This window comes from Aquarana catesbeiana, linkage group LG02 (genome assembly GCF_042186555.1).
Source record: "Aquarana catesbeiana isolate 2022-GZ linkage group LG02, ASM4218655v1, whole genome shotgun sequence".
Classification (NCBI taxonomy): domain Eukaryota; kingdom Metazoa; phylum Chordata; class Amphibia; order Anura; family Ranidae; genus Aquarana; species Aquarana catesbeiana.
This window is the reverse complement of record NC_133325.1, coordinates 595,138,463-595,240,472: the sequence shown is the minus strand read 5'-3', so window position 1 is coordinate 595,240,472 and position 102,010 is coordinate 595,138,463. Positions and strand designations below refer to the sequence as shown.

General features: G+C 42.5%; 24 non-coding genes across 24 annotated transcripts; all 24 read left to right on the top strand.

Annotated features, from left to right (window-relative positions):
- The first annotated feature begins 19,956 nt into the window (after window positions 1-19,956).
- LOC141131018 (small nucleolar RNA U3) lies at window positions 19,957-20,171 on the top strand. The gene has a single exon (XR_012242646.1). It is a non-coding gene; the product is annotated as a small nucleolar RNA U3 (small nucleolar RNA).
- A 679-nt stretch (window positions 20,172-20,850) lies between these two features.
- LOC141130179 (small nucleolar RNA U3) lies at window positions 20,851-21,062 on the top strand. Its single transcript, XR_012242026.1, has one exon. It is a non-coding gene; the product is annotated as a small nucleolar RNA U3 (small nucleolar RNA).
- Window positions 21,063-21,738: 676 nt separating this feature from the next.
- On the top strand, window positions 21,739-21,953 carry LOC141130967 (small nucleolar RNA U3). The gene has a single exon (XR_012242600.1). It is a non-coding gene; the product is annotated as a small nucleolar RNA U3 (small nucleolar RNA).
- Window positions 21,954-22,629: 676 nt separating this feature from the next.
- LOC141131012 (small nucleolar RNA U3) lies at window positions 22,630-22,844 on the top strand. Its single transcript, XR_012242640.1, has one exon. It is a non-coding gene; the product is annotated as a small nucleolar RNA U3 (small nucleolar RNA).
- An 8,981-nt stretch (window positions 22,845-31,825) lies between these two features.
- Window positions 31,826-32,040, top strand: LOC141131039 (small nucleolar RNA U3). The gene has a single exon (XR_012242664.1). It is a non-coding gene; the product is annotated as a small nucleolar RNA U3 (small nucleolar RNA).
- Window positions 32,041-32,716: 676 nt separating this feature from the next.
- On the top strand, window positions 32,717-32,931 carry LOC141131050 (small nucleolar RNA U3). Its single transcript, XR_012242674.1, has one exon. It is a non-coding gene; the product is annotated as a small nucleolar RNA U3 (small nucleolar RNA).
- Window positions 32,932-33,607: 676 nt separating this feature from the next.
- On the top strand, window positions 33,608-33,822 carry LOC141130173 (small nucleolar RNA U3). The gene has a single exon (XR_012242020.1). It is a non-coding gene; the product is annotated as a small nucleolar RNA U3 (small nucleolar RNA).
- Window positions 33,823-34,498: 676 nt separating this feature from the next.
- On the top strand, window positions 34,499-34,713 carry LOC141131024 (small nucleolar RNA U3). Its single transcript, XR_012242651.1, has one exon. It is a non-coding gene; the product is annotated as a small nucleolar RNA U3 (small nucleolar RNA).
- Window positions 34,714-35,070: 357 nt separating this feature from the next.
- LOC141131010 (small nucleolar RNA U3) lies at window positions 35,071-35,285 on the top strand. The gene has a single exon (XR_012242638.1). It is a non-coding gene; the product is annotated as a small nucleolar RNA U3 (small nucleolar RNA).
- Window positions 35,286-35,961: 676 nt separating this feature from the next.
- Window positions 35,962-36,176, top strand: LOC141131049 (small nucleolar RNA U3). Its single transcript, XR_012242673.1, has one exon. It is a non-coding gene; the product is annotated as a small nucleolar RNA U3 (small nucleolar RNA).
- A 676-nt stretch (window positions 36,177-36,852) lies between these two features.
- LOC141131034 (small nucleolar RNA U3) lies at window positions 36,853-37,067 on the top strand. The gene has a single exon (XR_012242659.1). It is a non-coding gene; the product is annotated as a small nucleolar RNA U3 (small nucleolar RNA).
- Window positions 37,068-37,743: 676 nt separating this feature from the next.
- Window positions 37,744-37,958, top strand: LOC141131020 (small nucleolar RNA U3). The gene has a single exon (XR_012242647.1). It is a non-coding gene; the product is annotated as a small nucleolar RNA U3 (small nucleolar RNA).
- A 676-nt stretch (window positions 37,959-38,634) lies between these two features.
- On the top strand, window positions 38,635-38,849 carry LOC141130172 (small nucleolar RNA U3). Its single transcript, XR_012242019.1, has one exon. It is a non-coding gene; the product is annotated as a small nucleolar RNA U3 (small nucleolar RNA).
- A 676-nt stretch (window positions 38,850-39,525) lies between these two features.
- On the top strand, window positions 39,526-39,740 carry LOC141131036 (small nucleolar RNA U3). The gene has a single exon (XR_012242661.1). It is a non-coding gene; the product is annotated as a small nucleolar RNA U3 (small nucleolar RNA).
- A 676-nt stretch (window positions 39,741-40,416) lies between these two features.
- LOC141131016 (small nucleolar RNA U3) lies at window positions 40,417-40,631 on the top strand. Its single transcript, XR_012242644.1, has one exon. It is a non-coding gene; the product is annotated as a small nucleolar RNA U3 (small nucleolar RNA).
- Window positions 40,632-41,659: 1,028 nt separating this feature from the next.
- Window positions 41,660-41,875, top strand: LOC141130191 (small nucleolar RNA U3). Its single transcript, XR_012242032.1, has one exon. It is a non-coding gene; the product is annotated as a small nucleolar RNA U3 (small nucleolar RNA).
- A 676-nt stretch (window positions 41,876-42,551) lies between these two features.
- Window positions 42,552-42,766, top strand: LOC141131028 (small nucleolar RNA U3). Its single transcript, XR_012242654.1, has one exon. It is a non-coding gene; the product is annotated as a small nucleolar RNA U3 (small nucleolar RNA).
- A 677-nt stretch (window positions 42,767-43,443) lies between these two features.
- LOC141131029 (small nucleolar RNA U3) lies at window positions 43,444-43,658 on the top strand. The gene has a single exon (XR_012242655.1). It is a non-coding gene; the product is annotated as a small nucleolar RNA U3 (small nucleolar RNA).
- Window positions 43,659-44,628: 970 nt separating this feature from the next.
- Window positions 44,629-44,843, top strand: LOC141131041 (small nucleolar RNA U3). Its single transcript, XR_012242666.1, has one exon. It is a non-coding gene; the product is annotated as a small nucleolar RNA U3 (small nucleolar RNA).
- A 4,111-nt stretch (window positions 44,844-48,954) lies between these two features.
- On the top strand, window positions 48,955-49,169 carry LOC141130181 (small nucleolar RNA U3). Its single transcript, XR_012242028.1, has one exon. It is a non-coding gene; the product is annotated as a small nucleolar RNA U3 (small nucleolar RNA).
- A 2,424-nt stretch (window positions 49,170-51,593) lies between these two features.
- On the top strand, window positions 51,594-51,805 carry LOC141130190 (small nucleolar RNA U3). The gene has a single exon (XR_012242031.1). It is a non-coding gene; the product is annotated as a small nucleolar RNA U3 (small nucleolar RNA).
- A 680-nt stretch (window positions 51,806-52,485) lies between these two features.
- LOC141130192 (small nucleolar RNA U3) lies at window positions 52,486-52,700 on the top strand. Its single transcript, XR_012242033.1, has one exon. It is a non-coding gene; the product is annotated as a small nucleolar RNA U3 (small nucleolar RNA).
- Window positions 52,701-53,366: 666 nt separating this feature from the next.
- On the top strand, window positions 53,367-53,578 carry LOC141130193 (small nucleolar RNA U3). Its single transcript, XR_012242034.1, has one exon. It is a non-coding gene; the product is annotated as a small nucleolar RNA U3 (small nucleolar RNA).
- A 687-nt stretch (window positions 53,579-54,265) lies between these two features.
- On the top strand, window positions 54,266-54,480 carry LOC141130194 (small nucleolar RNA U3). The gene has a single exon (XR_012242035.1). It is a non-coding gene; the product is annotated as a small nucleolar RNA U3 (small nucleolar RNA).
- The last annotated feature ends 47,530 nt before the right edge of the window (window positions 54,481-102,010 follow it).

Sequence of the window (102,010 nt, the reverse complement as noted above, 5' to 3'; positions counted from 1 at the left end):
CCGACACCTGAATATACAGCGTGTCTTGTATGGGCTCTCGCCACCTCTACCAGCATATAGCCGACATGCGTTCCACGCCTCACTCTTGATTTTCTGGCCTGGGCGAGATGTCACACAGGAGCTGGAAGAGACAGTCCCCCACTATGCTGTGACGTACATTTTGCCCAAAATGGCGTCTTTAGGAAGAAAACATTGGAGGTATTGTTGAAACTCATTCCAAAAAATACCCCTTTTTAACCCACCTAAAAAAAATAAAAAAATAAAAAGGGGTATAACACTTCTAGTGAATGCACACCCACTTTATGAGCACAAGTGGTGAAGGATTTGGAAAATTTGCGTTGGAAGATTTTTGGTATTAGGATTATATCACACTGGACTGATTTATTTATTCATTTATTCATTTATGTATGTATATATTCACGTATGTTTTAATGTTATATTAGGATGATTGCATTCACATATGGTTATATCTTTATATGGGTGTCACATTTTTACTATATATTTTTTATGTCACAGATGGATTTATTCCATTCTTAAAGGGGAAACCAAATACATACACACACCAATTTAACTAATAGGTGCCATACATGTGTCACATATTTACTTATAATAAAGAGTAATATTGTAAAAAAATAAAAATAAAAAAAATTAAATAAAATTGTAAAAACTAAAACAAGAAAACTACTGGCACACCACCCACTGCCCTACTGACAGCAATCTCTACCCTAATGACATCATCCACTTTTTGATAAATTTTAAATAATTAAATAAACCAATAAAAATCCACATTATTTCTGTTGTTATATAAATACTTTTAGGTGTCTTTTGTAATGGGTAGCAGGATGATTTTTTACTAAATCCTGTAGCTGAAAGGCATAGTGGCAATACCTAGCTAAGACAGCAGCTTCAGTTGCTGCTAGCAGTAGTAGTTATTGATGATAGAGTTTACTTCATACTTAGCAGATAGGGATAGTATTGTACTGGTAATGAAAATCTTAACCACATCGGGGCAGGAGGCAGAGCCTAGTGGAGCAGACATGCATTGTTAGAGCTCCACACCGCTGAGGAGAAAAGAGAAGGACAAAGCGGAGCCTGCAGGCTCAAAAGGTATCCATTTGAACCTTTTTGCCCCAGGGAACAAACTGTGAAAGTTTGGGCAGGAAATATGGTACTGGGAGGAAACCGTGGCAGAAATAAAAATCACCTCACAAAGAGCTCACAGGCACTAACTGCAGCTGAAGCAGCTCCAGTCACCTCACAAGATACAGCATCAGGGCGCTCTCACAGACAGAAAATGTCACAGCAAGACTCTCCATTTGAGTCAGATACAGAACAAATCCTCTCACAAACTTCTCCACAAGCCTCCTCAGTATCCCCAGTAATATTATTACAATTTGAAAAGATGCTTCATAAGGCTTTAAAACAAACCTCAGACCAAATAACAAAAAGCCTAACCAAAGAAATAAGAGAGCTGGGAAACCGCACCGCAGCCTTAGAAATAAAAATGGATGAAATTGAAATTACAACCCAAGAAAATATAACAGAATTGGAACAATTAAAAAAAGAGAATTTAATACTTCAAACTAAGCTCGAAGATTACGAAAATAGAGCCAGACGTTCAAACTTGCGCATAAGGGGAATACCTGAAACTGTGACAGACCTGCAATCTACTATTACTGCTCTATTACAAGAACTAAAGTCAGATATCCCTATTGAACGTTTAGAACTGGACAGAGTACACAGAGCCCTCACAGCCAAAAAGAAAGATGGACCCCCACGTGATATAATCACAAAATTTCATTATTACAGAATGAAAGAACAAATACTAATTGCTGCAAGAGAAAAAAAGGAACTTAATTTTCAAGGACACAATTTTCAAATTTTTGCTGACCTATCCCAACTTACTATTACTAAAAGACGATCCATGAAACCCCAACTAATGGAACTGCAACGTCACAACATTATGTATCAATGGGGCTTCCCCTTTTCAGTCAGATTTAACTACCAAGGTACAATTTACAGAAGCAGATCAGCAGATGAACTACAACAAACCCTTTTAAAATTAAATCTGACAGAACCCACAAGCAGCAACACTCCCACACGCAGAAGAATGGCATCATCTTCACCTTCAGGCAGCACCCAGAAAATTTCAGAACAAAATGGGAATCATCATTCTCACAAAAGAGGCCGTTATGCCACATCATCCATGGACCAAGAAGATTCAATGGACTGACATCCTAATTCCTGATATCTCTTCATTTATTATACTAAGAGATGGTTCTCTATAAAAAACCTATATTTATAACTGAATGTAACTGCATTCTGATAATCACACACTGTGTGGGATCATGTTACATTCCAGTTATATTTCTTATTACTTCTGATTCATATAGCCTTAGAATATATAAGTGAAATAAGGAAATTCTTGTTCAGTTATATATTATCAGGTAATAACAATAGATTTATTACTTTTTAGGACAAATATGTTCAATAATCCAGAAGTAATGGAAGCTTTTTCTTTCTTTTCTTAAAACAAATATATTATTACCTAACTAGTTCCTAGAATTATGTTTTTGTTTATTCTAATCTGAAGCAATACAACCTCAATTTTATGAGTTAACATATCTAAACAGTTACATATGAATAAAATATGTAATTGTTTACTCTAAAAGGGTTAAAATCCCAAAATAATTCAAACTATCTTCATCAATACCAAAGTTATTAACAGTACCTTTCTAACTGAATTATTTAGCCTAGGGCAAGACTAACCATATACAACCACCCTGGAATAAATAATTTCAACAAAAACTATATTCTGCACTCCAATTAATGAAACATCATTTTGATGTCTTTTGACATAGCACTTCTCTCCTGTAAGCGGAAGATCCGTGTACCCCCATTAGCCCTCCTCATTCTCCCAACCATATTATGTGGGAGTGTGACGAAGGCACTTATTCACCTGAGAGAGATATTTATTCTCTTTCACGGGTAAATTGTGATTACTTGCAAAAAATAATTTATACAATGTATCATCTAATCTCATATGTTTTTTGTTTACTCTTTACTCCAGAATTCACTGGTTTCTTTTCTATCTATTCATCTCTTCAGTCCACACAGGTTGATCTGCGCAGTCAGCTCTGCATAACAAAAAGTAAGTCAAAACTATTTGATCTATTGCCATGGCACCACTGAATATACTTTCCCTGAATGTTCAGGGAATAAATGTCCCTCAAAAAAGGACCAAAGCCTTCCGTACTTTCCATAACAAGAAGGCTCACATAGTATGCCTCCAAGAAACACACTTCACCAAAGATTCTACTCCAAAATATATTTCTCCTTTTTATCAACAAATTTACACGGCTTCTGCCTGTACCAAGCAAAGGGGAACTCTAATTGCATTTCACCGATCCACACCATTCACCTTATCATCAGAAATTAAAGACCCAGAAGGTAGATACCTGATACTCATGGGTTATATAATGGATACAGCAATCACGGTGATTTCCTACTACGCTCCTAACAAACAACCTACACCATTCCTCTCACATATATTACAAGTGATTAATACACACAAAATAGGAACAGTGATAATGTGCGGGGATTCAAACCAGGTCCTCCTCCCATTTCTAGATAAATCACCTTTTACACCATCCAAAATAACCTCTAGATTACCTTTTTCTCAACTTCTTTCCAAATACAATCTGGTAGATTCATGGAGAGAAAGTAACCCAATGAAAAAGAAATTCACTTATTTCTCGCACCCTCATCAAACCTTCACCAGAATAGATCATATTTTTCTAACAATAGGAATGATACCAGAAATTATTGCATCAGATATAATTCCGATTCCGTGGTCTGAACATAATGCAGTATACACTACTATAGCCTCAGCCATACCAAAAGCACATGACCCAACGTGGTACTTACCGGACATAATGCTCAAACACCCACTACATCAGATGGCCACTAAACAAGCTTTAAAGGAATACATATCAATTAATAATACAACAGACATCTCCCCAATAACACTGTGGGAAGCTCATAAGCCTGTCTTGCGTGGTACAATACAAAGACAAATGGCACTATTTAAACGGGAACGCAAAAATCTAGCAAAAAAACTAGAACTCAATTTTAATGCAGCCTACATATCATTTCAAGATAATCCATCTCAGAGTACAAAATCTCATCTGGAAAAATCTAGATTGGAATACGATCTATTTCTCACTGAGTCAGGTGATAAATCCCTCAAATGCTCCAAACACAATTTCTACATGAATACAAACAAACCAGGTACATATTTGGCTTGGGCATTAAATTCAACTAACAAATCTTTCAAACCAATACGTTTGAAATTATCAAAAAATGTTTACACTTGTAATCCAGTTAAAATAATCCATAAATTTCACTCACATCTCGCAACTTTATACAAGACAAACAATGAATTTAATCCTACAGAGGCTGAATCCTTCTTCTTAAAAATAACCTTACCTGAGTTATCTCAGAACCAAAAAAGCAGTTTGGATGAGCCTATAACTATAGATGAAGTTGCTAACGCCATAAAAGACCTAAAACTTAACAAAAGACCAGGCCCAGACGGCTACTCGGCTTTATACTATAAAACATTCTCAGAAATACTCTCTCCCATTCTCACTGAAACTTTTAACAAACTTCTAGATGGACATTCTTTTCGGCAAGAAACACTAATGGCAATTGTTTGTATGATCCCAAAACCCTTTTCTGATGATACTTCCTGTGTGAATTATCGGCCTATCTCTCTGTTAAACCTCAATATTAAATTATTAGCAAAAATAATAGCAAAACGCCTCAATAGCATTATAGGAAAATTAATACATAGAGATCAAGTAGGCTTCATGCCAAATAGACAGGCAGGCGATAATATACGCAGGGCAGTGTTATTGGCACATATTGCTAAAAAACGGAAAATCCCTTTATGTTTTCTATCTCTCGATATTAAGAGGGCATTTGACACAGTATCCTGGCAATATATGCAATATTCATTACAAAAATGGGGTTTTGGACCCCACTTTTTAACATGGATCAAAGCATTATATAATAAACCCAAAGCCTATATAAAATATGCTGGATACAAATCTGAAGCCTTTAATATCGAAAGAGGTACCCGACAGGGTTGCCCATTATCTCCCTTATTATTTGCCCTTATACTCGAACCCATGGCCCGATACATCAGAACAAACCAAACTATAACTGGCATTGAAGTAGGAGGTATTACACACAAATTATGTATATTTGCAGACGATATATTACTTTTTCTATCATCACCACAGGTCTCTGGTCCTAACTTAATACCAGCTCTTGATGGATTTGCAGCCCTATCCGGCCTTATGATTAATCCTAAGAAATGCCTAGTGCTTAATATTTCACTCACAAACATGGAATTGATCCCGGCTAGGGCTGCACTCCCATTCACATGGGCAGAAAAATCAATCCCATATCTTGGAATTCATTTAACAGCATCTCATTCTGACTTATTCTCAACCAATTATCCTCCTGTATTAAGACAGATCACAAATCTAATAAAACAATGGTCGCAACTTCCTTTATCCTGGATAGGGAAGATTAATGCAATCAAAATGACTATTCTACCCAAATTGCTTTATCTATTCAGAGTCCTCCCTATTCCAATTCCTTCCTATTTTTTGAGAATAGTACAAAAAAGAGCAACTTCGTTTATATGGGGCTCTTCTAAACCATGTATACCTATACACACACTACATCTTCCCAAAAATAAAGGAGGCCTGGGATACCCTAATTTTACTAACTACTACAGAGCAGCACATTTGGCCAGTCTGTCCAAATACCATGCAAAACAGGAAATCCCATTATGGGTATTTATAGAGGCTTCAGAAAATGACCCTCTATTAATATCAAATTTATTATGGCTTGATCCTAAAGACCGCTTTAAAATTCATAATCCCATAACTAAACACTTCCTATCTCTCTGGGATAAACTAAAAACCAAATATCAGTTACAATCTCCACACAATCCTCTCCTTTCTTTTATCAGAAATCCGGCCTTTTATCCGGCATGGATCTACCCAAATTCTTTTAAAGCTTGGACAACATCAGGCATTCAGACACTAAATGACTTCATAGCATCTAAATCATTCCTTTCATTCCCATCGCTTAGAGAAAAATATGATCTACCAAACTCTGAGATATTTAGATATCTCCAAATCAAAAATTTCTATACACCATTCCTAAAGGGGGATACACCATTATCCCAATTATCCATTTTTGAATCAATCTGTACAAAAGATCCATTTGCTAAAGGTACAATTTCATCACTTTATAATCAATTATATGGAGTAGCAAATCTTAATAGACCCTCTTACGTTCAGCGGTGGGAGGAGAACCTGGGACGAACTTTAGAAGACACGGACTGGTCCAACATATGGCTCACATCTAAGTCATCTTCACCCAACATCTTAGCACTGGAGACAAATTATAAAGTCCTAACTCGCTGGTACCTTGTACCCGCTAGAGTGGCAAAATATTCACCTAATACCTCAGCTCTTTGTTTTCGAGGATGCCCAGAAATAGGCACATATTTACACATATGGTGGACGTGCCCAGTAATCCAAACCTTCTGGAAGGAAGTCTTCGTGATTGCATCTAAAATATTTAAAAAAATAATACAACCAGATCCATATTTAACTTTACTTAATCTAAAACCGGAATGGTTAACACTCTCTCAATTCAAACTTATGATCCAACTAATAACGGCTGCAAAACAAACAGTGGCCAAGGCATGGAAATCTCCTACATTGGTACTAGCAGAAACAATTCACAGAATGAATAATACAATGTCCCATGCTAAGATGGTCCTTGTAAACTTACTTTATGTATCTTTATAACATTGTATACTCAATAAACTTCTTTTGACAAGGAAAATCTTAACCACTTGCCACTTGCTAACAGTAGATTTACTGCTAGCAGGTGGCAGCTATAGCCTCAGCGTGTCTAAGCACAAGTGCACTGGTGCGCCCCCTGGGCCATGTAGCATCACAGCCCTGTGACCTCTGTGTCCACTGCTCAGTGTGCAGCCAGGGTATCATGTGATCGCTTTGACCAATCATAGCAATCACATGATTACAATGTAAGCAAAACTGCCATTAACAGTTTCACGACAGCTTGCTTACTATTGCGATGCTGTGATTGGCCCACAGCTATCATATAGTAGCTGGCACCCTGTACCATGTGATTAGCTACAGCACCACAATAGTAAGTAAGTTGTTATGAATGAAAGCCATTTATGGCAGTTAAAACTATTGCTTATAACAGTACTTATCACTATTATAAGCAATAAAAAAAATCCCTGATCACCCTCCAGAATAGTACTGTGTCACTATGGTGACACTCAACTACTCCGATGACAGGAAGATAGTGAATTTTTGTTTTAAAATTTGAATTAAAAATTATTTATTTATTTATTTATTTTTTACATACTGTCACCAGTCATATGATAACTCTGTACTGCACATTGTGGAAAAAAAAAACACATTTTCCTGACAGACTCCATGGCAGCCTACGTGTGGGTTAACCCAGCCTCCTCTCCAATGCTATAGGGATCCCATTAAAATAAATGAGCACTCACCGGTAGGTACTGCGTTCCTTTTTTGTCCTCCTCCAATGGCTCTACACACACTGTCCGCGTCTGGTCAGATGTTTCCAGGATTTCGGCATACCTTATGCGGTGCAGCTCAGAGCCCAGCCACGGGCGGGCGAGTAGCTTTGAGGCCCTAAAATACCCCGGTGGTGGACGGGAGGTTGCCTCTGTATGCCTGATGATGGAAGCATCAATGGCTAACAAGGTCTACGATCCTCCTCATTTTTTCATCATTTCCATGGCAGTCGTATCTGTGTATTTGTCTGTTCTAGACTATTTTTCCCTTTGGGGCTTGTTGTATCAGTACCGGGGCTCCTCCGCAGTGTTTCCGGGTCGTGGCCATCGCCGCTGTTCGCGCATGCGCAGAGCCCTCCTCAAGATCGAGGCTTGGCTCGCACGTGCACAATTCAGGCAGGCTTACGGCGGCCCTGCAGGCGCCGTACGGCCACCTCCCCGCGGCACGAGCGTGAGCGCGAGGTGGGGGAGGCGGTGACGTCACGGGCGGGGGATTTGAAAGCAGCTTCCAGCTCCTGCTTAGATGGGATTCCCTTAGGCAGTGAGCGGTAGCAAGTACAGCAGCTCCAGCTTCCCCAGCCCTGGTTTGCTTGGTGAGTGTCTGATGCCTTCTTCATACAGCCTTCTCTATTTTGCTCTTTGCATATATTTAATGGGAAATGATGCTTATTTTCTGCTTTGATTTCTCTCTGGTTTCGCCACTAATCAAGGCACTTAAACAAGCCCTTAAATGGGAAGATCCGTCCACCCCCCGGCTAAGCAGAAAAAGTTTTTAAGCAGCTGGTGAACTTTCTGCTCCTTACCGAATTAAAAGACATTATTGATGAACAATGGAATAAGGTGGACAAGAAGACTTCCATTTCTAATAAAACTTCTAGATTATACCCCTTCAAGGCAGAGGAAGTAAAATATCTGGAAAATGCTCCTCTTGTGGATGCAGCTTTGATGCGTCTAGCCAAGCATGTTACTCTCCCTTTGGAGGATGCGGTATCCTTTAAGGACGGTCTTGAGAGAAAGATAGACCAGGACCTCAAGAGGATCTATGGGCTTGCCGGTATGGCTTGCAAACTTGCCCTGGCGCTGTCTAAGACCATGGAAGCCTGGATGGAGAACGTAGACTCCTTCCTCAGGGGTGTTTTAAAAGAGTTGACTAGGAGTTTGGCAGCGGCGGAGCTAAAGATAGCGGCAGTCTTTCTGGGGGAGGCATCTATCGACCTGATCTGCCTGCTGGCATGGATTATGTTATCCTCAGTCACAGCCAAGCGGGCCTTATGGTTACATCCCTGGCTCGCTGAGTAAGCCTGGTGTCTCCAAGTAAGCCTGGTGTAACATTCCCTTTGAAGAGTCCTCTCTGTTTGACAACAAACTGGATGATGCCATTACCTGGGCCACGGGCGGTAAGTCTGGCTTCCTTCACCAGGACAGGCGTCTGTTTGGTCAGAAGAAGCTCCAGTACAGAAGATGCAGCCAGGAGCACTGGAGAGAAGCATGCTCTCACAAGCCTGGCCGGGACTTCAATAAAAATTGGAGCAGAGGGCAGGCATCCTTCCGTAAGCCCCCTAGGGGCCAGACGTCCAGTGGTCGCGAGCCGGCTAAGTCCTTTTGAGATTGCGCCCGCCCAGGCGGGTCAGGTGGGAGCCCGTCTGCTCCTCTTCCAGCAGGTCTGGGTGGCCTCAATCTCAGACTACGGTGTTGTCAGGACGGTCTCATCAGGACACAAATGGGCCTTCCCCAGTACCCCTCCCCCCAGATTTGTCTCCATGTGGACATACTGAAGACTCAGTGGTACACATCCCAAAGGACGAATGGTTCCAGGTTCGAAAGAAAAGTGATTCTTGGAGCCCAGTCATAGACCTGACTTACATCGACAAATTTATAAAAAACGGAAAATTCAGGATGGAGACTCTGTCAACCATTCAGCAATCCGTAAAGCCAGGAGATTGGCTGATTAAAAGATGCCTATTTCCACATCCCAGTGGAAAGGGAATTTCACGAATACCTCCGGTTCCAAGTCGGGGAAGAACACCTGCAATTCATCTGCCTTCCCTTCGGGCTGACAACCCCCCCTCCGAGTTCTCTTGGCCATAAGTTCTGTTGGCCATAGTGGCCCTCATCAGACTGAAAGGTATACGTCTTTACCATTACCTCGGCAACCTCCTAGTGTTGGCCCAAGACAGAGAACAGTTACTGGTCCAAAGGGAGAAGGTAATCTCCACCTTGTCCAGCTTCAGTTGGCTCCTGAAACTGGAGAAAAGCCACCTAGACCCAGTCCAACGCCTGGTATACTTGGGAGCTCAGTTCGATACAGTAAAAAACACCATATCTCTCCCACTAGAGAAGATTCTGGTTATTCAAGAGAGAATTTCTCTGGCCCTATACACCTCATGTCTAAAAGCCTCTCAGTGCCTGGAAATCATTGGCACAATGATCTCCACGACCCCCATGGACATGTGGGCCCTGTGGCGGTTACGCCCTTTCCAGTCAGGATTCCTCCAGCAATGGAAATCAGGCGACAAGAACCAAACTATCCATGTATCTACAGCAATGAGGAACAGCATCTTCTGGTGGCTTCAGTGCAGAAACCTACTTAATTGCCACTCCATTGCCCCCATCTCCTGGGTCACGGTCACGACCGATGCCAGCCGTACCGGTTGGAGGGCCCTCTGCATATCGAACCTTGCTCAGGGTAAGTGGGACACTCATCTCTTCAACCCATGCTCGAACAATCTAGAACTTCGGGCAGCCTGGTGTGCCCTCCAGTCCTTCTCTCACCTCTTAAAGGGAGAGTCAGTGTTATTAAGGATGGACAATACCACGGCAATATTCTATGTGAAAAGGCAAGGAGGCACACGAAGCTCCACACTCCTTCGGGAAGTCAAACCCATCTTATCATGGGCCCAGAAGAACCTGTTCAGCATTTCGGCAGTCTTCATCCCCGGAGTCCAGAACACTCAGGCGGACTTCCTTTCATGCACTCAGTTGGACAACAACAAGTGGTCTCTTCATGTGAAGACATTCGAGTGGATTCTATCAATGGGAGTCAATCCCGAAGTGGATCTTTTCGCTTCCACCTGCAACTTCAAAGTGAAGACATTTTACACTCGGGGTCGTTGCAATCAGGCCTTCGGAACAGATGCCCTGACGGATCATTGGAGTTTCAAGGAGGCGTATGTCTTTTCCCCGCTCCCGATTATCCTCAGATTCCTGCGGAGGCTTCAAACGGAAGCGGTCGAAGTGGTGACAATAGCACCATACTGGCAAAACAGGCCTTGGTTTCCCCTTCTGATCCAGCTCAGTTCCGGTGCCTCTACCTCTCAGGCCGGACCTTCTTTCTCAAGGGATGGTCCTGCATCCTTGTCTGGCATGACTGAGACTGATGGTCTGGTTCTTGAGAGGGAGAGGCTGGAATCTTTTGGGTGCTCCTCAAAAGTTATCTCCACCCTCATAAGCTCAAAAAGGACAAGCACAAATAAAGTTTATGGGAGGATCTGTGCCAAATTTGTAGAGTTTTCCTCTTCTACGGGCAGATCCTTCAGACATCCAGAAGTTCAGGATATTCTCAGTTTCCTTCAATCTGGCCTAGATCTACCATTATCTATCAGCTCTCTTAGAGTCCAAGTTTCAGCCTTGTCAGCCTTCTGTGGTACTTCATGGGCGGTTCATTCTTTAATTCGACAGTTCTTTCATGGGGCGTCAAGACTCAAGCCCCAAAGAAGACCAAGGTTCCCTAAATGGGATCTTGTCCTCGACTATCTGTCTGGACCCAGTACCGCGGGGCCCTCCCCGCTTTCCATTAGAGACTTCTTAGCAAAAGTAGCTTTCTTAGTAGCCATCACCTCGGCTAAAAGGGTCTCTGAGATCGGGTCACTAGGTCATGAAGAACCCTTCCTGATGTTTTTTCCGGACCGGGTAGTCCTCATCCCTATGCTGGGCTCAAACCCAAAAGTGACTTCAGTGTTCCACGGGAACCAAGAGATTGTCTTGTAATGGATGTGACTATGAGTATTATGGTGAAATGCCTATTTCCAATATAACCATATAGATATAGGTGCTTACTTCAGCCTCTGCTATCAGCCTTAACTATATTCAATTAGATGTCTGCCAGCTTACCCTCCCTCCATGTGGAACAGAACTGCAAGAGTTAAGAACAAGTTAAAGGAGATTGCGCCTGTTTTCAAGAGCTGGAAACAAGACACCCTATTTAGCTATGATAGTTTGCTATTCCTTTATATAGATATAACCCAGCTAAAAGCTTATACTTCGTCATAATAAGGAATATGTATATTTTGCAGTCCGCATACGCTTGTCTTATTTGATATTTGATTTGATAACAAAATATCCGGCTCACGGCATATTAGCCGGAGTCCAGGAAGTAATAAAGGAGAAGTATCAAGCTACTGAACTGTCTCTGTGTCAGTAATTTGCTTCGAGTGTGCACACTTTTACATTGAAGGTTAATTTGGCCAGGGGGACAGAAACAAAAGTACCGAACGGTTCTGGTTCGGTCCAAAACAGTCTTACCTACATTCAGGACCCTGGGTTCGTCGGAGACTCACTCTCTGGACGTAGGTGAAGTTCTAAAAGATTATCTACGAATTACTTCTCCCTTTAGATGTGCTGATCACCTCTTTATCCTGCACTCTGGTGGTAATAAAGGAAAGAAAGCTTCAACCAGGACAATTGCGGCCTGGATCATGCAGACCATCAAGCAAGCATATAAGGCTAAGGGCTTGACTCCTCCACAGGCGGTGACAGCACACTCTACCAGGGGAATAGCAGCTTCTTGGCCAGCAGCCTGGCATGTGGCTTCAGACATCATTTGCAAAGCGGCCTCCTGGGCCTCTATCAATACATTCATGTCTCATTATTGCATAGAGCCTGCTTCACTGTCTTCTGTAAACTTTGGTCTGAAAATCCTATCGGTTGATAGGACAAATTAAAATAATTTTTTGTTCAAGCATACCCTCCCATGTGGATTGGTTATTTCCCACACGTAGGCTGCCATGGAGTCCGTTAGGAAAAAGGAAAATTTATTGTCAAATACTTACCGTAATTTTCCTTTCCTGACGGACTCCATGGCAGATGGAGTTCCCACCCATTGGTTAATGAGTAGGCTAGTTACGCAACGCAGTACCTAGCGTTGAGTGCTCATTTATTTGAATGGGGTCCTATAGCATTGGAGAGGAGGCAGGGTTAGCCCACACATAGGCTGCCATGGAGTCCATCAGGAAAGGAAAACTACGGTAAGTATATGACAATAAATTTTCCTTTTTATATATTTCTTCATTCTTCAAAAAAAGTGACAAAAAATTACAACTTTAAAAAACTCGCCAAGCCTCTTAAATACCTTGAACTTCCAAAAAGGGGTCATTTGGGGGGTATTTGTACTGTTCTGGCATTTTAGGGCCTCAAGAAATGAAAGCTCTATTTATGTAAAAAAAAATTATATACATTTAATTTGCATACAGTGTTGCATGACCAAGCAATTGCCAGTTAAAATAGCACAGTGCTGAATAACAAAAAATGCCCTAGTCATGAAGGGGGTAAAACATTCTGAAGGTCAAGTGGTTAATGTTTATTCTATGACATTATTGATGGCAAGCAGGAAGCAGCAGCTTATGTGACAATATATTCTTTCAATAACATATAGCAGGACTTGTGATTGGAAAAATCAAGATTGAGTTATGCAAAAAGTGTAGCTTGATAATCTTTCAAGAAAGATTTCTTTTGAGGTTTTCCAAAAAATAAAAAATAAATACATTGCCATTTAGGCCAGATTCAATGTGTTTCCTGATTTGCAGAAATGCACTACAGTCCATTTAAAATTATTTCCTATGGCTCTGGTTCACATCTGTGCATTTTTAGCTGGTGCAGATTTTGGAAAGGGACTTTTTTACTCACAGCAGATTGATTAATTGGTTTAATAGACTTAAATGGAACCGCAACAAAAATGCAAGTATTGCGTTTTTAATATGTTTTTCATGCATTTCCGCTGATAATCACCCCTTCCCCTATCAACAAACTTCCCAGGCTGCCCAGAAAACCAGGAAGTGAGGCAAGACCATGGCAATAAAGGGATATATGAAATAAAGTTACACAATTCATGAACAGTTAACCTGCCAAATGGCCATGCTTACAGTACATATAGAAATGAGTGCAGAAATCAATGCACATCACAGCCCCCCTAAAGTAAAAAATTCATAGGTTACCCTAACATGAAGGAGAAACCAAGAGGGAATATACTCTGTCCAGGAGCTGATAGGAGGGCAGGCATGAGGCCAGGGCACAGCAGAGGACTAAGGAAAAGGGAACCTGAAAGGCAAATGAGGGGTTTTGTGAAATTAAGAAACATTTTTTTTTTTTACATATTTTTATTATTATTTTTATTTATTTAATCTCTATTTTTATTCTATTTTTGTTATTTACATTTTTATTTTGAATTGTATTTATTTTATCTCTCTACTTTTACTTTATAATAATTTATATTTACATTTATGTTATTTTGATTCAATTTGTTTTGATTTATTTTGATCTATTATATTTATTTCATTTTGTCTTGATTTATCTAATTGATTCTATTTATTTAGATCCATTTATTTTATTTATTCCAGTATGGCCGAATCCGGCGGATAATATGACCATGTGTGGGCTTCATCGGACCTTCAGCTGACTTTTTCTGTCGAAAGTCTGACAGACTTTAGATTTGGAACATGCTTCAAATCTTTACGTCGTAACTCCGTCGGTCCCAGTTCCTATCGAGAAATCCTCTAGTCTGTATGCTAGTCCAATGGACAAAAAACGACGCATGCTCAGAAGCAAGTACGAGACGGAAGCGCTCGCTCTGGTAAAACTAGTGTTCGTATTGTAGCTAGCACATTCCTCACGCTGCAAATTCTGTGATCATTGAATGCAGTGCATTAATTGTCTTCTTTATAATACTAGAAGAACAAAGTTGTTTTGTTGCTCATATTCACACAGAGTTCTCAGAAACTGATTTCTGGATTATTTCTCTTGATCTCCTGAATGATATTGTATTATTTAAAAGCCCGATCTCCATAATATAATGTTTACACATTTGTTTTTTGTAGTCATCTTTTATTATTTTTTATTTCATCAAGATCATTTTTTAGGATTGTTGCAAAAATATTTTCTATGATCTCCATTACCACAAGAACCCTTTTTTATATATTTTTTTTGTTGTAAAGTTACAACAAGAACATTAGATAATTCTTTTTTGAACCTCAAGGAGGTTGTTGTCCTTTGTTAATTTGTCTTTTAAAATGTATTTTTAATAAAAAACATAGGCATGTTTTTTCAGAAAATAAAATATCCAATTATTCTGGTTAACAATATAAAGATGAAGTCAACACTGGAGAAACTTTAGGAATTTGTGAAGCCTTTTGGCCCCAGGGCACACATCAAGTCTGTGGAAAAGAAAATTGTGATCTTGAGGAGTCCATATAATATAGGGAGCACAATCTGGTCCAGGAATCCCAGAGATCAAGAGCAGCAGCAGATGACATATATGTCCCCAGACTGTGGTACTACACCAGCCTGCATTTTCTGTCAGACCAGACTGAACCCAGGCCATCACTTTCTTCTCTTAGTTGCAGCCCTCCCTACCACGCTGCCCTGCAACCCTCCCTGCAGCCTTCCCTCCATGCTGCCCTGCAACCTTTCTTGGAGGCTGTGGCTCTGGTGGTTGACTTGTGGCAGGAGGAGCAGAAGGAGGGGCTTGTTAATTTATTTGGGTGTTGACAGTTAACTTGCCCTTCAGCCCCTTGTGAATGACATCTGAAAAAAGTTTTTCACTAAGGAGGAGTTGGCCCTTCTCCATTTCGAGCAACCCGCTGGCTAAATAACAGCCATAGGCCTCTTCAGGTTCGAGGGAGCCCTTGAGAAAATTTGTAGCTTCTCTCATGAGGCGCAGTGATGCCTCCTCTGTCACCGTCCCCTTCCTAGGCCTTTTTGTATGAAGGCGGAGGGGAGGCACCTGTGATTGTCTGCTGCTCCTACTGGGCCCGGCCACCTCCTGGCTGACACTAACCCCTGGCTCCTCCTGGCTGACACTAACCCCTGTCTCCTCCTGGCTGTCACTGGGCCCGGCCCCTGCCTGCCTGCCACTTTCCACACCTTTCTCCTGGCTGAGCTCATCCTGTGTATAAAAAAGGGACATAGTTTTAGTTTTTGGTTCATCAATCACATACAATTTTCAGCTCATGACTTGCAAATTCAATGTGGATTTTATCCAAAAGATGATGTCTACATATCAATTGACATAGTGGCCAAAAAATTGTCATCAGCTAGAAAAAATGCTGGTGTCAGAATGATACTCTTTTATATGTAATAGAACATCTAGTTAACATAATTAATATTAGGACACTAAATATGTCTAAAAATAATATACATGGCTCCAGATGGTCACATCCAGTTCTTTCAGGATGGAAGTCCCAGGTTGGTCCTCATCAGCCTCTGCTGGGGTGGAGGGAAGGGTGGAGAGAGGGTTGAAAGAGATTCCCAATTTTCCTATCCGCAATCTCCATGGTTGCTTCTGGGATGAAAGTCTGCACAAATGCCAGAAATCTCTCCAGCGTTGACTTCCTTAGTGTTTTAATGTAATATTGAGGGTGTTTGATTTATACTTCTTATAAATTGTGTGAGAAATTCAGGGTCCTTAAATTTATTATTAATTTTTTCTGTAAAAGACAATAAACACTAATGTTAGGCTAAGCTCTTATAATCTTATCCCAACATAGGCCTCAATCTTTAAGCAGTATAGGCCGCTACAAAGTTAATAAAATTTACCTTCGTCTCTGACGCTCGCAACTTCAGTTCTGCTTTCCTCCGCGCACTGAACGTACATACGGCACATGCGTGATAGCTTTATACACACTGCGCATGCATGAAACTCCACCTGCATCGCCCGCCCCTGACGTTCTTTTTTAACGAATATTCTCTGCCCCCTTCTCTACGCACAGAACGTACGAACGGAACATGCGTGTTAGCTTTATACACACTGTACATGCATGAAACTCCGCCTGCGTCGCCCGCCCCTGATGTTCTTTTTTAATGAATATTCTCTGCCCCCTTTTCTCTACAGCGCGCAGTAGGAGCAACAATGGCAGAGACACAACAGGTGTGTACTAATGCTTCAAGTAATGAGGAAAGCCCAGAGCCCAGAACGTCCCGATCCGGGAAGAGGAGATTTACGGCCTCCAATTTTGCCTTTGAAGAGATGGTAGCAATTTTGCTGAAAAAAGATTATGATGGGAAGCATGGACCGTATGCCCAGCCTAATTTAAGAAAGGCAAAAATAATGTCGAAAGTGGTGAAGACCCTGCATCATCATTTTGGGGTACGGCGCTCTACAATTCAGCTGAGGAAACGATGGTCCAACCTAAAACTCAGGGAGCCGAATCAGTACAGATGAATCCAGAAAGTGTTAAAAAAATTACAAAAAAATAGAGGCCTGTTTGTTAAAAAAAAAATGTTAAAAAAATATAAAAAAACAGAGGCCTGTTTGTTAAAAAAAAATCTTACAAAAATTACAAAAAACAGAGGCCTGTTTGTTTAAAAAAATAAATAAATAAAAGAGAGGCCTGTTTGTTATTAAGAATTTTAAAAATAAAAAAAAATAAAAGAGAGGCCTGTTTGTTCAAAAAACAAAAAAAAATCATTTTTAAAAATAAAAGAATTATATTGTTTTACAAATAAATTATATATATATTAAAAACAATTTTTTTAAGAAATGCACATGTGAATGTGCACAGATTAAAAATTCTGTTAATAAACAAAATGTGTGGCTTCTTCTTTCAATGCTCAATACCAGTTTTGTAAGTTATTTGGTGTTTACAGTGGGGCTTATTTACACTTGGCACTACAAGTGCACTAGGATAACCTAGGAGACAGCCAAAAAGAAAGGCAAGCAATAAATACATTTCTAGATTTTATCTGATCATTATTTTTTATTAAAACAAATTATAGATTGTCTGGCATTGCAATGGCCCCTACCCGTAAAAAAAATCAACATATTTATCCCAAACTTGACAGGTGCTTTGGGGGGCCAAGCCAGTACGGGCAGTATCCCATCAGAGGATTCTCTATAAGTCTGGCCTCAGGCCCAAGTGATGCAAGATAATTGCTCAAATGTTTGTGTAAATAATTGTGCAGGATGCAGCACGCTAGGACAAGGTGATTTAGTTTGTAGTCTGCCATGTGGATAGCTGTCTGAAACAGGCAGAACCAGCTGGCCATTATCCCGAAGGCATTCTCCACAACTCTTCTCGCTTTGGCCAGCCGGTAGTTAAAAACCCTCCTCTCTGGGGTGAGGGTCTCTTGGGGGAATTCCCTCATCATGTGCTCGCCCAGACCAAAGGCTTCATCTGCAATGAAGACAGAGGGAAGTCCTTCCAAGTTATCCGCATCAGGTGGCAATTCCAGGCCACCACTCTGGAGACGCTGGTAGAACTCCATCTGGGCGAAGACTCCTCCATCCGACATCCGGCCATTCTTCCCCACGTCCACATACAGAACTTCATATTGTGCCGACACCACCACCATTAAGACAATACTATGAAACCCCTTATAATTAAAATAGTATGGCCCCGAATTGGGTGGTGGCACGATGTGGACATGTTCCCCATCTATAACCCCTCCACAGTTGGGAAAGTCCCAATGGTTGGCAAAATGGGATGCCACAGTCTACCATTCCTTTGGCGTTGAGGGAAACTGGGGAATCAAACAAGAAAAAAAAATATAAGTACTTTTGCACATAACATTGCAAGCACATTACACAAAAAACATTATTGCCCAGCATCAGTATAACATTAATTGTAAGTATTATTTAAATAAAGACTAAAATATAAAGGTCCACTTATCAGATTCATCACCCCCTCTGATGGCCCATTGATAAATTTTAGGGGGGGAGGGGATTCTAAATCAATTTAAGGACACATAGACCATTTGGAGACATTTGGGGGGAGGGAAATCTAAAGCAATTTAAGGACACACAGACCATTTGGAGACATTTTAGGGGGGGAGGGGATTCTAAAGCAATTTAAGGACACACAGACCATTTGGAGACATTTTGGGGGGGGGGGGATTCTAAAGCAATTTAAGGACACACAGACCATTTGGAGACATTTTAGGGGGGAGGGGATTCTAAAGCAATTTAAGGACACACAGACCATTTGGAGACATTTTAGGGAGGGTGATTCTAAAGCAATTTAAGGACACACAGACCATTTGGAGAAATTTTTGTGAGGTGCTTTTAAAACTTTGCTCAGGTTACCAAAGGGACATCCAAAAGAATCCAGATAGCCAATATAAGGCATCAAAAAATGTTACGATTTGAGAGAAAAGAATTGCAAAATGATTTTTCTTTAGAATAGGACTGTGACAGACCTAGCCGGGAAAGAGACTTTTGGAGGGGACTGTATGCTAGCCTCTTGCCGATCAATCGGGGGCCCTTGCATTTGGGGGAACGGTGCTCTTTGTGAGCTGTATGTCTGGGGACCCTGGATTTGCCATATTGGAATAATGGCTGATTCATAATGCTGGGACAGATACTGGTAGGAGATGCTGATGTAAATTCCAACACCTGCTCATTCAGAGTGGTTGTTTGAGTGCTGAGAGTCTTGTATTGTTTCAAAAACAGCTGAGTTTCCAATTTTGTGTTTTGGTCTAATTTGTAAACCATGTCTTTTATTTACTAATTGCCAGATGGAAACAAAAATGACATGAAATTTCTATGTGGGAAGGTTGTTAGCAGTACGACAGGCAGTCGCTGCTCATGTTTTTCCTTTGGCTTGGGCGCTTGGAGGAAATGGAAACAGCGCTCATGGAACCCAAGGAAAGATTCTGGGGCTTTATATGTTAGAGAGACAAAGAAAAGACTGTCCTCACTGACAAACCATTCTTTCGGAAGCAAAGGAAACATGCCAGGCCATTCTGTTTTTAAAGAGGTGAAAACAAAAATGCTCCATCTGCGTTGTAGTCTCTCCTGTTTCTGCGCTGAACAAGACTGTGAGGTGCTTTTAAAACTTTGCTCGGGTTACCAAAAGGACATCCAAAAGAATCAAGATAGCCAATATAAGGCATCAAGAAATGTTACGATTTGAGAGAAAAGAATTGCAAAATGATTTTTCTTTAGAATAGGACGTTGGCAAACAGGCATCTTAATTAATACTAATTGATTTTTACAAATAGTTTACATTGGAGGTTAACAAACATGTTCACCAATTGTTGAAGGAATAGTGATTAAGATGTTGCTGAAATCTTTGCCGTGGCAAGGTAGGACCATACTTTCAGGGATCATTTCTGTAGGATTCAAAGGGAGAAATGTGCTCGAAAGCGTCCAAACTCACCTTCCACGATGATAAATTTTAGGGTTCTTGTCTCAGAAGGATTCTTGTTGGCAGCGCTGCTCTATGCAGGTGCTGCCACCATTTGATGACGTGGTCATCTTTCTAGATGGGAAGATGGTAGGAGGGAGCTCATTCAGAGTGGTTGTTTGAGTGCTGAGAGTCTTGTATTGTTTCAAAAACAGCTGAGTTTCCAATTTTGTGTTTTGGTTTAATTTGTAAACCATGTCTTTTATTTACTAATTGCCAGATGGAAACAAAAATGACATGATATTTCTATGTGGGAAGGTTGTTAGCAGTGCGACAGGCAGTCGCTGCTCATGTTTTTCCTTTGGCTTGGGCGCTTGGAGGAAATGGAAACAACGCTCATGGAACCCAAGGAAAGATTCTGGGGCTTTATATGTTAGAAAGACAAAGAAAAGACTGTCCTCACTGACAAACCATTCTTTCGGAAGCAAAGGAAACATGCCAGGCCATTCTGTTTTTAAAGAGGTGAAAACAAAAATGCTCCATCTGCGTTGTAGTCTCTCCTGTTTCTGCGCTGAACAAGACTGTGAGGTGCTTTTAAAACTTTGCTCGGGTTACCAAAAGGACATCCAAAAGAATCAAGATAGACAATATAAGGCATCAAGAAATGTTACGATTTGAGAGAAAAGAATTGCAAAATGATTTTTCCTTAGAATAGGACGTTGGCAAACAGGCATCTTAATTATTACTACTTGATTTCTACAAGTAGTTTACATTGGAGGTTAACAAACATGTTCACCATTTGTTGAAGGAATAGTGGTTAAGATGTTGCTGAAATCTTTGCCATGGCAAGGTAGAACTATACTTTCAGGGATCATTTCTGTAGGATTCAAAGGGAGAAATGTGCTCGAAAGGGTCCAAACTCACCTTCCACGATGATGAATTTTAGTGTTCTTGTCCCAGAAGGATTCTTGTTGGCAGTGCTGTTCTATGCAGGTGCTGCCACCATTTAATGACGTTGTCATCTTTCTAGGTGGGAAGATGGCATGAGGTAACTCATTCAGAGTGGTTGTTTGAGTGCTGAGAGTCTTGTATTGTTTCAAAAACAGCTGAGTTTCCAATTTTATGTTTTGGTCTAATTTATAAACCATGTCTTTTATTTACTAATTGCAAGATGGAAACAAAAATGACATGATATTTCTATGTGGGAAGGTTGTTAGCAGTGCGACAGGCAGTCGCTGCTCATGTTTTTCCTTTGGCTTGTGCACTTGGAGGAAATGGAAACAATACTCATGGAACCCAAGGAAAGATTCTGGGGCTTTATATGTTAGAAAGACAAAGAAAAGACTGTCCTCACTGACTAATCATTCTTTCGAAAGCAAAGGAAATATGCTAGGCCATTCTGTTTTTAAAGAGGTGAAAACAAAAATGCTCCATCTCCGTTGTAGTCTCGCCTGTTACTGCGCTGAACAAGACTGTGAGTTGCTTTTAAAAATTTGCTCGGGTTACCAAAAGGACATCCAAAAGAATCAAGATAGCCAATATAAGACATCAAAAAATATTACGATTTGAGAGAAAAGAATTGCAAAATGATTTTTCTTTAGAATAGGATGTTGGCAAACAGGCATCTTAATTATTACTACTTGATTTCTACAAGTAGTTTACATTGGAGGTTAACAAACATGTTCACCATTTGTTGAAGGAATAGTGGTTAAGATGTTGCTGAAATCTTTGGCGTGGCAAGGTAGGACTTTACTTTCAGGGATCATTTCTGTAGGATTCAATGGGAAAAATGTGCTCAAAAGTGTCTAAACTCACCTTCCACGATGATGAATTTTAGGGTTTTTGTCTCAAAAGGATTCTTGTTGGCAGTGCTGCTCTATGCAGGTGCTGCCACCATTTGATGACATTGTTATCTTTCTAGATGGAAAGATGGCAGGAGGGAACTCATTCAGAGTGGTTGTTTGAGTGCTGAGAGTCTTGTATTGTTTCAAAAACAGCTGAGTTTCCAATTTTGTGTTTTGGTCTAATTTGTAAACCATGTCTTTTATTTACTAATTGCCAGATGGAAACAAAAATGACATGATATTTCTATGTGGGAAGGTTGTTAGCAGTGCGACAGGCAGTCGCTGCACATGTTTTTCCTTTGGCTTGGGCGCTTGGAGGAAATGGAAACAACGCTCATGGAACCCAAGGAAAGATTCTGGGGCTTTATATGTTAGAAAGACAAAGAAAAGACTGTCCTCACTGACAAACCATTCTTTCGGAAGCAAAGGAAACATGCCAGGCCATTCTGTTTTTAAAGAGGTGAAAACAAAAATGCTCCATCTGCGTTGTAGTCTCTCCTGTTTCTGCGCTGAACAAGACTGTGAGGTGCTTTTAAAACTTTGCTCGGGTTACCAAAATGACATCCAAAAGAATCAAGATAGACAATATAAGGCATCAAGAAATGTTACGATTTGAGAGAAAAGAATTGCAAAATGATTTTTCCTTAGAATAGGACGTTGGCAAACAGGCATCTTAATTATTACTACTTGATTTCTACAAGTAGTTTACATTGGAGGTTAACAAACATGTTCACCATTTGTTGAAGGAATAGTGGTTAAGATGTTGCTGAAATCTTTGCCATGGCAAGGTAGGACTATACTTTCAGGGATCATTTCTGTAGGATTCAAAGGGAGAAATGTGCTCAAAAGTATCCAAACTCACCTTCCACGATGATGAATTTTAGGATTCTTGTCTCAGAAGGATTCTTGTTGGCAGTGCTGTTCTATGCAGGTGCTGCCACCATTTGATGACATTGTCATCTTTCTAGATGGGAAGATGGCAGGAGGGAACTCATTCAGAGTGGTTGTTTGAGTGCTGAGAGTCTATTATTGTTTCAAAAACAGCTGAGTTTCCAATTCTGTGTTTTGGTCTAATTTGTAAACCATGTCTTTTATTTATTAATTGCCAGATGGAAACAAACATGACACGATATTTCTATGTGGGAAGGTTGTCAGCAGTACGACAGGCAGTCGCTGCTCTTGTTTTTCCTTTGGCTTGGGCGCTTGGAGGAAATGGAAACAATACTCATGGAACCCAAGGAAAGATTCTGGGGCTTTATATGTTAGAAAGACAAAGAAAAGACTGTCCTCACTGACAAACCATTCTTTCGGAAGCAAAGGAAACATGCCAGGCCATTCTGTTTTTAAAGAGGTGAAAACAAAAATGCTCCATCTGCGTTGTAGTCTCTCCTGTTTCTGCGCCTAACAAGACTGTGAGGTGCTTTTAAAACTTTGCTCGGGTTACCAAAAGGACATCCAAAAGAATCAAGATAGCCAATATAAGGCATCAAGAAATGTTACGATTTGAGAAAAAAGAATTGCAAAATGATTTTTCTTTAGAATAGGACGTTGGCAAACAGGCATCTTAATTAATAATATATACAACAGTGTAGTGCTGGACTAATAAAAATACGCATATAATAATATATGCGAAAGAGCCAAGATCCCAATATTTATAAGTGAATGTGAAAAAAAACATGTACCACTTAATCTCCAACAATTAAGTGTCCAAATACGTGTGATTAGATCAAATGCACCAATATGTATCCAAAACGAAAATTAATATATAATAAACTTAAAATATATCATATAAATCTGATGTGGATAATTAAAATTACATCGACATGTGATGAGAAACTTATTTCAATTATATATTAATTGATCCTTCGTGCTTAGTGATCACAATGAAAGTGAAAAATGAAAATGAATAATTGTAATGAAAGTCCCAGTAAATAATGAACCAAAAGTCCCAAACGTGACAACACTCCAACACAAAATCCGGTTCGATATTCCACCGCAGCTGTTGCCCACCACCAAAGGACAAATTGGAGGCTTACCGGACAGCCTGCGACCGCCCTTATTCAGGGGGGTCAAAACAGGCTCTGTAGAGATGTACCAATCCAGATGGTGTCCTCACCCATGCTTTCCCGATGTTCTCCAGATATTCCTATGGGAAGCCAAGGGGGGCCCCCTAGCAGAGTGTAGCAAGTGTTTCCCTCCGGATGCAATAGGGATTGAATCAAAAATGCCCCAAAAAGGAAAAGAGAGAGCTCCGATAGTGTAGGACAATCTCACTGGTTTATTTAAAAGGCATGAAAACAAATAAAACTTCTGGCAGGGAGAAATGAAACAAAAAACTCCGCCGCCGTTTAAAATCCAATCGCGCATGCGCGATGCGTGCTCGCGTTGTGACCCTACGGCCGTTTCGTCACAACTGACGTCATCAGGGGTACGTGGCCACGCTCGCGCATGCGCTTTAAATATACAAGCGCCATAGCGTCATAACTCTATTATTGGCTGAGGGGGAACAGGGGCGGATGATGATACTTAATTGTTGGTCATTCTAAGCCAATACAAATCGCCCATACACTCTTCCTTGATATATAGAAATATATGTATATAAAACTAAAAACGTACACCGCCATCTAGTGGCTGGAAAAGAAAAGTGCAAAACACACTCCAGATTAATTTTAATGTGTAGAGGCATAAGATAGCTCCCACTACAAGTGTGTATTGCACACTGCCATCTAGTGGTGGAATAAAGATAATTCACCAATATGGGGCACATAATGAAGTGCAAATAATTAGAGTGCTAAGGAAGCCAAAATAGATGTGGGTGGAATTAAGCTCCCCATCAGCCATCCCATGAACGATATATAAACATGTTTCCAATATAATACAAACATCATAATTTGTATATCAAAAATGGACACTTAATAATCTAAATATATCTAAAATCACAAAGTAAGTAAATATATATTGATAAAAATACAAATATAAATACAATCAATAAAAAAGGTAAAAAAGAGAAAAAAAGAAGAAAGGAGAGGATCATCTGTGTGAAGTTTTAATAGCTGTTAGTCTAAAGAGGGGGGAATCACCAGCAAAGAAATTTCTTTCAACTATTGTTGATGTAACAGTTGATATCCCACTCTATATTTAACCCATTCGGGGCATGGGAGTTCAATCTGTAGATCCAATTGGTTTCGGATCTAGAGATTGTTCTTTTTCCATTGCTACCCCGCCAATGGGGAACATACTTCTCAATGCCGATGAACACAGTTCCCTTAGGGTTCCTATCGTGTACGGCATCATAGTGCCTAGAGACACTGTGTTTATCGAAACCCTGTTTGATGTTGGTAATATGTTCCGCCAACCTCACATTCAATTTCCTAATGGTACGGCCAACATACTCCAACCCACATGGACACCTCAGTAGATATACTACGCATTTGGTTGTACATGTGATAAGCGATTTGATGGAGTATGTGGCACCAGTACCACTAGAGGTGAATTCTGTTATTCTCCTCTCTCGTAATGAATTGATGCTGCAGACATTGCATCTCCTACAGGGGGAGAATCCTTTTAAGTCCCCAAAAAAAGTAGGGCGTTTGGGTGGGACAAGGATGTTTGGTGCCAACAAATGTCTAAAACTGGTGGCCCCCTTAAATAGAATTCGCGGTTTTTCAGACAAAAGGGGTCCCAAGATTCGGTCATTTTTAATAACGGACCAATGTTTTCTAATAATTCTTTTAATGGCCCAGTGTTGGCTTGAATAAGTTGTAATGAAGGCTAGCCCAAAATCCTCCCTATCTTGTACTTGGGGAGGCTTGTCACGCAATAATTCCTCACGCTCCCTGCTCCCTATCTCCACAATCAGAGAATCCAACACAGCCGCATCATAGCCTTTAGTCACAAACCTCGATTTCAAATCCAAGGCCTCCTTATGGAACTCATTGGCATCTGAACAATTTCGTCTCAAACGCAGAAACTGGCCCTTTGGCACAGCAGATAACCAAGACTGGTGATGACAGGAATCAAGTGGTATAAAACTATTCCTGTCTGTTATTTTAAAGTGAGTTGAGGTGGTAATAACACCATTAACAACAGTGATGGTTAAATCCAAAAAGTGGATTTGGGTAGAGCTAGCTTCATGGGTAAGTGATATGCCCCTGTCGTTATTATTAAGTACGGACAGAAAGGTGGTTACAGAATTGGTGTCACCATCCCAAATGAACAGGACATCGTCGATAAATCTCCTCCACATAACCAACTGGGGAGGGCTGTCCTTTAATACCACATCCTCCTCCCACTTGGCCATGAAGAGATTGGCCATACTGGGAGCAAATTTAGCTCCCATGGCCACTCCCTTCGTTTGTAGATAGTGCGCACCACCATACCAGAAATGGTTATGTTCCATCGAGAAGTCCAGTAGCTCCATCACGAAATTACATTGCGTGATGGAGATACTGGAGTCTCGATAGAGGAAATGGCGTACAGCCTCGTGTCCTAGACAGTGGGATATAGAGGTGTAGAGTGATGTGACATCAGCTGTCACCAGCATATATGTAGATTTCCACTCCACTTCCCTCAATATATTGAGGACGTGTTTAGTGTCCCTAAGATACGAGGGAGTGCCCACCACCAGTGGTTGTAGGAAAAAATCAATGTATTTTCCGACACGTGAAGTTACCGAATCAATACCACTGATGATGGGCCTCCCTGGTGGATTGGTCAAGGTCTTATGAATTTTCGGCAATATGTACATTACCGGTAGCCGAGGGGCTAAAGGGACCAAATATTCCCTCTCCTTTTTATCAAGGATCCCTAAATCATAACCTTTCTCAATCAAAACCCTGAGTTCCCGCTTAAAACCAGAGGTTGGATCTGAAGGTAAAGAGGAATACGTATCCGTATCCGAAAGGATTCTCAAAACTTCGTTGTTATAGTTGTCATGATCCATGATAACTATTGCTCCGCCTTTATCGGCGGGGCGTATCACAATGTCCTTTCTATTCATCAAGGCCTCCAAACCCACTTTTATATTATGCTGCGTTTGTACTGATCTAACATTTAGGTTAGCCAGATCATTCAGCACCAAATCCCGAAAAACGGTAACGTTCGGTGCTCCAGTGCTGGGAGGGTTGAAAAGTGATGCATTTCTTAGTCCTGAGTGTGTAACCACAGAGGCCTCTCTGCTTAGCTGTCTAGCAGGATTACTTAAAACATACCTTTTTATATTTAGTTTCCGTGTGTATTTCTGCACATCAATGAATGTTTGGAATTTATTGAGATTCTGTGGTGGTACGAACTTCAGACCCTTACTAAGGGTCGATAGTTCTTCCTTGGATATTTCCTTGGTGCTTAGATTTATGATACCACTTATATCCTCCTCCTTTTTGGGGTGAAGCTTCCTCCCCCCTCTGCACCCTCTCTTGCATCTCCGTTTCTTTTGTTCCTTCCCCTTCCGGCCCACTGAAAATCCCGATGAGGACGGTTATCCTCAGTGTGTCGGTTGTGGGAGGAATCTGAGGGATTATAATCCCTATTGGAATCAAATGCCTTATCGTTCATACCATCATATAAAGGAGAAAATCTATTCCCAACGTTAGCCCCATATTGTTCGTATACCTCATCATTTTTACGCTGGTTTCCCCGGGGCTTTTGTCGCTGAAAATCAGGACGTCCTTGGTTACTCTCAAAATCATGATGTACTTCACGGTCATTCAATCGTCTCCAAGGTGTGGGGGACCGACGACGTGATCGGGAGGAGGAGTTCATCCTACCCCCTCTACCTCTCATATGTTGAGAATGTCTCCGAGGTCTAGCACCTCCCTATGAATGGGGGGAAGGGGAATAAACCTGAGATGTCTCCAGCCCAATATTCCCATGACTACCTTGGGACACGGGTCCAACTTGGGCCCTTGGGATGCTACTAGAAGTCATGGTAGTGGGGGGATCAGTGGAGGCAGGGACTTGCCACTTGAACACCAGGTTATCCCTGTAGTCCTTGGCATCCCTATTGTATTTCCTCCTTTTCTTTAATTTTTGTTCCGACTCCTCCTTAATCAGGAGAGTCTTCAAAGCTTCTGATTTACGAGTATATTCCTGATTATCTTTGAATGGTGTAAGCTTAGCTTTAATGATGTTGATCTCAATGTCTAGCATAGTGAGCCTACGCTTCTTTTTTGCTATTAAAAATTGCAGGAACCCCACACCTGCTTCATTAAAATATTTGAACCATTCTGCAAGTTCGTTATCCTCCTTTTGGGGGTTCACTTCCCACCTTAAACTTCTCGGGACCATATTAACTTTTACATACTCTTCCAAATATGCAATATCCCATCTTAGATGTACCTCAGAAACAGTGAGATTTTTTAATCTGAGGAAACATCCCGCTAAATCATCACTAGGGTCTTCTCTACCATCAAAAACACCCGTGGTGTCTATGACCAACTGTGACCTATATTCAAAGATATCCATTTGCAGGAGAGACACCAGCTGCAATAACTATGTATTGGAAATTACAAAAGGAAAAGGGAAAGGGGGAAAAATTGCGCTCGGTGTTTTATTTAAAAAGTGAAAAAGGAAGTATGAAAAACGTGAAGTAAATCCTGCCGCTAAAACACAATAACCCCAATACAAGGGCACACAAACTAAACAATATATACAACAGTGTAGCGCTGGACTAATAAAAATACGCATATAATAATATATGCGAAAGAGCCAAGATCCCAATATTTATAAGTGAATGTGAAAAAAAACATGTACCACTTAATCTCCAACAATTAAGTGTCCAAATACGTGTGATTAGATCAAATGCACCAATATGTATCCAAAACGAAAATTAATATATAATAACCTTAAAATATATCATATAAATCTGATGTGGATAATTAAAATTACATCGACATGTGATGAGAAACTTATTTCAATTATATATTAATTGATCCTTCGTGCTTAGTGATCACAATGAAAGTGAAAAATGAAAATGAATAATTGTAATGAAAGTCCCAGTAAATAATGAACCAAAAGTCCCAAACGTGACAACACTCCAACACAAAATCCGGTTCGATATTCCACCGCAGCTGTTGCCCACCACCAAAGGACAAATTGGAGGCTTACCGGACAGCCTGCGACCGCCCTTATTCAGGGGGGTCAAAACAGGCTCTGTAGAGATGTACCAATCCAGATGGTGTCCTCACCCATGCTTTCCCGATGTTCTCCAGATATTCCTATGGGAAGCCAAGGGGGGCCCCCTAGCAGAGTGTAGCAAGTGTTTCTCTCCGGATGCAATAGGGATTGAATCAAAAATGCCCCAAAAAGGAAAAGAGAGAGCTCCGATAGTGTAGGACAATCTCACTGGTTTATTTAAAAGGCATGAAAACAAATAAAACTTCTGGCAGGGAGAAATGAAACAAAAAACTCCGCCGCTGTTTAAAATCCAATCGCGCATGCGCGATGCGTGCTCGCGTTGTGACCCTACGGCCGTTTCGTCACAACTGACGTCATCAGGGGTACGTGGCCACGCTCGCGCATGCGCTTTAAATATACAAGCGCCATAGCGTCATAACTCTATTATTGGCTGAGGGGGAACAGGGGCGGATGATGATACTTAATTGTTGGTCATTCTAAGCCAATACAAATCGCCCATACACTCTTCCTTGATATATAGAAATATATGTATATAAAACTAAAAACGTACACCGCCATCTAGTGGCTGGAAAAGAAAAGTGCAAAACACACTCCAGATTAATTTTAATGTGTAGAGGCATAAGATAGCTCCCACTACAAGTGTGTATTGCACACTGCCATCTAGTGGCGGAATAAAGATAATTCACCAATATGGGGCACATAATGAAGTGCAAATAATTAGAGTGCTAAGGAAGCCAAAATAGATGTGGGTGGAATTAAGCTCCCCATCAGCCATCCCATGAACGATATATAAACATGTTTCCAATATAATACAAACATCATAATTTGTATATCAAAAATGGACACTTAATAATCTAAATATATCTAAAATCACAAAGTAAGTAAATATATATTGATAAAAATACAAATAAAAATACAATCAATAAAAAAGGTAAAAAAGAGAAAAAAAGAAGAAAGGAGAGGATCATCTGTGTGAAGTTTTAATAGCTGTTAGTCTAAAGAGGGGGGAATCACCAGCAAAGAAATTTCTTTCAACTATTGTTGATGTAACAGTTGATATCCCACTCTATATTTAAGCCATTCGGGGCATGGGAGTTCAATCTGTAGATCCAATTGGTTTCGGATCTAGAGATTGTTCTTTTTCCATTGCTACCCCGCCAATGGGGAACATACTTCTCAATGCCGATGAACACAGTTCCCTTAGGGTTCCTATCGTGTACGGCATCATAGTGCCTAGAGACACTGTGTTTATCGAAACCCTGTTTGATGTTGGTAATATGTTCCGCCAACCTCACATTCAATTTCCTAATGGTACGGCCAACATACTCCAACCCACATGGACACCTCAGTAGATATACTACGCATTTGGTTGTACATGTGATAAGCGATTTGATGGAGTATGTGGCACCAGTACCACTAGAGGTGAATTCTGTTATTCTCCTCTCTCGTAATGAATTGATGCTGCAGACATTGCATCTCCTACAGGGGGAGAATCCTTTTAAGTCCCCAAAAAAAGTAGGGCGTTTGGGTGGGACAAGGATGTTTGGTGCCAACAAATGTCTAAAACTGGTGGCCCCCTTAAATAGAATTCGCGGTTTTTCAGACAAAAGGGGTCCCAAGATTCGGTCATTTTTAATAACGGACCAATGTTTTCTAATAATTCTTTTAATGGCCCAGTGTTGGCTTGAATAAGTTGTAATGAAGGCTAGCCCAAAATCCTCCCTATCTTGTACTTGGGGAGGCTTGTCACGCAATAATTCCTCACGCTCCCTGCTCCCTATCTCCACAATCAGAGAATCCAACACAGCCGCATCATAGCCTTTAGTCACAAACCTCGATTTCAAATCCAAGGCCTCCTTATGGAACTCATTGGCATCTGAACAATTTCGTCTCAAACGCAGAAACTGGCCCTTTGGCACAGCAGATAACCAAGACTGGTGATGACAGGAATCAAGTGGTATAAAACTATTCCTGTCTGTTATTTTAAAGTGAGTTGAGGTGGTAATAACACCATTAACAACAGTGATGGTTAAATCCAAAAAGTGGATTTGGGTAGAGCTAGCTTCATGGGTAAGTGATATGCCCCTGTCGTTATTATTAAGTACGGACAGAAAGGTGGTTACAGAATTGGTGTCACCATCCCAAATGAACAGGACATCGTCGATAAATCTCCTCCACATAACCAACTGGGGAGGGCTGTCCTTTAATACCACATCTTCCTCCCACTTGGCCATGAAGAGATTGGCCATACTGGGAGCAAATTTAGCTCCCATGGCCACTCCCTTCGTTTGTAGATAGTGCGCACCACCATACCAGAAATGGTTATGTTCCATCGAGAAGTCCAGTAGCTCCATCACGAAATTACATTGCGTGATGGAGATACTGGAGTCTCGATAGAGGAAATGGCGTACAGCCTCGTGTCCTAGACAGTGGGATATAGAGGTGTAGAGTGATGTGACATCAGCTGTCACCAGCATATATGTAGATTTCCACTCCACTTCCCTCAATATATTGAGGACGTGTTTAGTGTCCCTAAGATACGAGGGAGTGCCCACCACCAGTGGTTGTAGGAAAAAATCAATGTATTTTCCGACACGTGAAGTTACCGAATCAATACCACTGATGATGGGCCTCCCTGGTGGATTGGTCAAGGTCTTATGAATTTTCGGCAATATGTACATTACCGGTAGCCGAGGGGCTAAAGGGACCAAATATTCCCTCTCCTTTTTATCATCTTAATTAATACTAATTGATTTTTACAAGTAGTTTACATTGGAGGTTAACAAACATGTTCACCAATTGTTGAAGGAATAGTGATTAAGATGTTGCTGAAATCTTTGCCGTGGCAAGGTAGGACCATACTTTCAGGGATCATTTCTGTAGGATTCAAAGGGAGAAATGTGCTCGAAAGCGTCCAAACTCACCTTCCACGATGATGAATTTTAGAGTTCTTGTCTCAGAAGGTTTCTTGTTGGTAGCGCTGCTCTATGCAGGTGCTGCCACCATTTGATGACATTGTTATCTTTCTAGATGGGAAGATGGTAGGAGGAAACTCATTCAAAGTGGTTGTTTGAGTGCTGAGAGTCTTGTATTGTTTCAAAAACAGCTGAGCTTCCAATTTTGTGTTTTGGTCTAATTTGTAAACCATGTCTTTTATTTACTAATTGCCAGATGGAAACAAAAATGACATGATATTTCTATGTGGGAAGGTTGTTAGCAGTGCGACAGGCAGTCGCTGCTCATGTTTTTCCTTTGGCTTGGGCGCTTGGAGGAAATGGAAACAACGCTCATGGAACCCAAGGAAAGATTCTGGGGCTTTATATGTTAGAAAGACAAAGAAAAGACTGTCCTCACTGACAAACCATTCTTTCGGAAGCAAAGGAAACATGCCAGGCCATTCTGTTTTTAAAGAGGTGAAAACAAAAATGCTCCATCTGCGTTGTAGTCTCTCCTGTTTCTGCGCTGAACAAGACTGTGAGGTGCTTTTAAAACTTTGCTCGGGTTACCAAAAGGACATCCAAAAGAATCAAGATAGACAATATAAGGCATCAAGAAATGTTACGATTTGAGAGAAAAGAATTGCAAAATGATTTTTCTTTAGAATAGGACGTTGGCAAACAGGCATCTTAATTATTACTACTTGATTTCTACAAGTAGTTTACATTGGAGGTTAACAAACATGTTCACCATTTGTTGAAGGAATAGTGGTTAAGATGTTGCTGAAATCTTTGCCATGGCAAGGTAGGACTATACTTTCAGGGATCATTTCTGTAGAATTCAAAGGGAGAAATGTGCTCGAAAGTGTCCAAACTCACCTTCCACGATGATGAATTTTAGGATTCTTGTCTCAGAAGGTTTCTTGTTGGCAGTGCTGTTCTATGCATGTGCTGCCACCATTTGATGACATTGTCATCTTTCTAGATGGGAAGATGGCAGGAGGGAACTCATTCAGAGTGGTTGTTTGAGTGCTGAGAGTCTTGTATTGTTTCAAAAACAGCTGAGTTTCCAATTCTGTGTTTTGGTCTAATTTGTAAACCATGTCTTTTATTTATTAATTGCCAGATGGAAACAAACATGACACGATATTTCTATGTGGGAAGGTTGTTAGCAGTACGACAGGCAGTCGCTGCTCTTGTTTTTCCTTTGGCTTGGGCGCTTGGAGGAAATGGAAACAGCGCTCATGGAACCCAAGGAAAGATTCTGGGGCTTTATATGTTAGAAAGACAAAGAAAAGACTGTCCTCACTGACAAACCATTCTTTCGGAAGCAAAGGAAACATGCCAGGCCATTCTGTTTTTAAAGAGGTGAAAACAAAAATGCTCCATCTGCGTTGTAGTCTCTCCTGTTTCTGCGCTGAACAAGACTGTGAAGTGCTTTTAAAACTTTGCTCGGGTTACCAAAAGGACATCCAAAAGAATCAAGACAGCCAATATAAGGCATCAAGAAATGTTACGATTTGTGAGAAAAGAATTGCAAAATGATTTTTCTTTAGAATAGGACGTTGGCAAACAGGCATCTTAATTATTACTACTTGATTTCTACAAGTAGTTTACATTGGAGGTTAACAAACATGTTCACCATTTGTTGAAGGAATAGTGGTTAAGATGTTGCTGAAATCTTTGCTTTGGCTAAGTAGGATTATACTTTCAGGTATCATTTCTGTAGGTTTCAAAGAGAGAAATGTTCTCAAAAGCGTCCAAACTCATCTTCCACGATGATGAATTTTAGGGTTCTTGTCTCAGAAGGATTCTTGTTGGCAGTGCTGCTCTATGCAGGTGCTGCCACCATTTAATGATGTTGTCATCTTTCTAGATGGGAAGATGGCATGAGGGAACTCATTCAGAGTGCTTGTTTGAGTGCTGAGAGTCTTGTATTGTTTCAAAAACAGCTGAGTTTCCAATTTTGTGTTTTGGTCTAATTTATAAACCATGTCTTTTATTTACAAATTGCAAGATGGAAACAAAAATGACATGATATTTCTATGTGGGAAGGTTGTTAGCAGTGCGACAGGCAGTCGCTGCTCATGTTTTTCCTTTGGCTTGTGCACTTGGAGGAAATGGAAACAATACTCATGGAACCCAAGGAAAGATTCTGGGGCTTTATATGTTAGAAAGACAAAGAAAAGACTGTCCTCACTGACTAATCATTCTTTCGAAAGCAAAGGAAATATGCTAGGCCATTCTGTTTTTAAAGAGGTGAAAACAAAAATGCTCCATCTCCGTTGTAGTCTCGCCTGTTACTGCGCTGAACAAGACTGTGAGTTGCTTTTAAAACTTTGCTCGGGTTACCAAAAGGACATCCAAAAGAATGAAGATAGCCAATATAAGGCATCAAAAAATATTACGATTTGAGAGAAAAGAATTGCAAAATGATTTTTCTTTAGAATAGGATGTTGGCAAACAGGCATCTTAATTATTACTACTTGATTTCTACAAGTAGTTTACATTGGAGGTTAACAAACATGTTCACCATTTGTTGAAGGAATAGTGAATAAGATGTTGCTGAAATCTTTGCCGTGGCAAGGTAGGATTTTACTTTTAGGGATCATTTCTATAGGATTCAAAGAGAGAAATGTGCTCAAAAGCCTCCAAACTCACCTTCCACGATGATGAATTTTAGGGTTCTTGTCTCAGAAGGATTCTTGTTGGCAGTGCTGCTCTATGCAGGTGCTGCCACCATTTGATGACATAGTTATCTTTCTAGATGGGAAAATGGCAGGAGGGAGCTCATTCAGAGTGGTTGTTTGAGTGCTGAGAGTCTTGTATTGTTTCAAAAAACAGCTGAGTTTCCAATTTTGTGTTTTGGTCTAATTTGTAAACCATGTCTTTTATTTTCCGACACGTGAAGTTACCGAATCAATACCACTGATGATGGGCCTCCCTGGTGGATTGGTCAAGGTCTTATGAATTTTCGGCAATATGTACATTACCGGTAGCCGAGGGGCTAAAGGGACCAAATATTCCCTCTCCTTTTTATCATCTTAATTAATACTAATTGATTTTTACAAGTAGTTTACATTGGAGGTTAACAAACATGTTCACCAATTGTTGAAGGAATAGTGATTAAGATGTTGCTGAAATCTTTGCCGTGGCAAGGTAGGACCATACTTTCAGGGATCATTTCTGTAGGATTCAAAGGGAGAAATGTGCTCGAAAGCGTCCAAACTCACCTTCCACGATGATGAATTTTAGAGTTCTTGTCTCAGAAGGTTTCTTGTTGGTAGCGCTGCTCTATGCAGGTGCTGCCACCATTTGATGACATTGTTATCTTTCTAGATGGGAAGATGGTAGGAGGGAACTCATTCAGAGTGGTTGTTTGAGTGCTGAGAGTCTTGTATTGTTTCAAAAACAGCTGAGCTTCCAATTTTGTGTTTTGGTCTAATTTGTAAACCATGTCTTTTATTTACTAATTGCCAGATGGAAACAAAAATGACATGATATTTCTATGTGGGAAGGTTGTAAGCAGTGCGACAGGCAGTCGCTGCTCATGTTTTTCCTTTGGCTTGGGCGCTTGGAGGAAATGGAAACAACGCTCATGGAACCCAAGGAAAGATTCTGGGGCTTTATATGTTAGAAAGACAAAGAAAAGACTGTCCTCACTGACAAACCATTCTTTCGGAAGCAAAGGAAACATGCCAGGCCATTCTGTTTTTAAAGAGGTGAAAACAAAAATGCTCCATCTGCGTTGTAGTCTCTCCTGTTTCTGCGCTGAACAAGACTGTGAGGTGCTTTTAAAACTTTGCTCGGGTTACCAAAAGGACATCCAAAAGAATCAAGATAGACAATATAAGGCATCAAGAAATGTTACGATTTGAGAGAAAAGAATTGCAAAATGATTTTTCTTTAGAATAGGACGTTGGCAAACAGGCATCTTAATTATTACTACTTGATTTCTACAAGTAGTTTACATTGGAGGTTAACAAACATGTTCACCATTTGTTGAAGGAATAGTGGTTAAGATGTTGCTGAAATCTTTGCCATGGCAAGGTAGGACTATACTTTCAGGGATCATTTCTGTAGAATTCAAAGGGAGAAATGTGCTCGAAAGTGTCCAAACTCACCTTCCACGATGATGAATTTTAGGATTCTTGTCTCAGAAGGTTTCTTGTTGGCAGTGCTGTTCTATGCATGTGCTGCCACCATTTGATGACATTGTCATCTTTCTAGATGGGAAGATGGCAGGAGGGAACTCATTCAGAGTGGTTGTTTGAGTGCTGAGAGTCTTGTATTGTTTCAAAAACAGCTGAGTTTCCAATTCTGTGTTTTGGTCTAATTTGTAAACCATGTCTTTTATTTATTAATTGCCAGATGGAAACAAACATGACACGATATTTCTATGTGGGAAGGTTGTTAGCAGTACGACAGGCAGTCGCTGCTCTTGTTTTTCCTTTGGCTTGGGCGCTTGGAGGAAATGGAAACAGCGCTCATGGAACCCAAGGAAAGATTCTGGGGCTTTATATGTTAGAAAGACAAAGAAAAGACTGTCCTCACTGACAAACCATTCTTTCGGAAGCAAAGGAAACATGCCAGGCCATTCTGTTTTTAAAGAGGTGAAAACAAAAATGCTCCATCTGCGTTGTAGTCTCTCCTGTTTCTGCGCTGAACAAGACTGTGAAGTGCTTTTAAAACTTTGCTCGGGTTACCAAAAGGACATCCAAAAGAATCAAGACAGCCAATATAAGGCATCAAGAAATGTTACGATTTGTGAGAAAAGAATTGCAAAATGATTTTTCTTTAGAATAGGACGTTGGCAAACAGGCATCTTAATTATTACTACTTGATTTCTACAAGTAGTTTACATTGGAGGTTAACAAACATGTTCACCATTTGTTGAAGGAATAGTGGTTAAGATGTTGCTGAAATCTTTGCTTTGGCTAAGTAGGATTATACTTTCAGGTATCATTTCTGTAGGTTTCAAAGAGAGAAATGTGCTCGAAAGCGTCCAAACTCATCTTCCACGATGATGAATTTTAGGGTTCTTGTCTCAGAAAGATTCTTGTTGGCAGTGCTGCTCTATGCAGGTGCTGCCACCATTTAATGACATTGTCATCTTTCTAGATGGGAAGATGGCATGAGGGAACTCATTCAGAGTGGTTTTTTGAGTGCTGAGAGTCTTGTAATGTTTCAAAAACAGCTGAGTTTCCAATTTTATGTTTTGGTCTAATTTATAAACCATGTCTTTTATTTACTAATTGCAAGATGGAAACAAAAATGACATGATATTTCTATGTGGGAAGGTTGTTAGCAGTGCGACAGGCAGTCGCTGCTCATGTTTTTCCTTTGGCTTGTGCACTTGGAGGAAATGGAAACAATACTCATGGAACCCAAGGAAAGATTCTGGGGCTTTATATGTTAGAAAGACAAAGAAAAGACTGTCCTCACTGACTAATCATTCTTTCGAAAGCAAAGGAAATATGCTAGGCCATTCTGTTTTTAAAGAGGTGAAAACAAAAATGCTCCATCTCCGTTGTAGTCTCGCCTGTTACTGCGCTGAACAAGACTGTGAGTTGCTTTTAAAACTTTGCTCGGGTTACCAAAAGGACATCCAAAAGAATCAAGATAGCCAATATAAGGCATCAAAAAATATTACGATTTGAGAGAAAAGAATTGCAAAATGATTTTTCTTTAGAATAGGATGTTGGCAAACAGGCATCTTAATTATTACTACTTGATTTCTACAAGTAGTTTACATTGGAGGTTAACAAACATGTTCACCATTTGTTGAAGGAATAGTGGTTAAGATGTTGCTGAAATCTTTGGCGTGGCAAGGTAGGACTATACTTTCAGGGATCATTTCTGTAGGATTCAATGGGAAAAATGTGCTCAAAAGTGTCTATACTCACCTTCCATGATGATGAATTTTAGGGTTTTTGTCTCAAAAGGATTCTTGTTGGCAGTGCTGCTCTATGCAGGTGCTGCCACCTTTTGATGACATGGTCATCTTTCTAGATGGGAAGATGGCAGGAGGGAACTCATTCAGAGTGGTTGTTTGAGTGCTGAGAGTCTTGTATTGTTTCAAAAACAGCTGAGTTTCCAATTCTGTGTTTTGGTCTAATTTGTAAACCATGTCTTTTATTTACTAATTGCCAGATGGTAACAAACATGACACGATATTTCTATGTGGGAAGGTTGTTAGCAGTACGACAGGCAGTCGCTGCTCTTGTTTTTCCTTTGGCTTGGGCGCTTGGAGGAAATGGAAACAGCGCTCATGGAACCCAAGGAAAGATTCTGGGGCTTTATATGTTAGAAAGACGAAGAAAAGACTGTCCTCACTGACAAACCATTCTTTCGGAAGCAAAGGAAACATGCCAGGCCATTCTGTTTTTAAAGAGGTGAAAACAAAAATGCTCCATCTGCGTTGTAGTCTCTCCTGTTTCTGCTCTGAACAAGACTGTGAGGTGCTTTTAAAACTTTGCTCGGATTACCAAAAGGACATCCAAAAGAATCAAGATAGCCAATATAAGGCATCAAGAAATGTTACGATTTGTGAGAAAAGAATTGCAAAATGATTTTTCTTTAGAATAGGACGTTGGCAAACAGGCATCTTAATTATTACTACTTGATTTCTACAAGTAGTTTACATTGGAGGTTAACAAACATGTTCACCATTTGTTGAAGGAATAGTGGTTAAGATGTTGCTGAAATCTTTGCTTTGGCTAAGTAGGATTATACTTTCAGGTATCATTTCTGTAGGTTTCAAAGAGAGAAATGTTCTCAAAAGCGTCCAAACTCATCTTCCACGATGATGAATTTTAGGGTTCTTGTCTCAGAAGGATTCTTGTTGGCAGTGCTGCTCTATGCAGGTGCTGCCACCATTTAATGATGTTGTCATCTTTCTAGATGGGAAGATGGCATGAGGGAACTCATTCAGAGTGCTTGTTTGAGTGCTGAGAGTCTTGTATTGTTTCAAAAACAGCTGAGTTTCCAATTTTGTGTTTTGGTCTAATTTATAAACCATGTCTTTTATTTACAAATTGCAAGATGGAAACAAAAATGACATGATATTTCTATGTGGGAAGGTTGTTAGCAGTGCGACAGGCAGTCGCTGCTCATGTTTTTCCTTTGGCTTGTGCACTTGGAGGAAATGGAAACAATACTCATGGAACCCAAGGAAAGATTCTGGGGCTTTATATGTTAGAAAGACAAAGAAAAGACTGTCCTCACTGACTAATCATTCTTTCGAAAGCAAAGGAAATATGCTAGGCCATTCTGTTTTTAAAGAGGTGAAAACAAAAATGCTCCATCTCCGTTGTAGTCTCGCCTGTTACTGCGCTGAACAAGACTGTGAGTTGCTTTTAAAACTTTGCTCGGGTTACCAAAAGGACATCCAAAAGAATGAAGATAGCCAATATAAGGCATCAAAAAATATTACGATTTGAGAGAAAAGAATTGCAAAATGATTTTTCTTTAGAATAGGATGTTGGCAAACAGGCATCTTAATTATTACTACTTGATTTCTACAAGTAGTTTACATTGGAGGTTAACAAACATGTTCACCATTTGTTGAAGGAATAGTGAATAAGATGTTGCTGAAATCTTTGCCGTGGCAAGGTAGGATTTTACTTTTAGGGATCATTTCTATAGGATTCAAAGAGAGAAATGTGCTCAAAAGCCTCCAAACTCACCTTCCACGATGATTAATTTTAGGGTTCTTGTCTCAGAAGGATTCTTGTTGGCAGTGCTGCTCTATGCAGGTGCTGCCACCATTTGATGACATAGTTATCTTTCTAGATGGGAAAATGGCAGGAGGGAGCTCATTCAGAGTGGTTGTTTGAGTGCTGAGAGTCTTGTATTGTTTCAAAAAACAGCTGAGTTTCCAATTTTGTGTTTTGGTCTAATTTGTAAACCATGTCTTTTATTTACTAATTGCCAGATGGAAACAAAAATGACATGATATTTCTATGTGGGAAGGTTGTTAGCAGTGCGACAAGCAGTCGCTGCTCATGTTTTTCCTTTGGCTTGGGCGCTTGGAGGAAATGGAAACATCGCTCATGGAACCCAAGGAAAGATTCTGGGGCTTTATATGTTAGAAAGACAAAGAAAAGACTGTCCTCACTGACAAACCATTCTTTCAGAAGCAAAGGAAACATGCTAGGCCATCTGTTTTTAAAGAGGTGAAAACAAAAATGCTCCATCTCCGTTGTAGTCTCGCCTGTTACTGTGCTGAACAAGACTGCGAGGTGCTTTTAAAACTTTGCTCGGGTTACCAAAAGGACATCCAAAAGAATCAAGATAGCCAATATAAGGCATCAAGAAATGTTACGATTTGAGAGAAAAGAATTGCAAAATGATTTTTCTTTAGAATAGGACGTTGGCAAACAGGCATCATAATTATTACTACTTGATTTCTACAAGTAGTTTACATTGGAGGTTAACAAACATGTTCACCATTTGTTGAAGGAATAGTGGTTAAGATGTTGCTGAAATCTTTGCCGTGCCAAGGTAGGACTATACTTTCAGGGATCATTTCTGTAGGATTCAAAGGAAGAAATGTGCTTGAAAGCGTCCGAGCTCATCTTCCACGATGATGAATTTTAGGGTTCTTGTCTCAGAAGGATTTTTGCTGGCAGTGCTGCTCTATGCAGGGGCTGCTACCATTTGATGACACGGTCATCTTTCTAGATGGGAAGATGGCAGGAGAGAGCTCATTCAGAGTGGTTGTTTGAGTGATGAGAGTCTTGTATTGTTTCAAAAACAGCTGAGGCATCTTAATTATTATTACTTGATTTCTACAAGTAGTTTACATTGGAGGTTAACCAAACATGTTCAACATTTGTTGAAGGAATAGTGATTAAGATGTTGCTGAAATCTTTGCCGTGTCAAGGTAATACTTCACTTTCAGGGATTTTTTCTGTAGGATTCAAAGGGAGAAATGTACTCGTTGTTTCCATTTCCTCCAAGCGCCCAAGCCAAAGGAAAAACATGAGCAGCGACTGCCTGTCGCACTGCTAACAACCTTCCCACATAGAAATATCATGTCTCAAACACTCAGGAGGGAGCTCATTAAGTGTGGTTGTTTGAGTGCTGAGAGTCTTGTATTGTTTCAAAAACAGCTGAGTTTCCAATTTTGTGTTTTGGTCTAATTTGTAAACCATCTTTTATTTACTAATTGCCAGATGGAAACAAAAATGACATGATATTTCTATGTGGGAAGGTTGTTAGCATTGCGACAGGCAGTCCCTGCTCATGTTTTTCCTTTGGCTTGGGCGCTTGGAGGAAATAGAAACAACGTTTATGGAACCCAAGGAAACATTCTGGGGCTTTATATGTTAGAAAGACAAAGAAAAGACTGTCCTCACTGACAAACCATTCTTTTGAAGCCAAGGAAACATGCCAGGCCATTCTGTTTTTAAAGAGGTGAAAACAAAAATGCTCCATCTGCGTTGTAGTCTCGCCTGTTTCTGCGCTGAACAAGACTGTGAGGTGCTTTTAAAACTTTGCTCGGGTTACCAAAAGGACATCCAAAAGAATCAAAATAGCCAATATAAGGCATCAAGAAATGTTACGATTTGAGAGAAAAGAATTGCAAAATGATTTTTCTTTAGCATAGGATATTGGCAAACAGGCATCTTAATTATTACTAATTGATTTCTACAAGTAGTTTACATTGGAGGTTAACAAACATGTTCACCAATTGTTGAAGGAATAGTGATTAAGATGTTGCTGAAATCTTTGCCGTGACAAGGTTGGACTATACTTTCTGGGATCGATTTCTGTAGGATTCAGAGGGAGAAATGTGCTTGAAAGCATCCAAACTCACCTTCCACAATGATGAATTTTAGGGTTCTTGTCTTAGAAGGATTCTTGTTGGCAGTGCTGCTCTATGCAGGTGCTGCCACCATTTGATGACATGGTCAACTTTCTAGATATTAAGATGGCAGGAGGGAGCTCATTCAGAGTGTTTGTTTGAGTGCTAAGAGTTTTGTATTCTTTCAAAAACATCTGAGTTTCCAATTTTTTGTTTTGGTCTAATTTGTAAACCATGTCTTTTATTTACTAATTGCCAGATGGAAACAAAAATGACATGATATTTCTATGTGGGAAGGTTGTTAGTAGTGCGACAGGCAGTCGCTGCTCATGTTTTTCCTTTGGCTTGGGCGCTTGGAAGAAATGGAAACAGCGCTCATGGAACTCAAGGAAAGATTCTGGGGCTTTATATGTTAGAAAAACAAAGAAAACACTGTCCTCACTGACAAACCATTCTTTCGGAAGCAAAGGAAACATGCCAGGCCATTCTGTTTTTAAAGAGGTGAAAACAAAAATGCTCCATCTGCGTTGTAGTCTCGCCTGTTACTGCGCTGAAAAAGACTATGAGGTGCTTTTAAAACTTTGCTCGGGTTACCAAAAGGTCATCCAAAAGAATCAAGATAGCCAATATAAGGCATCAAGAAATGTTACGATTTGAGAGAAAAGAATTGCAAAATGATTTTTCTTTAGAATAGGACGTTGGCAAACAGGCATCTCAATTATTACTAATTGATTTCTACAAGTAGTTTACATTGGAGGTTAACAAACATGTTCACCATTTGTTGAAGGAATAGTGAATAAGATGTTGCTGAAATCTTTGCCGTGGCAAGGTAGGATTTTACTTTTAGGGATCGTTTCTATAGGATTCAAAGAGAGAAATGTGCTCAAAAGCCTCCAAACTCACCTTCCACGATGATGAATTTTAGGGTTCTTGTCTCAGAAGGATTCTTGTTGGCAGTGCTGCTCTATGCAGGTGCTGCCACCAATTGATGACATAGTTATCTTTCTAGATGGGAAGATGGCAGGAGGGAGCTCATTCAGAGTGGTTGTTTGAGTGCTGAGATTCTTGTATTGTTTCAAAAAACAGCTGAGTTTCCAATTTTGTGTTTTGGTCTAATTTGTAAACCATGTCTTTTATTTACTAATTGCCAGATGGAAACAAAAATGACATGATATTTCTATGTGGGAAGGTTGTTAGCAGTGCGACAGGCAGTCGCTGCTCATGTTTTTCCTTTGGCTTGGGCGCTTGGAGGAAATGGAAACATCGCTCATGGAACCCAAGGAAAGATTCTGGGGCTTTATATGTTAGAAAGACAAAGAAAAGACTGTCCTCACTGACAAACTATTCTTTCAGAAGCAAAGGAAACATGCTAGGCCATTCTGTTTTTAAAGAGGTGAAAACAAAAATGCTCCATCTCCGTTGTAGTCTCGCCTGTTACTGTGCTGAACAAGACTGCGAGGTGCTTTTAAAACTTTGCTCGGGTTACCAAAAGGACATCCAAAAGAATCAAGATAGCCAATATAAGGCATCAAGAAATGTTACGATTTGAGAGAAAAGAATTGCAAAATGATTTTTCTTTAGAATAGGACGTTGGCAAACAGGCATCATAATTATTACTACTTGATTTCTACAAGTAGTTTACATTGGAGGTTAACAAACATGTTCACCATTTGTTGAAGGAATAGTGGTTAAGATGTTGCTGAAATCTTTGCCGTGCCAAGGTAGGACTATACTTTCAGGGATCATTTCTGTAGGATTCAAAGGAAGAAATGTGCTTGAAAGCGTCCGAGCTCATCTTCCACGATGATGAATTTTAGGGTTCTTGTCTCAGAAGGATTTTTGTTGGCAGTGCTACTCTATGCAGGGGCTGCTACCATTTGATGACACGGTCATCTTTCTAGATGGGAAGATGGCAGGAGAGAGCTCATTCAGAGTGGTTGTTTGAGTGATGAGAGTCTTGTATTGTTTCAAAAACAGCTGAGGTATCTTAATTATTACTACTTGATTTCTACAAGTAGTTTACATTGGAGGTTAACCAAACATGTTCAACATTTGTTGAAGGAATAGTGATTAAGATGTTGCTGAAATCTTTGCCGTGTCGTTGTTTCCATTTCCTCCAAGCGCCCAAGCCAAAGGAAAAACATGAACAGCGACTGCCTGTCGCACTGCTAACAACCTTCCCACATAGAAATATCATGTCTCAAACACTCAGGAGGGAGCTCATTAAGAGTGGTTGTTTGAGTGCTGAGAGTCTTGTATTGTTTCAAAAACAGCTGAGTTTCCAATTTTGTGTTTTGGTTTAATTTGTAAACCATCTTTTATTTACTAATTGCCAGATGGAAACAAAAATGACATGATATTTCTATGTGGGAAGGTTGTTAGCATTGCGACAGGCAGTCCCTGCTCATGTTTTTCCTTTGGCTTGGGCGCTTGGAGGAAATAGAAACAACGTTTATGGAACCCAAGGAAACATTCTGGGGCTTTATATGTTAGAAAGACAAAGAAAAGACTGTCCTCACTGACAAACCATTCTTTTGAAGCCAAGGAAACATGCCAGGCCATTCTGTTTTTAAAGAGGTGAAAACAAAAAAGCTCCATCTGCGTTGTAGTCTCGCCTGTTACTGCGCTGAAAAAGACTGTGAGGTGCTTTTAAAACTTTGCTCGGGTTACCAAAAGGACATCCAAAAGAATCAAGATAGCCAATATAAGGCATCAAGAAATTTTACGATTTGAGAGAAAAGAATTGCAAAATGATTTTTCTTTAGAATAGGACGTTGGCAAACAGGCATCTTAATTATTACTACTTGATTTCTACAAGTAGTTTACATTGGAGGTTAACCAAACATGTTCACAATTTGTTGAAGGAATAGTGATTAAGATGTTCCTGAAATCTTTGCCGTGGCAAGGTAATTCTACACTTTCAGGGATTATTTCTGTAGGATTCAAAGGGAGAAATGTACTCGAAATCGTCCAAACTCACCTTCCACGATGATGAATTTTAGGGTTCTTGTCTCAGTAGGATTCTTGTTGGCAGTGCTGCTCTATGCAGGTGCTGCCACCATTTGATGACATGGTCATCTTTCTAGATGGGAAGATGGCAGGAGGGAGCTCATTTGGAGTGGTTGTTTAACCACTTAACAAACGGCCAATAGCCAAATGACGGCTACAGGGCGGTTGTTTAACTCTGGGAGGACGTCCAGGGACGTCCTCCCAGAATTCTGCTCTCGCGCGCCCCCTAGGGCGCGCACTCGAGAGCATCCGTGACCCGTGACCCGGCGCATCACAGATCCCGGTAAATGGCCTCTGATCGCGGCCGTTTACCATGTGATCGCTCCGTCAAATGACGGAGCGATCACATGTAAACAAACCAGCGTCATCTGATGACGCCGGTTCCTCTTCTCCCCTCTGTGTACCGATCGGTACACTGTGAGCGGAGAGGGGGCTGGATGGATGGCTGCAGCGTTGTGGGCTGCATGTGTAGTGCCCGCAGCGCTGCACAAAGACATCCAGCCATCCATCCATCCATGCTCAGCCATCCCCACTACTCTGCATGCCCTGCAATGCTCTGCAATGCCCTCTGCAATGCCCCACAGTACTCTGGTATGCCCCACAATACCCCTGCAATACCCCTGCAATACTCTGCTATACCCTGCAATACCCCGCAATACTCTGCCATACCCTGCCATACCCCGCCATACTCCGCAATACCCCGCCATACTCCGCAATACCCCGCCATACCCTGGAATACCCCGCAATACTATGCCATACCCTGGAATACCCCGCAATACTCTGCCATACCCTGGAATACCCCGCAATACTCTGCCATACCCTGGAATACCCCGCAATACTCTGCCATACCCTGGAGTACCCCGCAATACTCTGCCATACCCTGGAATACCCCGCAATACTCTGCCATACCCTGAAATACCCCACAATACTCTGCCATACCCTGGAATACCCCGCAATACTCTGACATACTCTGGAATACCCCGCAATACTCTGCCATACCCTGGAATACCCCGCAATACTCTGCCATACCCCGCAATACCCCGCAATACTCTGCCATACCCCGCAATACCCTGAAATACCCCGCAATACTCTGCCATACCCTGCAATACCCCGCAATATCCTGCAATACTCTGCCATACCCCGCAATACCCAGCCATACTCAGTGATACCCAGCCATACTCTGCAATACTCAGTGATACCCAGCCATACTCTGCAATACTCAGTGATACCCAGCCATACTCTGCAATACTCAGTGATACCCAGCCATACTCTGCAATACTCAGTGATACCCAGCCATGCTCTGCAATACCCCGCAAAAATCTGCAATACTCTGCCATAACCCGCAATACTCTGCAATACTCTGCCATAACCCGCAATACTCTGCAATACCCCGCAATACCCAGCCATACTCTGAAATACTCGGGATACCCAGCCATACTATGCCATACCCAGCCATACTCTGCCATACCCAGTCATACTCGGCGATACCCAGTCATACTCGGCGATACTGTGAAATACCCAGCCATGCTCAGCCATACTCGGCCATGCTCAGCCATACCCAGCCTCTGTATGTGGCCAGGCTGTGGAAGTCTCACACATGTGGTATTGCCATACTCAGGAGGAGTAGGAGAATCTATTTTGGGGTGTCATTTTTGATATGTACATGCTATGTGTTAGAAATATTGTATAAATGGACAACTTTGTGTTAAAAAAAAAAAGCGTTTTAACCACTTCCGGCCTTCCGTCATACGACGTCCTTGACTTTGTGCGGGGATATCTGAATGATGGGTGCAGCTACAGGCATCATTCAGATATCATCTCTTTCAGCTGGTGATTCCCTACACCATAAGAATGATCATAGCAGCTGTTACACTGCTTGATCATTCTTACGGGAGGCGAGAGGGGATGTCCCCCCCTCCCGCCGCCCTCCGGTGCTTCTACCGACTCACCGCTACGATCGAAGCCAGGATCTTTTTTTTTTTTTTTTTTAATTTCAGGCACAGCCTAGAGGTGAGATTTGGGGTCTTATTGACCCCATATCTCACTGTAAAGAGGACCTGTCATGCCATATTCCTATTACAAGGGATGTTTACATTCCTTGTAATAGGAATAAAAGTGATCAAAAAATTTTTTTTTTTGGAAAAAAGTGTCAAACTAAAATAAATAAAGTAAAATGAACAATAAAAAAATAAATTTTTTTTTAAAGCGCCCCTGTCCGTGTGCTCGCATGCAGAAGTGAACGCATACATAAGTCCCGCCCACGTATGAAAACGGTGTTCAAACCACACATGTGAGGTATCGCTGTGATCGGTAGAGCGAGAGCAATAATTTTGGCACTAGACCTCCTCTGTAACTCAAAATTTGTAACCAGTAAAAAATTTTAAAGCGTCGCCTATGGGGATTTTTAAGTGGCGAAGTTTGGTGCCATTCCACAAGCGTGTGCAATTTTGAAAGGTGACATGTTAGGTATCTATTTACTCGGCGTAACTTCATCTTTCATATTATGCAAAAACATTGGGCTAACCTTTCTGTTTTGTTTTTTTTTAAAGCAAAAAACATTTTTTTTTCCAAAAAAAACGCGTTTGAAAAATTGCTGCGCAAATATCGTGCGAGATAAAAAGTTGCAATGACCGCTATTGTATTCTCTAGGGTCTTTGCTAAAAAAAATATATAATGTTTTGGGGTTCTATGTAATTTTCTAGCAAATAAATGATGATTTTTACATGTAGGAGAGAAATGTCAGAATTGGCATGGGTGCTCCAGAATGCCTGAAGGTGCTCCCCTGCATGTTGGGCCTCTGTATGTGGCCACGCTGTGTAAAAGTCTCACACATGTGGTATCGCCATACTCAGGAGTAATAGCAGAATGTGTTTTGGGGTGTAATTTGTGGTATGCTTATGCTGTGTGTGAGAAATAACCTGCTAATATGACAATTTTGTGAAAAAAAAAAAGAAAAAAAAAAACTTGATATGGCAAAGAATTGTGGGAAAAAATGACAACTTCAAAAAACTCACCATGCATCTTTCTAAATACATTGGAATGTCTTCTTTCCAAAAAGGGGTCATTTGGGGGGTATTTGTACTTTTCTGGCATGTTAGGGTCTCAAGAAATGAGATAGGCCGTCAGTACTTCAGGTGTGATCAATTTTCAGATATTGGCACCATAGCTTGTGGACGCTATAACTTTCACAAAGACCAAATAATATACACTAATTTGGGTTATTTTTTACCAAAGATATGTAGCGGTATAAATTTTGGCCAAAATATATGAAGAAAAATTACTAATTTTCAAAATTTTATAACAGAAATGTAGAAAAATTAATTTTTTTACAGATTTTTCTGTCTTTTTTCTTTTATAGAGCAAAAAATAAAGAACCCAGCGGTGATTAAATACCACCAAAAGAAAGCTCTATTTGTGTGAAAAAAAGGACAAAAAATTCATATAGATACAGTGTTGCATGACTGAGTAATTGTCATTCAAAATGTGAGAGCACCAAAAGCTGAAAATTGGTCTGGTTATTAAGGGGGTTTAAGTGCCCAGTGGTCAAGTGGTTAAATGCTGAGAGTCTTGTATTGTTTCAAAAACAGCTGAGTTTCCAATTTTGTGTTTTGGTCTAATTTGTAAACCATGTCTTTTATTTACTAATTGCCAGATGGAAACAAAAATGACATGATATTTCTATGTGGGAAGGTTGTTAGCAGTGCGACAAGCAGTCGCTGCTCATGTTTTTCCTTTGGCTTGGACGCTTGGAGGAAATGGAAACAACGCTCATGGATCCCAAGGAAGGATTCTGGGGCTTTATATGTTAGAAAGACAAAGAAAAGACTGTCCTCACTGACAAACCATTCTTTCGGAAGCAAAGGAAACATGCCAGGCCATTCTGTTTTTAAAGAGGTGAAAACAAAAATGCTCCATCTGCGTTGTAGTCTCGCCTGTTACTGCGCTGAACAAGACTGTGAGGTGCTTTTAAAACTTTGCTCGGGTTATCAAAAGGACATCCAAAAGAATCAAGATAGCCAATATAAGGCATCAAGAAATATTATGATTTGAGAGAAAAGAATTGCAAAATGATTTTTCTTTAGAATAGGACGTTGGCAAACAGGCATCTTAATTATTACTACTTGATTTCTACAAGTAGTTTACATTGGAGGTTAACCAAACATGTTCATCATTTGTTGAAGGAATAGTAAATAAGATGTTGCTGAAATCTTTGCTGTGGCAAGGTAGGACTATACTTTCAGGGATCATTTCTGTAGGATTCAAAGGGAGAAATGTGATCGAAAGCGTCCAAACTCACCTTCCACAATGATGAATTTTAGGGTTCTTGTCTCAGAAGGGTTCTTGTTGGCAGTGCTGCTCTATGCAGGTGCTGCCACCATTTGATGACATGGTCATCTTTCTAGATGGGAAGATGGCAGGAGGGAGCTCATTCAGAGTGTTTGTTTGAGTGCTGAGAGTCTTGTATTGTTTCAAAAACAGCTGAGTTTCCAATTGTGTGTTTTGGTCTAATTTGTAAACCATGTCTTTTATTTACTAATTGCCAGATGGAAACAAAAATGACATGATATTTCTATGTGGGAAGGTTGTTAGCAGTGCGACAGGCAGTCGCTGCTCATGTTTTTCCTTTGGCTTGGGCGCTTGGAGGAAATGGAAACAACGCTCATGGAACCCAAGCAAAGATTCTGGGGCTTTATATGTTAGAAAGACAAAGAAAAGACTTTCCTCACTGACAAACCATTCTTTCGGAAGCAAAGGAAACATGCCAGGCCATTCTGTTTTTAAAGAGGTGAAAACAAAAATACTCCATCTGTCCCCCACCTTCTCCCATTCTATAGCCATGTGTACGAAGCTCTTCTCACATCGTAAACCTCATTTCACCTATCAGACCGCTAGAGCACCTTTTTCATAACCCAGAGTTCCAGCCAGGAATGGTAATTAAGGCCTTTAAATGGTGGACGGATAAAGGATTATATAGAATTGGTCATTTCCTCTCCCCAAACTGTCTGATCATGTTGACTCATTGTCAGAACGAATTAGACATGCCAGAATCTGAGTTCTTTAGATTTTCCCAAATCAGCCTTTTTCTACACTCAATCTGGAAACTCCACTAAAAGAATTCCGTACTGACTCCCTTTGAAAACTGGTGCTCCAACACTGAAGTCCAGAGGGGAGGAATTTCATTAATTTACACCGCTTTAAAATCCTCTTCAGATAAGCCTGGTTATGCTCGGGCCTGGGAGGAGGACTTAGACAATTCATGGACGTCACAGGACTGGTTTTGCAGGTTTGAAAGATCCTTTAAAGGTATACTAAACATCTCTTTAATAGAATCCAGCGTTAAATTAATAACACATTGGCATTATGTTTCTGCTCGCATCGCGGTCATCTTTCCGGGGTCATCCCCCTTTGTTTTAGGGGATGCGAGCTGGAAGGTACTATGTTGCACATATGGTGGTCCTGTCCTCGAATCAGATCATTTTGGAGGAAAGTTTTTTACACAATCAGTACTGTCTTGCAGCACACAATCACTCCTGACCCCTCCGTTGCGTTGCTTAATGGAAGGGTAAGGAATGTTCCTAAATCTTCACAGAAATTAATGTTCTTTATCCTATTAGGAGCTAAAATATCTCTAGCAAAGTCCTGGAAGAAACCTAGCATCTCGTTTAAGGGCTTTAAGAGGAAGGTGTCGTGGATTATGGCGCAGGAACAAATTGTAGCAAAAATAAATGACAAAAATGTAATGTTCTTTGCCATCTGGGAGCCTTGGGCCAATTTTTGTAAGGTTCCCTTGATCCCGTCCACACCACAAGCTCCTTAGACAGTTGGGTACTCATACTAAGCTCCTCCCCCCCCCTTTTTCTACACTCTCCCCTTTCACTCCTCTTGCCTTAGACTCTCTTGTCTCCTCTACAGGATGTCTACTGAAAAGTCTTGATATACGTTTGAACCTCAGTAGGCGGTCCTCCTTCTTTTTCTGGTTTTTTGATTTCTCATATTATTAAATCTTTCTTGTTTTTTTTACGCTCTCATTTTTATCTCTTTTCTTTTGAAACAGACTTACTGGCTACTGGTTGGCACTAAATGGAAAGGCATGACAGCAGCCAGGCAGCTGGAGCGCACACTCCACAGTCTGGTTATAGAATGAAGGGGGCTAGAGACATAGTCAGAGGTTGGTTATTGTGATGAGCCGAGGGGTCGGTGGCCTCTGTCCAAGGACTGTCTGGCATTTCCACAGTATGATCCCATTGGGGTGGTATGCCGGTCGGCCCCAGGTATGAGGTTAGACTCACATCTATGTGGCTTGTCTCACAGACACTACCACTTACCAGGACTCTATTTTGCCCTACTAAGCTTCTATTTAGTTTATAAACTTAGGCTTCATGTATGGCCTTATTGTATCTGTCCCCGTAAGGGAAAATTTACTATACTCATCTCTTGATATAAGTCTGTATTTGATTAATAAGTATACGGTTTGTAAGCTGATTTTGTTTCTGTTTTGGATGACATGTTCTTTTTACTTACAAAATAAAATTATTTACAAGTAAAATACTCCATCTGCGTTGTAGTCTAGCCTGTTACTGCGCTGAACAAGACTGTGAGGTGCTTTTAAAACTTTGCTTGGGTTACCAAAAGGACATCCAAAAGAATCAAGATAGCCAATATAAGGCATCAAGAAATGTTACGATTTGAGAGAAAAGAATTACAAAATGATTTTTCTTTAGAATAGGACGTTGGCAAACAGGCATCTTAATTATTACTACTTGATTTCTACAAGTAGTTTACATTGGTGGTTAACAAACATGTTCACCGTTTGTTGAAGGAATAGTGATTAAGATGTTGCTGAAATCTTTGTCGTGGCATGGTAGGACTATACTTTCACGGATCATTTCTGTAGGATTCAAAGGGAGAAATGTGCTTGAAAGCGTCCAAACTCACCTTCCACGATGATGAATTTTAGGGTTCTTGTCTTAGAAGGATTCTTGTTGGCAGTGCTGCTCTATACAGATGCTGCCACCATTTGATGGCATGGTCATCTTTCTAGATGGGAAGATGGCAGGAGGGAGCTCATTCAGAGTTTTTTTTTTGAGAGCTAAGAGTCTTGTATTGTTTCAAAAACAGCTGAGTTTCCAATTTTGTGTTTAAGTCTAATTTGTAAACCATGTCTTTTTTTATTAATTGCCAGGTGGAAACAAAAATGACAGGCTATTTCTATGTGGGAAGGTTGATTAGCAGCGTGACAGGCAGTCACTGCTCATGTTTTTCCTTTGGCTTCTGCGCTTGGAGGAAATGGAAACAACGCTCATGGAACCCAAGGAAAGATTCTGGGGCTTTATATGCTAGAAAGACAAAGAAAAGACTGTCCTCACTGACAAACCATTCTTTCAGAAGCAAATGAAACATGCCAGGCCATTCTGTTTTTAAAGAGGTGAAAACAAAAATACTCCATCTGTGTTGTAGTCTCGCCTGTTACTGCGCTGAACAAGACTGTGATGTGCTTTTAAAACTTTGCTCGTGTTACCCAAAGGACATCCAAAAGAATCAAGATAGCCAATATAAGGCATCAAGAAATGTTACGATTTCAGAGAAAAGAATTGCAAAATGATTTTTCTTTGGAATAGGACATTGGCAAACAGGCATCTTAATTATTACTACTTGATTTCTACAAGTAGTTTACATTGGAGGTTAACAAACATGTTCACCATTTGTTGAAGGAAGAGTGATTTAGATGTTGCTGAAATCTTTGCCGTGTCACTTTAGGATTATATTTTCAGAGATCTTTTCTGTAAGAGTCAAAGGGAGAAATGTGCTCGAAAGTGTCCAAACTCACCTTCCACAATGATGAATTTTAGGGTTTTTGTCTCTGTAGGATTCTCATTGGCAGTGCTGCTCTATGCAGGTGCTGCCACCATTTGATGACATGGTCATTTTTCAAGATGGGAAGATGGTAGGAGGGAGTTCATTCAGAGTGGTTGTTTGAGTGCTAAGAGTCTGCTATTGTTTCAAAAACAGTTGAGTTTCCAAAAGAATCAATGCCTTTTTTACTTAATACTTGATGGAAAAGAAAAAAAAATGACATGATATTTCTATGTGGAAAGATTATTAGCAGTGCGACAGGCAGTCACTGCCAATGTTTTTCCTTTGGTTTCTGCGTTTGGAAGAAATGCAAAACGGAAACAACACTCATGGAACCCAAGGAAAGATTCTTGGGCTTTATTTGTTAAAAAGACAAAGAAAAGGTTGTCCTCACTGACAAACCAGTGGAAGCAAAGGAAACATGCCAGATCATTCTCTTTTTAAAGATGTGAAAACAAATATACTCCATCCTTGTTGTAGTCTCACCTGTTACTGCGCTGAACAAGACTGTGATGTACTTGTAAAACTTTGCTCGTGTTACCAAAAGGACATCCAAAAGAATCAAGATAGCCAATATAAGGTATCAAGAAATGTTACGATTTGAGAGAAAAGAATTGCAAAATTATTTTCCTTTAGAATAGAACGTTGGCAAGCAGGCATCTTAATTTATACTACTTGATTTCTCCAAGTAGTTTACATTGGAGGTTGACAAACATGTTCACCATTTGTTGAAGGAATAGTGATTAAGATGTTGCTGAAATGTTTGGCTTGGCAAGGTAGAACCATATTTTCAGGGATCATTTTTTGTAGAATTTAAAGGGAGAAAATGTGTTTGAAAGTGTTCAAATTCACCTTCCACGATGATGAATTTTAGGCTTCTTGTCTCATTAGGACTGCTTTTGGCAGTGCTTCTCTATGCAGATGCTGCCACCATTTGATGACTTGGTCATCTTTCTAGATGGGCAGCAGGTAGGAGTGAACTCATTCAGAGTGGTTGTTTGAGTGCTAAGAGTCTTCTTTTGTTTCAAAAACAGCTGAGTTTCCAGTTTTGTGTTTTGGTCTAATTTGTAAACTATGCCTTTTTTACTAATTGTTAGATGGAAAAGAAAAAAAAAATGACATGATATTTCTATGTGGTAAGATTATTAACAATGCGACAGGCAGTTGCTGCCAATGTTTTTCCTTTAGTTTCTGCGCTTGGAAGAAATGCAAAACGGAAACATCACTCATGGAACCCAAGGAAAGATTCTTGGGTTTTTTATGTTAGAAAGACAAAGAAAAGACTGTCCTCACTGACACACCATTCTTTCAGAAGCAAAGGAAACATGCCAGACCATTCTGTTTTTAAAGAGGTGAAAACAAAAATACTCCATCTGCGTTGTAGTCTAACCTGCTACTGCACTGAACAAGACTTTGAGATGCTTTTAAAACTTTGCTCGGGTTACTAAAAGGACATCCAAAAGAATCAACATAGCCAATATAAGGCATCAAGAAATGTTACGATTTTAGAGAAAAGAATTGCAAAATTATTTTTCTTTAGAATAGGACCTTGGCAAACAGACATCTTAACTATTACTGCTTGAATTCTACAAGTAGTTTACATTGGAGGTTGACAAACATGTTCACCATTATTTGAAGGAATAGTGATTAAGATGTTTCTGAAATCTTTGCCTTGTTATGGTAGTATTATACTTTCAGGGGTCGTTCCTGTAGGGTTCAAAGGGAGAAATTTGCTCAAATGTGTCCAAACTCACCTTCCGTGATGATTAATTTTAGGGTACTTGTCTCATTGGGGCTCCTGTTGGCCAAACTTCTCTATGCAGGTGCTGCCACCATTCTATGACTTTGTCATCTTTCTAGATGGGATAATGGCAGGAGGGAGCTCATTCAGAGTGGTTGTTTGAGGGCTTGAGTCTTCTTTTGTTTCAAAGAAAGTTTAGTTTCAAATATGGTGTTTTGGTCCAATTTGTAAACTATGCTTTTTTACTAATTGCCACATGGAAATGAAAAAAAAGATATGATATTTCTGCATGGGAAGATTATTAGCAGTGCGACAGGCATTCACTGCCAATGTTTTTCCTTTGCCTTCTGCACTTGAAGGAAATGCAAAATGCATACAACGCTCATGGAACCCAAGGAAAGATTCTTGGGCTTTATATGTCAGAAATACAAAGAAAAGACTGTCCTCGCTGACAAATCATTCTTTCAGAATCAATGGAAAAATGCCAGACCATTCTGTTTTTAAAAGAGGTGAAAACAAAAATACTCCATCTGCGTTGTAGTCTCGCCTGTTACGGCGCTGAACAAGACTGTGAGGTGCTTTTAAAACTTTGCTTGAGTTACTAAACAGACATCTGAGAATCAAGTTAGCCAATAAAAGGCATCAAGAAATGTTACGATTTGAGAGAAAAGAATTGCAAAATGATTTTTCTTTAGAATAGGACGTTGGCAAACAGGCATCTTAATTATTACTACTTGATTTCTACAAGTAGTTTACATTGGAGGTTGACAAACATGTTCACCATTTATTGAAGGAATAGTTATTAAGATATTGCTGAAATCTTTCCCTTTTCAAGGTAGGACCATACTTTCAGAGATAATTTATGTATGATTCAAAGGGAAAAGTGTGCTCGAAAGTGCCCAAACTCATCTTCCATGATTAATAATTTTTAGGGCTTTTTTTTGAGTTAGGATTAGGATTACTGTGCTGCTCCATGCATGTGCGGCCTCCATTTCATGACTTGGCCATCTTGATGTTAGGATGGCATGAAGAAGCTAATTTAGAGTTGTTGTTTGAGTGCTTAGAGTCCCCTTTCTTTGAAAAATAGTGTTGGGCAAATGGTTCCGATAAAGCATAAGATTAGACCAAACATTGGCTGCTTGTCTGTTCGATAAACACCCGAGTTATGTTGGAGTTTGACTATTTGTTCAGCCAGCTGAATGACTGAAGTGTACTGCGTTGCTGCACAGTTTATTGGAAGCCCTGATTGGCTGAAGCAATGAAAGCTTTCACCAATCAGGGTACATAGCACTGCCAGAGCTATGATTGGACACTGTCATGATAACGTTATCCAATAATGGCTCATTTCTCTTAGTCCCATCCCACACTATAAAAATATTCTTCCCATAGCAGTCATTTGCACTGTGATATTGGCATGGAGAGAGATAGAACAGGGCTGTGTTCAGTGCTACTAGCGAGTTAGTGTACTATAGTGGGCTATTGTGATTCTATTGTGTGTGTAAAGTATCAGTTTAGTTTGAATCTAGTGATAGTGCAGTGTGAGTATAGTGCAACCTTTCATTTTTACTTTAGTGTCATTTTATTTTGTCAGGGCAGGTTTCCTGCCGTATACTTCTTTGTGTTAGTGCAATGAGTTATTGCAGGTTTACAGCAGTATATTGCATCACATTAGTGCACGTTTAACACAGTAGATTTCGGTGCGTTGGTGCACATTTAGCGCAATATATTGCAGTGCATTATTGCACGTTAAGAAGACATGTACCTGGCATGGCACATGTGTCAACTTTCCCTGTCTAAGGGCACACAGGAGGTTTGTGCCATTTTCGCACACCCCCATTCCTGGCTTCAGCTGGCCTGCCATGAACCAACTCTGGGCCCTTCCGTGCAGAGCTGCAAGAATCTCTGCTCCAGTGTGGCTCATGTCCTCTACACAGACAAGCTGAAGCACTGCGTGGCACCTTTTAGCCTGATTTATTGAATAGCCCCTTGAAAGCTTAGTGGGTACTTGTGGTTCATAAGACAATTCAGCAGAGAAGGGCATGGAGAAGGAAAAGGATGGGGTAGAGCTGACAAATCTTGCATCATCACCACTAGCTGTATGGAGAGGTGGTGGAAAAACAAGCTGCAGCACTGACCCCTGCCCTGCATCCTGCAGAGTTGCAAGCAGAGTTACCCAGTGTGCTGTGAACAAAATATATCGTCCCTGACCATGCTTGCTGGGCCACGTGTCAGCAGTAACATGGACCTTGCGACTGACTGTCTTCCCAATGATGCTACAATATTGCCTTTCATGTGATGGTAGAGAGCTGGAATGGACTTACGTGAAAAGAAATAGCAACTGGGAACCTCCCATTGTGGTACAACACATTCTGCAAAATCATGTAAGGGGGCAGAATCCACCAGATGGATAGGCAAGCATAGTCAGGGATGCTATATTTTGTTCACAGCACACTGGGTAACTCTGCTTGCAACTCGGAAGGATGCCGAAAGGGCTCAGTGCTGCAGCTTGTTGTTTCAATACAGCTACTGGTGATGATGTGAGATTTTTCAGCTTCACCCCCTCCTCCTCCTCCTCCTCCTCCATCCCCTTCTCTGCTTAATTGTCCTATGAACTACCACTACCCCCTAAGCTTTCAAGGGGCTATTCAATGAGTCAGGCTAAAAAGTGGCATGCAGTGCTGGAGCTGGTTTGTGTAGTGGACAGGAGCCACACCGGAGCAGAGATTTTTGCAGCTCTGCAAGGGCAGGCCCAGAGGTGGTTCACACCATGCCAGCTGAAACCGGGAATGGTGGTGTGCGATAATGGCACAAACCTCCTGTCCGCCCTTAGCCAGGGAAAGATGACACATGTGTCATGCCTGGTACATGTCCTCAATTTGGTGGTGAAGCATTTCTTAAGCAGGTACCCAGGGTTGCCCTTTCAGGCGGTCATGCACAGCCATTACGTGTATATATATTCCTGCGCTACTCTGTGGGAAGTGAAAGGTATATAAAAAAAACTGCTGCAAGCACCGAATAAGGGTCAAACCATACCCGTAAGAATATTAAAACAAATGGGGGCTGGTGCTGCGCTGTCTAAAGGAGAACCAAGTAATCAGATCAAAAAAGGAGAAAATGTACTGCTAAAGGTAGCAGTACACATAAATGGACAGAAATAGATCAACAATGTATACAATGACCACAGTGTGTGGTAAAGTGACTGATATCAAAGTGCAAAATGCAAAATGAATAAGCTGAAACACTACAACAATTCCTCTGTATTCCGGTCAAAACGAAAAAAATTTACTGCTAAAGGTAGCAGTGCACATGCAAATGAATAAATAAATGAATAGAAATAGATCAATAATGTAAACAATATCCACGGTGGGTTGTGAAGTGACTGATTTCAAAGTGCAAAGTGCAAATTAAACACTTATTTCCAGACGCCGCAGTTCTACTACGTCAGAATGGCACGGCTGGGCGGAACGACGTTATGTCGTTATGACGTTTCTTCTTTGTGCAAAGGACATCAGAGTGCAAACAAAAAGTGCCTAGAAATAATAGAACTCCTCTTCGTGCAAAACACACACTGGTAGCAATGGCCTCTTACCTTGCGGTAATGAGGTAATCGCATGTGTATACAAATCTGTAAGAATTACTTCTTATTTCTACCATAGTACTGGGCCACTATGGATCTAGATATGTCTTTGTCTCTCAGTGGATGCAAGGGAGATATCAGAAAAGAGAGGGGGTCCGGATTGTGTAGTATTTTAAATAAACATAGCTTTTATTGATAAAAACAGTGAGGGTACTCACATTCAATCACAAAATAATGGACAGAACTCCACGAACAATGAGCTTGTTTGCCAGCGTCAATACAGGTGCCTTTCCATCCCTAGGTGTGGCATCACGGTAACGTGACTTCATCAGGGGATCCATTTCAGCCTTTGCTCAGTTGGTTGAAATTCAGCGGGAATTCCACCTGCCCATAAACTGCCTGATGTGTGACATGCTCACCAGGTAGAACTCGGCAATATTGCAGTGGCTGCACATGCAACAGAGGAAAACATACATCAACCCTTAACCGATGGTTTTCCATTCCCAGAACCCTTAGGAGTTGTATGTGGCTGGAAGGAAGCAGTTCCACATACTGCAATCTTCAGTACTCTGTGGAGTCTGCTTCTCATGCCTCCACAAACTTGCAATGCATAGGCTCCCTAGTTCTTCAAAGCCTGCAAAAAGACCTGAGAATACGTAGCATCAAGGAGAAGGATCACTATTGGTTGGCAACCCTCCTTGACCACTTAAGGGAATCTATGCCACATTTTCACAGGTCTTACTGTGAAGAAGCTATTCCATATGTGAAGGTTAAATCTATTTCCTCCAGATGTAAAGAGTGCCCCCTTGTCCTCTCTAATGACGTGAAAGTGAATAATTCTACATAAAGTTCACTATATGGAGCACTTATGCATTATACACTTATGCAGTGTATTATGCATGTTGCCCCCTTTATTCGCTTCTTCTCAAGAGAGAATAAATTCAGTTCAGCTAATCCCTCTCCATTGCTGAGCTCTTCCATGCCTCTTATATGTTTGGTTGCCCTTCTCTGCACTTTCTCCAGTTTTCGGATATCCTTTTTTGTAAACTGGAGCCCAAAATTGAATTGTGTATTCCAAAAGAGGTCTTAATAATGATTTGCACAGGGACAGAATTATGTTGTCACCTCTTTTAATAGAAGAAAGTATTTTGCTAACTTTAGAAAGTGCAGCTTGGCTTTGCACACTATTATTAGGTTTATGATCTACTAAAACACCAAGATCCTTCTCTTTGACTTCCCTAGCTTTTTTCCTCCTAGTATGTATGATGCATGCATGTTTTTAGCCCCCAAGTGCATTACTTTATATTTATTAACATTAGACCACAATTGCCTCATAGTTGCCCAATGAAATATTACATTGAGGTCCTCTTGTAAGTTGGAGACATCCCCTAAGGACGTAATTCCACTGCATAGCTTGGTGTCATCTGCAAACACTGAAATGGTACTTTTAATCCTAGACCTAATATAATTTATAAATATGTTGAAAATAAGGATCTCAACTTCAGAGTATGAATTTTTAAACACTACTCTCTGAATACGGTCTTTTAGACAGTTTTCGATCCATTTACAGACTAAGGTCTGTAGACTTTACCTTACACATTAGCCGTGTGTGGGGAACTGTGTCAAACATTTTGGCAAAATCCAAGTGTACTATACGCACAGCGGCTCCTTTGTCAAAGTTTTTGCTTACCTTCTTATAAAAATAAATCAGATAAATCAGGTCTTTTGTGAACCCATGCTGACTATTGCCTATGCCATAAATAGTTGTTGTTGTTCAGTCGTTTAGTTATGTCTGACTCTTTGTGATCTCATGGACCATAACGCGCCAGGCTTTTCTGTCCTTCACTGTCTCCCGGAGGTTGCTTATTTTCATGTTCATTGTTTCGATGATGCTATCTATTCATCTTGTTTTCTGTTGTCCTCTTCTCCTTTTTCCTTCCATGTTTCCCAGCATCAGGGTCTTTTCCAACGAGTCCTCTCTTCACATAAAATAAAATAGTATTTTATAGCAAAAACTCTCCTATATGGTCTTTTATTAAACTCTCAAGTGTATTCCCAACTATAGAAGGTAAACTAACAGGTCTGTGGTTATTTGGTAAAGACGTTGATCCCTTTTTAAAAATAGTCACCGCATCATCCTTATCCCAATCTATTAGAACCATGCCAAGTATTTAAGATTCTCTAAAAATGAAAAACAATGGCTTAGATATAACAGAGGTCAGCTCTTTGAGGACCCTTGGGTGTAAGTCACCTGGTCCAGGAGCTTCATTCCTTTTTTTTATTTTACCTAAATGTTTCTGGACCATGCCCATTTTGAGCCATAGTGGATAATTTGGGCTACATTGAGAAAGAGGCACCAGAATTTATCCAATAAATCTCTAATCTTTTTCTGAGTAGGAATGAGCTTCGAGCTCCAGTCGAACCCATGTTCGGCTCGAACATCACCTGTTCGACCGTTCATCGAATTGTGAACGTTATGGGCCGTTTAAGCCAAATTCGAGTGGCGCGTCATGGCCCATAATTCACTGCGGCATCGCAGTGCATTGCTGGCTGATGATTGGCCAAGCATGCACTATGACCCGCATGCTTGGCCAATCACAGCGCCGTCTGTGCAGAGAGCCGTAATTGGCCAAAGCCAGGGTGGCTTTGGCCAATTATGGCTCAGGGGGTTTAGTACATGCCCCACACTATATAAGGCCACCTATATATATACACTGTATTCAGTTTAGCTAGATTCGTTACTGTTATTCTCTTCTTACTGACAGGTAGGCAGGTGTTTTTACTGTATTTACAGTATTTACAGTTAGTGTACTGTGTCCTTTGCACAGTGTGCACCTAAAGCTACTTGAAGAAAATTTCCGGTGTTCTTCTGATCCTATTAGTACCACAGGCAGGCAGCTGCAGTATTTACAGTTAGTGTACTGTGTCCTCTGCAAAGTGTTCACCTAAAGCTACCTGAAGACAATTGCTGGTGTTCTGATCCTATTAATACCACAGGCAGGCAGCTGCAGTATTTACAGTTAGTTTACTGTGTCCTCTGCACAGTGTGTACCTAAAGCTACTTGAAGACAATTGCTGGTGTTCTGATCCTATTAATACCACAGGCAGGCAGCTGCAGTATTTATAGTTAGTTTACTGTGTCCTCTGCACAATGTGCACCTAAAGCTACCTGAAGAAAATTGCTGGTGTTCTTCTGATCCTATTAGTACCACAGGAAGGCAGCTGCAGTATTTACAGTTAGTTTACTGTGTCCTCTGCACAGTGTGCACCTAAAGCTACCTGAAGACAATTGCTGTTGTTCTGATCCTATTACTCGTTCAAAGTATTTTATTGATTTTTCAAAAGTATAAAAGTACAAACATAAGCAAACCAAATAATACAATAATACAAACCCAATCTCTTGGGTATTGTTCAGATGTTATAGATGAAAGGCAAAAAGCAGAGTAGCTATAAACAGAAGCCCTTCCCAAACAACCAACATTCGCATATCCGTCAGGCCTGGAAATTAGTCTGGGAGAGGCCTCGTAGAGAATCCGCCAGCACCCCGGAAGGGATCAAGCTGTGCTCGGCTTATTCCCCCCGAGCCCCTAGGCATAGGACATCAACAGACCAGACAGAAACCTGAGAAAAACTTTAGGGTTACTAACACCTGATGTGGTAGCCCCAAAGGGGGCGGCCTCCCAGTGAATGAAAGAGGATTTTCTAGTATCGGAGGGATACTCTTTGTTTAAAGAGAACTCCTAGGAGGGGGGATAGGAAAGTGGGAGAGGGGGAAAGAAGAGGAGGAAGTAGAGAGGGGAAGAGAGAGAAGAGCCTATCAACGGGGGGTGACCTCGTGTACTCTGGTAACCCCAGAAGCTCTAAGGCTGGACCCCCGGAAAGAGGGAGATGCCCAAGTAGCGGGCCCATGGTTCCCAGGTGGCCTCAAATTTCAATTTGGTGTCGAGGAGGATGCTTGAGAGTTTCTCTTGGGACATAATCCAGGAGATTTTTCGTGTGGCCACTTTAAAGGAGACCTTGGGTTTTTTCCATGCTCTGGCAATGGTTAACTTGGCACCCAAGAGTATAAAGTGTATACATTTTCTCGTGTGTTTGGGAGTATTGTGTAGATTGTCATTAAGCAGAGCAATGGCTGGGGTTTTGGGTATCTGGATGTCCGTTTTACGGATCAGGGTGAAGATCTTGTTCCAAAAGGGTCTGAGTCTTGGACATTCCCACCAAACGTGGACTAGGGTGCCATTAAATAGACAACCCCAGAAGCACCTAGGGTCTGCTGAGGGAAACATCTTAAATAGTCTCATCGGGGTAAGGTACCACCTGGTGATTACCTTAAGGCTAGATTCTATAAGGGAGATATTACGGATACCCTTGAAAGATCTATTAAAGGAGGACCTCCACCTTTCTAAGTTCCAATTGAGAGATAAATATTTTTCCCATTCTATCATGTACGAGGTCTTTTCAGATTGGAGAGACAGTGCCTGATAAATAATGGTGATTCCGCCCCTTTGTTCCATAGGCTGGCCACACCATAATTCGTATGGTGTGAATCTTGGAGGGGAGGGTTTCCCCACCCAGATATGATTCAGGAAGTGGCTCAATTGGTGGAATCTAAAGTGCTCCGAATTTGGGAGCTCTAGTTGATTAACACAGAAATCAAGGGAAATAGGACCGCTGGCAGAGAAAAAGTGTCCAATTCGATACAACCCCTTGTCCAGCCACCATTTAAAGGCTTTAATGTTTAGGCCCGGAGTAAAGTCAGGGTTATTGAAAATATGAGCTAGAGGACGGGTGCTTGAAGTTAATGAAGGCTTAGATCTCATGTTGTCCAAGATTCTTAATGATTGAGAGAGAGTTGGAGATAGGATTGGAGGGCGGCATCGTGGGGGGGTCCAGAGTAAGAAATCAAGGGTGTATGCAGGCACCGCCTGTCTTTCTATTTGTATCCAGTCTGGCTTCTCAGCTCTGGAGTAAATAGAGGAGAGTTGCGCTAGTCTGGCAGCTTGATAATACCAAAAGAACTGGGGAAGTCCTAGGCCTCCTTGAGATCTGGAGAGAAACAGGGTTCCTTGCTGGAGTCTATGTCCCTTCCCTGCCCATATAAATTTGATGACTTTCCTTTGGAAAGCAGACAAGTGATCCTTTCTGATAATATTAGTTGGGAAACAATGGGTAGAGGGAATTGGTGGGACTTTATATGAGGTATAGGGGTGCCGTTCAGGTCCCCCCCTCCATCCCGGTTGAATGAAGAATAATAAAAAATAAAAAAGGTAGCGGGACTTTATATATAGACACTCGGGAGCGGGAATAAAATTAATAATTTTTATTGGAATCAAATGATTATAGAGTTTCTGTATTCGAATAATTCAATGCATGATGCTATATATAAAATCATTCGTACAACTGTTACAATTCATTGAAACCAAAAAAGATATACATACATACATGTTCCAACAAGGAATCAATACATAATACATAATGTAAAAACATTTAGAGCATGATTACATGATTAATTGGAAAAGTTGGAGACCAGAAAGAAAAGGGAGGGTTACAGATCATAGGGGGCAAAAAACAAATTATTATGGAACGGCCTGGTAGAATGCATCAATATGTACACTAGGTTGATATTGGCTCTACGCTTTTCAAGGTATTTGACCTATCATCAGGAGCAAGGAACCATAGTGATAATATGTGTGGTCCACACAGTGGCAGTGCGGCCACGAAAAGCACAGGCCAAACCAATCATGCCATGCACGGGAGCTGAGGGGACATGTAGCAACGGGCAAGACACAGGAATGGACGACGTCCCGCAGGAGTGTCATTGTAGATGATGGTGAAACAAAGGGACCAAATCTGATAACCAAAGTGTCCAGACAAAATTGCATTGATGCATGGGTGATAGATAGGAAGGTGGAAACAAGTGTGTACCAAACGAGGTGCAGAATCCAAGCGGGAGTGGGGTCCATAGCCGTCAAGCCCCCGCAGTCATGCCCCCAACGTCAGACGCTGGCCCACAGATGGGGAGAGAAGGGGAGGACGCCGACAGCCCAGGAACCAAGCCAGTGATGGCTCCACCGGCGGCGGCGGCAGCCAGACCACCCCCCCAATCATCTCCTGGCCCATTGGGGGGGTGGTCTGGCTGCCGCCGCCGCCGGTGGAGCCATCACTGGCTTGGTTCCTGGGCTGTCGGCGTCCTCCCCTTCTCTCCCCATCTGTGGGCCAGCGTCTGACGTTGGGGGCATGACTGCGGGGGCTTGACGGCTATGGACCCCACTCCCGCTTGGATTCTGCACCTCGTTTGGTACACACTTGTTTCCACCTTCCTATCTATCACCCATGCATCAATGCAATTTTGTCTGGACACTTTGGTTATCAGATTTGGTCCCTTTGTTTCACCATCATCTACAATGACACTCCTGCGGGACGTCGTCCATTCCTGTGTCTTGCCCGTTGCTACATGTCCCCTCAGCTCCCGTGCATGGCATGATTGGTTTGGCCTGTGCTTTTCGTGGCCGCACCGCCACTGTGTGGACCACACATATTATCACTATGGTTCCTTGCTCCTGATGATAGGTCAAATACCTTGAAACGCGTAGAGCCAATATCAACCTAGTGTACATATTGATGCATTCTACCAGGCCGTTCCATAATAATTTGTTTTTTGCCCCCTATGATCTGTAACCCTCCCTTTTCTTTCTGGTCTCCAACTTTTCCAATTAATCATGTAATCATGCTCTAAATGTTTTTACATTATGTATTATGTATTGATTCCTTGTTGGAACATGTATGTATGTATATCTTTTTTGGTTTCAATGAATTGTAACAGTTGTACGAATGATTTTATATATAGCATCATGCATTGAATTATTCGAATACAGAAACTCTATAATCATTTGATTCCAATAAAAATTATTAATTTTATTCCCGCTCCCGAGTGTCTATATATAAAGTCCCGCTACCTTTTTTATTTTTTATTATTCTTGATCCTTTCTGATGTTTATTGGGAGAGCCCTGAAGAGATAGAGGAGTCTTGGCAGTAACGTCATTTTTACAGCATGAATTCTGCCTAACCAGGAAACCTCCCCCCTTGCCCAAGCCCCCAGGTCTGCCTCAAGCTTACGATATGTGGGTGGGAAGTTAGCAGAGTACAGTTGTTCCGTTTTTGCCGTGAGTTTAATCCCAAGGTAGTCAATGGCGGATTCACTCCACTCAAAGTCAAAGGAGCTTCGGAGTGAGGCCACTACTTCTCATTTGAGGGAAATGTTAAGGGCGTATGACTTAGTGTAGTTGACCCGTAGACCCAAGATCGCTGAGAACTCCTTCAGGAGTTTGAGGAGATTTGGACGGGAGGTGGTCGGGGATGTGATAAAAAGTAACATGTCGTTCGCAAAGAGACCGCATTTGTGGACTTGATTCCCACAAGCACACTCCTTGAATATTGGGGTTATCTCGTATTGCTATTGTCAGAGTTTCAATGGCCATTGCAAAAATTAGGGGGGATAGAGGACACCCCTGTCTAGTGCCTCTCGCTATATTCAGGGGGTTGGAGTACTGGCCTTGCAAACGGATCACCGCCTTTGGAGTAGAGTAAAGGGAGCTGAGGACCCCTAAAAATCGGGTCCCAAATCCCCATCTCTCTAAAGGGGAAAATAAATAGGGCCATTCTATCGAATCAATGGCCTTATGAAGGTCTAGTGATATGAGCATTCCCTCTTGCCTGGTGCCCCCCACCCAATTAGATTGAAGAAGGGAGACGATGTCTACCGCTCTCCGAATTTGGTCTGGTCCTTGCCTCCTCGGGATAAAGCCCACTTGGTCCTTGTGAATATACCCCTTAATAAAAGAAGCTAGACGATTGGCTAAAATTTTTGGTAGGATTTTCAGGTCATTATTAATTAAGGAGATGGGACGATAATTTTCGACTTCTTCGTGGTTTTTGTTGGGTTTGGGGATTACGGAAATGAACGCAGTGTTGAGGTGGGGATCAAGCAGAGAACCTGATTTGTGGAATTAAAAAATTTAGACATATATGGGGCTAAAATTTCTCAGAAAGTCTTGTAATAAGGGACTGATAGGCCGTCAGGGCCAGGTGCTGAACCAGGTTTGAGTCCTTTAATAACCTCCCTTATTTCTTCTACCTTAAAAGCTTCCTCCATAATTCCTTTATGCTCTTGGGAAATAGAGGGTAATTGGGTGTTCTGCAGGAAAGAAGAGGTTACAGAGCTGCTAATATTGTGGTTTGAGTTGTATAGCTTGGAATAAAATCCATGGAAGGCAGTCATAATTTTGTTTGGATTGGCAGTAGGGGGCTGACCTGCAATACGCAGTTTAGGGAAAGTGCGAGAATGGAACTTGGGGGTGAGTTTGGCTGCTAACATCGGACCTATTTTGTCTTTTTGGTAATAATATTTGGCCCCGCTCCATCGTATTTGTTTCTCCGCTTTGGCTGTTAATGCTAGGTTCAGTTCGAGCCTAATCTCGTCCAGTTTATCTGTTAGGGCTTTCGAGGGTTGTTTCTTGTGTTCCGCTTTTAAGGCAACAAAAGTTGCTTCTAGTTTTTGAATGTCAATCATACGTTCTTTCTTGACTTGGGTTGCTATGCGGATGATCTCTCCCCTAACGGTAGCCTTGTGGGCTGCCCAAAGGGTCTCTGGAGATATGTTGTCAACATTGTTCAATTTAAAAAATTCTTTGATGGCGTCCGCCAGTACCTTGGTATGAATTGGATCACTCAAAAGCGATTCATTGAGTCGCCAGAATGAGCCCCTTTTCCCAGATAGAGTGTTTCTAAGAGAAAGGATGACTAACGAGTGGTCCGACCATGCTATGTCCAAGATAGAAGCTTTATTGGTCAGAGGGACAAGGTGTGATGGAATAAGTAAGTGATCAATCCTAGCATAAGATCGATGGGGAGTGGAGTAGTGTGCAAAGTCTCTACTCTTAGGGTTCAATTCCCTCCAGATGTCTACTAGTCCATTGGAGTGTAAGATTTTGGCTTTTCTTCAACTCTCTTGCGATGGGCGTGTAAGCTGGTCTTTAGGGGGCTTCGTTTTATCAAGACCCTGGTCAAAAGCCACATTGGAATCTCCCCCCCAAATGACTTTATCCTCCAGGAGGGGGCTCAGAGTTGTAAATAGGCTCTGGAAGAACATGGTTTGACCCTTATTAGGGGCGTAGTAAGAGATTAACGAGTACAGTATACCTTCCAGCGTGTCCTTTACAAGAATGAACCTACCCTCTGGGTCCCTATACTCAGAGATGTGGGAGAACTTGAAGTTTTTGGAAAACAGGATAGCAACCCCTCTCGTCTTGTTTGGAGCGTTAGCCATGAAAAAGGATGGGTAGTGGGCGTGGAGGAACTTGGGGTTGTATCGAAGCGGAAAGTGTTCAAATGCCACTCTCCTCTTCCTAGGGGAATTCAGGCCCTAGACATTATGGGATGCCACACTGAGGTCTATACCCTTCACCATATTATCAGCCATGGGAACAGAGGGGGGGATCGCCTTTCAGGCAGCCACTTACCCTTCGACAACTTCTCCCTATGAGTGATGGATGAATAGAGTTGAGGCAACCGAAACCTGAGAGAGTCCTGGGTAGGGTCATCTCCGGAAGATAGGCATGATAGTGTAAGAAAAAAGAAAAGGAGGAAAAAGAGGGGGGATAAGTAAAAAAAAACAACCACAGAGACAAAGACATGGGTCCTTTAACAAGACCCGTGGGGAGTGGCGGGAGAAAAAATCCACCACCCCCAAATCTTAAACACCGGTCACCTAAAGAGGATAACCCATGACCCATGCCGAAGAAACACTGTCGGTTTCCAAGGAATGGGTGGAGGCGCAAGGGGTCCACCCCGGACCCGTGTAACAGATTTAAATTAAAACATAACCTATGCACACTTAATCAATTAATGTCTTGGGTGCGAACCAACAAATTATCAAAACATAACAAACTGATGAAGAAAATATATAGTGTTATTGGCACTAGGCCAGTCCACCCTTTAAAGGCTCACCTGTGACCTGTCCGCCTCCCCCCCACCAGGCAGCGGGGAGAAGCCAGAGAGGCCAGGGGTGGAGGGCTCAAAGGGCCCCAAGCCTCACAAATAAAGAAAAAAAAAAAAGAATGCGGGGGGAGCGGGTTACTTGAAGGAACATAGGTCACACTCCCTAGAGAGATTTGGATCCATCTGGGCCTAACGTCCTGTAGTCTACCCGGAGGGGGAAGACCCTAGCCTTCCGGAGTCAATGGGGCCAGTTAAGCAAAGTCCCCCGACTGGAGGTGGTAAAGATCCAGTTCCCCGCTCCTTGGAAGTTTGTATAGTAGGCTGACAAACAGTTATGAAAGTGTTTCCTCTGTGGCTAGAGGCGCTTAGTGTCAGCTAAGCCATGGGGATCAATGATATTCAGGGAAGTGTGGACCACTGTGGAGCTCCATCAACAGAGGGGACTCCTGTCCCAACAGGAGAAACCCGTAAGCGGGTAGTGGAGTGAGGTGGTCAGGATGGCTTCTTAAGGTGGTCTTCCGTCTTTGCTTTTCTTGGAGGGACCCTTGTTCCAAAGAAGGGAGACCGGGCTGGCAGGAGGGGGACGTTTGGAAGACCCCGAGGATGACGTGGAGAAGTCCATAGGCGCCTCTTGCGAAATTAATTTCAGTGACAACAACAGCCTCTCGCCCTCATGTAGGTTGGAAAAGGAATGTTATTTTTCGTGTATTGAGAACTTCACCGCAAAAGGAAATGTCCATCGGTACTTAATGTCCCTTTGTGAAAGGACAGTAAGGAGAAGTTTTAGGGCTCTTCTTCTTTGAATGGTTGACGGAGACAAGTCTGTATCTGGTGCCCCTGATGCTGAAGGTTAGGCTTCAGGCGTGATTGGCGCATGACCTCCTCCTTGACGGCAAAATAGTGCGGCTTAACGATGATATCCCTAGGGGTCCTGTCCTTTCTAGGGGGTGCAAGGGCCCTGTGCGCTCTGTCAAGTTCTAGTCGTTGTGGCGGAATATTTGGGATGAGTTCGGAGATGATATTCCGAACTGTGAGGGGGACATCTGTGTAGGATTCAGGCAGGCCTCTAATGCGAAAGTTGTACCTCCTGGACCTATTTTCGAGGTCGTCGATCCTGGAGAGGGCCATATCAAGTTGATCCTTGAGGGTTTGAATGTGTGCTGTGTTTTGGTTGGTCTTGGAGACATTGCAGTCTATCTTGTCCTCCATAGCCTCTATTCTGGAACCCAGATTAGTGAGATCTGATTTTATAGAGTTAGTGATTTGGGTGGCTGTATTGGCTAGGCCTCTTTCTAGCAGAGTAGAGAATTTGGCAAACAGATCATCCTGTAGTGAGGTGATGTCCCTGATTGAAAAGCCCGGGTTTGCAAATGTAGTGATGAGAGGTTGTGTGGTCCCGGATGGAGTGAGAGCTTGTTCCTCCATGTGCACCCCCGGTAAGGACTCCGTGTGGGCTGGGGAGAGGGCCTGGGACCCTTGGAGGCCAAGAGGGGCTGCTTGGGGCTTGTTGGAGATGCCCTGGGTTGCTTGGGCGTAGGTAAGTGTGGCTGGGGTGAGAACTTGCCTGCTCTCCGGCTTCCTGGCCCGCACGGCTGCATGAGGCATGTGTGAATCAATGCTGGCGGCCATCTTGGTACACCCATCCTCCGCCACCGTATCAAATTGCGGCCCGAGGTCCCATCTGACTGAGGGACCGGACATCCCGGAATGTGCTCGATAGCCTCCTGGACCTGTGGGGGTAAGTGGTATGCCTCCCTGTGCTGTGTAGCCCATTCTGTGCTGCTCGATGGGCCAGGGTGGAGCGGAGCTCGCGGTTTAAGCGGCCATTACGGAGCTCACGCGCATGCGCACTGTTCTGATCCTATTAATATCACAGGCAGGCAGCTGCAGTATTTACAGTTAGTGTACTGTGTCCTGTGCACAGTGTGCACCTAAATCTACCTAAAGAAAATTGCTGGTGTTCTTCTGATCCTATTAGTACCACAGGCAGGCAGCTGCAGTATTTACAGTTAGCGTACTGTGTCCTCTGCACAGTGTGCACCTAAAGCTACCTGAAGACAATTGCTGGTGTTCTTCTGATCCTATTAGTACCACAGGCTGGCAGCTGTTACAGTTAGTGTACTGCGTCCTCTGCACAGTGTGCACCTAAAGCTACCTGAAGACAATTGCTGGTGTTCTTCTGATCCTATTAGTACCACAGGCAGGCAGTTGCCGTATTTACAGTTAGTGTACTGTGTCCTCTGCACAGTGTGCACCTAAAGCTACCTGAAGACAATTGCTGGTGTTCTGATCCTATTAATACCACAGGCAGGCAGCTGCAGTATTTACAGTTAGTGTACTGTGTCCTCTGCACAGTGTGCACCTAAAGCTACTTGAAGACAATTGCTGGTGTTCTTCTGATCCTATTAGTACCACAGGCAGGCAGCTGCAGTATTTACAGTTAGTGTACTGTGTCCTTTGCACAGTGTGCATCTAAAGCTACCTGAAGACAATTGCTGTTGTTCTGATCCTATTAATACCACAGGCAGGCAGCTGCACTATTTACAGTTAGTGAAATGTGTCCTCTGCACAGTGTGCACCTAAAGCTACCTGAAGACAATTGCTGATGTTCTTCTGATCCTTAGAAAACTGAACAGGAAGGTGGGACTTTAGATGAGGCGCGAGGTGTGTAGAGCCAAGCGCCTCCATCCCCAATAGTTTGGACAAACAAAAGAAAACAAAAAGTGGGACTTTAAATGAAACATGCACTCCAGGAGACAACACCACAAACATGAACATGGCAGGTACCAGAAAAAATATATAGAGCAAAACCAAAAACGTTAAGTAAAAGCATCACATGACAAAAATTGGCATTAAATGGTTTAATGATATATGATTATTACAAAAGTAGAAATTGTAATATGATCCATATTGGTACTATAGAAACCCAGATCTATAAGAACCAAATCTTGCATTATACATAAAATGTAACAAGAATACAGTGTAAAGGCAAAATTAGTTTATATTATAAACATTGTAAAAAACAGTTTCATAGACAGCAGGTCACCATAACAATCCATTGTAATCTTAGTTGATAGGTAAAATCCAATTAGATAAAAAAATATGAATAAAAATAAAATCTGATGCAATTATAGACAAATGGGGGCAAATGTTGGCTCATATTCCCATAGTAGAATAACCTAGTTGGTTCATGCCATACATAATGTAGATAGCCAAATTCACTGTAGTGTGTCTCCATGGTAAATGATTATAGTCATAGTTGATTGGTATAGTCCAATTAGTATATGTAGTAGCAAAATGATAATATTATGGTATAAGCGTGGGGGCATCTATTGGCTCGACGCGTTTCGTGGCGAACGCCACTCTTCAGGAGCAAGTATGAGGTAGGTGTCTATAAATATTAAAAAACATCTATATTAGAAAACACCTATATTAGGGAAATTGTATATTCAGTCTGTGTGAATGTGGAGGAGGGGAGAAAAGGAGAAAAGGGGGGGTAGAGCCCAATTCTAAAAGCGACTTACAGATGCTCCTATGAGGTTGGACATAGGCATGGAGGGCTGGGGGCCAACAGGCAAAACATCAGCCTGTTGGGAGCTGAGGTGGACTGGCCCAGAGTACACAGGTGGAAGTCCGATAACAGGCAGCAGTCCCCGAAGAGACATCCCCATGAATATAGAATTGGGTGTGATCCACGTGATGGCCATCTGAAAAAAAGGGGGGGGGGGAATGTATGGTGAGTATATGTATGTGTGTATATATGTGGGAAAGTGACTAGTGTGAGTAGTGAGCAAGGTTTATTGATGCAGGTGTCAGTCAAGAACCAAGAAAAAATGACAAAAAAGTGGGAACAGTGTAAGGTCAAGGGAGGATTAAATACCAAAGAGGAAGAAAAGAGAAGGACAAAAAATAGGGGAAGAAGCCAGGAGAATTACCTAGAGAAAGAAGTGTGAGTCATGTTATTCGGGAGTGCATAACAGTCATGGGGATGACCAGCGTGTGGGGGCTGGGAAAGAATCGGAAGAAGTATATATACCCCAATGTGATCATGGGCGTCCACCAACGGCACGCTGGCAGCCAATAGAAGATGATGGCGCCAAACAGCTGAGCAGCGTCAGCTGCCCGCTGTCCGACGGTCATCATCTCGTGTAGGATGCTAGATGGGATCAACAGCGGCGGCGTGCCGACGTCACCGAAGTGACGCAGCGCGCGCCGGCGGCAGATGCGTGACGTCGATGCGCAATTGGACGTACACCCGATCCTCCACGTCACTCAAAGGGAGGAGAGGGGGAAGAAGGGGAGGACCCCAGGAGCGCATCGCAGCTCCCAAACATAGGCTAAGCTGTCGGCAAGGCCACACCAGCCCACCTCCCAGCTCAGCACAATGCATAAAGACAGCGTGGCTAACCACACGCATTATAGATAATAGTGTGGAGCAGTAGCGTGGTACAATAAACTCCTCCAAATTTGCACCCAGAAAAGAAAACTAAATTCAACATGTAAATTGTAATTGATGCTGGAATATAGAAGAGGCACCTAAATAAGTAATGATAATGGACTATTCCAGTGTTCAAATAATGTAAAGAGGATAAGGGGTGCATGTTTCCATCCCTTGTATAATACAATATACTTAGAAAACTGAACAGGAAGGTGGGACTTTAGATGAGGCGCGAGGTGTGTAGAGCCAAGCGCCTCCATCCCCAATAGTTTGGACAAACAAAAGAAAACTAAAAGTGGGACTTTAAATGAAACATGCACTCCAGGAGACAACACCACAAACATGAACATGGCAGGTACCAGAAAAAATATATAGAGCAGAACCAAAATGTTAAGTAAAAGCATCACATGACAAAAATTGGCATTAAATGGTTTAATGATATATGATTATTACAAAAGTAGAAATTGTAATATGATCCATATTGGTACTATAGAAACCCAGATCTATAAGAACCAAATCTTGCATTATACATAAAATGTAACAAGAATACAGTGTAAAGGCAAAATTAGTTTATATTATAAACATTGTAAAAAACAGTTTCATAGACAGCAGGTCACCATAACAATCCATTGTAATCTTAGTTGATAGGTAAAATCCAATTAGATAAAAAAATATGAATAAAAATAAAATCTGATGCAATTATAGACAAAGGGGGGCAAATGTTGGCTCATATTCCCATTGTAGAATAACCTAGTTGGTTCATGCCATACATAATGTAGATAGCCAAATTCACTGTAGTGTGTCTCCATGGTAAATGATTATAGTCATAGTTGATTGGTATAGTCCAATTAGTATATGTAGTAGCAAAATGATAATATTATGGTATAAGCGTGGGGGCATCTATTGGCTCGACGCGTTTCGTGGCGAACGCCACTCTTCAGGAGCAAGTATGAGGTAGGTGTCTATAAATATTAAAAAACATCTATATTAGAAAACATCTATATTAGGGAAATTGTATATTCAGTCTGTGTGAACGTGGAGGAGGGGAGAAAAGGAGAAAAGGGGGGGTAGAGCCCAATTCTAAAAGCTACTTACAGATGCTCCTATGAGGTTGGACATAGGCATGGAGGGCTGGGGGCCAACCGGCAAAACATCAGCCTGTTGGGAGCTGAGGTGGACTGGCCCAGAGTACACAGGTGGAAGTCCGATAACAGGCAGCAGTCCCCGAAGAGACATCCCCATGAATATAGAATTGGGTGTGATCCACGTGATGGCCATCTGAAAAAAAGGGGGGGGGAATGTGTGGTGAGTATATGTATGTGTGTATATATGTGGGAAAGTGACTAGTGTGAGTAGTGAGCAAGGTTTATTGATGCAGGTGTCAGTCAAGAACCAAGAAAAAATGACAAAAAAGTGGGAACAGTGTAAGGTCAAGGGAGGATTAAATACCAAAGAGGAAGAAAAGAGAAAGAGAAGGACAAAAAATAGGGGAAGAAGCCAGGAGAATTACCTAGAGAAAGAAGTGTGAGTCATGATATTCAGGAGTGCATAACGGCCATGGGGATGACCAGCGTGTGGGGGCTGGGAAAGATTTGGAAGGAGTATATATACCCCAATGTGATCATGGGCGTCCACCAACGGCACGCTGGCAGCCAATAGAAGATGATGGCACCAAACAGCTGAGCAGCGTCAGCTGCCCGCTGTCCGACGGTCATCATCTCGTGTAGGATGCTAGATGGGATCAACAGCGGCGGCGTGCCGACGTCACCGAAGTGACGCAGCGCGCGCCGGCGCCGGATGCGTGACGTCGATGCACAATTGGACGTACACCCGATCCTCCACGTCACTCAAAGGGAGGAGAGGGGGAAGAAGGGGAGGACCCCAGGAGCGCATCGCAGCTCCCAAACATAGGCTAAGCTGTCGGCAAGGCCACACCAGCCCACCTCCCAGCTCAGCACAATGCATAAAGACAGCGTGGCTAACCACACGCATTATAGATAATAGTGTGGAGCAGTAGCGTGGTACAATAAACTCCTCCAGATTTGCACCCAGAAAAGAAAACGAAATTCAACATGTAAATTGTAATTGATGCTGGAATATAGAAGAGGCACCTAAATAAGTAATGATAATGGACTATTCCAGTGTTCAAATAATGTAAAGAGGATAAGGGGTGCATGTTTCCATCCCTTGTATAATACAATATACTTAGAAAACTGAACAGGAAGGTGGGACTTTAGATGAGGCGCGAGGTGTGTAGAGCCAAGCACCTCCATCCCCAATAGTTTGGACAAACAAAAGAAAACAAAAAGTGGGACTTTAAATGAAACATGCACTCCAGGAGACAACACCACAAACATGAACATGGCAGGTACCAGAAAAAATATATAGAGCAGAACCAAAAACGTTAAGTAAAAGCATCACATGACAAAAATTGGCATTAAATGGTTTAATGATATATGATTATTACAAAAGTAGAAATTGTAATATGATCCATATTGGTACTATAGAAACCCAGATCTATAAGAACCAAATCTTGCATTATACATAAAATGTAACAAGAATACAGTGTAAAGGCAAAATTAGTTTATATTATAAACATTGTAAAAAACAGTTTCATAGACAGCAGGTCACCATAACAATCCATTGTAATCTTAGTTGATAGGTAAAATCCAATTAGATAAAAAAAATGAATAAAAATAAAATCTGATGCAATTATAGACAAAGGGGGGCAAATGTTGGCTCATATTCCCATAGTAGAATAACCTAGTTGGTTCATGCCATACATAATGTAGATAGCCAAATTCACTGTAGTGTGTCTCCATGGTAAATGATTATAGTCATAGTTGATTGGTATAGTCCAATTAGTATATGTAGTAGCAAAATGATAATATTATGGTATAAGCGTGGGGGCATCTATTGGCTCGACGCGTTTCGTGGCGAACGCCACTCTTCAGGAGCAAGTATGAGGTAGGTGTCTATAAATATTAAAAAACATCTATATTAGAAAACATCTATATTAGGGAAATTGTATATTCAGTCTGTGTGAATGTGGAGGAGGGGAGAAAAGGAGAAAAGGGGGGGTAGAGCCCAATTCTAAAAGCTACTTACAGATGCTCCTATGAGGTTGGACATAGGCATGGAGGGCTGGGGGCCAACCGGCAAAACATCAGCCTGTTGGGAGCTGAGGTGGACTGGCCCAGAGTACACAGGTGGAAGTCCGATAACAGGCAGCAGTCCCCGAAGAGACATCCCCATGAATATAGAATTGGGTGTGATCCACGTGATGGCCATCTGAAAAAAAGGGGGGGGAATGTATGGTGAGTATATGTATGTGTGTATATATGTGGGAAAGTGACTAGTGTGAGTAGTGAGCAAGGTTTATTGATGCAGGTGTCAGTCAAGAACCAAGAAAAAATGACAAAAAAGTGGGAACAGTGTAAGGTCAAGGGAGGATTAAATACCAAAGAGGAAGAAAAGAGAAAGAGAAGGACAAAAAATAGGGGAAGAAGCCAGGAGAATTACCTAGAGAAAGAAGTGTGAGTCATGTTATTCGGGAGTGCATAACGGCCATGGGGATGACCAGCGTGTGGGGGCTGGGAAAGAATCGGAAGGAGTATATATACCCCAATGTGATCATGGGCATCCACCAATGGCACGCTGGCAGCCAATAGAAGATGATGGCGCCAAACAGCTGAGCAGCGTCAGCTGCCCGCTGTCCGACGGTCATCATCTCGTGTAGGATGCTAGATGGGATCAACAGCGGCGGCGTGCCGACGTCACCGAAGTGACGCAGCGCGCGCCGGCGCCGGATGCGTGACGTCGATGCGCAATTGGACGTACACCCGATCCTCCACGTCACTCAAAGGGAGGAGAGGGGGAAGAAGGGGAGGACCCCAGGAGCGCATCGCAGCTCCCAAACATAGGCTAAGCTGTCGGCAAGGCCACACCAGCCCACCTCCCAGCTCAGCACAATGCATAAAGACAGCGTGGCTAACCACACGCATTATAGATAATAGTGTGGAGCAGTAGCGTGGTACAATAAACTCCTCCAGATTTGCACCCAGAAAAGAAAACGAAATCTGGAGGAGTTTATTGTACCACGCTACTGCTCAAGAATTGTAATTACATGCCCCTGTTGAACAAGGGCAGAAAAATTGGGCCTTTGGTGGTGGTGGTGCTGGTGCCACAACACTGTAAGTCCTCACTCGCTCTTGGTGGGTGCAGAAATGGGCCCTGCTGTGAAATATTAGATCAAGAATTGTAATTACATGCCCCTGTTGAACAAGGGCAGAAAAATCGGGCCTTTGGTGGTGGTGGTGCTGGTGCCACAACACTATAAGTCCTCACTCGCTCTTGGTGGGTGCAGAAATAGGCCCTGCTGTGAAATATTAGATCAAGAATTGTAATTACATGCCCCTGTTGAACAAGGGCAGAAAAATTGGGCCTTTGGTGGTGGTGCTGGTGCCACAACACTGCAACCCCTCACAGATACTCTAGTTGGAATGCAGAAATGAGCCCTGCTGCAAAGTATTGAATCAAAAATTGTAATAACACGCCACTGTAAGTCCTCACTCGCTCTTGGTGGGTGCAGAAATGGGCCCTGCTGTGAAATATTAGATCAAGAATTGTAATTACATGCCCCTGTTGAACAGGGGCTGAAAAATTAGGCCTTAGGCACTGGTGCTGGTGCCACAACACTGCAACCCCTCACAGATACTCCAGTTGGAATGCAGAAATGAGCCCTGCTGCAAAGTATTGCATCAAAAATTGTAATAACACGCCCCTGTTAAACAGGGGCTGAAAAATTGGGCCTTAGGCACTGGTGCTGGTGCCACAACACTGCAACCCCTCACAGATACTCTAGTTGGAACGCAGAAATGAGCCCTGCTGCAAAGTATTGCATCAAAAATTGTAATTACAGGCCCCTGTTAAACAGGGGCTGAAAAATTGGGCCTTAGGCAATGGGGCTGGTGCCGCAACACTGCAACCTCTCACAGATACTCTAGTTAGAACGCAGAAATGAGCCCTGCTGCAAAGTATTGCATCAAAAATTGTAATTACATGCCCCTGTCAAACAGGGGCTGAAAAATTGGGCCTTAGGCACTGGTGTTGGTGCCACAACACTGCAACCTCTCACAGATACTCTAGTTGGAATGCAGAAATGAGCCCTGCTGCAAAGTATTGCATCAAAAATTGTAATTACATGCCCCTGTTAAACAGGGGCTGAAAAATTGGGCCTTAGGCACTGGTGGTGGCGCCCAGAACCAAAAATGTTCTTACAAGCTATCAGCGTGATGATTGGGGAGGAAGAGAATAATTACTCAGGAATAGTCACTCAGCATAAGCATAGGCAGTCTTTGAAGGGATCTGAGATTTCAAAAAAAATTATTCGGTTACATCAGCATCAGGTGCTTGGTAGCTGGTGGTGATCCAAGACTGATTCATTTTTATGAAGGTCAGTCGATCGACTGAGTCGGTGGACAGATGCACCCTGTGATCGGTTACAAGGCCTCCAGCAGCACTGAATGTGCGTTCCGAAAGAACGCTGGATGCAGGACAGGCCAGTAGCTCAATTGCATACTGTGCAAGCTCTGGCCAATGATCCATCCTCAAGACCCAGTAACCCATAGGATTTTCGGTGGGAAAGGTGTCCAAGTCAGATCTTGCCCCTAGGTATTTCTGCACCATGTAAAACAGACGCTGGCGATGGTTGCTGGAACCGATCATACCTTGGGGCTGCGGACCAAAAAATTGTCTGAACACATCGGTTAGACGGCCACCTTCTCCACCGCTCCTTCTTTGACTGACCGAAGCCTCAGCAACACGTTGTCCATAAACAGGAGTTTGTAACCTCCCAGTCTCTGGGAACGCGTTGCACAGACCTTTCTGCAAGGCCTCCCGAAGATGTTTCATCCTCTGCTCCCTCTGCGATAGCAAGATAAGGTCCACAACCTTACCCTTGTAACGTGGATCAAGGAGGGTTGCCAGCCAGTATTGGTCCTTCTCCTTGATACCACAAATACGAGGATCCTTACGCAGGCTTTGCAGGATCAGGGAGGCCATGCAGTGTAGGTTTGCTGAGGCATTCGGTCTGGAGTCCTCTGGGTCACTAAGGACGACATGGTCCGCAGCCACCTCCTCCCAGCCACGTACAAGTCCATGTGTTTCTTGGGACTGATCCCTTAAAGACTGCTGCTGATGCTGAGTGCCAGGCTCCACCTCCATACTGACACAATCTTCCTCCTCCTCCTCCTCCTCCTCTTCCTGTGTGATCGGCGGGCACGCAGGAACACTGTCTGGATAAAGGGGGCCTTGAGAGCTAAGGAAGTCCTCCTCTGTTCAGACGGCGCTGTGATTGGCCAAGCATGCGGGTCATAGTACATGCTTGGCCAATCATCAGCCAGCAATGCACTGCGATGCCGCAGTGAATTATGGGCCGTGACGCACCACACGAATTTGGCGTGAACAGCCCATATCGTTCGCAATTCGGCGAACGGGCGAACAGACGATGTTCGAGTCGAACATGGGTTCGACTCGAACACGAAGCTCATCCCTATTCCTGATATTTTGTATATGCTCCCTAATACGCTTCCACATGGGCCTTTTTGTTCTGCATATATATTGTAATGAACATGTACATTTCAGAATATACACCACACCTTCGGTTCTACAAGAGATAAAATCCTTAATTCCGTATTCTTTATTAGTGCTAGTTGATTTAAAATTAGTACATCTTTGTCCATTAAAATTAGTATTTTGGCAAGCAAAGCATCTTTTACACAGTGTGCACCTAAAGATACCTGAAGACAATTGCTGGTGTTCTGATCCTATTAACACCACAGGCAGGCAGCTGCAGGTAGCTGCACTGTGTCCTATGCACAGTGTGCACCTAAAGCTACCTGAAGACAATTGGTGGTGTTCTCATACTAATAATACTACAGGCAGGCAGTTGATTCTGCTAGCTGCAGTATCAGTATATATATATACATCACAGCTTTGTGCAACTACATCTCACTGCAGGCCATTAGTATGTCTGGAAGGCCAACAAGGAGAGGCAGACAGTCACAAGTCAATAAAAGAGGGTAAGTAGGCTCTGTGTCTAGAGGCAACAGTGCTGGTCATGGAGATGGTGCATCCTCATCAGCACGTGGCCGTGGGACACGCTTGTCCTTTTTTTCAGCAGCTGGCCGTGTTGGACCGCAACATGCGGAAGACTTGGTGACCAAGCCGTCCTCATCCTCCTCATCCTCTCCACCCAGGCTCAGGGTACTTTGTCTGGCAAAGAAGCTGCCAGCGCCGGCCTCTTCCCTCAGCTCAATGGCATCAGTCACTCCTTCCCTAGCCCCACCATGTCCTCCTGAGAAGTCCCCCGAACTGTTTGACCACAGTGTTGGGTACATGCTCCAGGAGGATGCCCAGCATTTTGAAGGCTTCAAAGATGGTACCCAGCTAGAGGAAGGCAGTAACGTGAGGCCAGAGAGAGGGGTGCCCAAGAAGGACAGCAATCTGGCAGTCATGTTCCCCCAGCTGCAGCATACTGCCAGGTTTGCTCCAGTGATGAGGAGGGAGGGAATGATGAGGTCACTGACTCCACGTGGGTGCCTGATAGAAGAGAGGAGGAGGAGGAGGCACATCTCCAACGACACAGGATGCCCTCCAGGGGCCACCTTAAGGGCAGCACATCAACTGCATCACACTGCAGAGCTCCGCATGTGCAGGGCACTGCTGTCTCTGTGCGTTATTTCAAAAGTTCTTTGGTGTGGGCTTTTTTGAAACGAGTGCATCAGATCCCACTGCTGCTATTTGCAACATATGTCTCAAGTGTATCTCGCGTGGCCAAAACATCACCCGCTTGGGCACCACATGCTTGACCAGACATATGTCGACCTGCCATGCAGTTCGTTGGCAAGCGTACATAAAAGACCCACACCAAAGAACAAAGCGGACCTCTCCTTGCTCCTCATCAGCTGGGATCTCCAACCCCACTATACCTTCAGTCCTCTCTGAAACCTGCACCTAGAGGAATGAAGGTGTAGAATTAGGTGTGTCACAGCCAAGTACTTGCGGGCAATCTGCTATTGGTACACTGACGTCAGATTGTACCAGGCAAATTTCCCTGCCCCAGCTGCTGCACCGCCGAAAGAAGTTCGCTCCCAGCCATCCACATGCCCAGCGGTTGAATGCTAGCTTGGCTAAATTGCTAGCACTTCAACTGCTGCCTTTTCTGCCCCCTTCCATGAGTTTGTGGAATGTGCTGTTTCTCAGTGGCAGGTTCCCAAATGCCACCTTTTCTCACAGAAGGCGATTCTTGCTCTCTACTGGCATGTGGAAGGCAATGTCTTGGCCTCGCTGGACAGGGCGGCCAGCGGTAAGGTGCATATTACTGCTGACTCATGGTCCAGCAGGCATGGACAGGGAGGTTACCTATCTTTCACCATGCACTGGGTGACTCTTCTGGCAGCTGGGAAGGATGCAGGACAGGGTGCAGTAGTGTTGGAGGTTGTTCCTTAACCATGCCTCCAAAATTCTACTAGTGGTGATTCTGCCACACCTCTCTCCTCCACCCCTTCCTTTTCTTCTTCCTCCATGGCCTCTTCCTGTGCTGATTTGTCCTCAGAACCAGTGGTGCTCTGTAGGCGTTCAAGGGGCTACGCAAGCATGCAGGCAAAAAGATGCCATGTGGCGTTTGAGCTGGTGTGTTTGGGGGACAGGAGCCACACTGGGGCAGAGATTCTGTCAGCTCTGCAGGGGCAGGTTCAGAGGTGTTTGACACTACGCCAGCTTAAGCCAGGTATGGTGGTTTGCGACAATGGCACCAATCTCCTCTCCACCCTCCGACAGCGACAACTGACCTATGTGCCCTGTTTGGCTCACATCCTTAATTTGGTGGTGGTGCAGCGGTTCTTGGGCAGGTACCTGGGCTTACAGGATGTCCTGAGGCAGGCCAGGAAAGTCTGTGTGCATTTCCGCAGGTCATATAATGCCAGTGCTCGGCTAGCTGACCTCCAAAAGGAATTTAACCTGCCCAAGAACCACCTAATCTGTGACATGCCCACTAGGTGGAACTCAACGTTGGTCATGCTGCAGCGGCTGCACATGCAGCAGTGGGCCATCAATGAGTACCTATGCAACTATGGCACTAGGACAGGGTCAGGGGAGCTTGCTTTTTTTCCCACACCAGTGGGCTATGATCAGGCATGCATGCACTGCCCTGTCACCATTTGAGGAGGTCACGAGGATGGTGAGCAGTGACAGTGCATGCATCAGTGACACTGTCCCTCTTGTCCACCTGTTGGAGCACACGCTGTGTGGAATAATGGACAGGGCACTTGAGGTAGAACAGAGGGAGGAACAGGAAGACGTCCTTACCTCTCAAGGCCCCCTTTATCGAGACAGTGTTCCTGTGTGCCCGCCGATCACACAGGAAGAGGACGAGGAGGAGGAGGATTGTGTTAGCATGGAGGTGGAGCCTGGCACTCAGCAGCAGTCTTCAAGGGATCATTTACAGTCTGAAGAAACCCATGGACTTGTACGTGGCTGGGAGGAGGTGGCTGCAGATCATGTCGTCCTTAGTGACCCAGAGGACTCTGGACCGAATGCCTCAGCAAACCTATGCTGCATGGCCTCCCTGATCCTGCAAAGACTGCGGAAGGATCCTCGTATTCGTGGTATCAAGGGGAGGGATCACTACTGGCTGGCAACCCTCCTTGATCCACATTACAAGGGTAAGGTTGCAGACCTTATCTTGCCATCACAGAGGGAGCAGAGGATGAAACATCTTCGGGAGGCCTTGCAGAAAGGTTTGTGAAATGCGCTTCCAGAGCCTGGGAGGTTACAATTAGCTGGTGCTCCTGGACAACGTGTTGCTGAGGCTTCGGTCAGTCACAGAAGGAACGGTGGAGAAGGTGGCTGTCTGACCGATGCATTCAGACAATTTTTTAGTCCGCAGCCCCAAGGTATGATCGGTTCCAGCAACCATCGCCAGCGTCTGATTCACATGGTGCAGGAATACCTAGGGGCAAGATCAGACTTGGACACCTTTCCCACTGAAAATCCTCTGGGTTCTTGGGTCTTGAGGATGGATCACTGGCCAGAGCTTGCACAGTATGCAATTGAGCTACTGGCCTGTCCTGCATCCAGCGTTCTTTCGGAACGCACATTCAGTGCTGCTGGTGGCTTTGTAACCAATGACAGGGTGCGCCTGTCCACCAAATCAGCCGATCGGCTGACCTTCATAAAAATGAATCAGTTTTGGATCACCAGCTACCAAGCACCTGATGCTGATGTAACCGATTGTTTTTTTTTTAATGTGAGATCCCTTCAAGACTGCCTATGTTGATGCTGAGTGACTATCTTGTTATGCTGAGTGACAATCCTCTTCCTCCTCAATTTTCATGCTGATAGCTTGTAAGAACATTTTTGGTTCTGGGCACCGCCACCAGTGGCCAAGGCCCAATTTTTCTGCCCCTGTTTAACAGGGGCGTGTAATTACAATTTTTGATGCAATACTTTGCAGCAGAGCTCATTCCTACGCTCCAACTAGAGTATCTGTGAGGGGTTGTAGTATTGTAGCATCAGTGCCTTAGGCCCAATTTTTCTCCCCCTGTTCAACAGGGACATGTAATTACAATTCTCGATCTAATATTTCACAGCAGGGCCCATTCCTGCGCCCACCAAGAGGAACTGTGAGGGCTTACAGTGTTGTGGCAACACCACCACAAAAGGCCCAATTTTTCTGCCCCTGTTCAACAGGTGCATGTAATTACAATTCTTGATATAATATTTCACAGCAGGGCCTGTTCCAGCACCCACCAAGAGTAACTTTGAGGACTTACAGTGTTGTGGCACCAGCACCACCACCATCACCAAAGACCCACTTTTTCTACCACTGTTCAACAATGGCTTGTAATTACAATTCTTGATCTAATATTTCACAGCACGGCCCGTTCCTGCGCCCACCAAGAGTAACTGTGAGGGCTTACAGTGTTGTGGCAACACCAACACCTAAGGCCCCAATATCTGCAGAGTATATAGGGCAGGCCCCTACTTTCAAACATCCAACTTACAAATGACTCCTACTTGCAAATGGAAGGAGACAACAGGAAGTGATATGAAATCTACCCTTAGGAAGGGAAATTCTCTCTAGAAAGTTAATATGGGAAAAATGTGTCTCCTCTTCACTGATGCTTTATCACCAATCCTTGTTTAACTAAAAACCCCAAATTTTCAAAAAACATTTGTCATTGGGACAGAAAGTGAGGTGAAATCTTCTGAAGAGGTGCACAGACAGTAAAACAAATGTTACAGGGGTGATAACCTTTCCCTATGTTTTCCAAAAAGCTTAAAAATTGATTTTTTTGGCTGGAGCTACACTTTAAAAATGTTCCAGTTCAAAATTACAAACAGATTCTACTTAACAACAAACCTACAGTCCCTGTCTTGTTTGCACCACCTGTATACTGCTGTTCAGAGTATATAGGGCCTAGGGGCCCCACGCCTTTCCTTTTTTAATTTGGGTGCGGGGTTCCCCTTAATATCCATACAAGACCCAAAGGGCCTGGTATTGGACTGGGGGGTACCCATGCCATTTGTCTCACTGATTTTCATCCATATTGCCGGGATCCGACATTACATTAAAGCCACAAGCAGTTTTAAATGACTTTTATTCCTTTAAAAATGTCATTTTGTGCAGGGACTGTTCTAAGCATGGGAAACACGCGTCACTTTACAGGCATACTATAGACACCCCCCAGGTATGATATTTAAAGGAATATTTCACTTTTTTTCACTTTAAGCATCATTAAAATCACTGCTACTGAAAAAACGGCCGTTTTTAAAACTTTTTTTGCTTTGATACATGTCCCCTTGGGCAGGACCCAGGTCCCTAAACCCTTTTTAGGACAATAACTTGCACATTAGACTTTAAAATTAGCACTTTTGATTTTGAACGTTCGAGTCTCATAAACTTTAATGGGGTTCTAAAGTTTGTGCAAACTTTTGGTCCGTTTGCAGGTTCTAGTGCGAACCGAACCGGGGGGGTGTTCAGCTCATCCCTAGTTCTGAGTGCACTATATTGTGGCCTCATCATACAGACTGGCTCCCCAAGAAGCTGTTTACAAAATAAAGAAAGCTTAAATGGGAAAATTGTATTTTGTTGGCTTTATAAATGTCATTATTGCAGCAGCACATTCTGTACACGGTACAGGTGTACCACTTTACAGGCAGACTAAGGGGACCCCCAGGCACTATATTTAAAGGAGTTTTTCATTTTTATTGTTATCTCTCATTATTATGGTTTCACTTTAAGCATCAGTAAATCACTGCTCATTTAAAAATTATGTTTTTTACAAACTTTGTGTTCATTGATACATGTCCCCCAGGGCAGTACTCGGACCCCCATACCCTTTGTATGCCCAAATACTTGCATATAAGCCTTCAAAATCATCACTTTTGATTTTTCCAGTTCGGGTACTATAGACTTCAATGGAGTTCACTATTTGGTTTTGAACTTTTACGATGTTGGAAAGTTCTGCCACAAACCAAACCAAACCATGAGTCGTTCGGCCCATGTCTACTCCTGGCATTAGGCCAAATGACTGGAGGCCTATAGCAGAGAGGGGATTTTTTACCCAGAGAGGACTGTATCTAGGAGGTGCCGAGTTTTTTTTCTGCCTAGTGCCCTATTCCTGGGGCTATAAAACTGTGTGGTCATGGATAGAAGAAGAAGCAACTGTGTCCGTCAATAGGCATAAGATAAATGTGCTTTTTTTTTCTGCAGGAGCCTGGAAAGCATTGCACCCATGATTAGTGGATCAAGGGTGCAATGTCAGGCTTTTGCAGACAAACCCTGCTGCTTTCAGCCCATACATCACATGGACTGTCTGTTTAAAAGCTGCAGCTTTTGAATGAACTACGGGAGTGCTCATCTGTGCCTTTGCAGTTAATTCAGAATGACAAGCCGTCAGCTGTGGTGGCTGATGATACTTGTTGTTAAATTATTCTTTCATTCACAGGAAACTGAATTAATGACACGGCTGTACTCTTTAAATAGTGACAGCAAGTGCATGGAGATGATTTCCCTCCCACTGTCACACTGCAAAGGGAATCGGGGGTACTGGCAGCAGGATCTGGAATATGTTACATGTTCTAATCTAAATATGGGTGGAACATGTAGCATGTTCCAAAAGGTGAACTAAGTCTTTAATAGAGTTGTGTCAAACATCCCCCGGTTCGGTTCATGCCAGAACTCGTAAAACTTCGGACTCAACCCTGTTAAAGCTTATGGGACCCGAATTTAATAAAATAAAAAGTCCATATTTTGAAGGCTTATATGCAAGTTATCGCCCATAAAAAGGGTATGGGGGCCTGGGTACTGCCCTGGGGGACATGTATCAATGCAAAACTTTTTTTTAAAATGATCATTTTTACAGGGCAGGTGAAACAAAATGTCCCCTTAGTCTCTTGTAAAGTGACGCATCTGTAACGTGTATAGAACCTGCTGCAGCAAAACTGACATTTATAAAGAAATGAAATTGCTGGCAATACAATACTATTGCAGGCAATACAAAAATGTTAAAAAAAAGCATGGGGGTCCCCCCAATCCATACCGGGCCCTTATCTGCGCATGCAGCCCGGCAGGTCAGGAAGCTTCCCCTCCAGAACCCTACCAGGCCACATTCCCTCAACATGCCCCCCACCCCAAAGCACATTGTCCCCATCTTGGGTTATTTTTTACACTTTTTTGGTGAAGGGATAGGGGTACAATGTACCCCATGCTCATTCACATAGGGGGAGCCAGAATCTGGAGGTTCCCATGTTAAAGGGGCTTTCAGATTCCGATAAGCCTCCTGCCCACCGACCCCACATCCACCACCCATGCCATTTTTTTTTTTAATTTGGCGTGGGGTTCCCCTTAAAATCCATACCAGACCTTAAGGGCCTGGTATGGATTGTGGAGGGACCCCTAAGCCATTTTTTCACTTTTTTCTATTGCCGGTAATGTTTTTTTTTTCATTCAGCTGTCAATGGGGAAGCCTGTTGACAGCTGATGACTCATCCGTTGTTAAAGAAGCAGTGGCCAGCTTCCTGGCCCACTGCTTAACAACCAGCTATACACTGTTCCCTGACTGGGCAAAGCTTTTCCCAATCCGGGCTTAGAATGCACTGTGAAGTGTACATGTGGGCCAGTCGGCGCAAATTCAAGTGTTCGCCGAACAGTCAACAGGCGATTTTCAAGCCAAACTTTTACTCGGTACGAACTGTTTGCCCAACTCTAGTCTTTAACAACAACAAAACAGATGTTGGTTTAGTGGCTCAATTCTACAGCAGTGGCCACAGCATTCATGATCTTAAAGTTGTGGTCTAAATGGAGTACTTTAAATCACAGAAAAAGGGCAATGTAAAGTCATACAAAAATTCTAAATTCTAGACTGTGATCTAATTAGACATTCATTTTATGTGCCACTATGAATTTGGTCAAATTTCTGAGCTCTGACAGTAATGCCTGTTTGGTTTTCCTTAAAACCTTTGATCATTGGTAAAAGAGCATTTCAAAAGGACTCTCATCCTTACTGAAGTGACAATTTGGCCTGGATGTCATGTCTCCTAATCAAAAAGCCCAATAGCACACTCCTAAACTCTGATCATTCTAAATATATCCAAACTGTTTACAATGGCCATTACTATTCATGTGTTTCAAGAAAATATTCAAAATTTCTAAAAAAAAATCATGTTGATTCTCTGGACATTTGAAAACCATTTACCTTTACCAACCAAGTGTGAAGAAAAAAAGTTGAATTTTTCAAACATTTATATTTCTCCTTCTGTGTATACAAGTACATACAGAATGTGGGTCTCAGAATCATTTCCAGAAATGTATAGGGCCTGAAGAAGGGACCCAAGGCATCTCAAGAGCTTGTACCTTTAATAAATTAAGTTAGCCAATAAAGGGTATCACCTAAATTCCAAGCTTATTGCATTAGTTGATGTCTATGGTACAATTCTCTACTACTGCTGTTGTTAGGGAATACAGACACTTTAACTAGCGTTCTGTATATTTCCATAATGGTAGGAGCATGGCATAAAAATCATGCAATTCGGGTATTTATTCACTAATGCTTATAAGTCAGACATTAAAACATTGCTGAAGGCTGAAAAATTGTGCAGAAAAAATAAGTAGTAAGTAGTGTTTAGTTATTTAATACACAAATTACTGTACATGACCGCAATGCACACTGCATGCTTCCTAGATAATATAACATTTGTTACAGTATATTGCTGCTAATTGCAGAAGTTCCCATTTACAAATGTCCACACTGCAAGTTTTTCAGTGAAGAAATGTAGAAACTTACATAAATTGATTTGAATATTGTTGAGAAAAAATGTTACCATATGTCTTTATGCTAAATATGCCTGCATTTCATGTATACATTTTTTTCTATGAAGTCACTCTCTGGAAAATGGAAATGCAGTTATTTGCAGCCAAATTAAAAATAAATGAAAAGTTCCAAGTCCACTTCTTGATCTGTTCTTCAAAAACAAATAATGAAATGTGTTATGTGGTAAATGAAAAGTAGAAGCACGAGTCTCATTTTAAAGCATTGCCTTATGAAGATGGCAGCTGCTCCTTCCTAATGAGAGATGTACATAGGAAAAATAGGCAATCACAGTTTTCTCTTTTCCCCACAATGAGCAAAAATTCAATTAGGTTATTCTTTCCATATTCCACAGCTGCAACCAATTTCAAACAAAAGCAATGATTTCCATATTGCATTTCTCTTTTTAATTCTTTATATGTTACCAGTGTATGCAACATACATTTCACCAGTTGGTTTGAAAACCAGGTGAATCAGGGAAGTGCAGTAGGTTTTCTTGGCTATTTATACAGGGCTGGCTGTCTAGAGAGAAGTTTGTGAATCATGATTGCATGTTTACACTATATTACCAAAATTATTGGGATACCTGCCTTTACACGCACATGAACTTTAATGGCATCCCAGTCTTATGCCCCTTACACACGGTCGGACTTTGTTCGGACATTCCGACAACAAAATCCTAGGATTTTTTCCGACGGATGTTGGCTCAAACTTGTTTTGCGTACACACGGTCGCACAAAGTTGTTGGAATTTCCGATCACCAAGAACGCGGTGACGTCAAGCACGTACGACGAGACTAGAAAAAGCCAGTTCAGAACCAAGCGCTTGCACCCTTTGGGCTCCTTTTGCTAATCTCGTGTTAGTAAAAGTTTGGTGAGAGACGATTCGCGCTTTTTCAGACTCGTGGCTTTCAGATCGTTTTCTGCCGCTCAGTTTGTGCTTGTGGGTTTGTATCTGCTCTTTAGCGCGTGCAAGCAAGTTCCGCGTGACTTTAAGTAGTCATTGTGTTCTTGTTCGTTCGTTACCATTTTTCAGGTCGCTCTTCACAGGCCTTGCTGTTCTTCAGTGCGTTCTGTTACTCCGTTCTGAGCAGCTGACCGTTTTCTAGCCCTGTTGCGTATACGTACTCCTCATAGAGTTCGTGCTGTGCGGGGGCTTGGTGTTGGGGTCCTGACCTTGACACAAGTCCAGTCCATGAACAGGGTGGGGAGGAGTTCATGGACCAAGAATTGGTTGCTTCAGCGTGACCAGTTCTCTCATATGCCTTTGCTCCGTGAAATCCGTGAGAATAATTCTGATGATTTCAGGAACTTTCTCAGGATGACGGACCCTGTATTTCACCGTCTGCTGGCTTCGCTGACCCCCTATATCAGCAGGCAGGATACCTGTATGAGGCAAGCCATCACTCCGGAGCAGAGGCTCGTCGCTACCCTGCGGTACTTGGCGACAGAGAGAAGCCTGCAGGACCTCAAGTTCTCGACAGGCATCTCCCCCCAGGCTCTGGGTATCATTATTCCAGAGACCCGTTCTGCCATCATCCAGGTCCTGCAGAAGGAGTATATGAAGGTAAGATTTTTATCCTTTAATATCACATTTTATTGTATTTAATGTTTGCTAAGATATTGTATTTCTTTCCTCATTCCCTAATTACCATGATTGTAATATGCTGTGAATGTCCCCTTTGTTCTCATGCATGCTGTTTTTTTAGGTATTTATTTTTTAAGTCCTTCATACATATCTGCCTTCAATAACCTCCCCAACATGCTCTCCTGCCCCTATATTCACCTCATGTAGTCACTTAACAATGTATTTTATCAGCTCCATAGTAGTGCTTTACCCCAAACACCCCCTAAAATGTTTAGAAATTTGATTTGTGCTTTAAATTCAGGCAGAGAGCCAGAGGCTTTTTTTGTAGTGTCCCAAAATCATTTTTCTAAACCCTCCCTCCCCCCAACTGCTAAGTCAGCTGATCCCAATTCTCTATCTATCCTCAATCATCTATCTGCTGACTTTGCCAAACCCATACACACTATACCCATCTCTTTTGTGCTCAGATGTATGGATGAATTACCCAAAGCATGTAGTGCAAGGGCCTGCCTGTATACTTTCCAATGGTACTGTTTAAAGTTTTTGTATTCTATTATTATCTTGATAGGTAATATCAGAATGTCCAAATGTGCTCAAATGTGTACAATGTGTATTTATATCTTTGTATTCTGACACTTCTTACCTGTCCAGTAGGCTGCCAATAGTGTAACTAAGGAGGGGCTGTGCCAAATAATACCCTGTATTTAGGCATTCAACTCTCAATGAAGTGAAGAGGGTTACCTGTCCACAATCCCCCCTATAATGTTAAAAATGGCCCATGAGAGGAGGGGGAGGATGAATATGATAGGTGTACCTTATACTTTGGTGTTAATTTCCCCTTAATAAATGCTATCTGGAGGTTGGCCAAGAATGTTTGTGCCTAATCTGCTTGCCATTTTTATGTGTAAAAGTAAATTATTTTTGTTTTCCTCAACAGTTTGCTTCCACGCCACAGGAATGGCAGACTGGGGCCTCCCACTTTGCCCAGCGGTGGGACTGCGGAGGGACAATTGATGGGAAACACGTCCACATCGTCCCACCACCCAACTCGGGGTCGTACTATTTCAACTATAAGGGGTTCAATAGTATTGTGATGTTGGCGGTGGTGTCGGCTAATTACGACTTCTTGTATGTGGACGTGGGGAAGAATGGCTGGATGTCCGATGGTGGAGTCATCACCCAGACGGAGTTCTACAGGCGTCTCCAGAATGGCAGCTTGGACTTGCCACCTCCAGAGGACAATGTGGAAGGACTCCCATTCGTCTTTGTTGCGGATGAAGCATTTGCGCTGGGGGACCATCTTATGCGGCCATTCCCGATGAGGACCCTCACCCCGGAACAGAGGGTTTTTAATTACTGGCTGACCAGAGCCAGAAGAGTGGTGGAGAACACATTTGGAATCATGGCCAGCCGGTTCCGCCTATTTCTGACACCCATCCATATGGCGGAGTATAAACTTAATCACATAATCCTGGCGTGCTGTGTTCTCCATAACTTTTTACGCCAACATTCTGCTAACTATGCTGGCTCAGTTGGGCCTGAGGCCGGAAATCTACATGATACAACCCTGACGGTGCTTGAAAGTGGCCGTCCTGGCTTGCCCTCCCTGAGTGCCCGTGATGTCTGGTTAAGATACCTTGAGTTCTTTGCGGGTAGGGGGGCCATTAATATGCCAGACAATTTGTGAAGCATTTATCAAATAAAAAAAAAACTAATCTTTGGTGACATTTACTGCTTGTGTTTGTTTTAGCTGACAGCAATGTGTGGAGTCCTGAAAATGGCGTGATTGTGTAGCCTTATACAAAGCACTGTTGGCTGTTATTTACTAAAGGCGTATACACTTTTTTTACTACAAGTGCTCTTGAAACTGCACTTAAAATGCTCTTGTACTGCAAAGAGGATTTGCCCTTAGGAAATAACCACCATTTTCTCTGAAAACAGCAATTACATCACCACAAAAGTGTTGTAGCGTTGAGACAATAATCCACACATTCTTGATTAACAAACTTTTTAATACCTGCACAATCACATGTGCATTTAGAAACAGTTTTTAAAACAAACCAACATGTTTGTTGTATAACAATTTTTGGGGTGGCATTATCAAAAATAGAAATGTCCATTTACGATAAAACAGGCCTGTGTAAAACCAACAAGAAACACAACAATCTTGAACTTACAAAGTTCACATATGGTAAAACTTGAAGGCAATATCAGAAATGAGTATTTAGGAACTGTGTTTGATATTGCGTTCAGATGGGGTGAAGTCACCCCTTGAAAAGCCAAATTTGGAAGATGCACACCAATTTACGAATGTCAACATGTGCTAGCTGCCATCATGGGGGATCAAGGGCCGTGTTTTGTGGGAGCAACCCCTTCCTCACTTTATTATTGACCCCCAAAACGCGTCCATTGATCTCCCGTGATGGCAGATAGCACATGTTGGCACACTGTGTGCATCCTCCAAATTTGGCATTTGGAAACATCGCTAAAAAATTTCAAAGATTGTACCACACAAAAAAAAGAGATTTTGTGGGGTTTTAAATTCGCCCCAAAACATCAATGATGTTATTATTTTTTTGAATCACATCATTGATTTTTTTCTTGATGTTTTCCAATTCTAAATTACACCCCATTATCTCCCAGATCAGGATCTGGGCACTTTCTGATGTGAAAGGATCTTGATCCATAACCTCACGATCACCTAAAAAGAGAGAAACCAAACAAAAACAGGTATCAAAAATCTGCCAGCATCCATCTCTTACCTGAGTCTGTGGTCGCAGACACTCACCTGTTGTGGTGCCAATTTCCACCACATCTTCTTCCTCCTCCTGCTCCGCTTGGGTTGGGGGTATTTCACTTTCTTCCAGAGGTGGGGGGTCTGTGGTCTCCTCGGATGAGGGGTGTCCTCTGAGTCTTTTCTCCCCTATGTAAAACAAAAATGGTATAATTAGCACACAGATATTTTATGTCAGAACTATAAATAGGAAACATTGCTTGGAAGTGGTGTACAATTGTCAATTTTAGCAGAGTTCCAAGATGTCACTTTTTTATTGTCCTTTGTCAACCTGCAATACTTTACCTGTTTTGTACAAGCTTCACAGATGGAGCCCCCCTATAGTATACACTGGAGCACCTGTGTGCCCCCCCTAATAAAAAGGGTGTTCTTGTGTCCCACACTAGTGCTCCAGTGTCCAGATGTGAAAACAGCTGCTGAGTGCCCTCTCCTTACACAGAATCTAGTTTGCATTTCATTCTAGTAACAAAGCCATCTACACAACCAAATATTTTGCATCCAAGTAGGCCCTAAAAAATGTAGGAAAATGCATATGGCCTAAACAATGGTGTTTTAGAGGCCGAAAAAAAAATGTTTGATACGAATGAATAATGGGCCCATGAACATTAAAATTTACATTTTAAACTGTACAACATTTAAGAAAAGCATATGGAGCAGCACGAACGTAATAAAGACAAAAAGAATCGGAACACAGCACAACTACTTACTTTTTTGCAGGCTCTCCGGATCTTTCGGTACTGCTCGGGCTCTCTTAATTTCAGGTCCGACCACCGCTTCCTGAGCTGGACTTTCGATCGTCGTACCCCGAAATTTCTGTGCAGACTTTTGACCACTTTTGCAATGATCTTGGCCTTTCTGATATTGGGGTTGGGGTAAGGCCCATACTTCCCATCATAGTCGGCCTTCTTCAGGATGTCAACCATCTCCAACATCTCCCCAAAGGACATATTTGTGGCCTTAAATCTTCTCCTTCTGGATCAGGACGTGTCCGGATCCGGGCTTTCCTCCTCCTCGTTCCTGTAATTAGCACGCACCTGCTGTGACTCCGCCATGTGCTCTTCACCCACTGCGCCGAACAAAAAGGGGCGGGGAATAGACTAGAAAGAACGTCAGGGGCGGGCGGAGTTACATGCATGCGCAGTGTGTATAAAGCGTAACACACGTGCGTATTACGTACGATCTGTGAGCGGAGGAAGGAGCATTGGACGCGCCGATCGTAAGAACGAAGGTAAGAGACATACTTGTGCCTATAATGCTTCTAGATTGAGGCCTATATTGTAACAAGATTAGGAGAGTTTGGTCTGACATTAGGCTTTGTCTTGTGTTATGTCTTGCAGTGAACATGGATATCTTATTACAAGATAATGACTTCATGTCAATATTCATTGACATGTTCAGGGAGCTGCCCTGTCTGTCGGAGATCAACCAGCCACATTACAGGAACCAAACAAAGAGGAAGGCAGCGCTGGATCAATTGTTGGAAATTGTGAAGCAGGTGATCCCCACGGCAGACATCACATATTTGAAGATAATGACTTCATGTCAATATTCATTGACATGTTCAGGGAGCTGCCCTGTCTGTCGGAGATCAACCAGCCACATTACAGGAACCAAACAAAGAGGAAGGCAGCGCTGGATCAATTGTTGGAAATTGTGAAGCAGGTGATCCCCATGGCAGACATCACATATTTGAAGATCTTAATTGGTGGCCTGAGGAGCACATATGTAAGGGAGCGCCAGAAAGTCCAGGATTCGCAGAGATCCGGAGCAGCAGGTGACATCTATGTCCCCAGGATGTGGTACTATGACAGGCTGCATTTTCTGGCAGGTCAGACTGAACCCAGGCCATCACTCTCCAGTCTTCCTTCCACGCTTCCTTCCCCTCTAGCTGAGGCTTCTGACGCCCAACCTGGGCCTTCCAGGCAGCAACATGTGGAGGAGCCCAGCTTGAGCCAGGTATAGCATTCCTCTAAATATTGCTGGTTGTCCAATCAATGATGTTAACTAGATGTTAGTTTGGAGTACTAATTTATGATTGTGATTGATGATGCAAAACATTAAATAATGTCCCTTTTTCATACACAGGGAAGTCTCAGCCAGGAGGTGGCCGGGCCGAGCCGGCTGCCTGATCTGCAGGTCCCTCCCCAACACCTGGAAAGAGAAAGTGGCAGGAGGAGGAGTGCCCTAGAGGAGGCTGCCATAAGACTCTTTTGGAGGGCTACAGAGGCCCTGGGAGCACCACAGACCGTGGAGGATGACTTCGCTGCCATCATTGCCTCTAAAATGCAGAGGATGGAGGAGGGACAACAACTCATGTGTGAGTCGCTCATATTGGAGGCTCTAAATAAAAGTATGAGGGCCCAAATTACATCTGAGACACACCTTTGCGAACTCACACATGGTCCTCCTCCTCCTCCTGCAGGTCCTCCTCCTCCTTCTCCTCCAGGTCCTCCCAGTCCTCCTCCTCCTCCAGGTCCTACTCCTCCTCCTGCCACATCTCCAACAGCACAGCCACAGCCCGGAATGAAGCGTGGAAGGAAGACCAGAAAGTGAGGACCCTGGATCCAGTCTGGTCGGCCAAAAGATGCAGCATCTTGTGGTACCACAGCCTGGGGACACAGATGTCATCTGCTGCTTTCCGGATCTCTGCGACTTCTGGACCAGACTGGCCTCCCTTACATATGGACTCCTCAGGCCACCAATTTTGATGTTCAAGTATTGATGTCTGCCCTGGGGGTCAAAGGCTTCGCTAATTTCTCCTGTTGATCCAGCGTTGCCTCTCTCTTTGTTTGGTTCTGAGCCCTTAATAAAGGATTTTTGTTTTGAATTATACTTGCCTATGTGTGTTTTACTTCAAAAAGGACAGTTGGTTTGTGAGGATTCAGGTACATTTCAAAAATACAATGTGAAATTAACAAGGGATACCAACACCAAACAATCTCCTTGAGATTAAATAATATAAGATATCAATGGTGTTGTGGTAACTTGACACACAAAACACACACAAAAATAATCAGGAGTAAAACTAAAAATAACATTAAACAAAGATCAGCCTTGGAAAAAATACAAACATAAAATCTAAACGAAAAATGGCTTTAAATAAAAAAAAACAATAAAACAAAAAAAAAAAAAAAATTATGTCAGATGTAACAAATAACAATATATTCAGGGAATCCCAAGAAAAAAACAAAAAAATAAGTTTGTGAGAAGTGTGTGTGAATATGAGCAGCAAAACTACTTAAGAAGAGAGTGCGCTGTATTAAACCATTTTTAACATTGCAGCGTGACGAAAGTGCTATATCCATTGCGAATGCTAATTTTACCTGACCGAGCTGTTCCGTGTCGAAATTTCTTCTGAGCAAGCATGGCACTTTGTGCGTCGGAACAGGCCACACACGGTCGGAATTGACGCGATCGGATTTTGTTGTCGGAAAATTTTATCTCCTGCTCTCCAACTTTGTGTGTCGGAAAATCCGATGGAAAATGTCCGATGGAGCCCACACACGGTCGGAATTTCTGACAACACGCTCCATCGGAAAATCTGACCGTGTGTACGGGGCATTAGTCTGTAGGGTTCAATATTGATTTGGCCCACCCTTTGCAGCTATAACAGGCCAGTCAAGTTCATCCACCCCAAACTTGCTTTTCCATGTCTTTATGGACCTTGCTTTGTGCAAGGTCAAAAACAAAATAATCCTATTTTGAAAAGCAATCACTACAATATATTTTCTGAAAGGGATAGTGAGTTTTTGAAAATGTCTTTTTTGCCACAAGTTTTTGGAAAATACAGGAAAGAAAATGTATTTTTTTTCTTCCAAAAGTTGTCAATTAATAAGATATTTCTAACATACAACATCGGCATACTTAGAATTACACTCCAAAACACATTCTGCTACCACAGGCATGAGACATTTTCACAGCCTAACAAACAAACAAACAAACAAACTAACAAGATATTTGGGGGGCACACCCTAAAAGATGCATTAAAGATGGTGCAGCCGCAGGGGGTGGCCAAGATGGCAACTTAGGAGGACGTGTTTCTTGGAGCTCTGCTGAAGGACTTCCTAATATCCTGATTCCTGCCTAGTGTTCTGTGAGGGAAACTACCTACAATAGCCTGAATGCCATACCGAACAAGGCGGCGGGCAAAAAAGTTACGTTTCCCGCAAAATCTGGAAGAAACAGCCCCGATTACGGACCCACACGTGGCGGAATCTCCCCGGCGGCTCTCCAATATGGCGTCACAGACAGAGGCCGTAGACACGGCCGAGACGGCACAGCTCGGATTTCCGGAGGTTATGGCTGCGATCGCCTCCTGCCAGGCTGCCCTGACTAGCAAGATCGAATCTGTGCAGCTTGATGTGAGTCTGATTCGACAGGACCAGGACAAGATTCGATCGAGGGTGTCTGAGGTGGAGGAGCAAGTGGGTCTGGCGGAGGATGCGGTCGCAAATCATGCTGCATCCATCCGCACTTTGCAGACTAAAGTCCGGGCTTTAGAATATAAGGTGGATGACTCCGAGAACCGGAACCGAAGAAACAATCTTCGGATCGTAGGTATGCCAGAAGGAGCTGAGGGGAAAAATCCTACAGTCTTTGTAGAGGAACTACTTAAAACCCTGCTCCCAGCAGCGCAGTTCTCCCCCTTTTACACTATGGAACGAGCACATCGGATCCCTCCTGTTCCCGGTCCACCTGGATCCAATCCCCGTACACTGATCTTCCGTATGCTTAACTTCAGAGACCGGGATGCAGTCCTGAGAGAAGCGCGCAGGATCAGTGAAGTAAAGTTCCAAAACGCAAATCTACTATTTTTCCCAGACTATTCTGTGGAAACACAGAAACTACGCAGGTCCTTTGACCAAGTTAAAGCGTCGCTTCGGGCGCGGAACATTAAATATAGCATACTTTTTCTGGCCAGAATGAGGGTGCAGGACGGTGAGACGGTGAAATTGTTTACTTCTCCCCGGGAAGCTGCCACCTGGCTTGAGGCTCTCCCACAGCACCGTTAGATGAGTGGATACTTTCATCTATTTTCATTTTTCTTCAGACCGTTTTGGGAACTATACTATTGTTTATAAACTCTTAACCTGCTAAGCTGCCACCTACTACTCTTAGCAAAGTGATAGTGACCCTGGCGCAAGCACTTGATGTTATGCTACTCCACTACACTGGACGCCTTGGCTGACAAAACTTTTACTGTGCACCTGGAATGGAGGAAGATCAACCTATCGGTAAGAACGTTAGTGCAGACTGACTGGCCCTGGATATGCTGTCGGGTGATGAGTGACATTGCACGGATCTACATGCCACCTTAATTTTTGGCTTCCTTATTTTTTTATTTTTTTTTTCAACGAAGTGGTGGCACCTCCTATCCGCAGAAGACCCCCTAGGGTTTATTAAATTGCACCAGATGTTGTACTGTTAGCCATGTAAGAAAAGAATGTCTTTTGAACGAGTATCCAGTGATCCGCCATAGGGATAGTGCATGCAGTGAACTACTGAACTGTAGATACTGATACCTGTCCGAGATCTTCAGAACTGTAACTAAGATATGTGCCCCTGCGATAATCCAGGAGAAGTGACTACTGTAACTTACATTATCTATGCTGGTTTTTGAGTTAAAAGTTAGTGAGCCTAGTGCGGTAGTACTGTAACTAAGATATGTGCCCCTGTAACAGTCCAGGAGAAATTATTTTTATATCTCAAATTATTTTTGCTGGTAGTCGAGTTAAGAGTGAGTGAGCCTAGTGCCTCCGTATTGTAACTAAGATATGTGCCCCTGCAATGGTCCAGGAGAAATGATTTTTATACTTCATGATATCTTTGCTAGTGGCTGAGTTAAGTGAGAGTGGGCCTAGAGCCTCCGTACTGTAATTAAGATATGTGCCCCTGCATTAGTCCAGGAGAAATGTTTTTATATATTATGTCTTTCCAGCATCTCTGTTGTCTGGCTAGACAACCTCATCGTTTTCGAGTCCACGCCCCTACTACGGTTGTAATAGTTGGGATTTATGGGTATATACACATCACCAGTTTCAAGGGGGTGTGGGGGAGGGGGGGAAGTTTTCTGCCGTTGCAGATACAGGGGAATTAGATGTGTTAGTAGTTTTACAAAAGGAGTTGCTCATAACACAAGTGGGTTCTTATGTCCTTCATCACAGTACAATTTAATTGCAGATGTGCAGATAGATTTATTTTTGCACAGAGTACATGATTTCAAGATGCTAGTCAGAGCAGAGGTTTTGTTTTTTTCAGCGGGCTGGGGGATGGGTGGGACTTGCGGATCCGGCTCACTATACTTTTGTGATTTGTTAGATGTCCGACATTTCTATTATCTCGTGGAATGTCAGGGAATTAAACTTGTAAATATATACAAAAATACATACCTCACATATGCATTTTACAAGAGACGCATCTGATTGGCTCTAAAATTCTTGGGTTAAAAAAGGCCTGGGTGGGGGCGCATTACCACTCTACTTACTCCGGCTATGCTAGGGGGGTGAGCGTTTTGATCCGCAGGTCCCTCCCATTTCAGATTCTCGATGTCAAGACGGACACCGAGGGAAGATATGTGATTATCCATATGACTGTACACTCTAGACAAATGGTATTGGTGGGTTTGTACCTCCCTCCCCCTGCGAGGGCTCAACTTCTCTATGACATTATGCAAAATGTCATGGGGTACCATACCCAAGAAGTTTTTATTTTTGGAGACTTTAACTTGGTGCCTTCTCAGGAGGTGGATAGACTCAACCCCGGGGCCCCTCATTTCGTCAGAGCTGCAGAACTGGGCGAGTACTTTTGCACTGACGGATGCATGGCGACATTTTCACCCTAAGGACCGAGAGTATACCTGCCATTCAGCTTCATACAGAGCCCTATCCCGTATAGATTTGGCATATGTGTCTGGGGGTGCACTCTGCTGGACGAGGGAGGCTAAACACTTAGCACGGGGTATCTCAGACCATGCTCCCCTTAACCTTGTCATCTCCTTGGGTAGACCTCCTGGTCCAAGGCTATGGCATCTCTCCAGATATTGGGCGCTAGATGACAGGATTCAGGAGGCAATGCCGGAAGCTATATGCAATTTCTGGCTGAGAAATAGAGAGTCTGCGGACCCACTGATCCTCTGGGATACATTCAAGGCCTGGGTTAGGGGGGAATATATATCCCGTATATCTTCACTGCAGAGGGAGGCTGGTAGGTCCCTGGAGCGGTTGGAGGGAGAGGCGGGGGAGACTGAGGCTGTCTATGTAAGATCCCCTACCGAATCAAATTACCACACATGGCAGAGAGCTCTGAGGGAACTTTCTTTACTTAATGTAGAACAAACTAAGAAATCTATGCTGCACTCAACGCAAAGGATATTTGAATATGGCAATAAAAATGGAAGATTGTTGGCTTGGCTGGCGCGTGGACAGCTGGGAACCACACATATAGCTGGGGTGCAGAGTGATGATGGGGAGTTGCTGACCTCACCAGAGGATATTAATGCTAGATTTTCCTGTTTTTTTCAGTGATCTATACGCTTCCAGAACTAGTGGTAACCCTTTGGCATTGCCGGAGTATTTGAACAATATCCCATTTCCTACATTATCTGATGAGCATAGGGCAATGTTGGATAAGGATATCTCCCTGGAGGAGGTCCAGACTGCCATTGGAGGTCTGCAGATAGGAAAGACACCGGGGGTGGATGGACTCCCTACGGAGTTCTACTCTCAGAATATGGAGCTTCTTGCACCTAAACTCACATCCCTCTTCGCTGGGCTGGCTGGTGGGGGTGCTCTGCCGGAGTCCATGGAGGAGGCGGTCATTGTTTTGATCCATAAGCAGGGCAAGGACCCCCAAGAGTGCGCGTCCTACAGGCCCATATCGTTACTTAATGTGGATACCAAAATTCTGGCCAAAATCCTTGCCACCCGCCTGTCCACAATTATATCTACATTAATTCATGTTGATCAGACCGGTTTTATGCCGGGCAAGGGGACAGATATTAATATTAGGCGTCTCTTCCTTAATCTGTCCATTGCCCATGATAACTGTGGGGATAGAGTGATCGCCTCCTTGGATGCTGAAAAGGCGTTTGACTCTGTGGAGTGGGAATAGCTCTGGGAAGTGCTAGGGAGATTTGGCTTTGGCCCTGGCTTTCTCCAATGGATTAAGTTGCTATATCGTGCACCGAGGGCTAGGGTGCGCACCAATGATAGGGTCTCGGATCCCTTCCTACTCCACAGGGGCACTCGCCAGGGGTGCCCGCTGTCGCCTAGTTTGTTTGCTCTTGCCCTGGAGCCGTTGGCGATTTTAGTTAGAGAATCTTCGGAGGTCAGAGGGATGCAGATTGGTAGACTTGAAGAGAAAATTTCACCATACGCGGATGACGCATTACTTCATTTGAACGATGCCGGACCATCTCTGTTGGCTGCTCTGACCATTTTTGACAGATTTGGTGCTGCATCAGGGATTCAAATAAATTGGTCTAAATCAGTCCTTTTCCCTTTGGATAGTGAGAACCCTGATGCGGCGGGTGGTACGCCTCTTCAGTGGGTGTCAGAGTTTAAGTACCTCGGGGTTCGGGTATCCAGGGATGTTGCCCAATACTATAATTTGAATATGCTTCCTCTGCTCCGCCTCCTTAAAGAAAGGTGCCGCGCATGGTCTGGACTCCCTCTGAATCTGCTAGGACGTATAAACATCTTAAAAATGATGCTCCTACCCAAGTTCACTTATCTTTTTAGAAATAGCCCGGTCTAGCTTCCGGCGTCCTTTTTTTTCGGGAAATAGACAAACAGATTATCTCCTTTATCTGGAATGCAGCTGTCCCACGACTAGCCAAGTCTACACTACAACTTCCTACACAGATGGGGGGGCTTGCTCTCCCCAATTTCAGACTCTACTATTGGGCGGCGATGCTAGTGACGACGTACTGGTGGTTTGAGGGGAAACGCTCTAATGCTGCTGTGTGTGTAGAGGCGGCGCAGCTAGGCTCTATACAGGATCTGCAAAATCTGGTGTACAGGGGGGTAAAAGCATATGCGGAGCTCCCTGCTCCGACTAGAGCAACACTTCAGGTATGGAGGATGGCTAGACGGAGTTTCTCCCTTGTTGGGCGATGGGCACCTGTCCAGCCTCTTTGGGGAAATCCTCAGTTGCCTCATTTTCGAACAATTCCTGATCCACAGTTGTGGGCGGGATTTGGAATCAAAACCCTAAGAGATATTATGCCCAATGGGGAATTGATGTCCTTTGCGCTTATGTCAAGGACGTATAGGCTCCCGGGATGGATGTTTTTCCGATACGCTCAATTGCGCCATGCGACTAGGGCACAATTTCCTGTCTCTCCTCTCCTACAACTAGACCCGTTGGAGGACCTGCTGTCCAGTAACGATCTAGTAAAGCCCCTCTCGGCCATATATAACACGTTGCTGCCTAGGGAGGTACCCAAGATGGACAGGTTGTGGAATACTTGGAAATCAGACATCCCCACTTTAGATAGAGAGGACTGGGAGGCCTGTCTGGAGCAAGGTCCCAAATTAGTAATATCGGCCGGAGATAAACTGACACAAATAAAATTTCTACATAGGGTCTACTTCACGCCGGCGAGATTATCTAAAATATACCCTGATAGGGATCCACATTGCCCTAGATGCCAAACTCAGATTGGCACGTATCTTCACATGTTTTGGGATTGTCCTGCATTGTCAAAGTTCTGGCTGGGAGTGTATGATCATTTAAATCTTAGAATGGATTTGCCTGTTCCGAAAACACCTGAGATAGCCCTATTGGGTATACACGAGGATGAACACAGGTCACATCATAGTAAAATTTTAATTTTGCTCCTCTTCTATTATGCCAAAAAGGAGATCCTTGCTAGATGGACCTCTGCTGGCCCTCCGACCCTCTCCTCCTGGGAAAAGAG